This window comes from Dendropsophus ebraccatus, chromosome 4 (assembly GCF_027789765.1).
Source record: "Dendropsophus ebraccatus isolate aDenEbr1 chromosome 4, aDenEbr1.pat, whole genome shotgun sequence".
Lineage (NCBI taxonomy): Eukaryota > Metazoa > Chordata > Amphibia > Anura > Hylidae > Dendropsophus > Dendropsophus ebraccatus.
The window spans coordinates 102,824,821-102,968,999 of NC_091457.1; the positions used below are offsets into that span (position 1 = coordinate 102,824,821).

General features: G+C 44.2%; 1 protein-coding gene across 4 annotated transcripts; it reads left to right on the forward strand.

The window, feature by feature from the left end:
- The first annotated feature begins 8,755 nt into the window (after nucleotides 1-8,755).
- SEMA3F (semaphorin 3F) lies at nucleotides 8,756-84,176 on the forward strand. Of its 4 annotated transcripts, none has more exons than XM_069968664.1 (19): nucleotides 8,756-8,998; nucleotides 31,336-31,460; nucleotides 63,692-63,852; nucleotides 65,035-65,097; nucleotides 65,461-65,580; nucleotides 69,614-69,697; nucleotides 71,185-71,278; nucleotides 71,746-71,865; nucleotides 71,954-72,093; nucleotides 73,985-74,099; nucleotides 74,197-74,266; nucleotides 74,344-74,488; nucleotides 74,686-74,908; nucleotides 76,184-76,272; nucleotides 76,843-76,884; nucleotides 77,297-77,466; nucleotides 77,595-77,662; nucleotides 80,276-80,409; nucleotides 82,638-84,176. In XM_069968664.1, exons 2-19 carry the CDS (start codon nucleotides 31,352-31,354, stop codon nucleotides 83,037-83,039), a joined length of 2,349 nt encoding a protein of 782 aa, XP_069824765.1. In that variant the 5' UTR covers nucleotides 8,756-8,998; nucleotides 31,336-31,351; the 3' UTR covers nucleotides 83,040-84,176. The 4 variants fall into 4 exon arrangements, with proteins under 4 accessions (XP_069824765.1, XP_069824766.1, XP_069824767.1 ...); XM_069968665.1 differs by having other exon boundaries at nucleotides 77,297-77,454; XM_069968666.1 differs by lacking the exon at nucleotides 69,614-69,697.
- Nucleotides 84,177-144,179: the final 60,003 nt, after the last annotated feature.

The following is a 144,179-nucleotide window of genomic DNA, read 5'->3' on the forward strand; positions in this document are numbered from 1 at the left end:
TACTAGTCCAGGGAGATCATAATGGCCGCCTGCACCCACTTAGATCAAGGCTTTCTGGAAAACAAATGTTCACTTCCTTTTGTCCTGTATGTCATAATTCAGAAACTCTGACATTCCAGAACTGCATAGACAGTGGTGCCATTCCAGAACTCAACATAAGAGAGCGGTGTCTGTCTTTTCCTTAGAATCCATTACAGGCTTTGGTGGACTAAACCTGCACTGAATTGCACTGCAGAATCCAGCCACTCATGACAGTATTCACATTACAAGTGGCCTGGTGCAGGGGCACAGTTAATTTAAAAGCTTTTAATATCAGCATTGCTCAGGAAAAAAAATTAATACTTCAAAGGGGGCGCTGAAGAGGATTGTTTAAATCTGTGGCACCCTCTCATCCTAAAAACTCAGACCAATCTGCAGGCATGTTATACATCTGAGCAAACTTGTGTATCGTTTTGTGCAGGGGCGTAGCTAGGATTCACGGGGCTCCATAGCAAAAAGATATATATATATATATATTTATAGAGAGAGAGAGATGTACACAGTATATGCTCGATGATGTTCCTGGATGAAGCCACAAGAGTGACTGGCAGAGCAGTGAGCCAATGGCTGCTTGCTCTGTAAGCCCACTGTTTTTACCTATAAGGGCCCATTAGGAGCCTATATGGTTAAATACATAGGTGCAGAAGCAGACTACCTTCTGCCCTTTATGTACCCCTTATGTACTGCAGTGTGTAAGTGACCCAAAGTTCAGAAGACAAAGAGATATCTGCTTTACTGCTGGTGCAATGATAACCCCTGACCTCTGCACATTTTCCTTTCCTACTTAGCAGCTGGAGAACAGAGGTCAGAGGTTATCAGAGCAGTGAAACAGAGATCTATGTCTTTTGCTTGTTAACCCTTTTTTGTGTAGGTGGTACTACTATATGCAAACTTATTTGTCATTCACGCCACACACTTGACTATTTAGCCTAAAATAACCATATATGCCTAAAGTGACTGTTTATGCTGGAGCACTGTGGTGTGGCCGTATATGCTGGAACACTGTGGCATGGCCGTATATGCTTGAGCACTGTGGTGTGGCCGTATATGCTGGAGCACTGTGGCACTGTCGTATATGCTGGAGCACTGTGGCATGGCCGTATATGCTGGAGCACTGTGGTGTGGCCGTATATGCTGGAGCACTGTGGCACTGTCGTCTATGCTGGAGCACTGTGGCGTGGCCGTATATACTGGAGCATTGTGGTGTGGCCATATATGCTGGAGCACTGTGGCGTGGCCGTATATGCTGGAGCATTGTGGTGTGGCCATATATGCTGGAGCACTGTGGCGTGGCTGGAGCACTATGGCATGGCCGTATATGCTGGAGCCCTGTGGCACGGCTGTATATGCTGGAGCACTGTGGTGTGGCCATATATGCTGGAGCACTGTGGTGTGGCCGTATATGCTGGAGCACTGTGGCGTGGCCGTATATGCTGGAGAACTGTGGCGTAGCCGTATATGCTAGAGCACTGTGGCGTGGCCGTATATGCTGGATGGCCAACAGTCAGGTATAGCAACAGGGGAGGCAATCAGGTACAGCAACAGGGGACAGTGGGAAGGATTAGGGTAGGAAGGTGTTCATTTGTGTTTGTGTAGTGTATTTTCTTACATTGTGCCAGTGGGGTGTTCTGTACTCCTGGCTCTTACCTCCTCTAGCACACAATGGAGATCAGAGGCACAAGGGATGTCAAATCCCAGTTCCTCCTCTTAGTTTACACTGTGATTGGTAAGTCTGTAACTTTCATGGGGTTGGAAGGACTCTTTAGGGCAAAGCTAAAACAGTGTCCGACCAAAGGAAAACGACTGCCAGTGGCGTAGCTACCATAGAGGCAGGGTAGGCAGCTGCTATGGGGCCTGTGCAGCAGGGGGGCCCCGAGGGAGAAGGTAAGAGCCGCCCTGTGGTTTCTGCTTAACCCCTTATGTACTCCAGTGTGTAAGTGACCTAGTGTTCACTTACATGCTGCAACACAAAAAAAAGAATTAACATGCAGAAGACAAAGAGATCTCTGCTTCACTGCTCTAATAACCTCTGACCTCTGTTCTCCACCTGCTGCAATCAAGTAGGAAAATGTGCAGAGCTCCGTGCAGAGGTCAGGGGTTATCAGGGCACCAGCAATAAAGCAGATATCTTATTGTCTTCTGAACTTTGCGTCACTTACACACTGCAGTACATTAATTTAACAGCATTTAACTATAAGGGCTTCTAATGGGCCCATATAGTTAAAAACAGTGGACTGACAGAACAAGCAGCCATTGGCTCTCTGCCCTGCCAGTCAATCTTGTGGCTGCAGGCAGGATTCTGCGTCTGGCCACAAGAGATTTTATTGCTTTTTGTTGTGCATAGGGGAGGGGGGCCCCTTACAGTTTTTTGCTATAGGGCCCCGTGAATCCTAGTTACGCCCCTGCCGACTGCCGAGGGGTTTTAACACCATCTGAGCAAACAAAAACACTACAAGCAGTAAATTTTGTCCACTGAAGTCCTGCAAAATAAATGGACACCAAGTGTAGATCTGGCAAAGCCCAATAAAGTCAGTAGGATCTCTCAGTTCTCTCATCAGACAGTATCCATTCTTCCATTCTTGAACAGACTGTCCAGCTCAGTCCTGTGGCACTAAATGGACTCTCCAGCGGTGGGCCAGTGGATGTTCAGGTGCCCATGGATACAAACATGCTGAAACCATAACGCACGTCCCCCCTTCTGATCCAATAAAGGTGCGCACTGCAGTGCTGGCCGGTTTGTATCCATGGATACTCGAACTTCCAGCCGTAGAGTCGGGTCGGGTCAGCTGAAAGGAGTATGAAGAGGGCTCAGAACTTGAGCTGCTCCAACAAAAGCAGACTCAGTTTTCTAGTAGTAAAACAGGATGAACACTACACAAACTGGGGATGGATGCCATCGTACCAAACACCTTGAAAACCATCCCACTCCAAATTTGCTAAATTGCTATTTTCATTTTCAATTTTACCTCACAATTGTTTCCTGTTTTGCGTATATTTTAGGGTAAAATGAAGGATGTTGTTACAAAGAAAATTTGTTCCTACAAAAAAACAAAATAAAAGTGTTATAGAACTTGAAAGGAAAAAATATAAATGCAAAAAAAACAAACTAATTTTCAGGGCCTTTAAAAGCTTAATATGTGTTTTTCACCCTTTTTTCCCCCACTGGTTAATTTTTTTTGCAAAAACGCTGCAGCCAGATGTAAGCTGTAAGTCGATGGGATTTTATGAAATGCCATACTTACTTGACGTTTTTTTCTATGGCGTTTTTTCTGTGGCTGTTTTTCCATAATGCAACATGCTGAGGGCTTTTTTTCTGCAAACTGTGGCATTTCTCTCCCATAGAGTTCGATGAAATTTCTTCTGTTCCTCTCCAAAAGAAAAGCCATTCACATCTATAAAGGGGAAGATTTATTAAAGTGTGTAAATATACACTGGTGTAAACTGCCCACAGCAACCAATCACAGCTCAGCTTTCAGCTCTGGTGAAATGAAAGCTGAGCTGTCATTGGTTACTATGGGCAGCTTGCACCAGTGTATATTTTACACAAGTTTTTTGGAGGCCAGAAAAACAACACAAAAAAACTGTGTCTGGGGACACCCACAGGTTTTTTTTTTTTTATATGTTGAGTTAGAGGGATGGTCCATAAAAGATATGTTTTTCACGTTTCAGGGCCCAGAAATGCACACAAAATAATTCGCACCTCTGTGGGCCCTTCAGCTAATGAAATTAATGGGAGAGGAAAAACACCTGTTCATGAGGTGAAAATTAGACTGTCAAGAACAAGTTTTATTCCCACATTGTGAACACAACCTGAGGAAAGAACCTGTGAGCATATTAACCAAACCCTACCAGTGTCCATACAGGATGTTGGGTCCTCTTCATCACCTTTCAGGGAAGCAGGTCTTCAGCTTACAAGAATGCCTAAGGGCACACTAAGGTGCACACTACGGAATCCAGGATCAGAACTTCAAGCGGATTCTGCCAAGCTCCCCTACTTGAAGTAGCGCCCGTCCCATAGGCTCCATTCTATGCTCAGGCAGTTTCTGCGGTCCGCCCAAAGGTTTCACATGTCCTTTTGAAGTTCTATACGTGTATTCCGTAGCATGCACATATTCTTATAATGGAAGAGCCACTGTACACACTGCGGAGTCCTCCCACAACGCGCCCCAGAGATGGCTGTGAGGGGGTGGAGCCCTTGCACATAGTAATAAATCAGATTACTGCACTCATGATTATTTTGTGTTATGCTGCGTTTACACGGAACGATTATTGTGCGAATTTGCACGATGACGATCGAATTCAGATGATAATCGTTTGTGTAAACGCAGCGAACGATCAGGCGACGAGCGAGAAATCGTTCATTTTAATCTTACAACATCTTCTAAAATCGTCGTTCATCGGTCGCAGATCGTTCCGTGTAAACAGTTGTTCACCGATTTTACCTATGTGCGAGATAGGCTTAAGCGATAGCAAAACGATCGCAAAATGATTTTTCCGTATAATATATGGTTCCGTCTAAACGCTGATCGTTATAAAAAAAATGTTACTTCAAAATCGTTAATCGTACGATCGGGCAAATTATGGTTCCGTGTACACGCAGCATTAGACTAATTAATAAGGAGATATGAATGGCTACAATTCAATATTTACTACTGGGCACCCACCTCCAGTTCAGACTTGCCAGTAATTCTGGTGTCTTTTCGAGGGGGGGGGGGAGTTATGGTGGCATTGATTAGGTCTGGTGCGTTGTTACATGACAGCCGTGTACCAGGAGGGGCAGGTATGTACGCTATTACATGATAGCCGTGTACCAGGAGGGGCAGGTATGTGAGGTGTTACATGACAGCCGTGTACCAGGAGGGGCAGGTATGTGCGCTATTACATGACAGCCGTGTACCAGGAGGGGCAAGTAAGTGAGGTGTTACATGACAGCCGTGTACCAGGAGGGGCAGGTATGTGCGCTATTACATGACAGCCGTGTACCAGGAGGGGCAAGTAAGTGAGGTGTTACATGACAGCCGTGTACCAGGAGGGGCAGGTATGTGCGCTATTACATGACAGCCGTGTACCAGGAGGGGCAAGTAAGTGAGGTGTTACATGACAGCCGTGTACCAGGAGGGGCAGGTATGTGCGCTATTACATGACAGCCGTGTACCAGGAGGGGCAGGTATGTGCGCTATTACATGACAGCCGTGTACCAGGAGGCGCAGGTATGTGCCTATTACATGACAGCCGTGTACCAGGAGGGGCAGGTATGTGAAGTGTTACATGACAGGAGGGGCAAGTATGTGTGCTATTACATGACAGCCGTGTACCAGGAGGTGCAGGTATGTGCGGTGTTACATGACAGCCGTGTACCAGGAGGGGCAGGTATGTGAAGTGTTACATGACAGCCATGTACCAGGAGGTGCAGGTATGTGCGATGTTACATGACAGCCGTGTACCATAAGGGGCAGGTATGTGAGGTGTTACATGACAGCCGTGTACCAGGAGGGGCAGGTATGTGAGGTGTTACATGACAGCCGTGTACCAGGAGGGGCAGGTATGTGCGCTATTACATGACAGCCGTGTACCAGGAGGGGCAGGTATGTGCGCTATTACATGACAGCCGTGTACCAGGAGGCGCAGGTATGTGCGCTATTACATAACAGCCGTGTACCAGGAGGGGCAAGTAAGTGAGGTGTTACATGACAGCCGTGTACCAGGAGGGGCAGGTATGTGCGCTATTACATGACAGCCTTGTACCAGGAGGGGCAAGTAAGTGAGGTGTTACATGACAGCCGTGTACCAGGAGGGGCAGGTATGTGCGCTATTACATGACAGCCGTGTACCAGGAGGGGCAAGTAAGTGAGGTGTTACATGACAGCCGTGTACCAGGAGGGGCAGGTATGTGCGCTATTACATGACAGCCGTGTACCAGGAGGGGCAGGTATGTGCGCTATTACATGACAGCCGTGTACCAGGAGGCGCAGGTATGTGCGCTATTACATGACAGCTGTGTACCAGGAGGGGCAGGTATGTGTGCTATTACATGACAGCCGTGTACCAGGAGGGGCAAGTATGTGTGCTATTACATGACAGCCGTGTACCAGGAGGTGCAGGTATGTGCGGTGTTACATGACAGCCGTGTACCAGGAGGGGCAGGTATGTGAAGTGTTACATGACAGCCATGTACCAGGAGGTGCAGGTATGTGCGCTGTTACATGACAGCCGTGTACCATAAGGGGCAGATATGTGAGGTGTTACATGACAGCCGTGTACCAGGAGGGGCAGGTATGTGCGCTATTACATGACAGCCGTGTACCAGGAGGGGCAGGTATGTGCGCTATTACATGACAGCCGTGTACCAGGAGGGGCAGGTATGTGCGCTATTACATGACAGCCGTGTACCAGGAGGCGCAGGTATGTGCGCTATTACATGACAGCTGTGTACCAGGAGGGACAGGTATGTGTGCTATTACATGACAGCCGTGTACCAGGAGGGGCAGGTATGTGAAGTGTTACATGACAGCCATGTACCAGGAGGTGCAGGTATGTGCGCTGTTACATGACAGCCGTGTACCATAAGGGGCAGGTATGTGAGGTGTTACATGACAGCCGTGTACCAGGAGGGGCAGGTATGTGAGGTGTTACATGACAGCCGTGTACCAGGAGGGGCAGGTACCTGGAGGTGCAGGTATGTGCGGTGTTACATGACAGCCGTGTACCAGGAGGGGCAGGTATGTGCGCTATTACATGACAGCCGTGTACCAGGAGGGGCAGGTATTTGCGGTGTTACATGACAGCCCTGTACCAGGAGGGGCAGGTATGTGAGGTGTTACATGACAGCCGTGTACCAGGAGGGGCAGGTATGTGAGGTGTTACATGACAGCCGTGTACCAGGAGGGGCAGGTATGTGAGGTGTTAAATGACAGCCGTGTACCAGGAGGGGCAGGTATGTGAGGTGTTACATGACAGCCTTATACCAGGAGGGGCAGGTATGTGAGGTGTTACATGACAGCCTTATACCAGGAGGGGCAGGTATGTGAGGTATTACATGACAGTTGTGTACCAGGAGGGGCAGGTATGTGCGTTGTTACATGACAGCCGTGTACCAGGAGGTGCAGGTACGTGCGCTCTTACATGACAGCCCTGTACCAGGAGGGGCAGGTATGTGCACTGTTACATGACAGCCGTGTACCAGGAGGGGCAGGTATGTGAGGTGTTACATGACAGCCGTGTACCAGGAGGGGCAGGTATGTGAGGTGTTACATGACAGCCGTGTACCAGGAGGGGCAGGTATGTGAAGTGTTACATGACAGCCGTGTACCAGGAGGGGCAGGCACGTGCGCTGTTACATGACAGCCGTGTACCAGGAGGGGCAGGTATGTGCGCTGTTATATGACAGCTCTGTACCAGGAGGGGCAGGTATGTGAGGTGTTACATGACAGCCGTGTACCAGGAGGGGCAGGTATGTGCGCTGTTACATGACAGCTGTGTACCATGAGGGGCAGGTATGTGTGGTATTACATAACAGCTGTGTACGATGAGGGGCAGGTATGTGCGTTATTACATGACAGCCGTGTACCAGGAGGGGCAGGTATGTGCACTGTTACATGACAGCCGTGTACCAGGAGGGGCAGGTATGTGAGGTGTTACATGACAGCCGTGTACCAGGAGGTGCAGGCACGTGCGCTGTTACATGACAGCCGTGTACCAGGAGGGGCAGGTATGTGAGGTGTTACATGACAGCCGTGTACCAGGAGGGGCAGGTATGTGAGGTGTTACATGACAGCTGTGTACCAGGAGGGGCAGGTATGTGCGTTATTACATGACAGCCGTGTACCAGGAGGGGCAGGTATGTGAGCTATTACATGACAGCCGTGTACCAGGAGGGGCAGGTATGTGCAGTGTTACATAACAACCGTGTACCAGGAGGGGCAGGTATGTGAGGTGTTACATGACAGCCGTGTACCAGGAGGGGCAGGTATGTGCGGTGTTACATGACAACCGTGTACCAGGAGGAGGGGTAGGTATGTGCTGTGTTACATGACAGCCGTGTACCAGGAGGGGCAGGTATGTGCAGTGTTACATGACAGCCGTGTACCAGGAGGGGCAGGTATGTGAGGTGTTATATGACAGCCGTGTACCAGGAGGGGCAGGTATGTGAGGTGTTAGATGACAACCGTGTACCAGGAGGAGGGGCAGGTATGTGCGCTGTTACATGACAACCGTGTACCAGGAGGAGGGGTAGGTATGTGAGGTGTTACATGACAGCCGTGTACCAGGAGGGGCAGGTATGTGAGGTGTTACATGACAGCCGTGTACCAGGAGGGGCAGGTATGTGAGGTGTTACATGACAGCCGTGTACCAGGAGGGGCAGGTATGTGAGGTGTTACATGACAGCCGTGTACCATAAGGGGCAGTTCTCACACAGTGTCCTTCCTCAGCTCTGTGGTGGAGGAGTACTGCCATACCTGTGTGACAGGAGGTGGATGCATACTCTGCCATGTGACCTGCGGTGGGTCAGGGTGGCAGCTGTGAGGGGGCAGTGCGGAGGGGCCGTACACGTGGAGGGCTCCTCGCTGCAGCAGGGCGGTATACGCGGCGCTGGCTCGCCGTCTGTGTGGCAGGCCAGGTGAGCGGAGCGGCATGTGAGGGGCGGGCCTCCCCGGGAGGCTGGAGGTTGGCGGAGGCTGGAGGAGGTTGGTTTATGTAAATGGCTCAAGTTCCTGTGACTTTCTCAGCCAGAAGCTGCTCAGTTCCAGCGAGAACATTATAAGCAGCGGCTGCGGGATCTGCCTGTGCCGAGCCCTGAGCGCTTCCCCGCAGCCTCCTGCCCCCCGGGATCTGCTCGTACCCCTGGATTACTGTCACCCCGGACGCGCTGATGTTCCCGGTGCTCCTCTGGACCTTGTGGATAGCTGCGCCCGGGCCCCGCTCTCTGCAGGACACAGCCGGATCGCCGGGGTCGTGTTAGGTGAGTGAGCGCTGCCGGTGCCGGTGTGTCAGGTGGCCGGCTCTCTGTCACGGACACTTGTTACTTTCTATCTGTGGCTTTGTGTGAGGAGGAGGCTCGGTCACCTGTGTGCGGAGGGCAGGCACCTGAATACAGGCAGCAGCCCCCTCCCTGCACCCCGACAAGGAGCCCTCACCATACACAAAGGGAGCTGGGATGGGAAGCAGTGGGGGAGGAAGAAGGGGCTGTGCTGCCCCCCAAGGGGGTCAGGTAAGAGGGGGGTGACAGCACCGGCAGAACGGGAGCGTCCAAGTCGTGTGTGTGTGTGTGTGTGTGTGTGTGTGTGTAATGTATGGAGAGCTGTATGTGTGTGTGTGTGTGTAATGTATGGAGAGCTGTATGTGTGTGTGTGTGTGTAATGTATGGAGAGCTGTATGTGTGTGTGTGTGTGTAATGTATGGAGAGCTGTGTGTGTGTGTGTGCACTGTATGGAGAGCCCAGTGTATGATGAGTGTGTAATGTATGGAGAGCTGTGTGTGTGTGTGTGTAATGTATGGAGAGCTGTGTGTGTGTGTGTGTAATGTATGGAGAGCTGTGTGTGTGTGTGTGTAATGTATGGAGAGCTGTGTGTGTGTGTGTGTAATGTATGGAGAGCTGTGTGTGTGTGTGTGTGTGTGTGTAATGTATGGAGAGCTGTGTGTGTGTGTGTGTGTAATGTATGGAGAGCTGTGTGTGTGTGTGTGTGTGTAATGTATGGAGAGCTGTGTGTGTGTGTGTGTGTGTGTGTAATGTATGGAGAGCTGTGTGTGTGTGTGTGTGTGTAATGTATGGAGAGCTGTGTGTGTGTGTGTGTGTGTGTGTAATGTATGGAGAGCTGTGTGTGTGTGTGTGTGTGTAATGTATGGAGAGCTGTGTGTGTGTGTGTAATGTATGGAGAGCTGTGTGTGTGTGTGTGTAATGTATGGAGAGCTGTGTGTGTGTGTGTGTGTAATGTATGGAGAGCTGTGTGTGTGTGTGTGTGTGTGTGTGTAATGTATGGAGAGCTGTGTGTGTGTGTAATGTATGGAGAGCTGTGTGTGTGTGTGTGTGTGTGTAATGTATGGAGAGCTGTGTGTGTGTGTGTGTGTGTGTAATGTATGGAGAGCTGTGTGTGTGTGTGTGTGTGTAATGTATGGAGAGCTGTGTGTGTGTGTGTAATGTATGGAGAGCTGTGTGTGTGTGTGTAATGTATGGAGAGCTGTGTGTGTGTGTGTGTGTGTAATGTATGGAGAGCTGTGTGTGTGTGTGTGTAATGTATGGAGAGCTGTGTGTGTGTGTGTGTGTGTGTAATGTATGGAGAGCTGTGTGTGTGTGTGTGTGTGTGTGTGTAATGTATGGAGAGCTGTGTGTGTGTGTGTGTGTAATGTATGGAGAGCTGTGTGTGTGTGTGTGTGTGTGTGTAATGTATGGAGAGCTGTGTGTGTGTGTGTGTGTGTGTGTAATGTATGGAGAGCTGTGTGTGTGTGTGTGTGTAATGTATGGAGAGCTGTGTGTGTGTGTGTGTGTAATGTATGGAGAGGTGTGTGTGTGTGTGTGTGTAATGTATGGAGAGCTGTGTGTGTGTGTGTGTGTAATGTATGGAGAGCTGTGTGTGTGTGTAATGTATGGAGAGCTGTGTGTGTGTGTGTGTGTAATGTATGGAGAGCTGTGTGTGTAATGTATGGAGAGCTGTGTGTGTAATGTATGGAGAGCTGTGTGTGTGTGTGTGTGTGTGTGTGTAATGTATGGAGAGCTGTGTGTGTGTTTGTGTGTGTGTGTGTAATGTATGGAGAGCTGTGTGTGTGTGTGTGTAATGTATGGAGAGCTGTGTGTGTGTGTGTGTAATGTATGGAGAGCTGTGTGTGTGTGTGCGCACTGTATGGAGACCTCGGTGTGTCATATGCAGTGTGTGGAGAGTTTGTACAGTGCACACAGGTAGTACGCTGTGGTCTCCTTGCACTGCAGACATTGATTGTATGTTGATTTTTCTCTGCATTTCTTCCAATTCTCCTCTCTACTATTGTTTATTGCCCTACACGTGTATACATACGTGGGTTTATGAGGGTCACTGCCCTTATATGCTAGAAACCTACTTCATGCACACGGTGCATCCTTCCTATGTCACACAGTGCCCTCATGCCTCCCAGCTCTATGACAGTCTGATCAGATCTCTAGTGAAACTGGTTTGGAGTTTTTTTTCCTAACAAATTGAGTTGTGTTTATGGAGAGCTGTGTGTGTGTGTGTGTGTGTGTAATGTATGGAGAGCTGTGTGTGTGTGTGTGTGTGTGTAATGTATGGAGAGCTGTGTGTGTGTGTGTGTGTAATGTATGGAGAGCTGTGTGTGTGTGTGTGTGTGTGTGTGTGTAATGTATGGAGAGCTGTGTGTGTGTGTGTGTGTGTGTGTGTGTAATGTATGGAGAGCTGTGTGTGTGTGTGTGTGTGTAATGTATGGAGAGCTGTGTGTGTGTGTGTGTGTGTAATGTATGGAGAGCTGTGTGTGTGTGTGTGTGTGTGTGTAATGTATGGAGAGCTGTGTGTGTGTGTGTGTGTGTGTAATGTATGGAGAGCTGTGTGTGTGTAATGTATGGAGAGCTGTGTGTGTGTGTGTGTGTGTAATGTATGGAGAGCTGTGTGTGTGTAATGTATGGAGAGCTGTGTGTGTGTGTGTGTGTGTGTGTAATGTATGGAGAGCTGTGTGTGTGTAATGTATGGAGAGCTGTGTGTGTGTAATGTATGGAGAGCTGTGTGTGTGTGTGTGTGTGTAATGTATGGAGAGCTGTGTGTGTGTGTGTGTGTGTGTGTGTAATGTATGGAGAGCTGTGTGTGTGTGTGTGTGTGTGTGTAATGTATGGAGAGCTGTGTGTGTGTGTGTGTGTAATGTATGGAGAGCTGTGTGTGTGTGTGTGTAATGTATGGAGAGCTGTGTGTGTGTGTAATGTATGGAGAGCTGTGTGTGTGTGTGTGTGTAATGTATGGAGAGCTGTGTGTGTGTGTGTGTAATGTATGGAGAGCTGTGTGTGTGTGTGTGTGTAATGTATGGAGAGCTGTGTGTGTGTGTGTAATGTATGGAGAGCTGTGTGTGTGTGTGTGTGTGTGTAATGTATGGAGAGCTGTGTGTGTGTGTGTGTGTAATGTATGGAGAGCTGTGTGTGTGTGTGTGTGTAATGTATGGAGAGCTGTGTGTGTGTGTGTGTGTGTGTGTGTAATGTATGGAGAGCTGTGTGTGTGTGTGTGTGTGTGTAATGTATGGAGAGCTGTGTGTGTGTGTGTGTGTAATGTATGGAGAGCTGTGTGTGTGTGTGTAATGTATGGAGAGCTGTGTGTGTGTGTGTAATGTATGGAGAGCTGTGTGTGTGTGTGTGTAATGTATGGAGAGCTGTGTGTGTGTGTGTGTAATGTATGGAGAGCTGTGTGTGTGTGTGCGCACTGTATGGAGACCTCGGTGTGTCATATGCAGTGTGTGGAGAGTTTGTACAGTGCACACAGGTAGTACGCTGTGGTCTCCTTGCACTGCAGACATTGATTGTATGTTGATTTTTCTCTGCATTTCTTCCAATTCTCCTCTCTACTATTGTTTATTGCCCTACACGTGTATACATACGTGGGTTTATGAGGGTCACTGCCCTTATATGCTAGAATCCTACTTCATGCACACGGTGCATCCTTCCTATGTCACACAGTGCCCTCATGCCTCCCAGCTCTATGACAGTCTGATCAGATCTCTAGTGAAACTGGTTTGGAGTTTTTTTTCCTAACAAATTGAGTTGTGTTTGCAGCACACAACCCCTGAGGGTCCTCTCCTGTGAACACCTGCCTATTATTCATCTTCTGTCAAGGGAAGAGGAACCACTAGGGATACCTGCTATTATATAAAGACTTAGTGGGATCAAGTACCACAGACCCTGGGAGTCCAGGGGGGCTATTTATTATTTACACCAGGAGATCTGTTACCTGGGCACGTGGTGAGCAGGTGAGCTTGCCACCCATAGGGGTCAAGTGTATATATTCTTTGCCAATTATTTGTTGCTGGGAAGAGATACACATTCCGGTTTGTCACTGGTAAACCAACAGCACATATACTGCTTCCTGTATAGAAGTACTTGGTGTGCCTTCCGCAGAAGACCACACTGCCTCTCATGTACGAGACAGTAACCAATAATTGCTACCCCATGTGCCAGACTGTACACCAACAATCACATTGTCACCCACCTGTACCAGTGTGCCCTCTTCCATATGCCAGGCTGCCCCCCATGTGCCATACTGGTCGCCAGTAATTCTAAAAGCCTCTTCACCCATGTGCCTTTGTGCTCCACCTCAGCCATTGCCAGCACATTAGACTGTAATATGTGATTCCATCCTTACTGGAGCTGTTGATCCCAAAAAGCTATAGCTGCGATTGCATGGAGATGTTATATTGTGCAAGTCTGAAAGAGCTGTGGAACCACAAGGTTCAGCAGTGTCACTAATGTCTGTAAGCCTCACAGATTAGTATTTTGGTCATTATTTTTAGCACAAACCAAGAATGGGACCAAAATGCAGAAAATCTGTACATTATAGTTTTAGTTTTGGCCCAGAAATCCTGACCATGCACATGAAAACCCAGGTTAGTGTTCCTTCTCACAGCCTTATTTTATTATTTTTTTTTTCTTTTCTTAAAAAATGAGTTGTGTAACGGGATATGTGTGTTTTTGATGCAAGCTTTTTGTGACTTTTTTTTTTTTTTTTTTTTTGTAATAAAATGTTAATATGCTTTTCTGGCGATTTTTAAGTGCTATATAGAAGGCAATGGGGAAACACCATATCAAGATCCACTGCCCAAAAAGCACACTAACAGGCCATAAAAACAGTGCAAACAAAAAGCATTGTTTCTTGTGCTTTTTGTGTTTAAGGGTACAAACACACACACACCGTATACGCAGCAGATCTGCAGCAGATTTGATGCTGTGTTCAGTTATTTAGATCTAATCTGCTGCGTATTTGTTGCGTATTTGCTGCGTATCGCAGCAGTAAATACGCTGCGTATACGGTGTGTGTGTTTATACCCTAACTGTAGACTTTTGAATAGCAATTGGCTGCTGCCCTTTTGGGTAAAGCAACACATAAAAAAAAAAAATACAAAAAAGGGGCATTTTTCCAAAAAACAGTGTGAAGCCACTGAGGGATGTTACATGACTGCAACAAGCCAAGTACATAGAACATTGTTGCCTTTATCATTTATGAAGTGATGGCTGTTGTTTCAAAATAACAGCAACTACATTAAATGGCGGCCATAGCCTTTCTGTGTTTTCAATCCACTCCAAAATACTGAGCAAAAGTACTGTGTAGGAATATAGCCTGTAAAGCTGTATCAGTGTTTGCCAGGCAGCCTTAGGGCTGCATCCAACCTCTTCAGCCACCAGTAACAAATGCTGCGCACTCATCGCTAGTGATGACTCATGCATCTGATGCACTGACTATAATTATATGCCTAGTGAATACCAAGGAATTTCTCAAATATGACCTGTTGGGGGTACTTGGGGATTGTAGTTCAAAAACTGCTTCTACGTTCGCATTTGGAATGTGGTAGAAACAATGTCCGCGTTTTTAACAATAGCGCACAGTGGTGTAGATAATTTCGGCAAGATTGTGGCTATTGGGGAGGAAATGGAGGTGTGGTTTTGATCGAACAAGAATGTGGAAACAGAGGCTTAGCCTGTGTTCACACATTTGCAGTTTTATTACGTTTCTTTACATAATTAAATCCTGATTATGGAGTTCACGATTTTGTCTAAATTGACTGTCTGGGCTTTGCCATGTGACTCGTGGTGTGTTTAGAGAGAGATTTATCTGACAGATCTTTGAAGCCAAAGCCAGGAACAAACTATAAACAGAGAACAGGTCATAAAGGAAAGACTGATATTTCTCCTCTTTTCAAATCTATTCCTGGCTTCGGCTGAAGAAATCTGTAATATAGTCTGTCAGACATCTTTTGGTTTAAAAGGGCCTTATCCTCTTTTCAAATCCATTCCTGGCTTTGGCTTAAAAAAAATCTCTCAGATAAATCTCTGTGTTAACACAGTATAATATAATCAAATTGTTTTTGACAAGAAAAACTCCTGCAATGAAGCCTGGTAATATATGGCGGAGCCTATAAAATCAGTTAGGCTCTTATCTTATGTAAAACAAGCAATGCAACAAAACTGGTGAAAAATGTGTGACTGCAACCTTAAGGTCCCCATATACTTTCAATAACTGATGGCCAAAACATTGTTCAGCTGTCTGATATCCCTCGTGCCCGCTGCCCATCCTCGCCACCCACAGGAATGTTCAACATGGCCCAGCAGTCCTGTATCCTCTATCTGTCGGTGGTTGTTTGGGAGAGCCCTATACACCGTAGATTGGTGGTCATATTTGCAGAATGCAGTGGGTTTGGCCGTCTGAGGTTCATGGGACCTTAAGACTGCCTTTCCACATATGTGCTTTGAACCATTTCCCTTCCCAGTAGCTACAATCCGTAATGGTGCTGGGATTATCGGCAACATTGCGCAGCTATTGGTTAAGAATTGGGGGTGCGGTTTTGACCACATTGAGAATGCAACCCAGTTTCAGTTTTGTATTGTGAAGAATGTTGCAGCACATGATGCATTCACACTTCCTGACCAAAGGAAAGGCAGCAGTGTAAGGCCCCGTTCCCACTGAGCAAAGCTAGGGGAATTCCGCGACGGAATTGTCCGCCGCGGAATGCCGTTAGCCTCCCGCTCATAATGGGAGTCTATGGGAGGCGCGCGCTGCTGCTCTGTACGCGCTGAAGAATGAACATGTTCATTCTTCAGCGCGGACAGGGCAGGAGCGCGCGCCTCCCATAGAGTCCCATTATGAGCGGGAGGCTAACTGCATTCCGCGGCGGACAATTCTGTCGCGGAATTCCGCTACCTTTGCTCAGTGGGAACGGAGCCTTAGGTTGGATTTTGAGTGTTTACAATCATATACCTGAAGAAACTAGTGAAACCCATTGTAGTTCACTATAATTTCCTATAGATCTGTGTATACCTCTGCATTATTGGGGTGCACTAAGGGTCACAAGCATTATTTATTATCATCAAAATGCTTAAACTAATACCAGTTCTAAATCTAATTGCAGCTCTGACATAGAGTTCATATTGGTGTCAGAGGCTCCATCAGAGCTAATTCAGTTCACAAAAACTAAGTGGGGGTGGGGGAGTACCCTGTTGCACTACAGGCAGCAACTAGAGATGAGCGAACCAGGTTCGGGTTTGAGTTGATCCGAACCCGAACATTCGGTATTTGATTAGCGGTGGCTGCTGAACTTGGATAAAGCTCTAAGGTTGTCTGGAAAACATGGATACAGCCAATGACTATATCCATGATTTCCACATAGCCTTAGGGCTTTATCCAAGTTCAGCAGCCACCGCTAATCAAATGCCGAACGTTCAGGTTCGGATGGACTTGAGCATTCTCGAGGTTCGCTCATCTCTAGCAGCAACACATCCTATTGACTTTAATGGGGTCCATTGGGTTCCTGTCCAGTGTCTCTCCAGCAGGACTGAAGAGTGTGTGTGTGGGGGGGGGGGGGTATGCTGCTTGTAGCTTTCTGTTTTTGCCCTCTCATGTACTGCTAAATGGCTTCTGCAACAGAGCTCAGTTGTGAACCTAACTTTACCATTGTGCACACTTACAAGCTGGTGTTTCTTATCTCCTGACTGCTCTATTTCCATTCTGTAAAGTGTTCGCTTAACACCAAGCTCTAAACAATAATTAGATGTAGAAAACGCAAACTTTCTACCTCCTTATAGGAGCACAAACCTTTAAACTGTTTAGGGGCTCCGAGCATCATGATTCATTAAGATGTTGGGAGTTTCCAGGTCCAGTCCGCAAAGCACCATCCATGTATGGACTGAATTCTACGGATGTGTGAATGTCCCCTAGGGGCCCTATTACACGGAGCGATAATCGCTCTGATTCAGCCAATTATCGCTCTGTGTAATAAAGACAACAATCAGCCGATGACATCGATCATCTGCTGATTGTGTCTTTTGGTCCAGAGCTAAAATCATTGGCCGCTGGGCACATATCCATGTCTTCATAGATTGGATACATACATTGCTTCGTGTGTGCTCAACTTTGAGCTGCTTGCCCACAGCTTCTGTTTCAGCCTTTGAGCATGTTTATGGAGAACCCCTTTAAGCCTGATCTCTGAAGGATTCATTGAACTGAAGAAGGCAAATACAAACCCACTTTTGCCAAAGTTTACATCAAACAAATGAAGCTTTGGCCCCTCCTCTGCGTCATTGCCTTTGACCCTGGGTAAAGGAATATTTTTATCTATTCCTCTTCGGCCTTTTGCCTAAAATAATAAGGGGAATCTGTGATGATATGAAATGTTCTCACAAAGTGTAGCCCAGAAAATCTGCACTTAACTGTGGAGGCCACAGAGATTCAGCTTCTCTACAGAAACAAATAAGAATATGTTCAAATGCATAGGGGACAGTGGAGTAATGTCTGTGAAAAGGAATGAGAATCTTTCCTTCTCTATGAAAGTTTCATTTTCAGTGATAATCCCCACAGAGAAGCCTAAGGGGAAAACTCCATACCATACTCATATCATGAAATTTTTAACCAGTCGTATATGGTCTGTGTTTAGGCAACGTTCTTGTATAAAGCCCAAACTGGCACATCTGGTAGATGTTGTCTTTTTGGATCTGCTTGCTGTATTTATAAAGGCCAATAATAATGGGCACCTTTTTAAAAACTGATGCCTACACTACTACAACCATGTACACTACCAATGGTTTCATGTATACGTCTGGTAGCAGACATGCAAAGCTGTGTAATTCGAGGACGACCATGTAAATGTGACAATTCGGGCTACTGCTATGTATGAAGAGTAAGTCTTTACAACTGGTAAGATATATGTATTGATTCTTCATTGTTTTGTATCTGCAAGCAGAATGTCCATTATATTCCTTTCCGCCATTGGTTTTGACTTTGTCCTATAATCTCCTTATCGACTCCCAAAACCCTTCAGTCTGGCCACCTAATTTATGTGATAATCCTCTCATGCAAAACAAAAGCTTCTAAATGCTGACAATCTGAATTTCACAAGTTTTATCGTAATCTGCACAGAAGGCCAACAGGACATATTGGAGCAAAGGAAGAGTGCAAGCCGTCCCCAGACCTGCCCCCGTGCTAGTCAGATATATAATCTTCCAGCAGAGATACTTAGATTTTCTCATGGAATATGTAGGCAATAAAGCTGGATGGTTGCAGTTTCAGTAATTCTCAGGCAATGGTTGTAATGTCTGTCGTACAACACTTCTAGCTGTAGACGTACACATTGTCAGTGTAGATGGCTGTTCTCTGTGGAATCGGCACAATTATGAGGTTAATGAGCAAAACTCCATATAACATAGGTCCTCACACCGGTCCCTAAGGCTCTGTGTTTTTCATATAATTTATGATCTTTGTAACTCCATCCTTCCTCTGAGTGAAGATCTTGGATTTCGAGCCTCATTCCAGTTAGTTCTGTTCTCCCAGTGTATTGTGGGATGTGCGGCCCCCAGAATTTTTGCTTTATTCTCAGATTTCTAGCTCAGGGATGAGATTTGTGAATCATTTGTAGAAGACATTTTGATTAGGGCTTCTCGGTTCGCTACGTTAAATCAACCGAGACGTCGCTCAATGGACTCTCTGATTGAGCAGTTGGTTTGCTGCTTTCTGCCGTCAGGAAAAAAAAGACTTCAATTAGAATGCGTTTAGGATGCCGGCTCATGATTCAGACACTGGAGATGATAACAGATGACGCTGGAGGTTAATTTCTGGATGCCATGGTTTCTGTAAATGCTCACACGTGTGCTTTGCAGAAACGCTGAGTGAGGAGCTGGTCGTGTGCTCTGCTCCTCTATATTGTACCGTGTTAAGACAGGAATTACACTACGTTATTCATTGTTCAAAAGGCAAATTAAAGGATGTTTGTGACACCCCTGGAAGAAGTCATACATAGCCTGGAGAGCATGTCCAGGTACCCTTGGTCGCAGTACTGGGGTCCAGTAAGGGATGTGGTCACTCTGCATCTTATGATCAATATTCAATAGGTTCTGTGTGGAGTTTCTTTAGCTTGTTTGAATATCTATCTATCTACACCTCTGTGAGTAGTGGGAGATGGAGCTATAAATTTTTATGTTGCTGTAATGGGCAAACAATGTGTTACTAGATTAATATCGAGCAAAACAGAATGGAGGGCCATAAAGCTGTTTTAATCTGGGGTGCAGTGGGTCCTAAATCTAGTGATCTGCAGTAGTGATCCCCAGCCTCCTATGCTACAGAATGGCTGGGATATTTACAGAGGAAAGGTGTGTGTGTGTGTGTATGTATGTATACAGGTAAAAATGTCATCCTATTGGATTGTTAGTAGACTGTTCTACCGGATCTCAATAAAGCAAAAGATTTATCCAGGATTTAAAAAAAAAAAAAAGTTACTTACAAAGGCAGCACCACACTTGTGCCCAGGTTGTGTGCTAGTACAGTTCTGCTTTGTTCACTTCAAACTGCAAACTGAGGATAAGAGTGGTGCTGTTTCTAGAAGAAAGCAGCTATGTATTTCTAATCCCAGATAACCCCTATAGTGTGTGTGTTCCATGCGCAGTACAGCTTCTTATTCTGTTTAGGCACTTGTTTCTGGGAACAAGCAGCCTGGGTTATTCTATGTCACATACGTCTCTGCTGACGACCATAATCCACTCAGTAATGCAAAGTGTGTTGCCTCCTTCATGTGATTGTAGAGTCTGCTTAAGATTCTTGTCTGATCAACTCCTATCTTTGATCTGGTTCTATACAGCTCTGCTCTAAGCTCCCTGTCCAGCGTTTGCATAAATCTATACATTTTGTGCTTTGTAGTCCTGTATAACTGGGACACCAGAAAAGGATTTGAGAATGAAGGACTGAAGTCTGTATTTCTTTGCACATACATACTGAACTGCACTTGCCAAAAGCACAGATGACTCCATAACAGTGGTATACGTCCCTTATATGTGGAACTTAGGCTGGGTTCACGTTGTTCTTTTGGCCTATATTTAACATATAAGCCTGAAAGGCTTCCAATCGCCCATAAGCTAAAATCTGCATAGAATCTGCTTATGTGTTGTGAGCCTTTTCATGGTGGCACCGTCAGAAGGATGCCATTATAGCCCACGAGTGGCAGATGCTGCTTTTAAACATCGTTTTAATGCATTTATCACCCATAGCTTTTATTGGCATCTGTTTAACTGACGCATCATAAAAAGCTATTGAGAAGCTCATAACCATTAAAGGGTTATTCCCATATGGGACCGTACGCACAGAAGATTGTGTATACTTTATTTTTTGTAATATACTGGCAAGACATAAGGACACTTTCAGCTTTCATCTATCTAATGGAACTATGCAGACTTTCAGCACATACATTTGGTACTGGCCCACTGTACATGGTAAATATAAGGTAGAAAATGAATTGTGAACAAAGCCTTAGGGTACAAACACACACGACATATATGCTGCGTATTTACTGCAGCAGATTAGATCTAAATAACTGAACACAGCATCAAGTCTGCACCACCAAATCTGCTGCGTATCTGCTGTGTGTGTTTGTACCCTTAGGCCTCATTCACACATCTGTAGTTCTGTTTGCAATAAGAGACAGAACTTTTCATTAATACATTTCAATGGCCCTGTTCACACTTCAGGATTACTATCGGTCTATGCAGAGGTCTGTTAGTGGAAACTCATCTGCGGTGCTGTCTACCATTTACAAGTCGCTGTGAGCATTTGTGAGCGCACGGAGTTCCTCATTCACATGTCCGTATTTGTCTGTAATTGAGGATCTGCAATTACGGACAAAGTATGGTTCCATAATTTATGCATCTACGATTTGGCAGTTTAGGAAAAATACTGACGTTACCCTAGTGCGGTCTGTAATTGCAGAAGAGACACCAATAGAAGTCTATGGGATGGTCCATAATTTGCAGACATTATGGAGGGTCACGTCATTCTAGCTAGTGATCATTTTTGACCATTCTTCTTCATTTTCTACTTTTACGGATCTGCAAAACATATACACAATACACAAGCATATTTACAGAATACAGGCATAATTTACAAATACAAACACAAAAAAGTGAATGAATGGGGGTAGTTAATTTGCATCTAAAGTAAAGGTGATGGCAACCTTGTGCCCCCCCCTTTTTTTTTTTTTTTTTTTTTTTTAAATTATATATAATTGGGATAGCCGAAATAAGGCTGTGCAGCAAAGACTGAGACTCCTTTGCCAGGTGTAAGATACATCTGTGCTTGTGAATGGTGCGGTCACACTACAGAATCACACCTTCACATATAATCATACTCTGTAGCCGAGCTGCAACTGAGAGCTCAGCGCTCACAATGATCATGAACAGTGTGATGTACATAAGCTCCAATAAAACTAATAAATGATTGGTGATGTCCAGGACCCGATCACACTGCTGGACTCTCCATCGTAGCTTAGCCCTTCAAACACTGGGCAAAATGGAAGATTTTGATGGCTGCAAACAGAATCCTGGAATCCGCTGCAGAAACTGCCACCCAAGACTTTTCCCCCTCCCCTTTTCATTCAGGAATTAATGTTCCTTGTTATGAATTTGCATTTATTTGCTTTTAGTTGTATGTGAATTAAATGCTTTTGAACCATCGCTCCATGCTCTGAAATTCAACCTGACAGAGAATCCAATTAGCCTGGGTAATCCTGTCTGGTGTCGGATAGAACAAGGGGCTGCGCGGTTTGTCTTATGGTCAAGTCGTCTTCTCCTGCCCGCTGTTCTATAGTATGACATGATGCTGCTTGTATTATCCGCCAGTTGTCAGGCAGTCAGTGAATGACGTTGTATCTGATTTGAGGGCTCTGTGGCTCTCGCATGTAATGTTCTGCTGTATGCTTTCAGTGGGAATACTTGTGTATAATTTATAATGTTATATAATGTCCTGCTTTATGCCTACAGTGGGAGTGCCATGTATGATTAATATTGTTATACAATAACTGGCTCCACATATGTCGGCCTGCTGTATGTGCACAATGGGAACTCTATGTATGATTTGTTTTAGAATAACTGGCTGTACATATGATGTCCTGTAGGAATGCGCACGCTACATGGCTTGCAGTGTTATACTATGTACTACTTGGTTCTTCCAGTGGGATTGCTGGATAATGATCCCCTACATGCCGCTTGATCTGTGGGATCATATGTCACATTTGTGCTCTATAGCGCTTTGAGTTAAGTGGTAAGAGAAGGGGTTAAGTGCCACATGTTGTGTGTGCTGTATCCGGGCCACTGAATAATAGCGTGTGCGCTCCCCCCTTACTGAAAGGTGATCCCCCAACTCTGCACTAAATAATTCATGAGGAGCGAGACAGGCCGTAGATAATGGTTGTAATTCCAGTCCTGGGATACCTGCATTTTGTTTGTGTTCCCACGCACTGGTGGCCATTGCTTCTTATGTGTAACACACTGCTTTGTATCATTAATCTTAAAGTAAGACCACATAAAGCAGGCGCTTTCCCCTACGTATTTATCTGTGAATCCACAGAAAATCCCCTTGTGTTGCATGTGGATTTTGCTGCAGATTTCATGATGAGCACTGGAATGGGTGAAGTCCGCTCTGAGGCTATGTTCACACACAGTATTTTGCAATGAAAACCAGGAGTGGATTGCAAACACAGGCTTTGTTTACACAATGTTGAAATTGAGTGGATGGCCATCATTTACATGACAAATAATTAGTTATTTTTACTGCAGTTAGAAAACTGTGTGTAAAAATTCCCCAAGAAGCTCATTCAATTGGCTGTATAAGACTAGGTTCACACTGTGTTTTTGCAATCCGTTTAACATATACATTTTATGGAAGAAACAGATGTAATTGTGTGTCATCTGTTTGGGTCCGTTTTTCCATTGACTTCCATTATAATAAAAAAAAGGATCAAAGCGGATGCGTTTTTTTTTTTTTTAACTAACACAAAGTAGTGTTGACTAGGTTATTCTTTCCGTTAAAAGTAACTAATTAAAATGGATATGTTGAATGGATTGCAAAAACACAGTGTGAACCCAGCCTTATTCCATCCTGCTTTATTGGATATGAGGACACATTGCTTCTCTGGGGGAATATCCCTGTACATATTATGGCAGCATGTGGAGTTCCTACATATCTGCTATAGAGAACCATAGAGATACGATATGCCATCATACTGACTCCTGTAGTCCTCCTCTTCTGCTGTATGTTACCTAATCCTCTACTGTGCTTCCCATAATTTTCGCTTTCCTCTTCCCGATCTGCTTACTTCATTTTGTCAGTTTTTGCTTTCTTGGCCTCACAGGACACTAGAAAGGAAAACAAAAGTGTTACATATCAAGCCCAAGTGGCTAAGGTCTGCTGCTCTTATGCAGTCTTCAGACCAAATGCTAATATCTAACATATATGTATCTACAGTATCTTTCTCGTCGCCACTATCCTTACACCATGGTAATGTTTGACCTTCAGTTTCCTCCAGTTTGACTCATGGTTTCCAGCTTCGCCCTCCACCATACCCCCCCCCCCCCCCCCCCTCCTCTGCAGAGGGTTGTTTATTTTAGCTACAAAATCCAGCATGTGAAACAAAATATGAAAGGAAGAGAAGAGATGGGGGTGAGGAGGAGAAGCTGGAGCGGGGAGAGGTAGTAAACTATTAGATTGATGTAAAGGCGGCAGCAGTGCAACATGAGGCGCTACCAGACGTAAGTAGATGATCACCTGTCTGGGGAGGAAGCTGGACGAACTGGAGGGGATCTGGAGCTGCAAGATGTGGTGTCTACTCCTAATGACTTGTTTGTCCTGTCAGTTCCATCAGGACATGTTTTCTGGATGACTCCAGATGTAATGTAACACTATAGTAATAGTAAGAAGCCAAGGCAGCAATTCTTTATAGTTTCCACTTCATTTCAGGTAAATTACTTGAGACAAGAAACAAAAAAAATTGTAGTGAAAAACAGAGCAGTGAATAAGCCAGTATATAAGCCATCTAACCCTTTTACAAGTAATATGTATAATACTCTAATACAGGTAAGTAGAAAAGTCGAAAATTCCAATTTGGAATCAACGTCTTTTAGTCTATTTATTGAATGCTGTAGTTTAGGCTTGTCAGCTCGGGTCATTAGATCTGCAGTCAGGCCGGGACCTGCATTCGTAATAAGGGTGTGTAAAGGCTTGTGAAGTGCACTTGTGTGAAGACAGCCTTAGGGAGCTTTTTTGGGGAGTGACATGGTCCCATAGATGGGTGTGCTTTTGCCTGTGCTTTGTTACATAGTTTTTATTTACCCTTGGTCTATTGATCTGCTGCTTTCTGTGATCTGTCAGCAGCAGCACACATCTTTCTTGCCCTGTTTATTACAGTGTATTAGTGCAAGTATTTGTCAGTTTAGAGTCCAGGCTGTTAAACTGACAGAGGATTGTCCAGACTGGATACTAATGTGGTGAATATTCAGCTGTGTTAGCAGGACACGGTCAGGGTGAGTTCTCATATATGTACGGATACCTGGTTTCATTTGCAACAAACATATTCCTGATTTAATGACATTGGAAAACTGGTCCCTGTGTTGTCTAGTGCACCATCCTTTCTTTACTTAACTTGGTGCGATCCTCCACTAAACAAACCAATTCAAGGTTTCTTCTAAAATAAACCTTTTATTCCAGAAGTGACCTGCAGCAGCACCGTTTTGGCCAAGCTCTGGCCTTTTTTTAACCATCAATCACATGTAGAAGCTGCTGCATGTGATTGATTGCTTGTAATAGGCCGGTCCTTGGCTAAAACATTGCTCCTGCATGTCATTTTTAGCTGAGATGGAATAAAAGTTATATCGGATAATTGGTGATTCGTGGAAACACCTCATATTTAAAAAGTTAGAATGTCTCAGTTTTGCTTTGATGAATCCACATATAGATGTACATGCCTTTGGTTCTGATTAACCTTCCTGGGCTGAAGACTAATTCCTCTCCAATATGTGACGCTCATTGGACACAGATATGGAGTGCAGAGCATGCTGAAGTGGATTCTGAGCTAAGACCTAGGCCGCAGGGACCACACATCCAGTGGCTCTGACATCTACTCCAGCTGTTGCTGTCCTATGTGTAGTTTCACCTGGTTGCACCTTGTCTGTTTCCTATCACAAGTCACGCCTGCCGTCTGTCACGTTCCTGCAGCATCAGAAACTGCCGGCATGCTCTTTCTTTCCTTCATTCTTTCTCCTCAGTCACTTCCCTTCCGTCCTCCTCCCTTCTTGCTCTTGCCTATTATAAAGAACCTCTTTCAAAATATCAATTAACTGAAAGCTATAATAAAAAAGGTTCCTTTGTGAATCCAGCACGGCGCTGAGTTGTAAGAAAATCTTTTATGTAACTTTTTTTCTTTATTTCCTTGAAAACACATTAGTCCTTCACTTAATACCAGGCCTGTTACACACAAGCAGCGGGGGTCATGTCTCTGGCAGGGGAGGGGTTTAGGCCAGGTTCACACCACATTTTTGCCGTACAGGTGGGGCATGCACCCAAAGTGCTGGTATCATTCTATCTGGATACTGTTTTCCAATAATATGTCACAAAACAGTGCCCAGATGTAGACAATACTATTAGTATACAGGTGCATTCATTTGTAGCAGTGTATTTTATTTATTTAGTTTGTAGTGTGCAGTAACAAAGTATGCCTCAGCTACATAGTCAAAGCCTGCAGCGGTGTGATGTTGCCAAGTGGCCTCAGCAGCAATAAAAGGGTGGTTCAGCAAAACAATTTTTCTTTAAAATGAACTGGTGCCAGAGATTTGTAATTAACTTCTGTTAAAAAATCTCAAGTCTCCCGGTACTTATCAGCTGCTGTATGTCTTGAAGGAAGTGGTGTATTCTTTCCAGTATGGAGAACAGAAGAGGTTTCCTATAAAGATTTGCTGCTGCTCTGGACGAATCCTGTCACGGACTGAGGTGACAACAGAGAGTAGTGTCAGACTGGTAAGACACCACTTCCTGCACCAGTTGATTTGAAAGAAACAGTTTTTTTGGTGAACTCTCCTTTTTAAATAAACATTTCTGCCATAAAGCTTATGTGTTTTATACACCCAGTAGGGACTTTTTGCATTGGAGATAGAAAGAGAATAGAGGAAGCTTGAGGAAGGGACATGGGAAATGCTTGTGTGTGCATTGTGCACTGCGTGGCTGCTTCTCAAGGAAGCTGAACCAAACTGTGAAGGAGATGCTGCTGTACAATTATGAGCACAAGCGGTGGTGGTGCAATATTTTTTTAATGCAACCAATTTTTTTTTTTTTACTTGATGTGATGGATATGACGTCACACAATTAATTGTATATCGATGATGGACGTTGCATTGTCTATGTGGATAAATCAAGTTTTTTGACTGAAATGCACCTTGTTAGTGGGTTTCCCTTGACTGTAATGGTAAGGCTGGGCTCACACTGTGTTTTTGCAGTCTGTTTAAGGTATCCCTTTTTATGTGTAATCCTGATTTTATTGACAGCCAAACCCAAAACAGCATATACAATAGCAATAAAGCCTTAGTACATGGAGACCTGCAAGTCACCTGGCGTCACATTTTAAAATATATAAGGAGCAAGAGAAAGAACAGTGTAGTGTCAACATTTCCAAACCTCTACACCACCAACACTGCAGTGCTCTACAATGCAAACGGCAAGCGTGATAGTTGTCCTGCAGGTTATAAAGGAATAGAATGAGAAGAAAGGAGAAGAGGCTGAGGTAGGAAACGGGAGAACAAGGAGAGGGGAGAGGAGGCAGGCAGAGGGCAGGCCACAGAACCAAACGCCGCAGCAAGTACAGCGCTATAAGAGCATGAAGCACCCCTATCTAACGGGTGAGGGCAAGGAAGGCCTCTGAGTCCATGAACAAGCGCCAAGGGAACCACACCTTATCAAATTTAGCAGACTGCCCATGAGTCTCTGCAATCAGTTCCTCCATTCTACCCAGTTCCCTGAGTTTACTAAGCCACTCCACTATTGTAGGTACCACGGGTGTTTTCCAGTGTCAGGGGATAACCATACGTGCCGCAGTCATAAAATGCCGCAACATCCCTTTCTTGATGGTGGCAAGAGAACCCGGGATCTGTGACAATAAGGTCATCTGTGGGGAGTTGACGACTGTCCTTCCAAAATATGCGGTATAGATGGTTAAGAACTTATCCCAAAGCTCTCGAATGCCCAGACATGCCCACCAGATGTGTAGCATGTCGCCAGCCTCCGTGAGGCATTTCCAGCAGCAGTCAGAGACCTCAGGAAACATTGTATGCAAGGAGACCGGGCAGTAATACCACCGCAAAAGGATCTTGTAGTTTTTCTCCTTTGCCTTAACGGCCATGGAAACACCGTCAGTAAGTTCGCAGATTTTCTGGAAGGACTGACCGTCAAGAGACACATGCAAGTCGCGTTCCCACTTGTCAAAGAAGGAAGTCCTGTCAGGGTTTGCAATACCGACCAGAATCTGGTATAGTACAGATATGCAACGTGGGATAGCAGAGGTGGAAACAACCAGGTTGTCAAAATCTGTGAGTGTAGCCCTCGGGAAAAGGGTTCGTACGAATGAAGCTAGTTGCCCATACTCCAGCCAGGACAACCGACGGTCCGGGGACTGAGCCTGAAGTGTCACCACAGATAAAATGGCGTCACCTGTCATGCAAACCCTACCTCTAGGGCAGTCAGACAGTTCCCACAGAAGAAATCTGCGCGTCTGCAGGCCAGGCTGGAATGATGGGTTCTGGAGTATCGGGGAAAACGGTTCCTGTACTACAGATAGTTTGTATTTAGCAACGCACCTATCCCAGACGCATAGCGTGTGTGGGACAAAGAAGGGGAGACCAGACAGTGATTGGCGTATCCCAGGAGAAATCCATGGCAAGAGAGAGGGTGTAGTCGAGCATAATGAAAACTCTAGATCCACCCACCTCTTAGAGCCCCGACCCACGCAGAACTCCACGCAGTACAGCTGCCTCATGATAGAGATGCAGATCAGGTAGCCCCATACCTCCCACAGACCTAGATTGAGTCAGGTTGGAATATGCAATCCTGGGTTTGCTGTTTCCCTAGATGAATTTGGAGATAACCCTGCGTAGAGTCCTGAAGAAGGCAACGGGGACCACAGTGGGGATAGTTTGAAAAATGTATAATAGTTTAGCGAGAATGGCCATCTTTATAATAGCCATCCTACCAAACCATGAGTTCGGATTCAGAAAGTAAGAGGTCATGTCCGCGAGAACCCTGTTCAACATGGGGGGTATATAAGGCATCCCTTTTTAAATGGTTACTTGTACACAAAAACTTGGCCAACCACTTTTTTGTGTACACAAAAAAAAGGAAAAAAATGCATTTTTTTTCCCAATAATAATGGAAGCCAATAGATCCAAATAGATTGCACACAATTACATCCTCCCCTAATAAGCGGCAAGCAGACAGAAAAAACAGTGTCAACCCAGTCTAACAAAAAAAAGCCTTCAAAACCAGAAAAATGTGAATAGAGACTAAGGAGACAGAGAACATTAGTGGCGGAGCAGAAAGCAAGGCCACATGTATGGCAGTGATAAGTTGGGTAATCCTGAGACAATAGAGTTGGAAGCAGGGACTGAGCGTGGTGCCTCTCACAAGTGAAATAAAAGTCTAAAAAATATGGCACTGACCCTGAACTCTTCTCCCAATAGTCACAGAGGTCATGCACCATAAAGGATCCGAGTCAGTCAGAGAGCACCTCTTTATCACCCAGAGTCCTTATTGTCTGAATTGTATGTGAGACTTTACAGACGGGGGTTTTTCATTGGGAATAATTTAGTAATGTTGCTGCAGCCGCCTGGAGGTGACAAAGCTTTTGGATATAGTAGATATCCATTCTAGGTGGCCCCAGATTGCAGTGTATGTGTGTGTGTATATATGTATATATGTGTGTGTATGTTTATCATGTTGGATCCATGCCAGAACAATAAGAAGAATGTATGAAAGAGTGCAGAGTTAGGGCATTTAGGCTCTTGGAAAGCCAGGATGAAGACCATTATGGGAAAAGCCTAAACAAACTGTTTTTTGTTGACCACAGGGGCTGGGGAAGAGTCGGCTGGCACAGGAGAGATGCAGGAACCTGTATCTTCTGCTGGGTGTTGCCTGGTGTAGAGGGGGATATCCTTTGGCTGCACTGTATGAATAGAGAGCGCTGCATTCCCACTCTGCACACCCTTATTGGGGATTACCTCCTGTCTGATCCTTGAGTGGCGATCAGACAAGTCACTAGTAATTTACAGGCTGTGTGTCACTCATGGCTCTTATGTGTTGCTTTAAGCTTTTAATTACACAATGACTTCTATGAAGAGCTTGGCTGATTTCCGCTATCCTCTACCGCCTTTGGCACACCCCAGCATGGTCATGTCAGAGCAGCGTATCTGCTGTTGCTAATGCAGTACCAACCATCAGCTGTAACCTGGTCCCATCTACTTCAGGGCTTCCACCCACCCTGCCTTTGCAAGCCCTTGTCATGATCGCAATACTCGCACCTTGAGTTAGACATTGACAAAAGGGGCCACCCTGTTGTTTCCCTGTCTATGTTCCAATACTCGCAACCGAGTGGGACTTAAGGGGTTATTTTTCAGGGTGGTGTGGTGCTCTCCCCATCATGGAGGCACCCCGTTGGCAACAGGCTAGAGATATCTGGCTATCCCGTGTTTTGAGACTCGTAACTGAGGCTCCACGGACTCTTGTTTTGCATATTTAAATTTTTGGGGGCATCAGTGGAGACTCTTGATTGAGTACTTCATTGGAATTTTTTTCGCTGTTCTCCTTGAGTTCAGTGATTACTGTGTTTTGTTCAGCCACTGGTAGTCAAATGCTTAAAAGTTTGGACGAACTCAAGCATGCTTGAGGTTTGCTTATGCCTACTTATACTTTTACCAGCTATTCCATCTATTACTGCTGACAACCAGTCCCCATATAATGTCTGAGAGGTTGTCACATGGTTATCACAAATTGAAATGGTGATATAATTACGCTTTGATCAGATACAAGATCCACACACCTTATACTATACTAGCAGCTATTACTGCTGACAACCAGCCTCTATATCACGTGTGGCAGGTTGTCACATCCTAGTCCCATTACTGACAGAGGTTGCCATTATATTTACTGAGTAATAATAGGTTGCAGACCTAATATGTTCATTATTAGATGTCCTTGCAGGTGTCTTGTATAAAACACTGTGTGTATGTTGGGGGGGGGTCGCTAGAGGTATTTTCCTGTGTGTTATTTTTGGCCAGTGCTGAAAACTTGCAACCTGTAACAATGGAGAAGAGAGAAAACATCCTGAAGAAACACACACTTGTGCCTTGCTTGACAAGAGGGTGTGGCTTTTTGAGAGCAGAAGTGGCTGCACTGACCAGACTGAAATCGTTATATTTGAAATTAAACTATAATTGTTTAATGTAAATGCAGACAGCGATCAAACGACCAACGAGAAATCGTTCATGTGTCGCTGATCTTTTGATTTTGTGCTGACACCAAAATCATCGCTCCCACATTGTTCACTCTCTTGCTGGGATCAGATGGAGTAAATGATCGTAACTAAGGACTATTCTGTGTAATATGGTGAACCATGTCAAGTAGCCCTGGTTTGTTAATCTTTAGAAATCATTTAGTCTAATAGGACCTTTATGGTTTAGACAAACTGATTATCGTTGAAAGATCGCATTTGAGTGATAATCAGCTCGTGTAAACAGTGAACGATAAAGCCACGAGCGAGAAATCTGTCATGGTGATCTTTCAACATGTTCTCAAATCATCGTTGGTCGTTCACTGATAATTCGCCAATCGCTTTGTCTAAACAGTCTGTCACAGATTCACCCTATGTGTGAGATGGCCTTCAGCGATCTTAAAACGATTGCAATAAAGATTTTTCCAAACGATTTAGACTGAGATAAACGCTAATCATTATAAAAACCAAATCGTTGCCTCAAAATCTATTGGGCGAATTATCGCTCTGTGTAAAAGGACCATTTGAAATGATTGTGGTAGAATCCAGTTTATTTGAAAGCACTGTCACACCCTTTCTAAAATAACTCCTGTCCAGAGAGGGGCATATGTTACTCCTACACTGTGTGTGGATTAGCTGGAGTTTCATAGACTTCTGCAGAAAATCTCATAGATAACGGCAGAATGAAGTGACTGTGATGAGACTGTGAGGATCTGGAGCAGCCATCATGTCTTGTACTTAGCAATTCGTTTATCATTTTATGAGTTAATTTCTGATTTTGTGTTCTCTTGACAGGATCCAGTCTTACACCATGCAACCTCGGGACCCCCTTGTAATTTTCTGCATCCTGCTTTGTTTTTGCTACACCATCGCAAGGGATCTTAGTCCACCAACTCCTCGTGTGCAGCTCTCCTTTCGTGGTAAGACAACTCTATTCTGTCCCAGAAGAGGTTAATCTTCCATTTGTTATGATCATTTCTCTGCCGCTCTGCGGGAGTTGTTCCGGGAGGAATGAGGGGAGAGGGGCGATTATGGGAGGGAGGGTCAGCGCAATCAATGCAGGTTATGAAATCAGTAGAGAGACCTGTCTGTTATGTAGTGTGTGGCTTAGCATTAACACCATATGCTCCAGGTAGCAGTGTACACGATAGAAGACTGAGAGCTCTCTGATAAGTGGAGATGCTTGGCTCTGGCTCTTTCAGATGATATAAAATATTACAGCAGCTTCAGGATGAAACATCTGCAAGAAAATATAAGACTGGTTCATAGGTTTAGGACTCATTTTGCTTTTTACTTCTGATTTGTTGAGCCAATAGTTAAAGGGCTAGTAACACTGAAAATCCAGAGCTTGTAACAATGACACAACTCTTACTTTAAGAATACATTGATGCAATGCTGCATATTTAATGGTGAAGATTTCCACCATTTAAAGGGGTTATTCAGTGCTACAAAAACATGGCCAGTTTTCCCCCTCTCTTGTCTCTAGTTTGGGTGGGGTTTCAAACTCTGTTCCATTGAAGTAAATGGAGCTTAATTTCAAACGACACCTGAACTGGAGACGAGAGGGGGGAAAAGTGGCCATGTTTTTGTAGCGCTGGATAACCCCTTTAACTTATATTGGTAAATGTGCAACAGATTCAATATATGTGAATAATACCCTAACAATATATGGTCCCAGATTTTTTGCAAATTTCTGCAACTTAAAATCAGTTCCTAGGATTGAATGGGATTGTGTATGAATACAGGGGAGCATGAACAGCAGATGGGGAACCTTTGGCCCCAAGCTGTATCAACATTACAATTTCCATCACGACTGGACAGCCATATTGGGCTAAAGTGGTTTTCTAGTATAGAAACCCCATTTTCATGTACCCTAGAAGGTAATTATAAGTTAATGAAAGAGCATGTTCTGTATCTTCATCCTATATTCAGAGTGGAGAGCAGCTACAAAGAGCATCTGGAGGACCTGTGCTCTCCTTCATTAGGGCGGGTTCACACTACGGAATTCTCGCAGACAATGTCCACGGAATTCCGTCAGCTGTCCGCCCGCACAGGCACGCGCTTTTCCGCCGGCTCCATAGACACCATTCTATGGGCCGGCGTATTCCGCGATCCGCTAAAAGAAGTGACATGACACTTCTTTCAGCGTATAGCGGAATACGCCGGCCCATAGAATGGTGTCTATGGGGCCGGCGGAAAGGCGCCCAGATGTGCGGGCGGACAGCTGACGGAATTCCGCGGACATTGTCCGCGAGAATTCCGTAGTGTGAACCCACCCCTACAGACAGATGTATTTTTAGCGGACACTGTGTAATGCTTCACTTCCCCTGTGGGGGTGCTGTCCTTATCACTTCTTACAATGTTTCCCTACAGATTACAGCCTCTCATTGCTTGAGCTCATAACAAAGCAGTGAACCCCATTAAATACACCACTTCCTGTCTGGCTTCCATTATTTGTGCTTTGATTCTGACAGGATTGTGCCACAAAAAAACTCAAAACTTATATTGCATCATAAATAAAAGGGAATCAAATACAGTACCGATCTGCACCAAACGGCTGTGCTTTGCACCAGTCAGCCATTTTCTGTGTCATAGAGACACCGTTCCTGCAGGCTATTCCGAACTATGTCGCTGGTGTCAGTGAATCAGCAGACAGGCAGCAACACGTTTGGAAACAATTGTCGATGTGAGAAGCGCACATATTATTGACTATGACATGTCTCCACTGTTCACGGTAAATTGATTCTACAATGTCTAAACAAGCTTAAATGGCACTGTATCCCCAATAGCAGCTGCTGCTGCCCCCCGGTGTGTGGGGTGTCTCTTACAGTTGTCCTGCTGTATGTCCCTGTGACTCGTCATGCTCCTTGTTCATACATTATAATTAATCCTCTGTCTTTCTGTTTTTCCTCTAGTCTCTTCCCTCCCTCCCGCTTTTGCGCACCTCTCGTTTATATGAATGGGGCTCCTGTACTATGAATTGGGGGTCCCTGCTTTCCTGTGTATCTCCCTCCTCCTCCTCCTCCTCATTACCTCCTCCTTATTACCTCCTCCTTCTTACCTCCTGCTTCCTCATTTTCCAGCATGTTCTCCTCCACCCCCTCCCCTCCCTCTTCTGTAATGACTGAGTGTAGGGGGTCCCCTGACAGCCTCAGTACAAGCAGGTATAATTATCTGCCAATCTTGGGGCTTTCTCTCTCCCTCTAAGAGCTGCTTGTGGCTCACCAGCCTCCCCAACCTGATATTAGGCAAATGAAGTCCCCCCCCCCCCCCCTCTCTGCGCTGTCTCTTCTACATTTACATCTCCAGCATTCAGTCCAGGTAAATGACTTGGATTCCTACAAGTGTCTCCTTATCTCCCAGTTGGAGGCAATTCCTGGAATCTGTATGTAGGAATAGTTATGGGTTTTATAGGCAGTTCTGTCGCCTTGTTATGCTGTGTAATATAGCAGCTCATTAATGAAGATTGTGTATTATATATGTGTGTATAAATGTATATTCTGGCAGTCCTCTATGTTCACCTCACATGCAGAGCCTGTGCTCCACCCCAGAAATGTTTCTGTTTAGTTGGTCCCTTTCCAAAATTCCTTTTAACTCTCCATCTCTGTAGGACTATTTAATTCCAGAACCTCCTTCTTCCCGCTGCCTTTTCTCACCATCACCCCCTTCTCGTATCTCCACCCCCCCCCCCCCCCCCCCCCGAAACGTGCCGTGGTTTCCTCCTTCCTGCGCTCTACCTATTTCCCACCCCCCCTTCCATTCCAATAAAATGAGCCATAGCTGCTAGTGACTCCTGGAGGGTACTTTGTGTGTGTGTGTGTGTGTGTGTTATATGTACAGGTAAAATCCTCTGTGTGTTCTGTTCCCTTACACCACATGTGGCGTGATACCTCTAATCTATGTGAGCGTATGTGTATATGGCACAGGGTGTGATATTCCTATGTGTAATCCCAGGCATATGGCTGAAAATTGAAAGGTTTAATTATACACATATGCTGTAATATCCCTTTAGGAAATGATGCACATATGTTGTCATATTCCTAGAAGTAACATTCCACATGTGCCGTAATAATGGCAGGGATATTACTCAGGGATACTTCTGCTAATACTCGGCATGTGGTGTCGTTTCTGCCAGCGGAGCAGAAGTGTGCTGCCTCAGGAGGAGTGGGCTTAAGGCTCCACATGTGCTGCAGTAATAGGATGCATATGCACAATAGCACCATACAAAGTCTCTGCTCTCTTAAACCAGCACAGCCGCAGCTAGGAGGACCTTGTTGGTTTTGTAGGTCTGCACGGCCGCCTGTTTCCTTGGAAAGCCTTCCAGGTTGTGGTTTCTAAATCCAGGTTGAGTTGGCTCATTTCTCTCTTCTCCTGCTTCCACTGTTACATTGGGCCTTCTTGTTACTAAACTCCAGTAAATCTTCAGGAGTTCCATTCCTAACCCCACCAGCTGAACTGCAAGTCGTAGTACAGCATGAATCCGGCATTGTTTGTGCTTTCCTTACCTTTTCATTCTCTTTTTCCAATGCTTTGCAGAATTGCTCTGCAGATCAGTTTTGGTAATAACTATGATGATTTATTATTTTTAGAGCACCCATATGCCAGGGTGCTGCATGTATGATAACATAAAATAACTTATATGAGACATGATCAAAGCAAAAGTCCCCATATGTCAATTGTCAGTATAAAGTGTATGGGGGGGATCCTCCCGAGTCCCCATCAACAGATCATGTCAGAGTTCATAGGGTTGGGCTTGATTAAAGTTTACTGCCAACCCCTTTGTCCTCGAACAGACAAGCCATCACAGGAGCTTGCTGGCTGCAGCTTACCCCTTTCTCTTATAGAGAATGTATAGGAGGACGGGAGAGAGAACTGTCAGCTGAACAATTGTTCTGCTGACCGTTATTGAAGGTGTATTGGCTCCATATTACTCCATTCATTTAGTTTATACGGGGATTTGATTTGTTTTGTTTTTTTAATACAAAATGTACAATTCACAAATGTACATAGTAGTCATGTGGAGTGTTTTGTGACCTTTGCTACAAAAGGTGGGGTGTGGTGGCCCCACTTGCAGCTTTTTTCTTTCTCTGATGTTGTAGCCTAGCCCTTCTGTGCCAGTCGGTGCCATGCGAGCCGCAGTCAGGTAACGCTCCCTCTGACAGCAGTCCCAGCGAGGGTTTATTGACTATAAACACTGTAATGTCATTTACATGTTAATTATCTCCCGAGCCTTACAAGACCATAATTAGAAGCTAATTGACACAGACAGGATGGTAATGGGTTTTCCTGGCACAATGATTTCCTATGGGTACCAGTGCGATGTGCAGCGGGCTGCTCCCCAGTGCTTATTAACCAGTTCACGTCAAGAGCTGCATTACCTGTTAACCCTTCAGTATCAAGATCTTATGACTGTGTCATAGTGTTTATCCACATGTAGTTTTGTCACCCTACATATAACTTAGTATATAGAGCTTCTCTGTCATAGATGGATCGTTCCCACACGACAGCCAATGCAATACATTTGTTATAGAGAAAGGACCTTGTATATTTGGAAGTATTTGCTACCCTTATTGGAATGGCTGATCTTGTATTGGTGATGAATTTATAAGTGTAGCGATGTTGAATCCGGTGACTGCCGACTACAAAAACCATTATGAAACGAATCCCTGAAATGTTCCAGCCAGTCTGATTATATACACTGTAGGCATTTGTTGTCAATGACTATTGTTACTGGTCCGATTATTAACATCTGTGGTCACATTTTAGTTGTGCATTGAATATGAGGTAAATAGACTGTAATTGGTATTGAGGATTCAACATAATACTACACTATACTCTGCAGCATAAAAAGATCTATATTCAGAGAGGGGCAAGGTTGTCCTGTTTATTGCTGGACAGGACATGATCTGCATCTGCGGTAATAACGTGATAAATAACACTGATATTTGTCAGGACGACTTTCCTTTGGGTGCAGCAGATCTTGCCTGGTTTTGTGCCGCGGGTGGATTAGCACCTGGAAGAGGTCAGAGGTCACAATTTGACGTTATCTCATGTCCATCACTCTCCTTAATCCCAATTCATTGGACTTGGGCTCTTCACAGAGAAAGATGGAAGTGACAGCTGCCAGTCACCCTTCAGCTTATCAGCCCCTCAGCATTGTGTCACATCAAAGAGTATGAGGAAGGGTTAAGTGAGTGGGTGTCTCCCGTCTGTCAACCACTGTCACCCACATTGTGCCAGGACTCTGAGCAGAGGCTTGCGAGGTAGAATTGGTGGGACACTGATGTGTTTTAGTAAATGACCCCCTCATGGGAGACCCTTCAGGTCAGAAGTGATGAAGTGGTAGGTAATCTTCTTTAGAATAAAATTAGCATATGACTCCCGCTCTAAGGGGACAGCGATCTGATGTATTATCTACCGCTTCAATAACCAGAGGCCACAGCACAAATATCCCTTATAGTAAGGAAAAAAAGAAGGCGAAAGACACAAAGGGAAATGCAAAGTGAGGGAATTAATAACATGTTGTGCGGTGAGGGCTCTGAATATCTGCCATTGTGGTGTTCCCAGGTCCATCTCTGAGTAATCACTCAGATTATGTTGTGCAGAAAAAACTCAGAATGCAGATATTTCATATATATTGCTGTTTATTCTGTTTTGATGCAACATCTGCTAGTTTTGTTGCCAAGACCCTTTGGTACCCTATAGGTGTTCCTACCTAGGTGCAGTAGTAACCTGGCAATTTTCACCATTACCCAGTTGTAGTAGTGACAAGTGGTGTTTACCCAAAAGCCTAAGTGAGCTACTTGTGAGGATCAATAACCTCAGTGTGCGCTGTGTGTATTGTGTCTGTAATAACAGAGGTGTAACGTGACGACACCTGATCACACTCCTAGCTCTGCCGGATACTGATACTGTAAGTGAAATTTCAGCTGGGCTGGGGCTCTTGGTGCACCGCGGTGGATAAATGATGATGTTTACCCAGTGTTCTCGTCTAGGACTAGGCTCCCTCTCCCGCTGTGTAAGGTCACATTGCTGGCTTACAGAGTGTCAGTAAAATGAACGTGGCCCTGGACACATAGACTCCGTTCCTCACGGCTGTTTATTTGTGCTTGAGTCTTACTATCACTATGTTTTATAGTTCTAAGATCCTCTGAGGGGAGAGAGGGCTGAATTTCTTAAGTACCTGTACTTTCTGTAAATGTCCATGCTTTCGAATCAGCCTGAAGGTGTGTGTATATAATATATATATATATATATATATATATATATATATATATATATATATATATTATATATATATTATTATATTAAGCAAAGATGGCAGTGAAATGTCACTAGCATTGCACTGAAAATGGATGGAAAATACTCTTTGAACAGTAGGGGAAAGGGAATGCATTGCTCTCTGCAACATAGGTTCCTTCACAGATCAGACTGTAAAGAGGTGGGTGACCACTGCTGTGGACTGTGACAGTGATCACTAATAGAAAAGTAGTAGCCTCCATACGAGGCTACTCTGGGACCTCTAGGGAGTTTTTGCACCGTGCGTGGGCTACATCCCTGTACAGGTGACTTGAAGCTATTCCCTTCATATCTGGTCTCCGATAGCTGTGCAGCTTCCTGAGCCTTGCCTCCTGTCTCCATCTTTGTGCTGCATATTTCCAGTCTCCTCTCCCTCAGTTGATTATCTGCAAGTTGTCCCTGAAAAGATAATTACCTGCCAGGAGGGATCGTGTTGGTGTGCGCGAGGAAGCGTGAGTGTGTTAATCTGTGTGTGATTGAGCCTGAGACTGCTGCTGGGAAGCACGTGTGTGTCTGTGTGTAAAGACATCAGAGGAAGGCAGCGGTCTTCTATGATCCTATATATTACACTATGTGCCTGTGAGCCTTACGCAAGCATACATACTAAAACTCCTAGCTGGAGTGTGACATTGGCTTGAAGGGAAAGCTACCTTGAAAAGGTGGTGTATGAGAGAACCGCTTTACATATCCTTTCTTTTAAGCATATATTCATAAATAAAGCATGTGCTTGTGTGTTTCTTTTTACACGTCTATCCTTTTACCTGTTGATTTTCCATTGTTCATAATCTGACACAATTCTACAGAGCGCCACCACTGTCCTTTTATACGTGATATGAGCAGGGCCGTATTTTTATCACTAGGCACCCGTGGTCCGGTGCCTAGGGCAGCACCTTGCAGTGAGACTGCACCAGGGGGAAGAGCTCAGTTTTTCAAAATTGTGACTTGGTTTAAGAGCATTGCTTTGGGTTAAGAGCTCCCTGTACTGGGTTGGAGCGCAAGTGGAGGAGGGGCATGGTCAGCATAGCGGGGTCTACAGCTCTGTACTCTGACCCAGGAAGTCTCCCTCACCTTCCAAATCATAACAGATCCACTTCAGGCTGGGGCTTACATCAGGGGACAGGGCTGTGGTGGTAATCTCTTCATAGCTATAGCTGTAACCCCTCTCTCCCCGGACAGAGAGTGCTGCATGTATGTGCCTACATCTGCCCTGCTCATTCCTTCATGCTCCCTGCAGTCTCTTGTCAGCCCTTGTGTTTCCCATCCTCTCCATTACTGTACAGTAACTTATAATATCACAGATTCTGCTGTTTCTGAATGTTTGTTTCATCTGTTTTACATGTTAAGAATAATAAATCATTATTTTTGGGGTGTGGAACCAATTGTCTGCATATCAGTAATTTCTTATGGGAAAATTTGCTTTGGTTTAAGAGTAGATTTGGATTACAAGCACAGTCCTGGAACGAATTATGCTCGTAATCCAAGGCACCACTGTATGTGTGTATGTATATATGTGTGTGTGTGTATATATATATATATATATATATATATATATATATATATATATATATATGTATGTATGTCTCCCACCTACTGTTCAGACTTGCCAGTAAATCTGGTGGTGTTGTGTTTTTTTTGGGTTTTTTTTGAGGGTGGGGGTGGTGGTATGGTCGTATTGGTCAGGTCTGGTATAGCAGTGTTATCCAGTCACAGTGTGGCTGTATTGGTCAGGTGTGGTATGGCAGTGTTATCCAGTCACAGTATGGTGGTATTGGTCAGGTCTGGTGTGGCGGTGTTATCCAGTCACGGTATGGCGGTATTGGTCAGGTGTGGTATGGCAGTGTTATCCAGTCACAGTATGGTGGTATTGGTCAGGTGTAGTATGGCAGTGTTATCCAGTCAGTGTGGCGGTATTGGTCAAGTCTGGTATAGCAGTGTTATCCAGTCACAGTATGGTGGTATTGGTCAGGTCTGGTGTGGCGGTGTTAAATGTGACGCCTAGATCTATTACCTACCAATCTACCAATCCTGTGGTGATAATTCCTTCAGAAACTAGAAAATTATGACACTAATTAGTGAGTGAAGATGAGGTGTCTTCAGTTTTAGTGCCTAGGGCAGCAACAGCTGGTAATACGGCCCTAGATATTAGTATCCATAGGTCATATAACCAGTGCCCATGTAAAGCTCAGTATACCGGATGTATCTTTTACCTTACAGAAAACATATTATTTAGTACGTGACATTGTATATTGAGTGATTAGTCCTGTTGAATATCCATGTTTATCATGCCCTTATACATGGATAGCTATATAGCATTCTGGTTTATGAAGGGCAGTGAGGAGGCAGACGCCCAGACTATACCTTTCTGGGAGTGATTCTGGGCTGATGACAGAGAACAATAGCCATAGGGGCCCTATTACACAGACAGGTTTATCTGACAGGTTTTGAAGCCAAAGCCATGAATGAATTAAAGAGGAGAAATCTGTCTTTTCTTTAAGACCTGTTCTCTGTTCATAGTCTGTTCCTGGCTTTGGCTTCACTGATCTGTCAGATAAATGTGTGTAATAAGGCCTTTGCTCAGTTCTGTGAAGGTAGCGTGACCCTTAAACACGGTCACATGGTTGTGCTTCAGTTATTCTGGATCCTCTTCAAGGAAAGCAGAAAACTTTCTGTGGGCCGTGGCTCCAGGACTTTCTCTCCTATCCATTCTCCTTGTCTCTTATGTGTCTTGGTGATTGTCCAAGTCTCCTGGTGACCACATACTGTAGTTCTCATTTCTTGCACTTGAGTAAGGTGTGGAGGATGGGAGGTGCCAGAGGAAGTGCAGCCCCATCCACAAAACTCACTCAGGATTTCCTTTACCAGGGAGTCACACACTCATCAGTTCTGGAAATAACCAAAGCCATTAAAATGATCTCTATCTGTGGATTCTGGGCTTCTGTATCTAATCCTGGCATGTGACCTACTGTCTACTAAGTTGCGGTATTAAAGCCTGTGATGCGAGATAGTTAGTGTCTGATTCTGGCATGTGTATTATTGCCTCTGAATTCCGTATAGCATTTATTACCTATACACTTTAAGGCTGGGTTCACACTACGTATATTTCAGTCAGTATTGTGGTCCTCATATTGCAACCAAAACCAGGAGTGGATTAAAAACACAGAAAGGCTCTGTCAACAAAATGTTGAAATTGAGTGGATGGCCGCCTTATAATAGTAAAAAACGGCCATTATTTCAATATAACAGCCGTTGTTCTAAAATAACAGCAAATATTTGCCATTAAATGGCGGCCATCCACTCAATTTCAACATTGTGTGAACAGAGCCTTTCTGTGTTTTTAATCCACTCCTGGTTTTGGTTGCAATACTGACTGAAATATACTGACTGAAATATACATATACTGACTGAAATATACATATACTGACTGAAATATACGTAGTGTGAACGCAGCCTAATGGTGCGTTCACACCTACAGGATCTGCAGCTGATTTTCTGCAGCAGATTTCATTTAAATAACTGAACACAGCATCAAATCTGCTGCAGATCCTGTAGGTGTGAACGCACCCTAAGGGTTACTGGGCAGAGATTGGACCATGACTTTCTTTGCTGCCAGGAACTTCCTGAAAGGTCACTGAGGTCACTGACCTTTTCCTGCTATTGTCCACTTACAGGGATTAACCTGAGGATTAGCACCTTCTGATCTGTCCCTACATAATAGGGACCCACATAAAAAAAACTCCAAATCTCTTTATCTGAGGAGTCCTCTTTTAACATCCATATTGTTTGTCTTGTGAATCCTGTCCTGTGGCGAGAGATGCCCTGGGCTAAAGGGGGAGGGGGGGGGGGACTATTTGTTTACACAGTTACCCTAGATATAAAAAGCTAAAAGGCAGGGGATGGAGCGGAGCTGCCATGTGTACACCCTGGCACAACTGGGCACCTTGATAAAGTGTATAAGTAGACCATTCTCCAGACTCAAACTAAATGGGTCTCCTCTTTTTATGGGGTCTATTAGTGTGGCCCCACTTTCTCCCAAAGTGTAGGACTTGCAGTATGCCATCATAAATATAACCATTACTATTGTTGGGTGAGCAGCACTTACACCATTGGCCTTCTTGATGCAGTATTGTTGCCGTAAGTGGCACCACAACCTGCAGCTTGTGAGGTTTAGCCTCTCTTGGATTTCCAGCCTTCTTTTATAGGAGGGAACAAAGAAGCCCTGGCACTTTGCACTGGAGAATTTATTAATGTTATGAGAGGACAGATGGATATGTGAAAGGTACAGTACCATGTGTCTCCTCGACCTAACAGTTATGTAACATTGTCAGCAGTTCTGTATGAGAATTGCAGATGACGCATTCCCTTTAAGTAAATATTATGGCCTTTTGGGTATTTCTCATTTGTGGAGCAGGGTTCCATACTCTAGAAATCCTTTATGCTGACAGTGCTAAAATCCCTTCAAACAGGTTGTTAATTGATATGATTTCAGTATGTGACCCACATATGGAGTGTAAGCTCCTTTGCTGCAGGGATTGGTGTGAAATCTGCTGCTCTGTCTGGATAATACTGTGTAAGTAAAGAGGATAGGGGTAGAGCCTCCATTGATTAGTGGTATTCTTTCTTTTGGATTAGCAGTAGCCACATGTCTGCACCGTGTTCCGGCATCTTCTCTCTGCGGATAAAACACCGATCTCATAAAGCTTTTATTGTTTTGTTTTGCATGTTTTTGTTGGAACCCAAATGACACTGACGTAATCTCTTTACAGGAGCAGGAGAGCGGCTCGGTTATTTTACCTCTGTCCTACAGAGGAAAATGAAATGCATAAGGTTTTTCAGGTTTCTGGGGCATACTGCATAAGCTTAAACAAAAATAAGAAACTGCCCCTGATGGACAAGAAAGGAGCAGTTTATGGGGAAAAGGAAAGATTTCTGTAGTATTGGTGTTCAGCATTTATTTCTTCCCCCCCCCCCCAAACAATTTATGGAACAGCAGATGAAAAACTATATGGAAAAACTGAAATGGATAAAATTCATTGTTATTGTGGGTCCCACATACTATACTGTACATGAGGCAGATGTAGGAGACACCAGTCAGAATACATCCTTTAACCCCTTAAGGACAGAGCCTGAAATGGCCTTAATGACAGAGACAAATTTTATGAATATGACCAGTGTCACTTTAGTCATTAATAACTTCGGGATGCTTTTACCTATCCGGCTGATTCTGAGATTGTTTTCTCGTGACATATTGTACTTTACATTTCTGGTAAATTGGAGTCGATACTCATAACAAATCTTTATGAAAAAAACCCAAATAATGTGAAAAAATGTGAAAAAATTCATTTTTCCAACTTTGAAACTTCTTTGCGTATACAGAAAGTGGTTATACCACATAAATTATATATTAAATAGCATTAGCAACATGTCTACTTTATGTTGGCGGCATTTATTAAACTATCTTTCATTTTTTTTAGACGATAGGAAGCTTAAAACATTAGCAGCAAATTTCCAAATTTTCAGTAAAATTTCAAAATCAGATATTTTTAGGGACCTGTTCAGGTTTAAAGTGTATTTGAGGAGCCTGTATGTTAGAAAGCCCCACAAAGCACCCCATTTCAGAAACTGCACCCCCCAAACTCTGCAAAAGCATATCCAGAAAGTGTTTTAACCCTTTAGGGGAGTCACAGAAATAAAAGCTAAGTGTGTAAGGAATTTGAAAATTTTAATTTTCTGTGCAGAGATTTTATTGTAATCCAATATTTTTCATAATTATAAACCTATAACCAGAGAAATGCACCCCAATAATTATTGCCCCGTTTCTGCAGTTTATAGAAATACCCCATATGTGGCCGTATTGCGCTATTTGACGCAACCACAAGCCTCAGATATAAGGGAGCGCCTAGTGAATTTCAACGCCTCCGTTATATTTGGTCATTTTTGACTGTACCACTTCAGGTTGGCAGAGGCTCTGGGGTGCCAAAACCTAAAAAACACCCCTAAAGGGACACCATTTAGAAAACTACACCCCTCAAGGAATGTAACAAGGGGTGCGGTGAGCATCTGGACCCCACAGGTGCTTCACAGATTTTCTGAACAATATGGCGTGAAAAAAGAAAAATTTATTTTTTACACTAAAACGTTGTTCTAGCCTTCAATTTTTCATTTTCTTAAAGGGATAAGAGGCAAAAAAAGACAAAAAATGTGTAGCGCAGTTTCTCCCGAGTACAGAAATACCCCACATGTGGCGATAGAGTGCCAAGGGGGCGCAGGACGAGCCTCCAAAGGGAAGGAGCGCCAATTGGCTTTTGGAAGCCGAATTTTACTGAAAAGGATTTCAAGGGCCATGTCGCATTTACAGAGCTCTCGTGCTGCCAAGACACTGGAAACCCCCCACAAGTGATTCCATTCTGGAAACTACACCCCTCAAGGAATCTAACAAGGGGTGCAGTGAGCATATGGACCCCACTGGTAACGGGCACAAATGTGGAACAATGTGACGTGAAAGGGAAAATTTTCATTTTTTCACTTTCATGGCACAAATGTGCCCATCATCAAGGGGTCCATATCCTCACTGCACCCCTTGTTAGATTCCTTGAGGGGTGCAGTTTCCAGAATGGGGTCACTTGTGGGGGGTTTCCAGTGTTTTGGCAGCACGAGGGCTCTGTAAATGCGACATGGCGTTCATCATCCATTCTAGCCAAATCCAACCTCCAAAATCCAAATGGCGCTCCTTCCCTTTGGAGGCTTGCTCTGCGCCCACATGGCGCTTTATGTCCACATGTGGGGTATTTACGGACTCGGGGGAAATTGCTCTACACATATTGTATGTTTTTTTCTCTTTTAACCCCTTGTGAAAATGATAAATTCAAGGCTAAACCAACATTATAGTGTAAAAAATGTAATATTTCATTTTCACGCCACATTGTTCCACATTTGTGCCCGTCACCAGTGGGGTCCATATGCTCACTACACCCCTTGTTACATTCCCTGAGGGGTGTAGTTTCCATAATGGGGTCACTTGTGGGGGGTTTCAACTGTCTTGGCAACACAGAGGCCTTTTGAATGCAACATGGCCCCTCAAAATCCATTCCATCCAAATCCAGCCTTCAAAAACGAAATGGTGCTCCTTCCCTTCGGAGGCTTGCCCTGCGCCCACATGGCGCTTTATGTCCACATGTGGGGTATTTACGGACTCGGGGGAAATTGCGCTACACATTTTGTTTTTTTTCTCCTCTTTTAACCCCTTGTGAAAATGATATATTCAAGGCTAAACCAACATTATAGTGTAAAAAATGTAATATTTCATTTTCACGCCACATTGTTCCACATTTGTGTCCGTCACCAGTGGGGTCCATATGCTCACTACACCCCTTGTTACATTCCTTGAGGGGTGCAGTTTCCATAATGGGGTCACTTGTGGGGGGTTTCAACTGTCTTGGCAACACAGGGGCCTTTTGAATGCAACATGGCCCCTCGAAATCCATTCCATCCAAATCCAGCCTTCAAAAACCAAATGGCGCTTCTTCCCTTCGGAGGCTTACCCTGCACCCGCATGGCGCTTTATGTCCACATGTGGGGTATTTCCGTACTCAGGGGAAATTGCTCTACACATTAAATGTTTTTTTTATCTTTTAACCCCTTGTGAAAATGAAAAAACATGACAAGATTAATGATTTAGAGTAAAAATTTTACAAAAATTACACTAAATGTTGGTCTAGCCTTGATTTTTTTCCATTTCCACAAGGGGTTAAAAAAGAAAATGAACACAAAACGTGTAGGGTAGTGTCCCCTGAGTACGAAAATACCCCACATGTGGGCATAATGTGCCATATGGGCACAGGGCAAGTCACCAAAGGGACAGAGCGCCATTTAGAGGCTGGAATGGAGGATGGAGGCCATGTCGCAATTACAAAGCTCCTGTGCTGCCAGGACAGTAGAAACCCCCGACAAGTGACCCCATTCTGGAAACTACACCCCATAAGGAATCTAACAAGGGGTGCAGTGAGCATATGGACCCCACTGGTGACGGGCACTTACGTAGAACATGTGCCGAGAAAATAAAAAATACAATTTTTTTCATTTTCACGTCCCAAATGTGGCCGTCACCAGGGGGCCATATCCCCGCTGCCCCCCTTCTTAGATTCCTTATGGGGTGTAGTTTCCAGAATGGGGTCACTTGTGGGGGGTTTCTACTGTCCTGGCCGCACAGAGGCTTTGTAATTGCATCATGGCATCCTCTAATGGGAATGGCGGCCATACCTACTTAGCTGGGGAAAAGGGACAATTCTAATTTATTTGGGGGTATTAGGCCAATTATTAGTTTATAAGGTTGGAAATGACAGGTGTCCATCAAACTCAACCTGTGTTGATCCAGAGGAAGGCAAAAAAAAAACCCTCGTAAGGCAGACGACAGTAGCCTCATCACAGGGGAAAATTCCTTCCCGACTCCATAATGGCGATCAGAATAATCCCTGGATCAACGTGACCCCTGAAATAGGAATAAGGGACAGAATTTAGATAATGTAGAACCCCAGTGACGTGTGGTGCGCCTTGGAGCGATCCAGTATGCAGAGGCCGGGGTGATCAGGACAGGTGTCACACGGGAAAATGGCGTCCTTCCTGATCCCCCTGTTATGCCACACTCTGCACTTCTTCTGGGGTCTCCTGTTCTCCAGTGTGGGGGACGTCACCTGGAAAATGTTGTCCTGGTGTGATACGGGGTCCCTCATATCCAGAAGTGCTGGGTCCGCTCCATGGCTGCTAAATATTAGGGCTTTATTATTGCTTCTGATATGTTCGGATCGTGCCGCAAGCTACAGTAGCTCGGGCAGCGAGGGACCGGAAGAGGGGGTGCTGGTATAAGAGTTACCCCCGTAACGGTGGTAACCTTTATCCAGCAGTGGGAAGATCAGTTCCCGAACGATCTTCCCACTTGTTCCGAGGATGGGGGGGGAGGGGGCATCTGGGGGCTGGATTCGGGTGTCCCTTCCTACATACACTCTAAGGGTACATGCACACTGCGGAATCGCGACAGATAACCCTTTGTGCATTCCACAGCTGGCACCCACCGGCGGACTGATGCAGGCGCACGTCTCCGTCCGTGTCATAGACTCCATTCTATGCACGGGCGGATTCCGCTCTCCGTCCAACGTGTTCATTCTTTGGACGGACGACGGAATCCGCCTGTGCATAACATGGAGTCTATGACACGGGTAGAGACATGCGCCCGCATCAGTCCGCCGGCGGGTGCCAGCTGCGGAATGCACGAAGGGTTATCCTTTGCCATTCCGCAGTGTGCACCTACCCTAAATCTGTAAGTGTACCCAGAGGTACGCTCACAGAGTTTGTAGAATTTCACTCCATACCGTCATCTCTTATTGGGACGGTACTGGCGGAAAAGACGTGTCTGGGGGGCAGCGTACGCTACGCTACCCCCCAGACATGTCATTGGAGGATGAGGATGAATGGAGGAAAGAAGGATCCCCCCATTCATCCTCACTGGCTGTTTCGGTGTCGGAGGCAATAATAACGTATGCGTCCGACCCCGAAAACACCCTGGGGGCCATCTTTATACGGGGATTGGTATATGGGGTATGTAGTGGTGTAGTGTCAAACTTTATTCAATGTAGTGTGGTGTAATGTAGTGTTTTTTACGTGTTTTTTTACAGTAAGTATAAAAAAAAAACCTACGCCAACAAAGGAGTTGGTGATATATTCTACTGCCACGGTCTGCACTTACGCAGACCGTGGCAGTAGAATATAGAAAAAAAACACCCTACGCCAAAAAGGAGGAGTTGCTGATTAGCAGCGCACTTTCGTGCCATGCTGATCAACACTCAGCGGCGATAGGGTGCGGAAAATAGAAAAAAAAAAATTTGAAAAAAAAAAAAAATAAAAATTTCTACATTCTGAACATCCCTATAGTGGCTGATACGTGTATTACACATTATCAGCCGCTAGAGGGCAGCAGAGCGCAAAATACGGAAACAGCCGACGCTGGAGCCGAAAATAGCCGAGAGAAGCCGAACGTGACGTCACGGAAGAAGCCGAAGACCCGAACGAAGACGAGGATGCCGCGAACCCGGAAGACGCCGATCAGGAGCCCGGGACAGGTGAGTAATGTACAAATACCTGCTCTGGACCCCTCGGCTGCCTAGCTGAGGGGTCCAGGGCAGGTATTTACTATTTTGTGGGACTCTGATCGCCGTGCCACCGGCCCGATCGCCGTGAACGGCCGGCCGGCCGTTCACGGCGATCGGGCCGGTGGCACGGCGATCACCATTACTTTTTACAGTAATGGCGGTCGGTGCCGTCCTCGGACAGCACCGACCGCCATTTTTTTCCGGGTCATCGGGTCGCCGATGACCCGGAAAGGTTCCGATCGCCGCTATTGGCTGATCTGAATTGATCAGCCTATAGCGGCGATCGTAAGCACGGGGGGTGTTAACCACCCCCCGTGCCGTGAAGCTAAGATGGCCTGCTATGATTTATAGCAGGCCATCTTCCCCGACCGCTGTGTGTGAACACGCAGCGATCGGGGAAACATCGGGCGTAAATTTACGCCCTGATGCGCCAAGTACCAGGGCGCGAGGGCGTAAGTTTACGCCCGATGTCGTTAAGGGGTTAATATCCACTAATATCCAGTGCGTAAACATAAATGCCCAAATAATATAGTCCAAAACGCACAGAAGAATATAAATCAAAAACGAAAGATCCACAAGGATCATACAAAATGCAGGACAATCATAGAAAATTATAATTAGATTCTTTATTCAAACAGTTACATTTAAAATACACAACAATAATGAATGAAAACAATAAAAGACAGGGAAAAATGAAACTGAACCAAATACATAAATTGGCGAGGGGACATCTTACACTACTTTATTTGTTGGTGATTTTCACCAGTGTATTTACCTTACCGAGTAACTGTAGTTTCAAATAGGACTCTGTTGGTTTACAAACCCATTTTTTGTTGCTAATTACCTATATGTACAATATTTATTGCGTATTGGAGGCTGCCTGCATTGCCACGGTCATTGCAATCCTGATCAATTGATATGCAAGTGCAATATATGATTTCATAAGAACATACTTTTATGTCCCCTCGCCAATTTATGTATTTGGTTCAGTTTCATTTTTCCCTGTCTTTTATTGTTTTCATTCATTATTGTTGTGTATTTTAAATGTAACTGTTTGAATAAAGAATCTAATTATAATTTTCTATGATTGTCCTGCATTTTGTATGATCCTTGTGGATCTTTCGTTTTTGATTAATATCCAGTGCGCTGTCAGTTCTGCTGCTTTACGGTAAGTACATGTGGTGTGCAGAAGACTGCGCGATTATTCTGCCCTTGTCTATTAGTTGCCTCAGGGAACAAACACTAGTGCAGATGTAACCAAATGTGGAGGGCCAGTTCAGTCGTCATGTAGAAAAGAAAGTTTTGATGGGCATGGTACAAAGTATCGGTGAGTGGGGGGGTTAGTACTATGTAGGCTTGTGCTGTGTTTTAGGTCACTGATCAATATTTACACTGATACATTGTGACAAACCCATGGGCTGCCAGAGAAAGACTAGGCCAAGATGGAGTTTCAACCTAACAATGTAAAAATAAATGAGGTTCCCCATTCACTGATGGCAAGCAGACATTGTTACGAAGTTTTAGAACTTTACATTGTACAATGATTTAGGCTGGACAGGCCAATTGTTGTGTGTTCTATGGAGTTGTGCTGACTTCTTCCTTACATTTGATGGTTGTGGGGGTTAACAAAGAATAGCTGTCAACTAAGCAAGAATAAAGTAAAGTGGGTTTCCAGGCTTGGAAAAACATGGGCACTTTCTTTCTAGAAACCGTGACATTCTTGTGCTCAGTTTGCTGAATTGTAACACACACAGCCCGAGATCAGAGGTGGTGCTGTTTTTGCAATGAAGTGTCTGTTTTTGTTTTTTTCTACTTTTGGATATCCCCTTTTTAAGAGGTTGTGAGTGACCTCCTGAAGCAGGAAAGATGGGAGTTCATGCATTGTGTTTGAGACCCAGTTTGTGGTGTCCTAGGCTATGTTCACACAACGGAACGGCCGGTCTCTGGCCGGATCATCTTTCCGGCCGCAGAGCTCTGATACGGGCGCATCCGCGTGCGCCCGCATCAAAACCTCCCATAGCACACAGTGAAGCAAGCGGCCGGAGCCGCTCACTTCACTGTGTGAACTGACAGGTCTTTCTGCGGCCGGAATTCACTGAACCTGTCAGTTATTTCCGGTGCCGCATGGGATCCCGGCCGGAGCATGTACGATGTATGTACGCTCCGGCCGGGATCCCATTGAAAGTAAGGTTATGTTCCGCCACTCAAAACTACGGCCGTAGTTCTGTGGCGAGAACTACGGCCGTAGTTTTACGTAGTGTGAACATTGCCCTAAGGTGATAATGGGTATGATCCATGCAGTATAAGGCTGTGTTCACACATAGTATTTTTGCCCAGTATTTTGGTCAGCATTTTGCAACCAAAACCAGGAGTGGATTGAAAACACAGAAAGGCTATGGTCACACACTGTTGAAATTTAGTGGATGGCTGCCATTTAATGGCAAATAATTACACTTATTTTAAAACAACGGCCATTATTTTAAAAATACGGACGTTATTTCCCATTAAATAGCGGCCATCCACTCAATTTTAACAGTCTGTGAACAGATCCTTTCTGTGTTTGCAATCCACTCCTGGTTTTGGTTGCAAAATACTGTCCAAAATACTGTGTGTAAACATAGCCCAAGAAAGGCCTCTTTTCACAATATACTATCAATATCAAAGTGATGATGATCCAACTTCCAGCATTGCAGCCGCCTCTAAGTTTACTAATGCACATGTTTGTATTGTAGCTACTCATAGTACAGTGAGGCAGAGTATTGCAGCATTTTCCTGTTCACTTTCTGGTTTTTACACTCTCCATCCATGCCATGCTTTCATTTACAATGCTATGTAAAAGATTGATCTCACTGTCTGGGTGGCATAGTATTAGCATTGTTGTACACAGTGCCTCTAATGCTAAGTTTACACAAGACGATTATTGGCCCGATCGTACGATTAACGATTTAGAAGTAACGATTTTTTTTTTTTATAACTATCAGTGTTTAGACGGTACGATATATCGTACGGAAAAATCGTTTTGCGATCGTACACCCGCAGCCCACCCCGCCGCGGCTCCGATCGCCCCCACCGCCGCGGCCAAGAACATACGTTACCTGCTCCGCGCAGCAGGTCTTCGGACATCCCCGGCTCCCCTCTTCAGTGCACTGATTGGCTGAAGAGATGAGCCGGGAATTTGCCAATCAGTGCTGCCTTGCATTGATTGGCTGAAATTCCCGGCTCATCTCTTCAGCCAATCAGTGCGCTGAAGAGGGGAGCCGGGGATGTCCGAAGACCTGCTGCGCGGAGCAGGTAACGTATGTTCTTGGCCGTGGCGGCGGGGGGGGGGGGCCATCGGAGCGGCGGCGGATGGGGGGGGCCATCGGAGCGGGGGAGGCGATCCTTTATGACCTGATCCCTGTTTATAGTCTATTCCTGGCTTTGGCTTCAAAGATCTTTCAGATAAATCTGTCTGTGTAAAAGCACCATAATGTAGCTGTCCGCTGCATAGGTAGTGAGTCAGATGTTTGATCAGGTCTGAAAACTCTGCAATGAGTGCAGCCCCCTCACCTGCCCCCTTCCTCTTGTAACCTAACTTGCCAGCGCACAATACTACTGGGATGTCCCATGTTATTCTTGGCTGCGCTGACGTAAGTGCGATGCCGCTATACTTTTTGTAAGCCTTGCTTCCTTCTGCTCCTTATTAAAAATAAAATCTTTTTATGAATCAGCCCATTTATTGTTCATTTCCGTCTGAACTTTGGCAGCTTCCCCAGACACGAGACCCCAACCCCCTCAGTGTTGCGACTGCACGTTTTGTCGCGTCCAGCCTAATCCCGCCATATCTACCCACTCTGTCCTGGTCTGCGTTGAAGTGTTTGCTGTCTGTGACCTACACTGTTACCTGAAGCCAGATTCAGACTGTGCAATTGCTTCTGACTATCATACAGATGTTGTCAATGCAACAATTTGCGACAGAATAAAGAGGGCCTGTGATGTAATTCTTGCATAAGGGCAAAAGCACACAATTGGGTTATGTTATAGCATTTTGTGAGTTTTCCAACAGAAAGTAATTGAAGAAATTAATATTATTAATGGAAACTGCAATACAACTGCAACACGACCTGATTGTACCCACCCCCCCCCAAGGTTCTCCTCCTCGCTGCATCTATTTATACAACATTGACCGTACATATTCCCAGCCATACATACACTTATTGTGACAGGCTGGTGTGTGCATACCAGTGCTGAAAGTAACAATGGAGATTAACAATCCCCCTGGAAAAAAATCTATTTTTCTTACTATCTGGACTGTGAAGTTGTCCTATGGCCAGTTGGTTCGGCACGGTACAGTGAGCAGCTGAGGACTGTGTGATTTGGGGCTAAGATGCGACACTTCCCGTCTCCAGGTCTGCGGTTAGTATGTGTGTGTGTGATTTGTAACAGGCCCAGGCTGCCATGAATAAGGCTTGTGTATGTGCTGCTGTGACCCCCAGGGAGGTTAAGGAAACACTCTGGCTGCATGTGTGTGGTCTCCAGTGCACAATGATGACTTTGGTTAGGCAGGAGTGGGGTGTGTGCCCAGGTCCAGGTGTGCCCAGGCGCCTTCACAATAATCGCGGCTGTAAATAGGAAACATCCATTTGAATCAAACATTTTGGTTTGAGTTTATTAGGGAATCCTTTGTTTGAGCCAGGGCTAAGTGATTGCAACTTCCGATAGAGGAACAAGAGAGGCCAAAGCAGATTGAAACCTTTTTTTGATTAAGGGAAAAACTGATAAACTGAATAATTCTATTGAAGAGTGGGAAATCCCTATGGATCAATATTTTGAGCGAGTGCCACTGCAGTTCTTGTGCCAAAAACGGAAGAGTAGATTCAAAAGCAATGTGAAAGATAAAGATCGGACTTCTGGTTCCTGCTGGATCTACTTCTGACTTTGGTGTAAAAGCTGCAGTGGCTGTTTAAATAAAATGCGGTGTGAGACAGTAACCTTTAACAGTTAAAAGACAACTCCGGTGAAAAGCTTTTCCCCAGTAATTGAAACACATTACAAAGTTCTATAACTTTGTAATATGCTTCAATCACCTATCTGCCCCCCCTCCCTATATTTTCAAACAGTGGACCCCTTGCCGGCAGTCTTCATATCTCCCCTCCCAACATGTCACGACTCGGCTGACTGATGCCCCACTCAGCCAGTAATTGACTAGGGCAGGACACCACTGCAGTCAGACTGGCCGAGTAGGCTAAATCTTAACCTTTTGTGACATTTTAGCTGAGTGGTGACGTACCCCAAAGCTGGGTGAAAATGACATCTGACGCGGTATCGGAGCCAGGCATGTGGCACACTGGGCACAAGGTCCAGTAAGCATACTTTATTATGCTGCGTTTACACAGACAGATTTATCTGACAAATTTTGGAAGCCAAAGCCAGGAATGGATTTGAAAAGAGGATAGATCCCAGTCTTTCCTTTATGACCTGTTCCCTGTCTATAGTCTGTTCCTAGTTTGGGCTTCAAAGATCTGTCAGATAAATCTGTCTGTGTAAACGCACCATTATGTAATTTCTTTGAGCGGAGAGAGGAGGCGTCGCATTAAATCAATGTGACAGGTGGTGTCTGTGTTGCGGGCTGTGCTTGAAATTCCACTGATTTTACTCGGTGTGAATAGGCCCTAAAGGTATCCATACACAGAGTTGTCTGGCAGTAGCTTACTCTTTCACTCCCCATAGGGGCCAAAGGGGTAGTGACTCTCCTTAAGGAGAGCCCATCATAAAGACGTGAGGAGACTTACAGACCGTTGCTTCTTTACTGAGAATTCTGGAAAGAAAGGATGGGAAACACATGAACTGGCCATGTGTGGAAAGGATGGGAGAACGATCATTCAACTGGCAGATATTGAGGGTGTATGAGCAGTATAAGGGGTTAAAGTGCAAAGATCAAAGTTATCTTGGATTCCACTACCCACAAAGGGAGCCTAGTTTTGCTGATCTTGTTGGCACAGTGGCAGTCCCTACATTGCATCACATCGACTTTGTATCAATCCACTTGTGATGAATGCATACCCAACATATCACTTAGGGATTTTTTTTTTTTTTTTAACCCAGTATGTGTAGATTTTTGATATCTTTAGTTTAGTTAACTATGAGAACATTTAATCGAACATTGTGATCGAGAAAGATTCTGTACTGGGATGGCCTTAACAATTGTGGGGCAATTATTGCATATATAAAGGTAAAGGTAGTAAGCAGATGTCCGTAGTTAAAACATCAGTAAAAGTTTTTACATTGGATATATTTGACACCAGTTAGGATTGTGAGTGTGTTTCCTAATTTAAAACGGAATTGCTTTAAAGGTTCTTTAAAACATAGTAGGATTGTGGATTGGTCAACAAATATTAGTCAGACATGAGGGAATTCATATGAATTTTTTTTATTTGGTGATAGAGGAAGCTTCTACTAGTATTGGAAATATATTGGGGCATAGTTGGAGAGGGCAAAAGAAATGAATACCTTTTTTATGATGCTTTTATCAGACTTTTGCCGATGGCATAAAAACTGCCAAAAAGCAATAGAAACTGCTTTTTTCACTTTAGTGTGTAATAGTTTTTTTTCTTTAATTTGGCAATTTATCCTGTTTTTTTTTTTTTTTTCTCTTTACAAGTCATGTGATTCTTTCATAGGGTGCGTTCACACGTACAGGATCCGCAGGAGATTTGATGCTGTCTTCAGTTATTTAGAGGAAATCTGCTGCGTATCTGCAGCAGAAAATCCGCTGCAGATCCGGTACATGTGAACGTACCCATAAGGTGGTTCAAGGATTTCTGTTAAAAAATTCAGTTAAAAGATTGCCAGAAGAAACGCAAACATTCATAGACACTTGGGGGGAGATTTATCAAACATGGTGTAAAGTGAAACTGGCTCAGTTGCCCCTAGCAACCAATCAGATTCCACCTTTCATTTTCCAAAGAGTCTGTGAGGAAACACCATGTTTGATAAATTTCCCTGTTCTTTTCCCCCCGCCTATAGAAATTTTTGGGAGGGAAAACACCACTATTCCTGAAAAATAATGCAGAGCCTGCTGCAATTTTGCAAAACTGGCCAGGAGCACAAAAATGCCAAGAGGGTACAGCGTTTCATGTTTCCCTATTGACTCTCTGGATGCAGCATTTTTGAGCCAAAACACACCATGTGCTAACTATAGGTATTTATATTGGCTTTTTTTTTTACTTTGTGGGTGATTCTGCACTTGGATCAGCAGAGCCACTTGTAATTCTTAAATCTGTGAACACAGATTATATGTTTACATTCTAGACATTCCCAAGCCCAGGACCTCACGGGGACCTGTACCCCCATGTGTAAGCACACCCTGTAGCTAGTGGTTAAAGGAGAAGTCCGGCGAAATTTTTTTTATTAAAGTATTGTATTGCCCCCACCCCCCAAAAGTTATACAAATCACAATATACACTTATTGCAGGAAATGCTTATAAAGTGTTTTTTTCCCTGCACTTACTGCTGCATCAAGGCTTCACTTCCTGGTTAACATGGTGATGTCACGACCTGACTCCCAGAGCTGTGCGGGCTGTGGCTGCTGGATAGGATGATGGCAGAGGGATGCTCAGTGTCCCTCAGTGTCCCCCTGCCATCATCCCCTCCAGCAGCCACAGCCCGCACAGTTCTTGTAGTCTTGTCGTGACATCGCAATTTTATCCAGGAAGTGAAGCCTTGATGCAGTAGTAAGTGCGGGGAAAAAAAGCACTTTACGTGCATTTCCCGTCATAAGTGTATATTGGTGATTTGTATAACTTTTGGGGGGCAAGACAATACTTAAATTAAAAATTTTGCCGGACTTCTCCTTAACTCATGTTGGTGGTTGTTCCACCACTGAAGCAGATGCCACCACTGTAATGCCCCAGCCTAAAGTGATAGTCATCCCCCCTCTTCATTTCTCAGTGTCACCTAGGCGGGACTTCACGGCAGGTGGGCCCCATCTCCTGGCTGGGGAGCATGAATCCCTGCCTTTCATGAAACCCCGCCTAGGTGACACTGTCCACTGATGAAATGAAGCAGTTTTAGAGGAGAAAGAAGACAGACAAGTTTTCATAAAGATATATATTGAATGTGCAGATATAAGCTTGTGGCCACCTGAAGATTACGTCGTTGACAGAAGATCGGGGGACGAAGCGCTTCAGGTATGTATGGTACACTACATTTCCGGGTTCACGTGTGGGGGTGGGGGAACACGAGGAAGGGGGCGATTCACATACCATACATTACAAAGTTGTATAGCTTTGTAATGTGTGTTATTTTGTAAATAATTTCTTAGCGTCGCACTACCCCTTTAAAATCGCTTGTACTATTGATACCTATTGATTTCTGACATTTACTGTAGAAAACTTTTGTGTGAGTCAGCTCAAATTAAGCAATGCTGCAGCCGCCACTGTTTGTGAGCCGCATCAGCACTGATTATCTGCTGTGGCCGGTGTAGCTTGTATGTGTGTTGCTAATGGAAGACATATTAATATGCACCATTTCCATGGCCGGCACTCTGCGGCACCAGTTGCTTGTCTCCCCCTCCTAAATCTGAAATTTTCTCTGCGCTCCGTTTCCTAATTAGTGGCTTCTAGTCTGCGCTCTGTAATTACAGCTGAGGGTCAGCGGGCAGAGGGATCTTCAAAGACCAGTACAGGCTCTGAGTCTCACAGCCAGCAAGTAGGACTGGTATTCTGCTGCCCCCAGACTAATTAGTAGTGTACTTTTACCAACATACGGACATCAGCGTGTCACAATGTGCCGCAAAACCATGTCGCTGGTAATGGTCACATGGGACACATCCTCTGTTATTGGTGCAAGGAGGTTTGTTTGGCCTTTATTGGTCATGTTGCAGGATACATGAATCTATAAGTTGCCAAAAATGCAAAGGGCATATTGTAGACTCACTAGCTGTGCTGTTAGCCTGTTCTACAAATTGTCATCAACATTTTTAGATCAAAGATATTGACATTTTAAAAATGTGTCATAATTTTGGGGCAAAATTCCTGCAACATTTTGTTTGGTAAGTATCTCTCTTTCCTTCTGTGTTGGTTTGGCACATGTGCTAACAGAAGAATGAAAAGGCTGTGTGCCATGTCGCATTGTCTTGCTGGAAGAACCCATCTGCCCCAGAGGAGACGATTGGCATGTATAGGTGTATGGTATCTGTAAGGATGGATTCATATCCAGATTGGTTGAGATTGTCTTCCATATAGATAAATGGTCCGGAGAATGCTGTAAAAACGTTCCCTAGACCAGGGGTGTCAAACTCTCGGCCCTCCAGCTGTTTCATCGCTACAATTCCCATAATGCCTGGACAACAAAAGCTTTAGCTGTCCAGGCATGATGGCAATTGTACTTTTGCAACAGCTGGAGGGCCACGCTGTTGACACCTGTGCCCTAGACCAGAGCACTGCCACCACCAGCTTGTGTTCTTCCAGCAGTGATTGCAGGGTGTTTTCTTCTGATGATCCTCACCTGACACACCAACATCCATCAGTTCTATGAAGCAGAAAATTGACTTCTCAAAGAAGGGAAGTCTTGGCCAATCAGCGGAGGTCCTATTCTGATGCTAGCATGAAAATTGAGTAACCATGTGATTTGGAGCCCCATAAGCCGGAGGGTTCACTGAACTCTTTTAGACACGTGTTGGCTGTGAGCGGCTACACAGTAGCGTTGGGCCATCCTCCTGCACCTTCATAACAAATGTCCCTTATTTGCAATAGTGCCATTTGCCCGGTCACAATACACTTTCACCATAGCAGCATATGAACAGTTCACAAACCATGCAGAAATATTGCCACCCTTGGCCCGAAAACCAATACTACTTTGCAGCTCTGATAAATCACCCCTTATTACCCATGGCAGCAATGAGGGATGTGTGCATGCAGCCTATCACACAACTTATATACCCACCAACCCTCTCACAACACGTTACTTCCTTCATGAGCTCCTCGCTGCCAGTGTCTAAAGTAGGAAGCGGTCATAATAATGTGACAACTGTAGATATGCCAAATATATATATATATATATATATATATATATGTATGTATATTTATTTTTTATTTATTTATTTTTTGAAGTGCATATTAAGAATAAAAGAATAAAAATGTTGTTCATTTCTATAATGCCATATGGATGGGACTTTTTTCCCCTCTTGCTGTGTCTCTCCAGCAGCAGACGTCAGACATCTCAGTATTCTCTGTCGCGTTCCAGTATCAGCAGTTTTCTTTCTGTCTTTGTGTGAACAGACGTCTCCCCCTTATTTTGTCTTCCAGCCTCATCCCCCTCATTTCAGACTGCCTGTCTCCTCCTGGAATTTGACCTGCTTTGTAGCCATTAACCCATCTTCTGTTGTCTGATCCCTACTACTATCTGTTATGCATGGGTTAATAAACTCCAGTTCATCTTCTGGAGACCTTATCACGATTTACTCCCAAAATGCCTGAAATTCTAAATGTGTTTCTTTAACACCAGTGGTAAAATGAACAAAGAAAATTATATATAAAGAAGGCGAGGCCATGGGTCTGTGTATACTGGGGGATGGCTTATATAGGACACCGTGTGAATGCATCATTAGATGCATCATCATGTACCATGGACTCATTATATACAGCCCTGTCCACCCCAAATTCATGTCCATTTTTTTCTTCCAATTATTTCAAGACCTGTTTTTGTACTGAAGATAGAAAGCCGGGAGGGAGCCTTAAAGCTGTAGCTCTTGTGTAACCCTCCTGTATATCAGCCCTATATTGCTCATTAATTGTGCAGCTCCCCTGGACTGTCCGACATCCGTGCTCAGTGAGTGTCCTGTATAAGCTATGACATGTGTGATGCTTTTTTTTAATGTGTTCAGCTGCATACATGTTCTGGTGTAAATCATCGGCTACTGTTTACTCCACTGTGATGTAACGGTCCGTCCACATCAAAGGACACATGAAAGCTCCACAGCGGGGCAAACATTTACTCATCTGTTCCATCTTTACCAACTATTGTTTTTCATCAAGCAGCAAAATAATCCCAGATATGCAGATCCAGGAGTCATTCTGCCCAGATTGTGAAATCTTTAAAGGAAACCAGCATGAGATACTTGCATAAGACCCATACTGGAAGCTCTAATAATAGAATCAATCATTGGGCATGGCAGAGGTCCTTGGTACAGGGTAGCAGAATAGAGGCACATAGATTCGACTGGATCCCCATCTTAAATATTATTGATACTTTGGTTACATTGATATATCCAGAAATCAGTATAGTATAACCTACAAGTAACCTTACCTACAAGGTTCAAGGGAGTTTGGCAAGACAAGCTAACAATCTAAAACTGTAACTCTGGGGCGTCTTCTGGTTCTCCTCCATTGCATGTCTGCATCACCGCCGCTTCCTTCTGACGGCTTCACGATAGCCTCTCCAGGCTAACCCTTTCTTTAAGGCCCTATTACACAGAGCAATTCAGAGGAGCAAGTAAGCGCCGACCTGTCAGATCAGCGCTTGCTTGCTCCTTGTTCCCCACTCGCTGCCGGAACTATTACACACGGGGAACTCTAAAGGTCGTCAGGGGAGCCCATCGGGTATAGCTGCGGTCTGCTGCCGACGCTCCTGTTGCTCTGGTTAATGGCAGCAGATCGTTGCTAGGCTGATCGTTTGTGTTTCAGCCTGTTGAAAGAAAACGATCAGCTGACATCGTTTATGTCGGCTGATCTTTGACTTCTATTACACAAAGCGATTATTGGCTGTAACCGCCAAAATTTGGCTGAATACGGCTGATAACTTTGTGTAATAGGGACTTTACTGATACAGGGTTCTTTATTGATACACCTTATCGACATAAAGAACAAATTATGCTCGTAATCTAGGTTAAATCGTATATCTATAAACTGGTAGGGACATTCTGTATTTTGTACCAAAGAGCTTAGAGTTTCTCTAAGGCTAGGTTCACACTGCGTTTTTAGCATCCGTTTAACGGATCCGTTTTTTTTAACGTCCAGAAAAATAGGGTCAGCAACGTTTTTTTGTCCGTTTTGGTCCGTCAAAAAAAACGGATCCGTTTTTTTTTATAATGGAAGTCAATGGAAAAAACGGATGCACACAAATGAATCCGTTTTTTGCAATCCGTTTTTCATGCGTTTTTTGCAAAAAATGGATGCGTTAAACGGATGCTGAAAACGCAGTGTGAACCTAGCCTTATTGGTTGCTTGTTACAGTCATTCTGCTGTCCACCCCCAAGGAGCATGTGTCATATTATGTGCCCCGATCTAAGAGATAAGCACATAGACAGCAGTGTTGTTGTTGATAATCATAGCCTTTATCGTGTGTTATAACTGGTGACATACTAGCAGTACATAACCGTGCTGATGTATATGCCATTCAGAGTCTGTAAGAAGGCTAAATGATGACCATTATTGGTTCTTTATACATGGATTTGAGGGTAACAAATAATTATACTGTAGTCTACTGTACTAAGTGTTAGCTGCTCTCCACTGCTGGCCTCCACCTGTAATGTAACGTTACACCATAAATTAATTATACTTTAAGATGTGGATTGGAGGGATTGAGGAGTATCATTGCCCGCCACGTCTGTATGACATCATCCCGGCGCAGCTGTCGTGGGCTCTCGGCCCCTTCACACATCTAATGAAGATGTTTGGGATGTCTCACATCCCCCAGAGAGGGCTGATGTTACAGCTACCAATGGGGTTCTGCATGCCTGGTCCTAGAGGTGAGAAGCTCCACAATCCTTTGCTATATACTTGATATAAAATTCTCATTAGTAAACAGTGCTTATCCTGAAGGGGATAGGGATGTGCTGGGCTCCATTGTGCTGCTGTAAGGCTTATATAATGCGCCCCGTCATTTCATCATTTGTCTGGACTTGAGGGTTCTCCAGCTGTCATAAAACTAGTCCCTCAGACATGAGGCTGGGTTTGTGTCATTGGGGACTTTATAATGTTCTTCTCTGATACAGCCATTAAATGGCGGTGCTAAATCCCATGCATCGTATACCTATATATGATCCAATGGGTGTATAACCCAGGGTCCCTATGCACGCTGCAAAGTCTAAACCAAAAGAAAGGATAGAGGAGGGGGAACCGAACCCACCCCACTAACCAACCATGCAGGACCAAAAATCACAAAGTTTATATATCATGTATCTTTATTTGTATATATAAAAATATATTACGAAACAAAATTTAAAACATGTTTTTACATAGTAAAGGAACTGACACATGAACAGATCCCCAGAACAATGGTGGTGATAGAAAATATAGAACAGTAAATGTACAAAATACAGAGATAATAAGTTAATTTACTCAAACGGAGCACTGGGCATTGGGCATGTAGCAAACAACATTAAAGCATAGTGCTTAGTAAAGTGCATACAAAGTGCTACCCATATGTCCTTAATGCAACGACCACCATACCACTCACCCGACGCGCGTTTCGCGTACTTGCTTTATCGAGGCAAGTACGCGAAACGCGCGTCGGGTGAGTGGTATGGTGGTCGTTGCATTAAGGACATATGGGTAGCACTTTGTATGCACTTTACTAAGCACTATGCTTTAATGTTGTTTGCTACATGCCCAATGCCCAGTGCTCCGTTTGAGTAAATTAACTTATTATCTCTGTATTTTGTACATTTACTGTTCTATATTTTCTATCACCACCATTGTTCTGGGGATCTGTTCATGTGTCAGTTCCTTTACTATGTAAAAACATGTTTTAAATTTTGTTTCGTAATATATTTTTATATATACAAATAAAGATACATGATATATAAACTTTGTGATTTTTGGTCCTGCATGGTTGGTTAGTGGGGTGGGTTCGGTTCCCCCTCCTCTATCCTTTCTTTTGGTTTAAATCCCATGCATGCCACACACTAATGATACTAGTCACACGTGTGAATGTAATTACACAAAGTGATTTTTCAACAATAAACGATCTCAAACGACCGCTATTGCAAACAACCTGAAATCGTTCACCCAATTACATGGAACAATGATGGTTACTTATGATCGTTCTTGTGGTCGTCTTGTCGTAGCTATTGTGTTTGTCGCTACTACGACGTCTTATTCCATGCGAACGAGTAACGATAAAAATAGGTCCAGCTCTTATTAAGCGATCAATGATTTCTCGTTCATCGTTTAATCGTTAACTGCTATTCAACCGAATGAATCGTTTAGCGAGGGCTGCAGGGACATCATTACCGATGTCCTTGCAGCATACATTACCTAGCAGGGCTTCTCCGCCGCTCCGTCTATATCCTGGTCTCGCTCGCACCATCAACTCTGGAGTGGCCTGACTGAGCTGTAAGAACGCTCAGCCAATCACTGGCCACGGCGGTCCTGGCCTGTGACTGGCTGAGCAGTCTGACGGTATGCGGTATGAAGACTGAGCGGAGGAGAAGCCCTGCTAGGTAATGTATGCCGCTATTCCAAGCAGTGATGCACGGTGGGTGACCGATGATTTAAGTTTGGGCCTAAATAAACTATCAGCGATGACACAATCGGCTGTTCGTTTTCTCTATTCTACCGGGCCGATTTGGCCGATTATCGCTCCGTGGAATAGGCCCCTTACTCTCGGACTTAGCATAGCAGCCAATCACAGCTCAAGTTTCATCCTACCAGAGCTCTTTAAAAAAAAAATGAAAGAGTTGTGATTGGCTGCTATGGGGGAAACCTTACGACAGTAATGGGTTTAGCTTGCTGTAGTAAAAAGTGTATTGGGGGGCCTTAATTTGCAATTGGTATAGGTAAACTAATACATGTTCACAGTGACTTTACCAGCAGACTGGTGAGTGCTGCTCTGAGGTATATGGCAGGATGTAACTCCAGGGCGAATGTAATGTATGTACACAGTGACTCCACTGTTCTGAGCTTTCCTCATATATGTCCTGTAAAATGGTGATCAGAGGTGACCAAGGCCGTCTGGACTTCCTAGTGAAATCCACCCCTGTTCCCATCTGTTACTGGGATGTATCTGTTACTGTGATGTATCTGTACTGTGATTTTCTGAGAAGCCATGTCTGAGGTGTGGGGCCTTATTACTGAATGCTCCTGAGCCCAGTTAGCTGATTTAATTAGACATGTCCCGGCCTCCGGGGTCACTCTTTAGGGCTTTAAACTTTTAATTAACCCAAAAGCCTCTCGTGCACCTGCAGGCGGCTCTCTCTGCAGTCCCCAGGCTAATCCCTCCCATGCAGTCTCATTTAACCCTATGGTGACTCTTACAACTACACCTAATCCTGATTTTTAGATCACTGATGTTACTGGGCATTTGTATATTGCATTCTGAAGTAAGGGTCGTTGCAGCAAACTGCTGTAAAGTTGCCTATTTTTTTTCTTGGCCAGAATCCACTGTTCCAGTAGCTCAGGATTAAGCAATTTGTGGCCCTCCAGCTGTTGTGGAATCAGGCAGCTGCTGGCGCTACATGCTGAAACTTGTAGTCCTCTAGCAGCTGGGGAATCGGTGCATTGCCAGCATCTTTTTTATTTTATTTAAAAAAAAAATTCCCCCCTCTCTTTATTCAAATTTTCCAAGTTAACCGGGTTATGAAAACAAGTCAGGCAGACCCAAAACATTTGGAGGTGCAATAACAATCTTCAAGAACACATAACCCAATAGCTCATATAAAAAAATAAGTACGGACATAGAAGCAAAAAAAAAAGCTTGCCAGTATATTTATTAACTCATGTGCCTCCTTGCAGAGCTGAAGGCTTCGAACACCGCACATTTCCTGAACTTCCTGCTGAATACAACAGATTATCGGATTTTGCTGAAGGATGAAGATCATGACCGGATGTATGTGGGCAGCAAAGACTACATCCTGTCCCTGGATCTACAGGACATCAATCGGGAGCCTCTTATAGTAAGATTACACCAAAGGTTGTCCCTTTTGCAAGATAGTGATGGTGTCCACAACTCTTAAAGGGGTTATCCAGTGCTACAAAAACATGGCCACTTTTTTTTTTCCAGACACAGCACCGCTCTTGTCTCCAGTTTGGGTGGGGTTTGCCACTTAGTTCCATTGAAGTGAATGGAGATTAATTGCAAACCACACCTGACCTGGAGACAAGAATCGTGTTGTCTCTGGAAGCAAGTGGCCATGTTTTTGTAGCGTTGATTAACCCCTTTAGGGTACAAACACACACGGCATATACGCTGCGTATTTACTGCTGTGATACGCAGTAGATTAGATCTAAATAACTGAACACAGCATCAAATCTGCACCATCAAATCTGCTGCGTATCTGCTGCGTATACGCTCTGTTTGTTTGTACCCTTAAACACACAACTGCAGAGATTAGTGGAATCAGCATTGTCATCCTGGGTATGAATTCCACTAGGGACCACATCTGCTGGGAATGGTTTTTTTTTCCCCCTTAGTCCCTTTGCACCCCTTCCCACCACTTACTAATCCAAATAGAGAATAATTGGGTATTTGGGCTTTCTATGAAGTTGGTCCTCAGGAGTCTGTGGAAATCAGATTGTGAGCGCCTTATATCAGTGCCAGTGTCCACAGTGGAATATTAAGGTTAATTATATAAGTATATCCTTCCCCTGACCACCCTATGCGGCTCCCAGATGCACAGTAATCTCTATGGCTGATTTCAGAAAACCAACACACACTCGGGGTGTTCTGAGCTGGTGGATGTATTCTGTAAGCAGTGTGAAATAGCTGGGTGCAGGTTACAATGCAGCAGTGCTGTCGGATAATTGTACAGTAATACTCAGTGCTGGGGTCATTCACCGCTCCAAGCAGCATCTTCCCGTAAAAGCAATGTGTTCACTGCTCATTTGTCTGAGACAATCACAGCGGAGCCTGAAACGCCACAGGCAACAATAACACATTCCTTAATGTATAGAGAGATTAGGACAAAATGGAGCGTCCAATGCGCATTAACCATGAAGAAGGGAACTCGCACAGTCAGCGTTGTTCTTCTGGAGGGGTGGGGTTTGATAAGTGTGGGTCTCATCCCCCCCCCCCCCCCCATTTTATTTTTATTGCAGATTTCACGTTAAGAAGGTTTGTTTTCTCTTTCTCCATGCAGATCCATTGGCCAGCAAAGCAGCAGAGAATAGATGAATGTGTCCTATCTGGTAAAGATATCAATGTGAGTATGACCCGGGGAGAACAATGAACTGTCAGCCAAGAGGGCAAATATAACCCATGCAAGGGCATCTAGGAATCCCCGGTCACTAAAAAGCCTTGAGGAGGCAGTATATTATAAAGGTTACACTATTTAATCTATCTCCGGGAAAGCTGGGTGACCACCACTCAATTAGAAACTTTAGTGAGGGAGGAGCCTACAATTTTCAAAAGGGTGTGATTATCATTATTTGGTATTAACTCTTTTTTTTTCTTTTTCTTCTTTTTTTTCTCTTCCTTTTTTTTCTTACTTTGATCTTGTGAAATTCCTTTTTTTTTCTTTGCTGTTTTGCTCTGTTCTCTCTATTCCAACCTTTGTTATTCACAGGGAGAATGTGGTAATTTTATACGTCTTATCCAACCCTGGAACAGAACGCACCTGTATGCATGCGGAACAGGAGCATATAATCCTGTGTGCACATACATCAACCGTGGACGCAAAGCACAGGTACTGAGAGCCATGATCAGCCAACACGTGAAGCTATGTGCAAGCAGCCAAATGGTGTGAGATTACTTGAGCCATAATGAAGAATACTTGTAACTTCTGTATTTAGTGCCTGAGGCGATCCAGCAGGCCCAGTTTATCTTATTGCTCCTTTAAAATTGTTATTGCTTGTGTGTGGATGAGGTAAAGATCCTCTCTGTACTCTTCTAGAGAGCAATTCAATGTAGATATTGCAGAATTGATATATGTGCAGGTATACAGCTGTGCTGGAGGTACAGCTATATGCATTGCCTGTCAGCATAGAAGTAGTGCCTTGTATTATTTGAGCAATCAGATAATACAATAAAAGTAAAATTTAAAACATTTCATAAACTAACCCTAAGGGGTTAATTCATGAACCTGCAGACTATAACCCCTATAATACACAAAGAGTTGTGTTCGAGCACAGTGGGGTGGTGGAGGTGGCTGCACACACAGCTTATTCTGTAGAAAGTGCATGGAATTCAAAGGATAGCAATAGGAAAGACGTAGAAGTAGAATCACCGAATATGAAATGTGTGAAGCAGCCCTGATTAATGCATTGTCAGGCTTGTTACGTTGCATCACTTGTCACCCTACTTATTGCTGGCTTATGTTTATAGACTGATCTGTAACCCAGGTCCAGTAGTAGACCTTATATTTTCAGGAGAGCAATTGTACCTTTTCCATCATATGGGTCAAGTGATCATTTGTCACATTCAGAAGCCACTGAAGTGCAAAATTACATTTTCGAAGAGTAATGGATCAGCAGATTTCTTGGCCCTTGTCTATTGTACTGAAGTTCTGCTCTTAGCACTGAAGCTGCTTGTAGAGTAAATGACCTGTCTAATGCCTGTGATTGCTTGGAGAGAATAGAAAGAAAACTGGGCTGCACGCTTCACACTGTAGACCCTGTGGAGTCAGGTTTTTTTGTTTGTAAGTAACTTCATAATACAAGAATGGACAGGAGGTTTTAGGGAAACACATTGTCAGCAGGCTGCTCCTGTGAAAAAAAAAGAGGAGGATACAGGTACTAAAAAGGAACTACACCCTAGATGATAAAAATAGTGGTTTTGAGTGGTGATGTGGGAGCCTAATAAAAATGACCACATATGAGCCATTTCCTCCTCTGGTTCTAGTGCATCTTTTGTGAAGGGACATTGGAAATTATTGGGATGATGTTATTCATTAATTACATATACAGTTGCAATCAAAAATATTTAATTCCGTAAAGATTTTAAGGATTTAACAATTAAAGTTTTTGCAAAGAGCAAGATTCTGCTTTGGATGACTTCCTTATGAGTTGAATGATAAATGAACACAAAAAATGCAGTTTTCACCCCCTAAAGTTGAAACGTAAGTAAGGCTATGTTTCCACATTGCAATTAGACCAAACAGTGGAAACTACGCCCCCATATCTCCCTCAATAGCTGCATGATGTTGCCAATATTCCCCCACATTATACAACTATTGGTGGAGACGTGATTTTACTGCATTCGGATGGCATTCCCAGTGCACATTCTAAGGGGCCTATTCCACGGGAGCGATAATCGGGCCGATTCGGCCGATTATCGCTCTGTGGAATAGAGAGAACGATCAGCCGGTCGTGTCATCGGCTGATCGTTCATTTAGATTCAAACCTAAATCGTTGTTCGCCACCCACACATTGCTACGGTGGAATAGCAGTGCGCGTCGGCGACTGACGATCCAAGCAGAAAACATTACCTAGCAGGGCTTCTCCTTCGCTCCGTCTTCCTCCTAGGGTCCCGCGCGCAGCATCAACTCCGGAGTGGCCTGACTGAGCTGTCAGACCGCTTAGCCAATCACAGGAAGCTGATTCTGCGCCGTGGGACCCGGGGAGGAAGACTGAGCGCAGGAGAAGCCCTGCTAGGTAATGTATGCTGCAAGGGCTGCAAGGACATCGGTAACTATGTCCCTGCAGCCCTCGCTAAATGATCATCAGGGCCGTGGAATAGGCCCAGTAAACGAGCACCGATTTAGCAGATCGGGGCTCGTTTACATTGTTGCTCGACCCGTGGAATAGGGCCCTAAGGGTCCTATTAGAAGGGCCGATCAATAATGTAAATGAGCTAGATCGGTGCTCGAGCCTATTACCTGTCCACGCTCCCGATCCTCTACTGCATTCTGCTCTCTTCCCGGCACCACGCGCTGCAGCTTCTCTGAGCTGACAGGTCGCTCAGCCAATCACTGATCCGACCAGTGAACTGTTTATTTAACCACCAGCCGTGCATCACTATTACATGTAGCGATGTGTGGTTGGCAGCCGATGATTTTAGGTCTGGACCTAAAGAAACGGTCTGTTGATGATTGTTTCATCGGCTGATCATTGTATCCCAGAATGTCCCAGAAATACCAGGACATTTAAAACAGGAACAACAAAAATCCTGGAGTAGTCTTCTCAGTCACCAAATTCCAATCCAATTTAAAAATCATTGGTGTTATTTAAAGTAGGCAGATGCAGCACTGAAGCCATCAAACATCACTGAGCCAGAGGCTTGCTTGTGAAGAATGAGCAAAGATTTTAATTGAGAGGCATAAGAAGCTTATGAGCAATTACCTAAAACGTTTGTTAGAAGTTATAAATGCTAAAGGATTCTCCACAAAATACTAAAGCTGGGGGCTGAATAACAGTGTGCTTGTGTTTAAAAGATTTACAGTTTTTATTTGAACTTCAAAGTTAAGGCAATTTCTGTTGTCAAAATAACTTAAATAGGGATCAGTATTTTTTTGTTTATAGTTGTTGTTGTTGTTGTTGTTGTTCAGTGAGGTTTGTCATTTTATCTTTCATCCACCTCACTATAATGTCTGTCACGGTGAAAGGGTTGAACATTTCTGAATGCAACTGTATATCGACACCTATTGCAGGCCAATCTTTGTAAAACTATGTATCACCACATAAAGTTACATTTACCTCTAAACCATAAAAGGGTAGTGTAAACCATTAAAGGGGTAGTTTAATTTTCTGTCCACAGGGCCACCAGACCCCAGCCAGTCACCTGGCTATTTCTGATCCTGTGGATAGGGGAGAACTTCTTCAGATGGCAATACCCCTTTAGGCATATAGATGATAAGATAATATAAGATATAGATAAGCATAAGCGCTGCAGAATCTGTTGGTGCTGTACAAATATTATTACAGATTATATAAGGGTGAACATGCTTGTAAACCAGACCAGTCAGTACTAGTAGCAGACATTTGACTCAAAGACTTTGTTTCCACACTTGCGCTTGGGAACTGGACAGAAAACGCACTGGGAAAAAAAACAAAAAACGCAAGCGTTTTACAGCTTGATCTGGATACAAAGCAGCTGGCAAAACATAATTTACCTACCATCTTGTATTATAATAAACTGCCTGACATTCATGGTAATAGTGATCACATTGCAGAGCTCAGATAGATGGTTCAGCTCTTGAATATGTAAACAAATGCAACAAAAACACAAATGTGGAAACATAGCCTTAAGTTCCCCATCCACTTTATACTTTTGTTGGCCGTACCCGCCACTCTTGGATATTTAGTGGTGTGAGTCTATCAGGGAGTTGTTTGACTTGTTGTAATGCTACAGTGTGTGAGCGCTGTTCCTCTGGAGGTGAGTTACATTTAGTGATGTTTTTGATGTAATGATTCTATGTTGTACATGATCCATCACATGTGACTTTTTTTTATTCTTTTGTATCCATGTGCTGTTTATTCTTTTTAACATTTCATAAACAACCTTGTGCTGCATGACAGTAACACGTATGTGCCAGCAGTGTAGCTGTGTATGCATGTCTCCTTGTGCTCTGTTCCGTGTTTGTGTGCTCATGTTACACGTCTCTTGTGTAAAGAATTGCATCCAAAAACTAACACCTAGGGCTAGGACTACACTCCATCTGTGCCCCTGTGTGTCCACCATCCGTATTGTGTCTCACACCCATTCCTAGCGGTGTTCCTCTTCCTGCCTTTAACCTGAACATCCTTCAGGTCTAACTGTTATTGCCCTGCTCCTCTCTTCAGGCCTCAGATCAAACAGCACCCCCTGGAGGAAGAGGGAGCAGAGCAGCAGATTATCCACCCAGCCCAGCACCAGCCGAGCACAAGGTGGGGCCACTCCCAGGGGCCATGGAGCCCCCTCCCCCATCCTGATACTGGGGCAATGGCAACTTATAGCCTGCATTCCTTTTTTTCTGTGTGACATCAAGTTGTTTCCCTATAACAGGCTAGTGTTATATATACATACAGCCCCCACATAGACTCACCTTCTTACCATTGAGCACTGCAGCCAAGGCTGTATATGCTCTTATAAGACATTGCATGGGATCTATATGAATGACACCACACAGACTGTTCCATCATGATAGTCATTAAAGGAGTTTTCCAGGCAACCACCTGTCTGCACCCCAACAGTCAGTGACTTTTGAGCTATCCTTTGGATAGTTCATAAGTCCATTTTGTCTGGAAGACCCCTTTAACATGTTTTTTCGTCTCCTTGCAATTTCTACCTGTTTTGATTTTAAGAGTCAAATAACCCATTTTATACAGTCATGACAACTCAACTCATACATGCCCTAACTGGTTCTCATAATGGCCACTCTTCCAGTGCTTACTCACAGATGTACTAATGTTTTACATCATACAGCACATCTCTCTACACAGCTTAGGGACACTTATAGTTGATTCTTTAAAATTTCATACTGCTACATTTCTCATGTTATATTACAGTCTTTAGAACAAACCTGCCTATAGTCCCATAGTCCTATCTGCCAATTAAGTACCTAGTGTTGCTGATTGTGTGCAGTCCAGTCTATAGTGATACATTCCTGTAACTTTATACTATACAATCAGTTTCATTCAGTTACCAGCTTCAAGAACACTGCTTCCTGTCAGGGACCAGGAATATATATCTTTACACCTATAGGCTGGGATATGGTTCTTATATAGTCTTGACAACACAGTGTTGTTACAATGCAGGTGAGCAGATTTGTGCCGCTGTGTTTACCACATTGTCGGTCAGGGCAAGTTTTTATACTTTGAATGCAATCTGTGAATTTTTGCTGACAGTGAGCAGAGATCTGGAGTGGAATGGAGAAAGTTGAGTTGAGGCAAAGTGCAAAATTTTATTATTTATTAAAATTTACTAACATAACACATGACAGCACCCAAAAAGTTATTCCTGGTTTGTTCCTTTAACTTGTAATTGCTCCCTGTAAGAAACCACTTGCTGTGTTCGGGGCTGGATGACATTTTGAAGCTTTGCACATCATGAGAGGATGAAGTGGCTTCTGTATCATTCAACTGCTATCTGTGCTTGAGGATCCAGTGTCACAGCACAGCTTGTCCACTGTCCCATTGTCCTTGATCACCACTGGTACGCCTTCATAACGTGTCCACTTCCACCTTCTCCGAGGAGCTTTTTTTTGTCTTCATGGGTCAGGCATCCCCTGTATTAAAATCCTGGGAACATATTGTCTGCATAATTGTAATGGTTGATTATTGGTAGTTTTACTTGAATAAAGGCCCTGCCAAGAAGTAGGATTGTCATGACTCCGAGATCTCTTCCTCACCCCTTGCCTCTTCACCTCTCACAGGATTATGTGTTTTACCTGGACCCAGATCGTGTTGAGTCAGGGAAAGGAAAATGTGCTTATGACCCCAAGCTGGACAGCGTCTCCGCACTCATCAGTAAGTTAAGGCAACATCTCTTCATCCTGTCTAGGACTAGATATTCTACAGTTTCAAATTTTTCAATAATTTGGCTTTACTTCTCATGGGTTAAAATACAGCCAGTGAGTTTGTGAGCAGCTGCTGGTCCCAAAGATGAGGTCCATCTGTGGGGTGGGGGGGGATGGAGATGACAAGACTGCCAGATTTCATTCCCGCTAATCCGTTTGCCCCCCCGAGAGGGACCCGCCATGTGACCCCCTCCCTGTGCCCTCCACCTGAGGGGCTTTCGTTACAATCTGAGGTCGAGACTTTTTAATTAATCAGGAGCAGCTGCTGGGCTGAGAGCCAGCTAGATAAGCGTCACTCAGTGTTCACCGCTATACACATCTGTGTGAAGTATAGCGCTGCTTTTGCTGGCAAAGAATCACATGGTTTTCGCTAAACTAGTATTAACTGAAACTCACCCACTTGTCCTGCTTTTACAGATGAGGAGCTCTATTCTGGAGTTTACATAGACTTTATGGGAACTGATGCTGCTATTTTCAGAGCAATGGGCAAACAAGCTGCCATGAGGACAGACCAGTACAATTCCCGCTGGCTCAACGGTAAGACTTAGTCATACTCAAAATGAGAGGCAGAATAGTTGACCTGTACTTCTCCCTAAACTTTGATAATGGAATTTTTTTGCCACAGACCCTGCATTTGTCCATGTACAACTGATCCCTGACAGCTTGGAGCGCAATGATGATAAACTTTATTTCTTCTTCCGGGAAAAGTCCACAGATTCACCACACAGCCCGACCATATATTCCCGCATTGGAAGGGTGTGCCTGGTAAGAAGCCTTTTCCTTGATTTATCATTTAGATATTCTGATAACTCTCACATCACCCTCAACCATTTGCCCCAGTATACTAGACATTAATTAGCTAAAAACTAGTTACAGAAAATTTCTGGTTTTATGTAGAAGTAAATTTACCCGTTGGCTACAATGTGCCAATGAAGGACAGAAAAAAACAAACTCTTACCCATGCATACAGGGCTGTGCATTAGAACACGGGGTCTAATGGTCAGGTAGTTTTAGCCAGCTAGATCTGAAGTCAGATACCATGTAGTGGGTTTGAACAGGTTCTCTAAAGTAACAATCTCTTAGTTGGTAAGGAACCGAGTAACAAAACTCTTCCACTTTTGGAAGCTCTAGCCACCTTTTTGGTTCTTTCACACTGTAGCCCGCCAAGGTACAAATAATGCTTCATCTGAAGGAGCACCTCTCTCATGGATGGAAGCACAGGCTGCAACCATAGACTGCAGTGCCATGCAACCATTATAAAGGCATGGAGTGCCTGGGGTATCTTGGGTGATTTGGGTATAGCATGGAAGAGAAAAAACTGAGGGTGGATGAGATCTGAATTTGCCATTTGAACTGCATCAAAGCAATTATTTGGGACCAGAAATTATGTCAGGATGGACAAGTCTATATCCCATATGTTAAATCTGTGAATGATTGGTGGCATTTTGAGCAAGCTAACCATCAAGAGGATGAGGTGGAATATGAAAGCCATAAATGGCTCTATGAACAGGCCAAACATACATTTATCTTCATCTTTCACTTGGTACCATTTGGCGTATAGTTAACAATCCTTCAAGGATTTTTTGTGAATGTCATCATCATGAAATTTATTTGCTTATTTATTGAACATTGTCATAAAGGGGTTATTCAGAGCTACAAAAACATGGACACTTACTTCCTTCCAGAGACAGCAACACTCTGGTCTCCAGTTTGGGTGCAGGTTTTGCAATTTCGTTTCATTGAAGTGAATAGAGCTTAATTGACAACCACACCTGAACTGGAGACGAGTGGTGCTGTCTCTGGAAGAAAGTGGCCATGTTTTTGTAGTGCTGGATAACCCTTTTAAGAGTGGCAGAGTATTTACCATAGCATCTCTGTCGTCCGATTTTAAGGTTTGTCAAGAGCATAGAAAGGCCAATAGCTGGTGATGTGCCGGGAAGTTACTGTTCGGCAAGGAATACTTACTGCATAATTCAGAAAACATGAACAGTCTGTTTTGGGGGATGGAATAAATGAGCTAGGAAGCGTGTTCCTGCTTCCTTCCAGTGGACAAACACAGGGTTATCTTTGCCCTGGAGAAACTGAGTGCCCCCAAAGGAGAAGCTGTCTAGAAATCAGCTGTAGTAAATTGCATTTCCTTTATTATTTTAGGATAGATATGTTTATCCCAGGCATGTTAAATTCCGTTACTGTTTATTTACCAACCACATCTGCTGGAAGTTTGTTCCAAGCATCTGCTACTCTTTCAGTAAAATATTTTCATGTTTCTCCTGATCTTTTCCTTTCTTGGATTGCCCACCCTTGTTCTCACACACAGAGATGTTGATAATCCTACATGTCTTCATTTGTAAGTGGGAATGTTCAGCCGGCTATGATGTTAATAGGCCTTGAGCCTGTAAAGTCTCTGTAAATGAGTGCTGATCTCACTGACCGGTGATTATTATTGGGCAGTTTGGGATTCTGTAAAAAGGCCCTGACAATAGTTAAGTTACATAAACTTCAATCCTCACTTAGAAGATTGAACAAAGAAAAATAAAATGCAAATAGACCAATATAAAATACATAAAAAAACGACAAAAATAAGATGGACCAGGGTAAAATGATGCCCATACGCCATATACAGAAATGTCATATTTTTATTTCTTTATTTTGAAAGAACGACGATGGAGGCCACTGCTGTCTTGTAAATAAATGGAGCACGTTCCTGAAAGCACGACTCATATGCTCTGTGCCAGGGGCTGATGGCATAGAGACTCACTTTGATGAACTACGTATGTATTTGGACAGAATGAGAATTACTTTAACTCAGTGGAATATATTGTGGGATATAAGTAATTCACTGATTTTCTTATTTTCTTTTTTATGCAGAGGATGTCTTTATACAGCAGACACAAGACAATAAGAACCCAGTCATCTATGCTGTATTCTCTGCCTCTGGGTAAGTCTTGCATCTCACCCCTGTTTTCACCTTGTCATTCTATGTGCATCTCACTAATTTCCTCCCTTCTTGTGTAGCTCTGTCTTTAAGGGTTCAGCAGTTTGCGTGTACTCAATGGCTGACATACGCATGGTGTTTAATGGGCCATTTGCTCACAAGGAAGGACCCAACTATCAATGGATGCCATATACAGGGAAGATCCCATACCCACGCCCTGGAACGGTAAAAGCAGTCGCTTTTTCAGCTCCAAATTAGTGCTATGTAAAGTATTTAAAAAGTTACTCTGCTTCTTTATAGCTTGACCTTTTAAGATAAAAAAAAAAAATCAGATATCTCATGTGCAGCAGGGAATATTTTCGATCTTGTACACCAATATATAATATAAATGTAAACCTCTCCCTTTGTACTTATGTGTGCAGTGTCCAGGAGGTACATTCACGCCGTCTATGAAATCTACTAAGGATTACCCAGATGAAGTGATAAACTTCATGAGGACGCACCCAGTCATGTACAATTCGGTGTACCCTGTTCATCGGCAGCCACTGCTTGTCCGCACCAATGTCAACTATAGGTTCACCAGCATTGCTGTGGATCAGGTGGATGCATCTGACGGACGATATGAGGTTCTTTTCTTGGGCACAGGTAATGAAGCTTTAATCACTGCAAATCACTTGGTGCAGTTTGATGTTACTAAAGTGTTGTAAAATTGTGAGGACGTAAATCAGCAAACATTCCTGATTGTGTCCAGCTGATTGTCAAGTGGAATGTCCAAAAACTATGGAACAAACGCACAAGTCACTCCTGATTTAAAAAAAAAAAAAAAAAAAAACACCTCCAAGTCACATTTCTGGAGTCTAATCTTCTATTAGACTGATAAAAATTCCATTCAGCCAGATTCCTCAATATATTAAAAAAAAAAAAAAAAAAAAAAAGGTTTTCAGACAACTAATATGGCCACCATATGGCTGCCCTAGGAATCATCACAAAACTAGTCCATCACGTTTTCTGCTGGAGTAGTTTCTGTCTGTTGTGTGGGAAATTTATCATTATGTTTACACCACATTTTGGTGTGAAAAAATAACGTCACAACCTGTCAGTTTAACAGCAGTAATTGGTGTGAACTGTAGTGGAAATCTATGCGAACTCACAGCATAGACAACTTTATTAAGAGATACACGTCTGGAGGAAAGGCTGACATGTTCTGCTCACTAGGTCTTACTTCCTATGAATCAACGTCTCGGAAGTAAAGGCTGTATTACACGGCACAATTTTCTGGGGGAAGTGAGCACCGACCTGTCAGCTTAGCCCTCTCTTCCCATTTGTTCCCTGCATGCTATCACATGTTTAGACAGCAAGCGGGGAGAAACAGGAGGGGCCACCTGACCAATCCTTAGATTGTTTGGGTAGCCCATTGTAATCAGCGGCGGTCTTCTGCCGCCGCTTCTGTTAGACAGTGTGACGCACAGCAGACCATTCATGATATAATCATGATCTATCAGCATTTTGAAAGACCCCGATCACCCGACACTGTGCCTGTTGGCTGATAGTTGCCTTTCAACGCGCACTGTTACACTAAGCTATTATCGGCCTGAATGGTCAGTAATTGATAAAGTGAGGCTGATAATCCTTTAGTGTAATAGGACCTTAAGTCTCCTGAGACTGAAAGGAGACTGACGTATATCCCGATCATCGCATGCAGGCAAAACCACGCCTGCCAGTGATATCTAATGGCTGCACAGTGTCACTGATGTTGCAGCGACATAGTGCAGCTATTGGGCATCACGTGCAAGGGATGATGGGGGTATACGCCTACCCCCCACAATCATATAATCTTCACTGTAATGTCCCTGTAATCTTTTACATGTATTTGTTATCTTTTACATGTATTTGTTAATTTATTTATTTTATTTTTCAAAGATCAGGGCACAGTGCAGAAAGTGATTGTGCTTCCAAAAGACGACTTGGAGACAGAGGAGCTCATCTTGGAGGAGGTGGAAGTATTTAAGGTGCAAGCATATTTAATCTATCCTCTCTGGGGACCGTTATTGCTTGTTGTTTCTGCATATTACATGTGGGAACACCAAGCTACCGTCATAGCATGGTAGATAAAGATGTAGCAGAGCATAGTTTATGTTGCAGCAAGCTGTTCAGTGACAGAACTCTGGGTTCCCACATACTGCTCTTCCTGTCGACTCCTTGTTATATATGTACATGTTGTATTTTCCGCTAATAAATGTTTCCGGAGTTAGACATTGAATCCATACACCCCTTCTCCTCCATAATAATAATCAATAAATTGCTGAAATTACAATCCTCTAACTGTTCCTGTACTAAATACTATGGCCCATTTGATCAATCTCTGTAAAGCAATAACTGATGGAATTTGCCCTAGGAACCAATCACAGCTCAGCTTTCCTATCATAAAGTGCTTTGGTAAACTGAAAGCTGAGCTTAACTGATTTCTATGAGCAAATTGCAGTTTTTGTTTCATACAGATTGATAAATCTAGCCCTATGTTTTTACAATGTATATAATGTGTGTCTTGCTCTCTTGGATAACTGTGTCTCTTCTCTTAGGTACCCGCACCCATCAAATCCATGAAAATCTCCTCAAAACGAGTAAGTGCATCATATCATTTTTCAGTGGTATCATATTCATAGTGTTGGCTGTCATTGTTAAAGGCAATCTGGCAATCTGGCAGCACACACCTAAGTTACTTTTGTAACTACTGTATGTAAGTAAGGGGGCCGATGCGTCCGCCTACTGGCTCCTGTTGAACAATTACTGATGAATATTCAGCGGATGCTCTGCAGTGATGTCACTTTATGCTGCTGTTCATTGCAGAGCACTGGATGAATATTACCTTACTCAATAACACATCAGCGCACAGACATAATAAAGGTGTGTTTACACAGCCTTCCTGTCCACTGCCCTAATAAAATCTATCAGCAGGTTAGGATTGCCCTAATGCTCTAAATCTGTCAGTTCTTGTGGTAAGTTTTATCCAAATAAATAGCTTTCTCATTACAGCAACAGTTGTATGTCTCATCCGTGTCTGGGGTGACACATCTTGCCCTCCATCGTTGTGATGTGTACGGAGAAGCATGCGCTGATTGCTGTCTGGCTAGAGACCCTTACTGTGCCTGGGATGGGAAAACGTGTTCGCGCTATTCGGCGTCCTCCAAGCGGTACGCAGAGGGGTGAGGCCTGGGTTTAATTAATAGAGAAACCTTCACATATACTACAAATTCACACCACAGCCCTATCTAACATCGGTCCTCTGTCATCTCCTCTTCTGTTCTCCTTTTCTCTGTTCTATGTTTCACAGGCGAAGTCGGCGTCAGGATGTCAGACACGGTAATCCCATGAGGCAGTGCCGTGGGTACAACTCTAATGGTAAGACTGAAACAATGTTATCCTGTGAGCTCTTAAACATAAAGTCAGAATGGGTATGCTTTCCCCCATAAATCAGACCAGCCTGCCAATAAAGTATTAAAGTCGATTGAAAAAAAATTGAAAGTTACATAGATGGGTTTGCATAATGCTTTACTGTGTCTGCGCAGTTCTGGTGCACTGGTAGTTGATTGACATCCAGGAAGTGAAGAAAACTGGCTTCCCTGCAATCCACTCTGCTGCCCCCCTCAGGAGACAGATCATGTGACCACTGTCTCACGTTTTAGTTTTTTTTGCAGAGCAGACTGAGGGGGCAGGACATGGGTGGAAGAGCCTAGGAGGGGGCAGGTTTATGGAGAGGGTGTACCTCAAAGACTACTGGTAAATATAGTCTGATAGCAGTGCAGTGGAAGAGGAACAGCAAGAGATACAACACAAGCGGAAAACATCAGAGGAGCTGGGGGGGGGAACTGTTAGACTATATGAAGAGTGTCGGGGGAACCCTAATTCCATCATTTGGAAGTTGTTTTTTTAGCAAGGAGTTCCCTTTTAGTTTACTTATCATGAGTTAAAATTTGTATTCTGCTGGTAATGTGTACATAGACCACATCACTTATTTGCTCTGATCCTGAGCTACAGCCTAAATACTAAATTTACAAATTAATTTTAGGGTGATTCTGCAAACTAATGTCAAATCAGTAGAGCAGGGGTCCCCAAACTACGGCCCGCGGGCTGCATGCGGCCCCCCGAGGCTATTCATCCGCCCCCCCCTGCCACACTTCCACACTGCTGCCGACGTTATCCCCGGGCGGGCCGGGCCCCTTGCACTTTCAGAATTCCTCCTGTCAGTCGCTGGAGGGATCCCCCAGCAGGTGCAGCAACGTCATCACTGCTCCTGCCGGAGGATCCCTCAGAGATCGTTCCCAGGTTACACCCGGGGCGGGGGGTTGGTGGTCCGTGCGGCGTCGAGGAGGCAGGCTACAGGGCAGACATCTCACACTGCTCCGGGATCTGCGGTCCATTGCACTGCCCTCCGGGGGGGGGGGCTGAGATGTGCAACGGACCGCAGATCCTGGAGCATTGTGAGATGTCTGCCCTGCCGCCTGCCTCCTCGGCGCCGCACGGACCACCAATCCCCCTGCCCCAGATGTAACCTGGAAATGATCTCTGAGGGATCCTCCGGCAGGGGCAGTGATGACGTCGCTGCACCTGCTGGGGAATCCCTCCGGCGGCTGAAGAGGAGAGAAGAGGCCAGGAGAGATGAAGACCGTATTAGGTGAGTATAATTTTTTTTTTTTTTTTTGTAGCAATGCCAGTGGGACATTATAACTATATGGGGGACATTGCAGGGGGATAATATTTATGGGGGACATTGCAGGGGGACAATATATATGGGGGAAATTGTAGGGGGACAATATAACTATATGGGAGACATTGCAGGGGGACAATATAACTATATGGGGACAATATATATGGGGGACAATGCAGGGGGGCAATATAACTATATGGGGGACATTGCAGGGGGACAATATAACTATATGGGGGACATTGCAGGGGGACAATATAACTATATGGGGGACATTGCAGGGGGACATTATTACTATATGGGGGACATTGCAGGGGGACATTATTACTATATAGAGAGCACAACAGGGAGCATTATTACTATATGAGAGACAATGCAGGGACACATTATTAGTATATGCAGGACAATACAGGGGACAAGATTACTATATGGGGCACAGCAGTGGATCCTACATACAGGGGGTAACCCACATAGCTGCTTAAGTGCTGCTTGAGGGGGTGAAGTGGGGTGAGTGGGCTGGTTAAGGGGGGGCTGGTTAAGGGGATGAAGGGGGAGTGGGGGGAGGCTGGTTGAGGGGGGAGTGAGGGGTTGAGTGGGGGCTGGGTGAGGGGTGGAAAGAAAGGGGGATGCTTTTACTTTGGAGGGGGGGGGGTTGTGGTATTTTGCACTGGGACTTGATTATAGTCCGGCCCACCAACGGTTTTAGGGACAGTGAACTGGTCCCCTGTGTGAAAAGTTTGGGGACCCCTGCAGTAGAGCATCTGCAGTCCACATGCTGCATTGGCACTTTATCACAGAGCCACTAGAACCAGTCTATATTATACTCCAGAAGGTCACTTAATAGCATTCTGCTGGTGGGGTCACTGTGTAGATCATTACAGGAACGGTAATGTATCATTTGCTAAATCCTGTATTTTATTCTAGAGCTTCACTTACTATTCTGCAGACTATGGAGCTGTGATCTCCCACCATTCTCTGCCTTTTCAGTGTCTGCACATAGTTTTTGCCAGATATTTTATATTATGGAAAATGTCTTCTGGTGCAGGACATACTGTCTGCTACCTTGTCACCTCAGGTGGGGGGAAGTTATCCACAAGATTACCGGCATTCAGTAACAACTAACATGATGGGGAGAGCAGCTGTGGAGTATAATTCAGGAAGTAACTCAGGATCGGTAAACAATAAGTAATAGGGACCATGATTCCACCAACTGACTGGTGAATACAGAATATAAACCCATTTTCTACTCCGTTATTTACTCTGCTTTATACGAAATTTTAAGCACATTAACACATGAACAACTTCTACAGCAAATAAGAATGGGATGGATGCCGCACAGTACGGGGTGGAGGGAAGCTCTGCCTTCCTGGAATGTCAGGCACGCTCTCCCCAGGCCTCCATCAAGTGGATCCTGCAGAAAGACAACTCCGAGCGCAAAAAAGAGGTAAGAGTCTCTAGAGCGATGATAGTTATGGCCCCAGCAGAACACTGTAACCGCAGCCATCACAGTTTTCCAGTTTCATATAAATATAGCTTATTCCTTTTAGTTAAGGAACTTTTTTTTACAGCTTTTTAATCAAGTTCATACAAACAAATAAGGATCCAAAGTTATAGTAGGACTTACAAAACTGTTTTATTAACAAATCTTGGAGCATATCAAACATGGAACACTGTACATCATGGCAGGTCTTTCCAATAAAACCCTTGGTCATTACTTAAGGCCCTATTACACCAAATGATTATCGTCCGTATTTGGCTGATTATTGGCCATTAGGGACGAAAATTTCTTGGTGTAATAGCTAGAGTTAAAAGTCCCCCCCCCCCCCCCTTACCCGGATTACTAAGGATTTTTTTTACTGAACTCCTGCTGTTATGCTGGGGAAAATAGTTCTCAAAGATGTCCACAAAGAGGAGAATATTCAATATCCTTTGTACGGTGTCTTTAGGTTTCAAAAGGGGCAGTGAGGTGACTGTTCTCTGTTTATCTATTGGACATGGATACAGACACAAATACACTATTGCAGATGTGCCAGAATTCTGCCACAATTTGTGATGGAAAAAAGTGACCTGCACCTCATTTATGATACTGTACTCATCCGACAAAGGGGCATGGCTTCCGTAAAAGGTTGTGTATGGTTTTTTTAATTTATTTAGTTTTTTTTTGTTTTTGTTTTTTATTTTTGCTAAAAGGGGCCGGCAGCATTGTTTTATATACACTTATTTGGGACCAAAAGTTGCTGAATTTGTGAGCAATTGCAAAGTGCATTGGAAAATGCAGCAAATTGATCATACATTGTGAGGCTGGGTTCACACACAGTATATTTCAGGCAGTATTTGGTCCTCATGGCAATCAAAACCAGGAGTGGATTGAAAACACAGAAAGGTTCTGTTCACACAGTGGTGAAATTGAGTGGATGGCCGCCATATAACAGTAAATAACTGCCATTATTTCAATATAACAGCAAATATTTGCCATTAAATGACGGCCATCCACTTAATTACAACATTATGTGGACATAGCCTGTCTGTGTTTTCAATCCACTCCTGGTTTTGGTTGCCATAAGGACCAAATACTGCCTGAAATATACTGTGTGAACCCAGCCTAAGGCTAGGCTCACACTACGTAAGTTTCCGGCCGTAGCGCGCTCCGTGAATAAGCGGCCGGAGATTTACGTAGTTTGCGTACAATGGAAAGTATACGATGTATGGCTGCACAGTTCACACTACGTAAGAACTTACGCCCGGATCGTATGCGGCGCCGTAAAAAATGAACCAGACCATTGTTTCGGGACGGAAATGCTGTAACTTTCGCCCGTAGCGTAACATGCGGTCCCGTACGGAGTGGTGATTTCTTCATTTTTGCACTTTGATTTGCCGATCCAAAAGGTTCTGTGGGGTGTCCGGGGCTAGCCGAAGATATCCAAGTAAAAGACCGCTGTCAGATCGCTATGTACGCCGCTCGGGAAGTGTACGTAGCTTACGGGCGTAAGTTCGCGGACCGTACGTAGCCGGCCGCAATTGTAAATCCCGGCCGGAGTTTTACACGTATATGTCCGGCCGTGAAAAATATGCGGCCGGACATATACATAGTGTGAACATAGTCTTAAACGGTAAGCAAGGGAAAAACTGCATGCTCAAAAAGTGGAGTGAAAAAGGCACAAGCGATACATTTCCTACCCTTTGTGTTTAAAGGGAGTTATCCAGCGCTACAAAAACATGGCCTCTTTCTCCCAGAGACAGCACCACTCTTGTCTCTAGTTTGGGCGCAAGTTTTGTAACACTGTTCCATTAAAGTGAATGGAGCTTAAGTGCAAATCACACCTGAAATGGAGACAAGCATGGTGCTGTCTCTAGAAGAAAGTGGCCATGTTTTTGAAATGCCGGATAATCCCTTTAAATTCTTCACCATATTTAGGATCACAACAATGTTGTGTACATTCAGAGACCTAGTCCTTTTCTCACTGAGTAGTAGGTATAATTTTATCCATTCTTGTCAATGCACCTAAACACTGGGATTCCAGATGGGTACATTGTAGAAAATTACCAGATAGGTTTGTGCAATAGCTGTTTTGTTTTCTAAATTTTTTGGCATAATGCAGAGAATTTGTACAATGTTTATTTATAGTAGATGGGATACCTATCAAGTAATACAAATGTGTTCTGCTTTTACAGCTTCGCTCAGAGGGACGGTTCTTGAAGACTGAACAAGGTCTCCTCATCCGGTCACTACAGTTGTCTGATGCCGGTGTCTACCATTGCACAGCCACTGAGAACAACTTCAAGCACACTGTAATGCGTGTCCGACTTCATGTCTTGAGCGCCGAGGCCGTCACTGCTGCTCTCCTTCAACCTGAAGCACCAGCTGCTTTAGCAACTCACCCTGCGGGGCCACCAGGAGCCTACGATGATCTTGTCCAGCTTCTCTCCCAGCCTGAGATGGGACTCATCAACCAATACTGCCAAGGATACTGGCGCCCATCGGGCTCCATTCACAGTGATGCCAAAGACCTTCAGGACCAGAAACGGGCAAGGAATCGACGAAACCACCCACCCACAAAGGAGCTGCAGACATGAGGGGGAATGCTTGCTGCTGTAGGACTTTCTTTCAGCCACCTGACCCCACACATCACATCTCCCTCAGACTAGCCCCTATTTTATTTTTACCCAAACATTTTTTTAAAATAAGTCAAACTATAAATATATAAATATATAAATATCTATATGTAAAGAACGTCAGAGGAGTTGCCTTTCCGGGTCCCTCAGAATTTATTTATTGGGGGATGCAGAAGTTCCCATTTTGGATGAGAGGCGGTTTGCCTTGCTCTGGGCGATTTGATATTGACAGTTTCGCATGTGAACAATTTCATTATTGCAAAACGTGCTGGATGGCCTGCAGAACATTGCAGCCTTGGTGCATGGCTGCACATTGCACCTTTCTTGATCAGACTACAGAATAGCATTTCTTCATCTTATGACCACTACACAGCAAGCTAAGTGTTACTCCACTACCACTGCCCTGGGATGTCCAGCTGCTCCTGCAGTCCGTTCCTGCGCTGATAGTCATTGACAGACGCTCTGGTTGCACCGCCTCTCTGCTGTTACTGTACATATATTTAGCTGAACTTCACTGACCATTATGCAGCACCAGAGACGTTCATCGTCCTGCCTAGTGACTCAGTGTGTCAAACAAGCTTCCATTATTTTATTTCATGTACAGTCTGATCAGTTCTTGAAGCTTCCACGATCTGCCCTTGTGCTTACATGCTACACATGTCATCTCTGCATAGGAGAGTGCTGCGCCTTATTCTGAAGGATTCACGGTCAGGGTTGGACAGTTGTCTCTGTGGGAGGAGCTAGAATGGTGCTCATGGGAGCACATTGTCACACTTGGCTTCCTTAAAGTCTTCCGTTTTTTTGTTTGTTTTTGGTCGGTACATTTAGCAGTTTTCTATGAGTAAATGTAATATATAAACCTAATGGATGGGTTGAAAGGTCAATGGTAAGAGACAATCTATACAGTGATTATATATAATCATCTTTTATGGGACTCTGTAAAAAAGAAATGGGGTCCTAACCAATGCAAGGTGACATTGGTTATCAAAATATTAGGAAGATGGGTTACTATGTCCTGAGATCTGTGTAAGGGTTCACCAGGTGTCCTTGGTATTAAGAACAAGATAGAGGTCTGTGTCTTAATGACTTGTATTAGGAAACAGGTGACCTTACCCTTGCACGGTCAGATTTGTTGCCCTATCACAATATCTGTTTTGGTTGTAGATGGGATGAGACCAGTAAAAGGCGGATTACATAATGGGCCTGAGGCATCTGTATAAGGAGCAGCTAGGACATCTCTGGTTCTCTCACTATTATGCTCCTTAAAAATGAGGAGCCTCCTGCCCTGATATCTGTATTGGGGAGCACTGTGGTTTACTTGTGTACTATGAAGCTCATACATGTGACAACAGTTTGGTAGAAGTCAGGGCATGACTAGGACTTCCATTGCTGATGCTGTCCGTCACCTTCCCTGCTATGTGGAGATATTGATTGTCTGTAAATAAATGTAAATTCGGATTGTTTCTTCCTGCGTTTAAGCCTAAAACGTGCAGGGAAATCTCTCATGTGGATTACCACCTGTACAGTAAACACTGACCAGTTGTATACATGGTGACTGAGGGGCAGTTGTGCTTGTGGCTGCCTTACGGCAAGGAGGAAGGGTAATGCTATGGTGTCTGGCATCTTTGTACATAAAATATCAATTAAGAGAAATGTCGAGAAATGCTTTATTACCATGTAACCCTCACCAGTCCATCACAGTGCATTGAAAGATCTGCACTCTTGTAGTATTCTTCTTCAAGGCATCTGCTTACTTACTGCATATGAACATTGTTTACATCCTGAAACTCAAAAATTGTCCTGAGCTAATACTTTGCACAGTTGCATGTTTGCATTAACATGGCTGAATTCTGCCTATTTAAGTGTCCATAAAATAATTTTTTTCTTCCTGAAAACAGGCTCACACGGGAAGTATATTTCACAACACTGAAAAAATCTGCATGCTGCTTTTAGTACAACATAGCTGATTTTTCAAAGAAATCCAGTGCTTATCTCTTCAAGTGAAATCAGTCGGAGCTTCAAAAATGGTACAAAGTCTATTTAAGTGCATTTTGCCATTCTTTGGTGCGGATCTGTGCATTTAAAAAGGGGAAATTATGTATGGGTATCACTGAGCTATAGAAGCCACTTGAAGCGCTTTGAAGACCACAGGTCAGCAGTGAAAGTGGCAGATAAAGGGTGATGACCTAGTTTGCTTGCTTCCAGAGAATATGACCTTTTTTAAGCTAGCTATAGAAAAAAGGGCAAGTGTCGCTCCGTAATTACGATAGAAAAACCTCTCTGTACCATGTAACGGCATTAAATGATTGATGGGTCAAAAAAATACAGCTGCAGAACAATTCTCCAAATCTGACGTAAGGCTGATAGCCATTACCTGCAGCAATACACTGCAACTAGCTGACTTTTACACTTGGCCACTGGACACTATTTTGTCCTCAACCAAGGCCAATGATTAGCAATTATGTTAATAAAGGTTGTCTTGCCTCCTGTGTGGATTTCCATGTGGTCTGAAGTAGGCCTGAACAGTGCTTGAGTATTGTGACTTGTGCCCTTGTGGATGGACAGACTATTCTGCATCTTTTGTTCGCTTTACTTCTATGCTGTATCCATTCTTCTGAAAATGTTCTGCCCAATTCATTGCGCTCTGGTCATTTCCCCTACACAGCTAGATTTTGGCTGTTTTCACCCAGGTTCGTAACAAAACTGCCTTTATAGTTTCCATTATGCACCATCTAGGTGAGGAGTCTGTACATGTCTGACCCTACCCTAATACGTTTTACAAAAATCATGAAGAATCTTAACATCTGTGCCCCTGAGCAGGTTAGGAAATATGATTTGTACCACCTGTGACATTAAAGGGGTTATCCAGGATTAGAGAAAGCACAGCTACTTTTTTTTATATTTTTTTATAGAAACAACACCAACCCTGTCGCTCACACCTGGTTGTGTGTATTATTGCAGTTCATCTCCATTCACTGCAGTGGAACTGGGCTGCAAAGCCACCACCAGAATGAGCTTTTTTTTTTTCGTTTCTTTTTTTTTTTAAACTGCCACTGCAGCTTTTTGAGCCAAAGTCGGATGTGGTTGCAGCATGTCCCATTCCTTTTGAATCCACTCTAAGGGTACAAACCCACTTGACGTATTTGCTGCGTGAATCAGTCTTAAAAATAAGCAGGCAAAACGCAGGTTGGCTTTATACAATTGTTCTGCGTTAAAATACGCAATCGTGTATTTTTGAAGCGTGAAGCTTGTTGTTAGCAAAGCATCAGTTGTTAACAACCTGTGCGAAAAACGCATGTAGCTTCACGCTTCAAAAATACGCAATTGTGTATTTTAACGCAGAACAATTGTATAATGCCAACCTGCGTTTTGCCTGCTTATTTTTAAGACTGATTCACGCAGCAAATACGTCAAGTGGGTTTGTACCCTAAGGTCCTTTTAGACTGAACAATATGTGGCCGTAAATGAGTGATGATCAGTGAGATCTGTGATCGCTTGCAGTGCCTTTACGGAGCTCAATTAATAGTGTGGTCAGGCCACACAACATATTCTTGTATTGTTCGTAGACTCATTAAATACATTGCTATTGGTAACAATGATTTTTAGTCCTGCCCAAAAGATGTGGTTAGCGTTTTCCCGCTCCTCAGCTGATCGTTGGCATTTTTAAACTGGCTGATATTTGGCTTTTAAAGGTGGCCCCTAGTTTAGCTCTAAGACTGCAGCCTACTGCGGCTTTTTGCCGGATTATTCTGCGTTAAAGTTAACCAATCTATGGTTCCCAGGAGCGCTGTATGAAGCTCCTGCAGCAGCCGCAGCACGTACCGGCCGCGGCTTTTGAGGGAGCTTTATACCAGAGAAAAGAGTTTTATTCTCCGGGCGCATGACAGAAACGGGCAGGGAAGTAGTCATCTGGGCAGCTTCCTACCTGTATCTAGTCACCGCTCTCTGCCTGTCAGCGCGCTCTGCAGGATGATTGAATTTTGCTGTGGTTTCAGTGATTGTCCCTGGAGGAAGAGTCTGCCAAATATTCACCTTATTTCTCCAGAAGTAAGCCACTGAGCTGATGTTTCTCCCCATGGGTCTGGGATTTGCTCCAAGTTTATCGTTTGCGACTTTTTAAAAAGTCCGACAAACTAATGCAGGCTTACGTCTGGACAGTACCAGGTGAATTTGTTTGCGCAATTTTTTTTGTGAATATTCTGAGAATATTCTGTTCACAAATTTATGAAACATTTGTTAAATTAGTCCTATTTGGCTGGGTAAAAAACAGACAAATACTCTGTTCAAAAATCTCACGTTTTAGACTCAGTAGTTAATGTCCCCCTTTGTGATTTCCACTTGTGTTTAACTTAATCTCTTAGTGATACAAGAATATGTGAGGAGCGCTGTTCTTGTCCCAGCTGAGGCTGGGTCGCATCCAGTGAGCAGTGTAAAGAACCAGCCACTTAGCTGCAGACAATAAGATGGAAGGTCAATGTTCTTTGGGTCTGCCGGTAACCAATCATTAGCAGATACAGTTCCAAAGGATTTTTTAGTGTAATGGTGCTGCTGTTCCTGCATGTTGCCACATGTCCTCATCACAGAACAAGTCCTGAAATACTGCAAATAATGTCTCCACGGGTAGAACATTTCTACACAGGGTCCATGTGCTGTAGCAATAAATGATTCGGAGCACCCTCTCCCTCAAGACCTGGGCCCTAGACTCGTAAAACTGGATGTTGGAAACTCATATTTCATAGCGCATTAGGCTAGGTTCACACTGTGTTTTTCCAGTCTGTTAAAACGTATACGTTTTATAGGGGGGGATTGAAAATCAAATGCAATTGTGTGATATCTGTTTGGATACGTTCCCCCCCCCCCCCCATTGACTTCCATTTTAAATGGATATAACTGATCAAACCGTGGTTGACTACATTATGTACGTTTTAATAGTAACCGTTTAGAAATTGATACATTAAACTGACTGCAAAAAATGCAGGGTGAACCCACCTTACAGAGAAATAGAGGGAAAAATTGGAGACACGTGGTAGGTTTTGAACTGCGATGGATGCTCGATCATTGGCAGTAAGAGTAGGGGTTGGATGGTAGACAAATAGCTTCACTGTTGAGAGCTTTGTAACATTCTTGGTTCATTTATGGGATTTTGGTCAGTATTTTTGTATTTTAATGATGCATTTCAACAGTTTCCAACACGGAAAAGTATTCATTTTTGAACATTTCAGTATATCATCACTGCTGTACGTTTCGGTAAGAAATGACCTTTTTCGATAGGGTACACTCTATGCATGAAGAAAGAAGAAAGTGTTGTATACTGTTTTTTTTTGTTTTGTTTTTTTTGCCTAGAAATGCATTGATAAAATACAATAATAATGTGTGCGGTTGATATTTCTCTCTGTCATGTCTTCTTCAACTGGCATCAAAATCTACATAGACATACTGGCATCTTGTAAGGCACCAAATAAATGACAAAGTACTGATTTGTGTGCCAATAAATGCTGGCTTCAATTTGAATTCCCAGTAAATTCAATCTTGTAGTTTATTCAGGTTTTTCCAGGTTTTTCCTATAGACCGGTATTTCAAGTCAGAAAAAGAGGTCTATGGGACCTCGAAACATGATGTCCATAAGATGAATAATAAATATTTGAAAAATACACCAGGTTCTGTATCTACTTTGTGCGCCTGTTGTCTCTGTTGGATAAAGGTTTAATTACCGAGATCCATGCTGAATACCATAACAGCAGTTTTTTCTAGTAATTCCCAAAATTTGAGACACCTGTATGAATAGTTTGCATCCATTCACAAACCATAATTTGCTTTCTTTGCTGCAGAGTAGCTGTCCTTGATGTCTTTCCTGAAAAAAAAAAGCCCTGTGGTTTAAAAAAGAAATTCACAACATAAGAGATGAGCGAAGTTCCAGTAGGAACGCTGCAAAGCACTATGTTCTATCTACATTCTGCTCTTCAGGCTGCTAGCTTAGAAGTCTGCTCTGCTCCCTGACGCTCTTCCCCAGGTGCTGGGAAAAGATGGATCCAGTCCTGGAAAATTTCTCCCAGTTTCCCAGGACTGTAAATTTGCTTTGCTTTGTTCCTACTGTAAATCCTACTGTAAATTCACTCATCTCTACACACTATTGTGGTTAGACGCTTAACCCCTTCATGTCAGCAATATGTAGATATACGTTTCTACTGCACATACCCCATGCAGTAGGAATGTATATATATACCAGTGATGGCTAACCTTGACACTCCAGCTGTTGCAAAACTACAATTCTCATCATACTTAGGCAGCCAAAGCCATATCTTCGGTTGTTCAGGCATGATGGGAACTGTAGTTTTGCAACAGCTGGAGTGTCAGGGTTAGCCATCACTGATATATATGTTCCTGAGGTGAGAGGGGTTTGATATGTGCGGGACCGCTGCAGTAAGAGTGGTCCTGCACACATCAGTGTCCCGGGAGCCCAGCAAATTGGCAAGCAGCTGCTTGTTATTGACCCCTTAAACCAGGGATGTGGAACCTTCGTCCCTCCAGCTGTTGCAAAACTACAATTCCTGTCATGCCTGGACAGCCACAGCTAAAGCTTTGGCTGTCCAGACATGATGGGAATTGTAGTTTTGCAACAGCTGGACGGCCGAAGGTTCCCCATCCCTGCCTTAAACGCTGCAATCTATAGCGATCGCGTTGTTTAAGGTACTCTGTGACAGAACAAGCTCCTGTCACTGAGTGATCGGCACCCCAGCAGCCATGCTGCGGGGATTTTGATCACTTGTACCGACGGGCGGGAGTAAGTCGGCCATCTGTGCATAAAGTCTCAGGCAGGCGCTCTGCATAGATCGCCGATAACACTGATCTATGCTATGCTATGACATAGCATAGATCAGTATATGCAATCTAATGATTGCATGTTTTACTGTGAAATATAAGTGTTTAAAAAAAAAAAAAAAAAACAATAGCAAAAACAGAGGAATGGATCAGCTTACCCAGCACATGTGTTCTCCGGCTCCAGACTGTGTAAGAGGAAGGGTGGGGTGCACAAGTCCTGGTGTTTGCTAGACGCTGAATTCGCAAGGGGCAGTTTGAAAAGATTGTGGTCGTCAGCACTCCCATGTGATGTGACCATGATTAAGCGCTGTGGCGCGAAACGCATTGGTGTTATAATATTTATGAATTAAAAGTTATGTTTTAGAATTTTCCTATCACATGGAAGTGCTGACCGACCACAATCCATAAAAAGTATTAAAAAAAAACACCTTATAAACCCCCTCCCAATAAAAGTATATAATACTTTTAGTACTTTAAGTATATAATATACCTCCTTGCCCATTATATGATATATTTATTTATTATACATATTTTTATATCGTAGCAAAAGCAATATCGTAAAAAGCAATCAAAATTTTTCTGTTAAACCAATATGATATTAATTAAAACTAGAGATCGTGGCACAAAAATGACACCCCATCCAGCCCTGTAGGTGGAAAAATAAAAGCGCTTTGGCTCTTAGAAGGCAGGGAGGAACATTGCATTAATTTGACCCGGACATCCGTGCATCAATGGTCTCGGTCTTGAAGGGGTTAAAAAAATTCATTTTTCTTTTTAACTTCCTTTTAAAGCACTTCTTGTTAGTTGTTCTAGTAGAACTGTGTTAATGTAAAAGAAAATAACTGGAAAAATTGACATATTCTAAAATGTTTGACTGGTACTGTATGTGCACACAATAGGGGAGATTTATCAAACATGGTGTAAAGTAAAACTGGCTCAGTTGCCCCTAGCAACCAATCAGATTGCACCTTTCATTTTCCAAAGAGTCTGTGAGGAATAAAAGGTGGAATCTGATTGGTTGCTAGGGGCAACTGAGCCAGTTTCACTTTACACCATGTTTGATAAATCTCCCCCGGTATTTTTGCCTTTATTTTGGTCAACATTTTTTTTTTCTTTACCAAAACCAGGAAAAATGGTGCAAATGTTTCATAGCTGGTTTCAAAGTAGATTTTTTTGGGGAAATTTACATCCCAAATATGTCTCATTTTTAAGCATCTGTTTATGGTATGTATTTTAAGTGGTAAGGACTTCTTCTCAGCCATTTATGTCTCTAGTAATTCCAGATGTAAAATTTGTATGTCCATGGAATTTAATAGTTTAAAGAAAAAAAAAAGTGTGTGAGCATAATGTAAGAGTTTTGGCTGTCTCTACAGTAAGGCTGGATTCTCATCTTTCACTAGTACATTGCTTGTACAGGCTGGAGGCCATGGCATACGGGCAACAACTATAATTACACTAATGGTTTCAATGTAGTATGTATATGTGTGAATGAAGTCTCTAGCTGAGTACAGTGGGGTCATTGCCAGTATGCTGCAGATATGTTCCCCTATTTTTTATTTTTTAAATACATCAGGTTTTTGCTACTATACTTAACCCGCTCCATACAAATGTTTTTGCAGTGTAGGAATATGTAAGCGATTGGATTGTATAGAGAGAATGAAACAGAGATTCTGGTTTAGACAAAAGCTCAAGGAAGTGGATGTGCTGCCTAAGGGCTCATGCACCCTAAGCAATAGAGGAGGAATTGAAGAGGAAAGATTTCTGCTTGAAATTCGCCTTGTATTCTGCTATGGCAGAATAGGAGGGAAATTTGAGTGGAATTCAAGCCCTATTGACTTCTATAGGATTCCTCTAGCGGAATCCGCCCAAAGAAGTAACATGTCACCACTTTGAGAGGAAAGCTGATCCGCCATGGAAATTTACAGACTGAAATTCCTCTGTGTGAAAAACACAGCGCAAAACCCATTGACAACAATGGAAAAGTGGTTTGCTCAATTTAAATTGGCCGATTTTTGTGTAGAATTTCGTGCGACTTCCGCTTTGAAAATCCGCCTCTTTTGCTCAGTGTGCATGAGTCCTAATAGACATGGTAGTACTAAACACAAAGTAGTGTACCGGTCATGCTTCAGGCTCCTGTAACCCATGCGCAGATGCAGTTTTGCTGATGGAACTTCAGGTTGTCATGAAAGTGTCCTAAGTGGCTGTAAGTTCCATGCACAGGTCTTATTAAGAAAGGCCCCATTCACACTGAGCAAAAGCAGCCGCGGAATCCTGCCGTGCTCAGTGTCCTGCCTTGAGTGAATGAGAGGATGCGCGCTCGCTTCCTCCCCTCTCTGCTCAAAGAAATGACATGTCACTTCTTTAAGTGGAGAGGGGAGGAAGTGGACGAGCGTGCGCACTCTCATTCACTCACTGCAGGACACTGAGTATGGCGGGATTCTGACGTTTTTGCTCAGTGTGAATGGGGCCATAGGGCTTGTGCACGGAAATTGCAAACTCTTAGGGTCCCTTTACGCACACAGATTATCTGACAGATTCTTGCAGCCAAAACCAGGAATGGATTTGAAAAGAAGAGAAATCAAATTTTTCCTTTTTGACCTGTTCTCTGTTTACTGTCTGTTCCTGGCTTTGGCTACAAATACGTGTCAGATAATCTGTGTGTGTAAAGGGACCCTTACATCCATGTGCAGTTGTTTTCACTGAACTTCCATTGGCAATTGCAACTGCACATTGATGTTTGGGAACCGAAGCATGACAGGTATACTTGAAATTGAGAGATCGGATGTTCGTAGGTTAGTAGATGGGCAGGAGCAGAATTTGTTCAGTTTTTGGAGGAATTAAATTTTTAGACCGATGACATGATGGTAGTGATAGCTGACTATTGCATGAGGAAAGTGGTGACATAGAAAGAGGTATAACATATAACTGGGGGTCACTGTAATAAACCATAAGAAAAGGAGGGAGATTAACGCAGCTGCTTTGTTTGGCTGACAGAGGATTGTGTACTTGGATACATTATAACAAATCCATATTTATGTGATCGGGAGAGACTGTCATACTGTACCTGGCCATAATCTCTAACAGCAAGTGCAGATCTTAAAGTCAGCGAGAAATTAAAATAACAAAGTTAAATAGAAATGTTCAGAATGTCTTCCTTAGAAGACTGCAGCAGCCCTGTGCAATAAAGGGGATTTGTAGGAATAGTCTCTACTCCTTAGAGAACAAGAGCCACGTCTGTTACAGATGAGAGAACATATTTTCTATGTGTTTCTCTTCTGTCGTTGCTGCAGAACAAATGTCTCCTCTACTCAGTAAACATATGGACGCACCCATAAGGACGATGCAATGTGTCTCCACAGTCACAAACAATCTGCTTTCTGAATAAGGTGGCGGGCAGTGGAAGCATCTATCTGTGATCATCAGATCTTTCTTAGTAACTCAAGTGTCTATAAAACCATCAAGCTATGATGAATTCTGAGGCGACAGCTCATGTCCATTGCAGACATTGATCAGCTATTTACACTAATGGGAGTGCATTTACTTAATTCAGTAAAGACAATGTAGGATGAACTGCGCTGCTGACACTGTAACAGTGTGTGTGAGAATTCCTACTGGTGGGATTAAAAAAAAAATGTGGGCAGCAGAGAGCACTGTCAGAAAGCTTCTTCAGCCAATCCTGGGGGAACACCTAAGGTCAAGTTATGAGCAAACTAAATCATGGCAGAAATTTACACCTGCTCAGGAGCAGGTGTAGATTTCTGTGCCCAACGTACGACAGACGCAGGTCAGGCTGGATTCACTAAGGGCCCTATTCCACCGGACGATTATCGTTCAGATTATCGTTAAATCGTTCGAATCTGAACGATAATCGTTCGGTTGAAATGCAGTTAACGATTAACGACCGAACGAGAAATCGTTGATCGCTTTATAAGACCTGGACCTATTTTTATCGTTGCTCGTTCGCAAATCGTTCGCATTGAATAAGACATCGTTCGGTCGTTCGCAATAGATACGAACGCAATAGCGAATAAATAGCGAAGAGAAACGATCGCAATTACGATCATAAGTAACGATTATCGTTCCATGGCAATGACCGAACGTTTTCAGGTCTTTCGCAATAGCGGTCGTTTGAGATCGTTAATCGTTAACGATTATGCAAACGATAATCGTCCGGTGGAATAGGGCCCTAAGAGGCCTAAACCTCTTAGTGAATCCGATGGGGCAATTGGGGACGGGACTAATTTAAAACTGGCGTATGAGTATGCTGGTCTGCTTAAACGCCCCTCTAGGTGTCCACAAGTATTAAAGTTTTCACTGCCCTAGCTGACTTTTTAAAAGTAGAACCAAGGTGTGGATAACTGGGAGCAACAAGGCCACCAGTTTCCAACAAGACTAACATTAATAGCGCCAATAATTGCCTGCTCAGCAGGTGTGCATATCATTTCCTGTCTTTAGAACTGTCCAAGATGTGACACATTTATTAAGAGAAGGTACATTTACTCTGACAAACTTTCAGTTGAGTAATATGTTAATCTGCCCTCTTTTGAATTTGAATTCTTCACCATTTTATTAGATGTTTGCTTATTATAAATTCTTGTTTATATTCAGAGACTGAAAACCTTAAAAAGGTTGTCCAGGAAGCAGAACAGTTGATTCCTTTTCTGTTCCATGGACAACCCCTTTAGCTTTTTACTTCACAGAAGATTGCCTAGACTGGTTCTTTTTTTTTTTTTTTTTTTTTTTTTTTACTGGTACTGACCTTTTTGATTTCTGCAAAAAAAATTAAACAACATTGACACTTTAATCGATCTTTAAAACGATTGCAAAAAATTTTTTTTCAAACCATTTATCTCTTCGTCTAAACGCAAATTGTTTTAAAAATAAAATCGTTGCTTCAAAAAACAATCGATTAGGCGAATTATCGCTCTGTGTAAATGGACCATTAGGCTCCACACTTTTAGCACATTCCCCAATTATGGAGGGGGGTAATCCCATCCATTGGGTAGATGTTCCCAGTAGGTACAAATCTTTACCCATAAGGTAGTTGCCCCAGTAGGTACATCCCCTCTTTATTTGGCTGATGCTCCCATCATGTAAACACCCCCACTAAATAAGTAATTCCTTCATTAGGCAGAAACCCCCTGTAGGTAAATAATCTTCCCCACTAACCTTTCCTTTGCTGCTGTGCTGTGGTCTCCTCTGCTCTGGCCCTGGTCATCTGCAGTGGTGCAGGACCTCTCCTGCAGGTGCACAATTAAATGACTTTGTGCTTTACACATGGCTGCACTAAAAGTCCTGTGCCACTGTGCTTTTAAGGGAGTGGGGAGTCCAGCCCACAACGGAGTGACTTCTTCTCTGTGTATATTCTTTAGCACCATACACTATTGCTGTAGAGTACCATGGAGTGTATAAAGAAAAATAGTCCGGGACTACTGACTCTGTACCACCAATGGGGATATGCACCTATTGGACAATGCAGCATAGGTGGTGCGCTATATAATTGCAAGTAGATTTGAGCGAATCGTTGATATAAACAAAGCTTTTGTTTGATTAGCACTCCACTCATCAAGCAGCTGGCCTTTCAGCGCTGCTCCACTCCCTGGCCCTCCAACCCTGTGTAAGGGTGGGTTCATACTGAGGAATTCTCGTGGATAAACTCTGCGGAATTCCGCAGTATGGCCGCGCGCCTTTCCGCCGGCTCCATAGACACCATTCCGCTATCCGCCGTGCGCGCTGACATACTGCGAAATTCCGCTGAGTTTATCTGCAAGAATTCCTCAGTATGAACCCACCCTAATGGGGAAAAGCTCAATCCAATCCTGGGAAAATAGGAGGTTTCCCAGGATTGGATTCAGCTTTTGCCAGGAGTGGCAGGAAGGGGAGAAGCTCTAAAAGGCCGGCGGCTTAATAAGTGGAGCACTAATCAAACGAAGCGATTCGCTCATATCCACTTGCAAGCAGGAATAATATGGCACTCACCCTTTAGTTACAGGCTTCAAACCACAGGTAAAATAAAGATTGTTTGAAGCCTGCAACTGAGGGGTGAGTGCCATATCCTTTTTCTTCAAAGACTTTGTTTTTTACCATGGAATGTACATATTACTGCCGGATTCTCTGTTCCAGTGGGGATGCGTACATATATGCATCAACTCTCTCAACAATGTACAATGTTTAGTCCCCTGCAGTTTTTAGAACATAAAGCCAGAAGCTAGCGGTGGCAGTTTTTGAAAAGAAAAAAAACTGCAGCATGTGACGGGCAGCCTTTGGGTGTTTTTAGGACATTTATCTGTTTAATTTTTTCCCGATTTCCTAACATATTTACTAAGAGTTTTTCTTACTTTACACTTGACCAACACTGACCAACTAAATTACATTACTGATGTGATTGGTGTAAAATGGAGCAAAAACAGGGGGATAAAATATTGTTAACCTACCTATCCTTGTGCCCTGTAGTGCCATTCACAGCCACCAGTGACCTGCAGCTCTCCTAGCTGCAACGTCACGCACCTAGCTGAGTGATTGTCCATTCAGCCAATTAGTGACTGGGGTGTGATAATGCCCCAATCAATGACTGGCTAGGTGGGCGGTCGCTCAGCTGGGCAGTGAAGTTGCAGCTGGAAGAGTCGGGTACATGACATACCCAGTTACCAGCTGAAAATGACAGCCAGTGGCTTTTTTTCCAATATACTTGATTGACACCTCAAAGCAGGGTCCGTTATGAGAGGGGGGAGTAAGGAGGTGTTAAAGCTTGCTGCCCTTCAGGAGCTTGGGAAAGCCTCTTTGACTCTTCTACTACAGAATGAAAGCATTTCTCTGTGTTCCTGATGCACATACAGATATATGAACGGAATCATGTGTCTCTTTACAGCTATGGAACAGTGTTGGCAATTTGGAACATAAATTGCAACAGACAGATTCCCTTTAATTTTTATTTACATAAGACTGAAGCCTTGTTCACAACCACTTCCCCTTCTCCCTCTCACAGGTCATAGTATCAGTATGGCCCTGCTGTTACTATACTGTATTTTATAGTCAAATTAGTCACAGTTTCTGATTGTAAAACATTTCTATGTAAAAGATTTACTTTCAGTTCTTAGTTGCTCCATGTTGGAGACCATCATGTAGTCGTGTATTATTGGAGCCACGGGGCTGGAGATTTATATTTACACATCCTCCATTATATTTAACCTTTAAGCTTTCATTAGAACCCTATTATCTATCATTGGATTTCATCTAAAAGTTCAAAGAATAATCTTCCAAAGAATAATCAGTCATGTAACTTGATGCAGTATGGGGGACATTTATTAAGTCCAGCGGTTTCTACCCCGGACTTTAAAAAAAAAAAAAAAAAAAAAAAGGCGCACTGCCTCTTCATAAATCCCATGCGCACCAGTGTGTGCTCCAGGAAACCTACGCTAGCTCAGAGCTGGAGTAGGTTTCCTGACTATTTTTTGGCAAAATAAATGATGAATTGAGCGGACCCAGAGTCCGCGAACCCCTCCCCGCCTCCTTGGCGTATGGGGCGGAAAATGGCCAGATGCGATTATTTATTTGCAGAACGGCCATTTGCGAATACATTTATTTGCATCTGGCCATTTTCCGACAAAAAATATGCATTTTTCCCATGATAAATGTCCCCCATGTGTTAATGGAGAGCTTGTTTGGGGGAATGCACAAAACTAGAAAGATGGGTGCTATTAAAAAGGTTATCCAGCGAAAAAAAATTCTTTCAGATCAACTGGTTTTAGAATGTTATATAGATTTGTAATTTACTTCTATTTAAAAATCTCATACAGCACATACAACATACAGCAGCTGATAAGTACTGGAAGGCTGGATATTTTTAATATAGGTAAATTACAAATCTATATGTTTCTGGAACCAGATGAATTGAAGGTATAGGATTTTTGCTGGACAACCCCTTTAATATCAATGTTATAAGTGTGCAGTTCCTGCTAACTCCTGTTACCCTGGTCTAAGGAGCTTCCAATCCTTACCTCTCACAGTTTATTAAATCCATCATTCCCAGGGCTCCCAATCATACTCTGTTGCACATGATTTATCACACTCAGCATCCCTGTACCAAGGAGCTCACTGTCTAATCCCCTTTTTATGCACAAAGTATCAGCCCCACAAGCTTGCACTCTAACTACCCCCCCATCCTCCATACAATGTGTCCCTCCCCTTCTTCCATAGAACCACTAATGAGCATGTCTGTCCTAATGTAAATACTTTGATGTTTTGCAGATACATGCTAAACATCTGTATATAATATACACATCTCCCTGAGCATGCGGTATACAGCTGTCCATGTGAGGACAACAGAGGCGCCCTGTATACAGCCCCCTATCTGTAAACTTCCTGCATTTTCCTTTGATGTCTTGCCCCTTTCACCATTGCACGCAGCTCAATTAAAGCTCCAGAAAAAATTTACCATCAAAGTGCAAAGATTTATGTCCAGTTCCAGCACAATTCTGCTGTTTTATCCACCCACCATTGCATGACTCGCCCCAGCACAGTCATGAGCCTTCAACCAGCTACCTATTACACTGACCCACAGCACAATCCTAAAGGTGCGTTTACACGAAACGATAATTGGCCCGATCGTACGATTAACGATGTCGGAGTAACGATTTTTTTTTATAACGATCAGCGTTTAGATGGAATGATATATCGTACGGAAAATTCGCTTTGCGATCGCTTAAGCCTCACACATTGGTTAAATCGGCAAATGACTGTTTACACGGAACGATCTGTTTTTGTAAAGGACGATTTGAGAACATGTTGAAAGATCAAAATGAACGATTTCTCGTTCGTCGTTTCATAGTTCGCAGCGTTTACACGTACGATTATCGTTCGAATTTGATCGTTAAATTCACACGATAATCGTTACGTGTAAATGCACCTCGAGGCTTTGTCCAGTTCCCTATTACACCCCTATACCAAACACAAACCTGATTCTTCATTGGCTCCTCCACTAAACTGTTCCTGCCAGCAAGTTCTTGATCCTTCATCCAGTTGCCTATTACACACTGCCCCCCAGAAAAATCCTGATCTTTCATCCAGCCCCCATAAAAATGACCCCACCAATACAATCCTGATACTTCATTCAATGGGGTTATCCAGAATTAGAAAACGCATGGCTAATTACTTGCAAAAGAGCACCACCCCTGTACTCAGGTTATGTGTAGTATTGCAATTAAGCCTAATTCACTGCAACGGAACTGAGCTGATAATTACTAACATTGTTATGAGGGCACTGTAGCTGTTTGTTGTTAGGGGGATGCTGAAGCATATGTTATTGTAAAGGAGTGCTGTATCTACCTATCATTATTGTGAAGGAACTGTGGCCTTCTATTTATGCTACAGGGATGTTGTGGCCTTCAGTCATTGTTATGGGGGAGACTGGGATTTCGCCGTCCATGATTGTTAGAGGGTGCTGTGGGTGTCTGCCATGGGGGCACTGTGGCTATGCAAAACATTTAGGGCCTCAGCATAATGATCAACATTGTCATTACAGTTATTTCTGTTATCTAGGTTTGAAAAAGCACAGTTTCTGTCTTTTGAAAACACCCCCACACCTTGTCTTTAGGTTGTATGTGGTATTACAACTCAGCTCTATTCACTTCAGTAAAACTGAGCTGCAATACCACGCACAAGCTGAGAACAAGAGTGGTGCTTTTTCTGGAAGAAAGCTATATTTTCTTATCTTACATAACTCCATTAATGAGTCCATCCTCAAAGCCAAGAGTCGGTCACCTTCCCACATTTTAGTGAAGACAATGAATGTGTGAACACGCAGTCACCAATGGAATAGTTCCAGCCGCAGTTTTTCACCGCAATGTGGAAATGCGGCTTTAGGCTATGTTCCCACACAGTATTTTTGCTCAGTATTTTGGGCAGTATTTTTCCACTAAAACCAGGAGTGGATTGAAAACACAGAAAGGCTATGTTTACACACTGTTGAAATTTAGTGGATGGCCGTCTTTTAACGGCCAATAACGGCCGTTATTTTAAAACTTAGGCTCCAAACTGCTGACACTTATTGGTTGTTATTAGAGATGAGCAAATTTACAGTATTAACAAAGCGAAGTGCTTCATTATCTCTGCAATCCGCTCATCAGCCGGCTGCCTTATAACTCACTGCCGCTCCCCCCAGGTACTGGGAATTTTCTCCCAGTTTCCCAGCACTGGATCCATCTATTCCCAGCACCTGGGGAGGAGCGGCAGTGAGTTATAAGGCAGCAGGCTCATGAGCGAAGCACTTCGCTTTGTTATTACTGTAAATTCGCTCATCTCTAGTTTTTATCTGTTGCAGATAAAAATCTGACTCAGCGACAGATTGATAAATCCAGGTCAAAGTGGAAGCTTCAGACCGACAGAAGGCAATCAAAGCTTTGGCTCTGTATTTGTAAGCCTTTCACCAATCTGCTAGATTGGCACTCACTTACAGAGCCTATTACATGGCTCGATAATCGTGCATGAGGGTTACACAGACATCATTATGCAGCTCTTGCTTTTTACATGAAAAATAATAAAGTTTATACTTCCCTATTCTCCCCCCTTGTCCTACAGCCGTCTGCTGGTGTTCCCGGCTCACCATTGACACGTCTGGCCCCATCTCTCCAGTGACAGGCTGCACAGCCAATCACTGGCCGAGACGGGAAAGCGACATGGCCAGTGATTGGCTGGGCAGACTGTCACTGAAGATATGGGGCCAGAAGTGTCAGTAGTGAGTAGGGAACACCGGCAGAAGGCTGCAGGACAACAGGGGAGAATAGGTAAGTATAAACGTTATTATTTTTACACTGTCATCAGCCGTCAGCCATGCACAACTACATGTAGCGATGCACGGCCAGTGGCCATGTGTTTATCACACAGCCATAAACTGACAAATAAAAAGGAAGTTAAAAATGGATGCTGTTAAATGCCATACTGCACATTCCGTTTTCCATTGACTTACATTATTAAAAAATATCTGACTGAAATGGATCAGTTTTTTTGCTGTACAAAATCATGGTTTGCTGTGTTTTTCTGTATGTTAACATTAACATACTGAAATGGAAGACAGCTGGGAAAACACAGTGTGAACCCAGCCTTATAAATACTGATGTAAAATACTGGGTCAAATGCTGATATATGAACCCAATCTAAGGCTGCCATCACATGGAAATTTTTTTTTGAAAACTGGCATGCAGTTTTTGAGCCAAAACAAAGAGTGGATGGAGAAGGAATGGGAAATGGGAAGGATTTATACTTCTGCCTCCTGCTGGATCCACTTCTGGCTTTGGCTTAAAAACCTAGTGACAGTTTGCTCAAAAAAACTACCATGTGTGACGGCAGCCTTAAAGGAGACCTGTCACCCCCCATGTCGGGGTGACAGGCTTCCGACCCCCCGTTAGAGCCCCCTATACTCACGTGATCCCGCCGGGTCCCGCTTCCTGAGCCGGTCGGGGCACGGAGATATCAGCGCCCGAAGCCCGGCGCGCGCTGACAGCAGAGTCAGATGCCCATAGAGAATGAATGGGGAGTCCGATGCTCCGTCATTCTCTATAGGCATCGGACACTCCTGTCAGCGCCCGCGCCGGGCTTCGGGCGCTGATATCTCCGTGACCCGACCGACTCAGGAAGCGGGACCCGGCGGGATCACGTGAGTATAGGGGGCTCTAACGGGGGGTCAGGAGCCTGTCACCCCGGCACGGGGGTTGACAGGTCCTCTTTAAAGCGGCACTATCAGCAGGTTCTTCCCAGAGAACCTGCTGATATGCCGTAGTAGCTATGTATGTCAGTAATACATAGCCACTACTTTTAGCCCTCTCCGCCCTCGCATTGTTTGTTAAATCACTAAATGCTCTTATGCAAATTACTAGCATAAGAGCATTTAGGGCGTTGCTCTTGGCCGGAGAGCAACGCCGCGGCCCGCCCAGCCCGCCCCCAATGCATATTCATATCTGCATAGTGGGCTGTATACACTGCAGCTGCGCAGGGAAGCACAGGCTGCTTCCCGCACATGCGCGAACCCCCCAGGCCAACGCCGATTCTCCCCAAGGTCTCTCAAGACTTAAGTATAAAGTCTATCTTATACTTACGGCCTGAGGACCTCTGGGAGGATCATTGGTGCCTCAGGGGGTTCGTGCATGTGCGGGAAGCAGCCTGTGCTTTCCTGCGCAGCTGCAGTGTATACAGCCCACTATGCAGTTATGAATATGCATTGGGGGCGGGCTGGGCGGGCCGTGGCGTTGCTCTCCGACCCAGAGCAACGCCCTAAATGCTCTTATGCTAGTAATTTGCATAAGAGCATTTAGTGATTTAACAAACAATGCGGGGGTGGAGAGGGCTAAAAGTAGTGGCTGTGTATTACTGACATACATAGCTACTACGGCATATCAGCAGGTTCCCTGGGAAGAACCTGCTGATAGTGCCGCTTTAAGCAAATTATTTTTAGATCCTCATAGCCACAGGAAAATGTTAGCCTAAGTTCACCCTGCATTTTCACTTTCTGTCACAGGTACCTGTTGGCATCCCGCCGAGACCAGGATGCCAACATATACTGGGACAGAGAGCAGTGAGTGCCATTCTGGTGACATGTTTGGACCCTATATGCTATTTTAACTAGACTTTATAGTGGAGTCTGCTACATTTTCCAGTTTTGTTAAAATGGCATATGCAACATGAACTGAGTCACCTGCTGCTTTCTGCCACAGTATACACTCACCGGCCACTTTATTAGGTACACCTGTCCAACTGCACGTTACCACTTAATTTCTAATCAGCCAATCACATGGCGGCAACTCAGTGCATTTAGGCATGTAGACATGGTCAAGACAATCTCCTGCAGTTCAAACCGAGCATCAGTATGGGGAAGAAAGGTGATTTGAGTGCCTTTGAACGTGGCATGGTTGTTGGTGCCAGAAGGGCTGGTCTGAGTATTTCAGAAACTGCTGATCTACTGGGATTTTCACGCACAACCATCTCTAGGGTTTACAGAGAATGGTCCGAAAAAGAAAAAACATCCAGTGAGCGGCAGTTCTGTGGGCGGAAATGCCTTGTTGATGCCAGAGGTCAGAGGAGAATGGGCAGACTGGTTCGAGCTGATAGAAAGGCAACAGTGACTCAAATAGCCAACCGTTACAACCGAGGTAGGCAGAAGAGCATCTCTGAACGCACAGTACGTCGAACTTTGAGGCAGATGGGCTACAGCAGCAGAAGACCACACCGGGTGCCACTCCTTTCAGCTAAGAACAGGAAACTGAGGCTACAATTTGCACAAGCTCATCGAAATTGGACAGTAGAATATTGGAAAAACGTTGCCTGGTCTGATGAGTCTCGATTTCTGCTTGAACATGACCATGAGCTCACTGTACTCAAATGGCCTCCACAGTCACCAGATCTCAATCCAATAGAGCATCTTTGGGATGTGGTGGAACGGGAGATTCGCATTATGGATGTGCAGCCGACAAATCTGCGGCAACTGTGTGATGCCATGATGTCAATATGGACCAAAATCTCTGAGGAATGCTTCCAGCACCTTGTTGAATCTATGCCATGAAGAATTGAGGCAGTTCTGAAGGCAAAAGGGGGTCCAACCCGTTACTAGCATGGTGCACCTAATAAAGTGGCCGGTGAGTGTATATCGACATTCTGTTCTTGGCAGGGTTCTGATGGCTACCCATAATGGAAAGTTAGAATTGGCATGTACCAGCTGCAGCAGTAGCTTTAGTAAGGAGAAAAAGTCCTGGCTTTCCATTGTACATATAAACAACGGCCGCTGTTTTACATGTTTCTGCGGTTGATACTGCCATATCGGCCATAGGAACATAATTTTATTTCTATTTTGATTGTGAACACATTTGGGTGTGCCTTCAATTCAATTAATCATAGAACTCAGAATGGCCACCTTTGTCATAAAAAATATAATGTGTGAACATAGCCTAACGCCGTATTAGACAGTCCAATGCACGGGGTAAGCAAACACCAATCAGCTAGATAAGTACTTGATTACCAAGCCCATTACATGGCTCGATGATCGTGTAGGCAGGGCTTCATGGATCTAGTTAGCGATGTCCGTGCAGGCCTGTGCTTTAATCACCCATTGTCCACTTTTCATCTCCCATTACACAGAGCAATGTACGGCTGGCAGCCACCGATTTTTAAACAATGATCGGTTGATGAGCAGACTTTTGCTCGCTCATCAGCTGATCACTATCTCTATAACATGGGGAAATATCTGCCTGATTTATCAGATAATCGTTCTGTGTAATAGTGCCTTACATTACATTTGTGGTGTATGTTTTCCATATACAAATCTGATACATATGGCAGATGTATGCAAAAAAGGGGTCCGTGGAGCCTCAGTTACGAGTCTCAAAACACGGGAATAGCCAGATATCCCTCTCTCCAGAGAAGGAAGCCCATTGCCAAGGGGTGCCTCCTAGTGGGGAGAGCACCAAACCACCCTGATACATAGTCCCTCAGGTTCTCACTCTGTTGCGAGCTTTAGGACCTAAATAGGGAAACACCAGGGTGGCCCCTGTGAGTCAAAGTCTAACCCTGTGGCGAGTATAACGACATAAGACAAGGGTTACCAAGGCTAGGCATCCATCCACAGACTGCAGTTTTGGGGTATTTGCCCCTCGTCAGTGTGGAGCAGGATTCTGGCTACTGGGGCAATGATAAATAGACCAACAAAACACAACAATCACTGAACTCAGGGAGAACAGTGAAAAATTCCAATGGAGTACTCATTTACGAGTCTCCATTGATTGTCCCATACAAAATTTAAATATGCAAAAAAGGGGTCCATGGAGCCTCAGTTACAAGTCTCAAAACACGGGAATAGCCAGATATCCCTCTCTCCAGAGAAGGAAGCCCATTGCCAAGGGGTGCCTCCTAGTGGGGAGAGCACCAAACCACCCTGATACGTAGTCCCTCAGATCCTCACTCTGTTGCGAGCTTTAGGACCTAAATAGGGAAACACCAGGGTGGCCCCTATGAGTCAAAGTCTAACTCTGTGGCAAGTATAACGACATAAGACAAGGGTTACCAAGGCTAGGCATCCATCCACAGACTGCAGTTTCGGGGTATTTGCCCCTCGTCAGTGTGGAGCAGGATTCTGGCTACTGGGGCAATGATAAATAGACCAACAAAACACAACAATCACTGAACTCAGGGAGAACAGTGAAAAATTCCAATGGAGTACTCATTTACGAGTCTCCATTGAATGTCCCATACAAAATTTAAATATGCAAAAAAGGGGTCCGTGGAGCCTCAGTTACGAGTCTCAAAACACGGGAATAGCCAAATATCCCTCTCTCCAGAGAAGGAAGCCCATTATATTTATATGGCAGATGTATCCATAGAATCCTATCACCCAACAAAGGCCAAAGAAAGTCATTTTGATCTTTTTACATTTGTTTTTCAGTTGTTTTTTTTATCATAGGAATTTATGCTCGATGAATGCCACTAAAGGGCATCCATCATAGGTTTTTGTTAGAGGTATATATCAATGTATCAGGAAGCTTTGTAAGGATGCACTCATTTTTCAGCTTATTTCTGTAATTCTAAAAGAGGTTCTGTAGCAGCTGAGTTGCAGCATATGTATAACTGCCCCTTTTACTGTAAGTAAATAAGGATATTAGAAGTCTCCTCAGAGTTCTCATCCTGTGTGGATGGGTATCATTATGAGGACACTGACATCACAGCATTACAGACCTCTTTACTCCATACAGTCCAGACACTGACCCTTCTTCCTGTGATAAAACCATAAGTGATGTAAATAAGTGATCCCACTATCACAAGGAGCTGTAGGATGAGTCACTCCCCCCAAATTACTCCTCACCCCAGATGGACCTCATTTGTCCAGGACACCACATGAGGGCAGGGGTCATAGATTTGTTTGTGAAACTGGAAGAAGATTGTGGGGAAATGTTTCAGCATCATGTTAATGTGACATTTAACAAGACACTAATACGAGGGGCTCATAAATACCGGGATGAGGGAAGTAGACAACTAACAAATGGCGACCGCGCAACCATAAACTCTTCACATAATAATAATAGCCTGTCACTGTGATGACTTTACTTCTCCTATAGGATTTCAACAATAACTAGGTTGCGGGTCACATTACGAGGGGGGACTGAGAAGTTTCTAGCTTTGCCCCCTTCCAGTTGGAGTTGAAAAATAAATTTGGACTGTGAAAATATTAGATGTCTACAATTCTTATAACAATTTTTTTTAAATTTCAGATAGAACTTATGACGGTAGAGGCACCATCATTTTACTTCTATTAAAAATCTCAAGTCTCTCTACACTTATCAGCTGCTGTATGCCCTGCAGGAAATGTTTTCTTTTCAGTCTGACACAGTGCTCTCTGCTAAACCTCTCCTGCTCTGGACAGTTCCTGTCTCGGCCAGAGATGTCAGCAGAGAGCACTGTGTCAGACTGAAAAGAAAACAACACTTCCTGCAGGACAAATAGCAGCTAAGTATGGGAAGACTTGAGATTATATAACTTTCTGGCACCAGTTGATTTGAAAGAAAAAGATTTTCGCTACATAATCCCTTTAATATTTGTTAAAATTGTATTAGTGTATGACAATGGTCTCCAACCTGTGGCTACACCATCTTCCTCCAGCTGTCTGAGCATACTGGGAGTTGTAGCTTCCCAACTGCTGGAGGGCCACAGGTTAGAGACCGCTGCACTATGAGCTTCATACAACAGTAGCACAATCTCTCTCCCAGCCTCATAGTTTGCCACAATATATCAATGCATGGGAATTCTATTAATGTCTCCTCTGCACAGTCTCTGTGGTCATGACAGGCAGTGACATGTTATTTAAAGTGACATATAAAGGGTTAAGTCTTGCAGTCTCTCAATGTCCTGGTGATAAATGCTCCCTGAGAATACTCAGCCCTAATAAACCTGCCAGAATTGATCTGTTTTAGAGAGTATAGCTAAGGGAGGAAGGTCAAACACTGAGTAGGAGGTTGTTGTACCTGAAGTCAGATCTTATCGCCCACAGACTCTGATCCCCATTTCATGAACTCACAAGTGACTATAAACTCATCATGGGACTTGGGGGAAGGGGGGCTGAGGTTGCACTTGGGTCACTATTCCTGGGTAGAAGCTTGTAGCTACTAATACATAGAGATTTGTGGAAAACCGCCACTGCAGTTATTAATGTGTTTTTTGAGCCATAGGCAGAAGTGGATCCAGCTGGAAGAAGTATATATCCTTCTATTATATTTCCAGTTTTTGTTGTATTTTCTTCTAGCTGTGGCTCAAAAAACTAAGAAATTACCATAAAAAACTGCAGCTCCCCTGATATTTCTATACTTGGTGCAGTTAACTTTCTATGAAATATCATTAATAATGGTGATATACTGGACATGTATAGATGAGTCTCTCCACTCAGCATGATGTCATCATATGTTCATGACATCACTGGGGGGGTGCAGCACTTAGACCCATCTAGTTACCTATATCACCCAATAACAGCCCTTTCCTGATGTATGGTATTGTATCTGTTCCTCATTTGGAATTACCATGGGTGCAGCTCGTGCCAAGAATCTGCTGATGTGTAAACAAACGGCATAATGTATGGAAAATAAACATCTGCTCCACATAACTAACAAGGGCGACAAGGAAGCCACTCATAAACAAGCAACGAAGGCAGGAAACGCTTCAGAGCTTCAACTGCTGATTCATGGGGACTAAAGAGGATTAGGATGCTGGGTGGACTAAGGGGAAGGATCCAGTGCTGCTCCCTCTTATCCACACTCCAAAACCTTTTGTACCCATATATTTTCCATATTTTCCTTATTAAAGCTTGCGACTGTAATCAGTCCGCTAAGAGTAGATAGTGACTGCAGAGTGACCTAAAAGAAAGTTCCTTCAAGAGAGTTTAAGATTAAATCCCTTATTACATGGAGTGATCAATGGGAGCAAGTGTCAGAGCTCACATGCTCCTCATTTCCCACTCACTGCTATTACATGCGGCAACAGCAAGCGGGTACATGTGGGGAGCTGCGGGGGAGCCCATAGGAGATAGCAGCAGTCTGCTGCCACCGCTCCTATTACGAGGGGCAACAACAGCAGATCATTGCTATCCAATTCGTTTTTCTTTCAATATGTTGAAAGACAACGATCAGCCGACATCATGCTGATCGTTGTCTTTTATTACACTAAGCAATTATCGGCCGTAACGTCCAAAAATAGGCCAAATACGGCCGATAATCACTTCATGTAATAGGGCCTTAAAAGCCCTATTACACACACAAAAATTTATCAGACAGATCATTGAAGTCAAAGCCTGGAACAGACTATAAAATGAGAACAGGTCAAAAATGAAAGACTGAGATTTCTCCTCTTTTCAAATCCATCCCTGCCTTTGACTTCAAGAATTTGTCAGTTAAATCTTGCTGTGTAATAGGGCCTTAAAGGGAACCTGTCAGCCCCTGTGCCAGGGCTGAGCCCGGCCGTCCCCCCGAGCAGACACATATACTTACTGTTTCCACGAAGTCCCAGAGCCTGTCCCGCCGCAGAGATATCCCCGTCCGAAGCCACACGCTCTTCAAAGATGAGTCCAACACCCATAGAGAATGACGGCTCCAGTCATTCTCTATGGGTGTCGGACTCATCTCTTGGGAGCGCACGCGCGGCTTTGGACGGCGGGACAGGCTCCGGGACCAGGACTTCATGAAAGCAGTAAGTATGTGTGTCTGCACCGGGGGGTCGGCCGAGCTCTGCCCCGGCACGGGGGGTGACAGATTCTCTTTAAGTTGCTCATGTCCAAACGATCTCAATCTCCACAGTCTCCACCTTACTCCACCTTCATCTAGGAGTCTATCCTAAGACACAAAATTTTGGGGAGAGTAAAAAAAAAAAAACACAGATGACTCCGAATTATGAATGCAGGTAAACTCTGCAGGTGAGTAGCAATCAATTTTGAATAAAGAATTACATTTTGTTAATGGGTATAATTTAGGGGAAAATTGGCACAGTTGACACTGAGAGTTAGTAATGGGGATAATAAAAGATGGAAGGTTTTTGAGGAACTAATAAAGAGTTTTTGTCTTAAAGGGAACCTGTCACCCCCCGTACCGGGGTGACAGGCTCCCGACCCCCCGTTAGAGACCCCTATACTTACCTCATCCCGCCGGGTCCCGCTTCTGGATTCGGTCGGGTCCCGGAGATCTCAGCCGCTGCAGCCCGGCGCGCGCGCTGAGAGATGAGTCCAACACCCATAGAGAATGACAGGAGAGTCCAGCGCTCCGTCATTCTCTATGAGCGTTGGACTCATCTGTCAGTGCGCGCGCCGGGCTGCAGCGGCTGATATCTCCGGGACCCGACCGAATCCAGAAGCGGGACCCGGCGGGATGAGGTAAGTATAGGGGTCTCTAACGGGGGGTCGGGAGCCTGTCACCCCGGCACGGGGGGTGACGGGTTCCCTTTAAAAATAGGAAGCTGCACTTGAGCTGAGCACCTTTGCAACTCTTTTGGCGGTGCCTTTTTTCTTGGCTTGTTAGAAGCCTTGGAGTTCAAACCCAGAGACTCTGTTCCAAGTAGCAGCCTATCACATAATTTATTGGTCCATAGTTGGTTTGCTGGGAGCACATGGTGGAGCTATCCAAGAGGTCTGGTGCCCGTATGAACTGTTATAAGGATATTTTGTGGTTTTTGAGGAAACACCTCATTAAATACCAGGATAGGATGTTTATCGAGGACTGAGACATGCTGCTCAGTTGTGGTATGCCCCCTGCGGTGTTATGGCGGAGGTACGGCTGGTCACTTGCCAGATGGTAGAGTGTGACGCCAGTTCTATAGTGGTTAGCCGAGATATAGCCGGGCCCAATGATGTTGTGTTGTGACGCCAGTGCCGGTTGGGCACACATGTATGGTGGCACACCTACTTTTAGATTAGAGGGATGGTTATACCTTGTTCTCCTGTGGTTAGTGACCTGCTGGGCTGTTGCGGGGTCCCTTGGGTAGTAGTCACGGTGGTCCGGAGTGGAATAATGACTGACCCGGACTATTGGCACTGCCACCCACAGAAAGGGGAGATGACCCAAGGAATGCTCGTGTACAGTGTTGGTGCAGGGCGAGAAATTACACAGTCTCTTTATTATAAATAAGATCTGCTTTACTTGGAGAATACATATGTGCAGCAGAACATACAGCTTTACATTGAGATAAAACTTTATGATAATTTAGGATCCAAATCTGTAGTGAGCGGAGGAGAAGTAATAAAGTCGTGTGGACTGAGTTGCGTGCTGAAGGTATAGGAGACAGAGGAGTAGAGAGGAGAATGTCGTGAGAGTCTCAACCCAATTAGTACTGTGCTCTGCCAGGATGTTGGAGGATGAGGTAGAAGAATACTTAAAAAGAAAGAGAGAATACTTGTGCCTGTGTTTTGACCTTTGGGTCTTCGCACCACTTATTGCCCTATTAGTGTCGGGGGACCCATCCTAGTGGTTGACGCAAGTCCCAGACCCTGTTACCTGGGATGAGCGAAATGCTGAAGGTCCCCTGCTGACATCAGCGCTGCAAGATAGAGTACATAGGCTTCTAGCAACTTTGCTCTATCCGGATCAGTTCCTAGCCTTCTGCTGTGTGGATACTGTCCTGCACTGTGACTCTCCTTGTCCACGGCATGGGTTGAGATGATCTCTGACTTGTCCTCTCCTAGGAAGGGTTTAACGCTGCTTAGTGCTGAGTGGAGTTACTTGATGAGGAAAGGTTAATTGCATCTTGTCTCTATGGAGTCTAGTGACAAAGACCTCTACACTTCCTCCACCCATGTGACTTCCTATCTACAGCCCCCTATAAGGTGTGCTGTGAATGGGTGAAGAGTGCATACAGAAAAAGTAAAGAGAGAAGTGATAGGTCAGGAGAAGAGAACCCGCTCATTGGTCTACAGATACATACAGTGACATACCAATAAAAAAAAAACCCTTACAGTTCTACAGCTGTGCATCAACTAAGTATATACACTTACAACAGCGACATCTTGTGGCGAAATTTTAACACTACTACATCACCAAAAAGTACAGGTTTTTGCGAAGGGTGTAACTACGAGTAACACCTGTGGTGGGACAACACACACTGACTATTCCATCAATGACAGTCCTAATCAACAAACCTTCTGGCCTTTGACTTGCCTCTCTTAACCCTCTTTCTCATTCCCTTTACCCTTATCACCTGCCTGTTACACTTGCGGTTTATCCACACCTAAAATGTTTTTGTATGTTGCTCTCCTTATCAAACATAGCAAACATGCTTACCTTTCCAAGCTCCCCTCGTGTCCTCCTGTGGTGTCTCCGGGTCCCCTGCTGACTGCAACCACTGCCATTTTCGCAGACACAAACTCATCTCGACAGCCTGCTCAGCTGACCACTGCCTGCTGCGCTCTCTTGTCTCAGTGAGTCATTGGCTGAGCAGGCTGTCACTGCTGAGGCGAGTTTGTCTGTGGAAGTGGCAGTAGCTGCAGTCAGGGGGGAAACGTGCAGAAGTAAGCATAAGAAGTTTATGTTTTATGTAAGGGCAGCCACATATAACAATAACAACTTGCTGGATAACCCCATTAATAGAATCTTCTTTAAGTATACCATTTGTAATCTATAACTAGAAAGCTATTTCCAATATAAAAATAGATGATTCAAAGCATCTATTTTATTTATTTAAGGGAAAGAAAACCGTAGACATTGCTCACATACAATGAATATCATCATACAGCAGACTAAACATAGTCAAAAGTAGGCAATCTTTGTCAATCTTTGGTCTATTAGCCTATGGCTATGCTGCAGGCACTGTATAATGTTTGGATACCTTTCTGATAGTATTTTGACATATACATGCAGCAGAGACAAAAATGTAATATGAATAAAATCTTACTCCCACCTGCTTTAAAAAGTGATAAGAAGGATAACTAAGCGTAAATCTCTGCTTATTTTTATTTTAACAAAGAGATGGCCGCAGCTTAGGAGAATAGGGAGAACTTGGGAGAAGCAGAGTGAGTCTAGAATTGGCGCTGCTAAGGGATTCTTAGTAGATGTAGGTGTAGTGATGGAGCAGAAGCATTGTTTGAAACTCCTGTGTTGCATGGCTTTAATAGTACATCTATGATAGAGTTTAAAAAAAGAAAATGGTAGGGATCAGAAATCTTAGTTTCAAAAGGATTTGGACCAGTGGTCCAGATGGATTGAGAGAGAAGATAACTGGAATGGGCATGATCAATAAAGCAGGGATGTTAACCATAGTGTCAATTTATTTGGCATAAAAATAAGAAATCCTGTAGTGGGGGCTTAATTTTAACTTAAAAGGAACCGATGAGCACAATTGTGCTGATATGGTGCCCAGCAGCACAGTATAGATCTACTGTGCAGCTCGCATAGCACACCAGCCGCATCTGCTGCAGTAACTTTACATGGGGGAAAAAGATGTTTTATTACAACGCGTGAGAGGGCGGCAACTATGCAATGAAGGGGTCCGTGGAGCTTCAATTGCGAGTCTCAAAACACGGGATTAGCCAGATATCACTCTCTCCAGGGAAGAAAGCCTGTTGCTAAGGGGTGCCTCCCAGTGAGGAGAACACCAAAGCACCAGATATGTAGCCCCTCAAGTTCCCACTCTGTTGCGAGCATTGGGACATAAAGGGGCCACCCTGGTGTTTCCCTATTTAAGTCAAAGTGCAACTCTGTTGCCAACTCTGTCACCAAGGCTAGGCATTTATCCACAGACAGCTGTTTCGGGGTATTTGCCCCTCGTCAGTGTGGAGCAGGATTCTGTTGTGTTTTGAGGGGGAGCAACTAGTCATCTGGATGGGGAGCCACTAATGGGTTTCCCTGTCTATCAATTATCCCCGAACTGCATGCTGACAGGAAGAGAGCTGTGACTAGTCACAGATAGCTTCCCACCCACATGACTAGTTGCTGCCCCTCTCCCGTGCTGATTGGTTCCCTTTAACTTTAAGAATGAAAGTTATGGTGGGATTATACAGTCAGTGGGTGTGAATGTTTTACAGTAAGAGTGGTGTATTATTTATACATATACATGCCCAGACTGTATTGTCACGCCCATCACATGATCAGAAGTTGACAGTCAGTCTTCATTTAAGGTCTACAATGGCCAAGAGGCCATTTAGGTGCAGAGAAGACATGGTAAGCACTAGCCCACTAACAATGATAGAAGTTGTCGTGATTATGTTTAAAATTTGTGAGTGCTGAATATAATCATAATGTAAGCCACCTAAAGTTTTGCCTAAGAAGACTATTGCTTGTGGTTATTAGTTGAGGGCCAGTGGGAGTAGCAGGTCAACTGTGTCTTGTATCATCTGATATGTGGACTAACTTCTATTCCAATAAGTAAAACCTATACAGTATATCTAGTGTTCTCAGGTGCTTCATGCTTCCTGGCAATGCCTGTTGTAACTTAGTGAATGTAATCAGGAATTTAGATTGTAAGCTCCTATGGTGCAGGGACTGATTCCCCCTCATTGTGTAACAAATTAAAAATCATTAAAGACACATTTTGTTGACCTTATGGCTAGTGAACGGGGAACAATGAGTTTCCCAGCCTATAAATAATGACGCATATATGTGCATGGGGTGTGGGTGGGGGGTAATAAGTTCATCACTACTTCTGTGCATTTCCGAGAAGCGCTAACACCCCCTTCCCTTGCCCTCAGCCTCCATTCCGACTTCACGTTTACAGCATCTGTAAATTCCCATCTTTACTAGAAGAAATGAGAAAGAAAAAAGTCAGTTATTTACAGAAGACGATGAATGTCACTAGATTACACAACATAAAGCATGACCCTCCTCCTCACGGATGGGCCACATGCAGGCACTGGGACAATGAGTCCTCATGATATATGCCTTATGAGATTTAAAGGAAAACTGGACAATGAGTTGCCTCCTGGTGAAAGTTTTCCAAAATAGTGAGATGTTTAATTAAACCCATAGACATGCAGACCACAGCATACAACGCCAAGGGGATGGGATAATGAATCGCTGGGTGGAAGCAGATGGAGGAGAAAAAAAAGAGGTCACACAAATATTCCAATTATTTATAATATGAAACAATCTGAAGCTGAAATCAGCACAAACTGTAAACAGAGAACGAGTCCTGCAGACTGAGGCCAAACAAACAGAGAGACGGTGGAGGTTTGTATGTACATCTGAGATCTGACCCCTGACCCCGGCCACTCATCTGTCTCCATTCATTTCACTCAAAGTTGCCAAATTATGAAATTCCCTTTCACTAATCTCCTTACCCCAGCCCCCCCCCCCCCCCCAAAAAAAAAGAATCATGATGAAATCATATCAGAGCCTTAAACGCTGCCTGCTGAGAAATTGCTGATCAAATTTAACTTAGAGTCAAAATAAACAGTAACCTAAAGAATGAGTGTCACAGATACCATAGCGGTCACTCTGACTACAGTAGGCTTCACACATAAATTGATAGATGGACACCTTCCTCCGATATGTGCAGTTAAACCAATTGTTTGTGTCAACTCCTAGGTCAGAGGGAGGGTACAGCCGTCAGACAACACTTGTCATCTTGTGATCTTAAGCTTAAAGAATTCCTTGTTGAACAGCACTTCTAAAACCTTATAAAGAAGGGTGGAGCAAGTCCCCAGGTGGGCTTCCTCCAACTCATCCACAGAGTTTCAGACTAAATACAGTGGTAGAGGATAGCAGTCATTGGTATTTGTAGTCCTTTTCAATGTTTTCTTTAGAAATGCAGCGTTTTCACCAAACACTTATTCAACAAATATGGAGTAGTGTGTCTGCTTAAAGGAGACTGCCAAATTGGTGTGTTGAGTCTTACAAGCCGTGTAACACTCCATGGGGAAAAAAAGTATGTAAAGTAGCTCATATCCAGAAGAACTTGCTTTACAGTGCCACCTACTGGCAGTAGCTTCCCTACAAATCCATGTCAAAAGTCTTCATCAACAATGTGGAAAGGCGCTTATAGTTTCCTTGTCCCTTTTGTTTGATTCTTATATCCAGTAAGGATTACAGGTGGAGATCTGATGGAGACGTTGCTATACGTGAAGATCTTATACTCTAATAATTTAGAGTAAAACATCAGATGTGATTGTCACCTTTTTCCATTTCCCGGACAGTAATTCTACATTTGTGATTGGAGTAGGCAGCGGTCATCTCTGAGGTATAAGTATTAATCCTCTGAATTCAGGGAGACATTCATATCTCTTTGGTCCCTGCAGCTGCTCCAGAGCCTCCTGGATATTCCTGACCCCATTTTCTGCTTCTTTATAAATATTTGTGGTTTCACGCTGGTTCTCGTTACTTTATTTTACAGTCTGAGGAGAGATAATTTCCTGCATTCGCCTCTCGGAAATATTTATTTGTGTAAATAATCCTCAGTCTTCATTTGCCGAGGGTCAAAAGCATCTCTGAGGAGACTAAAGAAACAGTGGGAGCTTTTTTCACCAGCGGCGAGATGTGCGAGATTAGAACCATTGCCAAGCTGACTTCAGTAACGTCTAAAAGTGTTTATATAAAGGGAAAATCCACACACATCCACAGGTTGAGATATGGCGCATCTCTCGCACTGCCTTCAGGTATGAGCTGGAGTAGATTTCTGGCATAACTTATGTTAAAACCACCAGGCAGCAGAAGGCCATTCCCCCTAGTGCTAACCCCCATGCTCATTTCAGAAAAGTGACACAGGTGGTATAAAAAGAATTCAAATTACACAAAGTGTACAAACATTTGTGTCTTAATAAATTTTACCAACAATGTTTTTGTGATAAATAAAATGTTTTGGGCTGAATTATTTCACACCCACCCAGTGCTCTTCTCCCATAACTTAGGGTAGTATAAGACGGCCCGATCAATATTGTAAACGAGCGTCGCTCTGCTAGATCATTGCTCTTTTACTTAGCCTATTACACAGCTCCATACTCGTTTAGCAAGGGCTGCACCAACATCGTTAGCGATGTCTGTGCAGCCCTTCCCCTAAACTTTTAATACATTTCCTCACCATGCTTTTGGTCTTCTCCTGCCCTCTGCGCCACAACTGCAGCTTCAGAGTGGTCTCTGAGCTGACAGGCCGCTCAGCCAATCACTGGCTGGGCCTGCTGTGGCCAGTGTTTGGCTGAGCGGCCTGTCAGCTCAGAGACCACTCTGAAGCTGCAGCCTCGGTGCCAGGAAGCAAGCAGAGGGCAGGAGAAGACCAAGAGCATGGTGAGGTAATGTATTAACAGTTTAATCGTTAGCCTTCACATCACTACTACACATAGCAATGTACAGTTGTCAGCCAATGACGGCTGTTAACGGCTGAACGCTGTCTGTAATATGCAGTGTCCCAGAACATGCAGACTACTACTCCTATTATGGCCATTTCTATTTCTGTGTCAATGCCTGTTCTGGTAAGTGTTTGCACTGCAACTGCTGCTGGTTTTCCCCTAGTATTCTCTGGTATTGTGCATTTTCATGTGTATTCTCATGTGTTCCTGTGTATTACAGTGTACAGTGGTATGCAAGGCTGTTGATCACGTGACCTGTAACCATGGTTCCTCCAATGGCCGACTAGCTCTGGCCAGGAGCAACCATGTGACCTCCCACTTCCTGCTGACAAGTTAGTCTTCCCCCTGCTTCCAAGCAAGGAGGATGTGTGTCGTCCCTCTCCTGCCTCAGAGGAGTTGGGCTTCTTCTCTGCAGCTCCCACTTCACCACTAGAAGTGTGGATCAGATGCTCTGCAGTATTCAAGTCTTCGGCTGTATCTGCCTGCTCAAGTGTCCGGAGTCTTCTCTCTCATCTGGGTGTCATTCCGTTATCTCTCCTCATCGCTGCAAGGATTCACAGCAAGTATTACTCTCAAGCTAATCCACCCAGCAACGCTATTTCTCTCATACTCCTACTCCCATCATCCGGCACGTATTCGCACAGCCTATGCAGCACCACTCCTGCTTTATTTGTCAAAGCCTGCTATATACCCGGTTGCATCCGGACAGAACTGTTGCTACTAGTTACTTCATCTATAATAAAACCGCTGTTACTGAACCCTGGCATTGGTGTCCACTAACTGGTGCCCTGACTAAGTGCAGCGAAGAATCGCATGCCCATCATCACCCGCAGATTCCACAGACCGGCCCCACAGCTGTGCTGCCCTCAGGCCTATACCGTGACAAGTATACACCCTGCAGCTGCCCCGGTCATTGCCCGCTCATAACACCAGCACTGCGGAAGTGGCCCCCAGGGGCCAGGGCATCGCGCATTTGGCGTCACGAACAGGATACAGACTGTGTTGTGCCAACTGTCAGTGCCCCCAGAACTGTACTGTTACCCCCCAGAGACTTTGCCGATTACTATGGGGGTGATTAAAGTGTTTCGGGCCTTAAACAGCACCCAAGATGGCCGCCGTCTTCTCCAATTTCTGGCTGCGCCATACCCCAGAGAGGAGGGAGTTAACAGCCGTGCGGCCAAAGCGCGGGAAGCGTCCGGCGCCATAGACTTTCCATGGGCTGCTCCTGATTGGCTGGCTGGGCCGGATGACGTCACTGTTGCTGGGCAGATTCTGGAACCTGATCCTCCAGCCTGGCGCTCCTCCCCTTCCTGCTACAAGTTCCGGCCAGAACGAGACAAGATGGCGACCTGGATCGGGGACACGTGTGCCGCTGCTGCCGCCGTGTTACCAAGCTATCCACAGCCTCTGCTCGAGTTGGATCCCGCTTGCCTGCTGGCCCCGCTTCCATCTGATGACGACAGCTGGGGGTCCGTCAAGTCCGACGCCGCTGAATCTAGTCGGCCCGCTAGCCCAGCAGTCGGTCACCGGGACTCGAACTCACCCTCCGACCGCAGCTTCTCTCCGGTATCGGTCCGCTCAAGTGACTCGGACCTGGCGTTCTCTACCGGAGGGTCGAACTCGCCTGACTGGGATGTGGCCGTAAGTACCGGGGTTACAGGGGCCTCTCTCCCTGTCCCTAGCGGGGAAAGAAAGACCTGGCCTACCTGTTATACGAGCCCCTGGCGACTCCCGGGCTCCGAGTCACCTCCTTTGCCCCGGTGGGTGTTCCGGGATGAACCCGCTATTGTCCGACTGGCAGAGGAGATCCAACAGGCCCTGTCCTTGCTGCCACCCGTCACTAAGACTGCTCTTCCCATGGGTACGACCGCACCAGCGGCCTCTGCTACTATCCGACCTACCACCACAGCCCCTAGCGCCGGCGGGGAACCCCCTGTTGAGACCGGCCTAGCACCGGAACAGCCTCCCGCGGTGCCCTACCCAGATTATGCCCCGCTCTGGGGACATCCTTATACCCCCTACCTGGAGTCCAACGCTGCATCTGAGCGGCTCTTCATCCAGAAGCTTGAACGACCCAGGTCAGGCGCAGCCCCTCTGGAGAGGAGGAGGGGTACTGTCACCAAGTTCGATAAAAAAAGGGGTTACGGCTTGGTGATGGATTCCTACACCGGTCTCCTTGTGCTGGTCAACCGCCGGGCTGTTATCAGAGATTATCAGCCGGGTTATTTGAATAACCTCACCCCCGGGGAGATTGTGGAGTATACCCTAGTGGGGTCCCCGAAAGGTCCCTGGGCTGCAGCTGTGACCAGGCCTAAAAAGGCTGTACAACGGCCCTTCTTGCCAACCCCTTCAGAGGATTGGGATGAGGACTGGCAAGACTTTACCCCCTTGGGAACTCTCAAGGCTGCTTCCAGAGCTACAGTCTCCACCCCTGCATCAGTTCCGTCTGCTGCTTCCACTGCGGTGGCTACAGCCGCTTCCTCCAATACTGTCACCTACCACGTGGCCCCTACTGTCTCTCCTATGACCACCGTGGCCCCTACTGTCTCTCCTGTGACCACCGTGACCCCTAGTCTTGTGGTCACCACCGCAGCGGACGATGCTCCTGCTCCCGCTTCCTCCCGGTATTACCCCTGGGAGAAAAAGAGGGGTGCCACTTGGGGTCCTCCAGGACATTTCTGTTAAATGTCCTCCCAAAGGCTGAGTGCTATGACTGTTTATTTTTGTGTGGTTTCACCGTTCCAGTTCCTGCAACGTTCAAGGTTCGTGCCTGGTCCTCCTGACCAAGTTCCCTGTACTAACCAGCCATGAGCTGATGGACACTTACAATAACAAAAGGTTCTTTAGTGCCTGTCCCAGAGCCTTTTACATGGACGATGTCTAATTGCCAAAAAGAGACTCTACCTAACAGAGACACTTAACCCATTCCTTCCTAATGCACTTTCCTGTGATTGTGTGTTCCACACAGGGTATTATTGCACTTATTTCATTATTGCACTTATTGTACTATTGTATTCCAGTGTTATCGAAGTCTTTGTATTTCCTCCTCTGAGTAAGCACAAGGTTACATAGATTGCCTCAGAGTAGAGCGCCTCTTTTGTAAAACAGTATATTTTCCAGTGTCTAAGTCAGATAGCTCCTCCTCTGAGTAAGAGAAGTCAGTTTACATATACCTCAGAGAAAGTCCAGTTTATGTAGGAGTGTATTTTCTCATCAAGTCTCATTATTGTGTATTATTATCGTATCTATAGCTGGAAAGATTTAGTTGAGCCAGTTTGTATGCAGATTTTTCTCAGATTTTCATTCAGATTTCTCTCAGATTTTCATTCAGATTCATGTGAGCCAGTTCTCCTCAAGACCTCGCAGTATTTGTTGTCTTTTGTGTTCCCCTTCCTTTTGTTTCCAGTATTTGTTCACCTCTGTCTTGTCCCAACATAGTAGTTATCACACATAGTCATACCTAACCTTCACACTGGTCCATACATATCGCACCTTGGATACCTTTTCGTGTGTTTGGCCTGTGAAGTGCTTGTGTGTGTGATTGAGTGGTATGAAAGGGAGCTCCCCATGTATGTTTGCTTTTATTATTTTGTTCTTTTCTCTTTCAGGTATCCAAGACACTACTCAGACACGCCAAGATAGTACACAGGTCTTCACGTTCTCCTCCAGTAGGGTAACACATTTAACAGAAAACCTACTGTCTAACTGGCTGGAATATTGAGGGTCACCCGCCAGCAGTTAAGTTGTCCTGGCTTACACGTCAGATGGTTCACGCACTAGCTACCTGGTCGCCAGAGTACGTTAGGCACCCCTAGGTGAAGTCCTGCCACTAGGGTTTCTCATTCTCTCTCTCTTCTCACCTGTGCCTTGGGCGTGGGAAACACACACCTCATCACACTCACTCTCATCATTCATTCCTGTTGTTTGATTGTCCAGTCTATTCATGTTTGCTGCCTTCTAGATTCGCCGAGGTCGGCTCAAACTTGCTAGGGAGGTATGCAGTGTCCCAGAACATGCAGACTACTACTCCTATTATGGCCATTTCTATTTCTGTGTCAATGCCTGTTCTGGTAAGTGTTTGCACTGCAACTGCTGCTGGTTTTCCCCTAGTATTCTCTGGTATTGTGCATTTTCATGTGTATTCTCATGTGTTCCTGTGTATTACAGTGTACAGTGGTATGCAAGGCTGTTGATCACGTGACCTGTAACCATGGTTCCTCCAATGGCCGACTAGCTCTGGCCAGGAGCAACCATGTGACCTCCCACTTCCTGCTGACAAGTTAGTCTTCCCCCTGCTTCCAAGCAAGGAGGATGTGTGTCGTCCCTCTCCTGCCTCAGAGGAGTTGGGCTTCTTCTCTGCAGCTCCCACTTCACCACTAGAAGTGTGGATCAGATGCTCTGCAGTATTCAAGTCTTCGGCTGTATCTGCCTGCTCAAGTGTCCGGAGTCTTCTCTCTCATCTGGGTGTCATTCCGTTATCTCTCCTCATCGCTGCAAGGATTCACAGCAAGTATTACTCTCAAGCTAATCCACCCAGCAACGCTATTTCTCTCATACTCCTACTCCCATCATCCGGCACGTATTCGCACAGCCTATGCAGCACCACTCCTGCTTTATTTGTCAAAGCCTGCTATATACCCGGTTGCATCCGGACAGAACTGTTGCTACTAGTTACTTCATCTATAATAAAACCGCTGTTACTGAACCCTGGCATTGGTGTCCACTAACTGGTGCCCTGACTAAGTGCAGCGAAGAATCGCATGCCCATCATCACCCGCAGATTCCACAGACCGGCCCCACAGCTGTGCTGCCCTCAGGCCTATACCGTGACAAGTATACACCCTGCAGCTGCCCCGGTCATTGCCCGCTCATAACACCAGCACTGCGGAAGTGGCCCCCAGGGGCCAGGGCATCGCGCAAATACACAGAGCGATAATCGGCTGAAGCTGATTGGAAAGCTGGATGGAAAAGAAAAAATAACAACTCAAATCAGAGAAGACTGTGGCTACTAGCGTACACTGGGCTGTGGCAGCTCACAGACCAGGTTCATGGACCAAGAGAAAGTGGCCCACTTCCAGCATCTGTGCAGAGTGCAGAGAGATCACATGAGCAGAGCGACACATAGATGGCCATCAGGAATGGGCCAACCACACAACGGCAACAAAGCTGGCTGGTTGAGAACGGAGATGCCCGGTGCACAGAGGAGGGGGACAAAAGGATGATGACAATGCAGGTGCTGCAGCGGGATTCTCTGGCCGGGGAAAAAGGGACAGCACTTCATAATTAGCAACCACCTACTCTACTACCTATTCACACTGGGTACCAAGGGGTGACAGCAGGGGAAGGTTAAAGTACGGCCCATTGAAGGTAATGTGACAGAGCTGACAGTGGGTCAGGTGTCTTCCCGTTCTTCAGTGGGCAGGGTTATAATCAGCCCATTGAAGAGAAGAAGGACGCATGATCCTGTCTCCAAAGGTGGGGTCAGGAGTTGACTCCATTTAGCTCAGAACAGATAATTACTTGCTGTGAGCAATAAATAGAGTTAAGGGTGGGCTATTTTGCAAGAGAAAAAAGATTTTGAGTGTAATACCCCTTTAAGGTAGAGATGAGCGAACCTCGAGCATGCTCGAGTCTATCCGAACCTGAGAATTCGGCATAGCGGGGGCTGCTGAACTTGGATAAAGCCCTAAGGCTATGTGGAAAACATATCCATGTATTAATGTTTTCCAGACAGCTTAAAGGGGTTATCCAGCGCTACAAAAACATGGCCACTTTCTTGCAGAGACAGCCCCTCTCTTGTCTCCAGCTTGGGCGGGGTTTTGCTGCTCAGTTCCATTGAGCTGAATGGAACTTAATTGCAAACCGCAGCTGAACTGGAGACAAGAGTCGTGTTGTCTCTGAAAGAAAGTGGCCATGTTTTTGTAGCCCTGGATAACCCCTTTAACAGCTTTATCCAAGTTCAGCAGCCCCCACTATGCTGAATGCTCGGGTTCGGATAGACTCGAGCATGCTCGAGGTTCGCTCATCTCTAGTAGGCATACACCTTCAATAGCTGCTGGCCAACAGTGCAGCACACAGTTTTTTCCCCCATTTTCTCCATACACAGGAGCATTTAGCCAAACGCTCCTCTATGTGGATGGCTTATCTCTCCAAGAACAAAAGGGCCAGACAGTGATTTTTCCATCATGCCCGCCCCCTATCGTCATCAACATCATCTGCCGAAGTGTAGGGAGTGGTCCAATTAATGAAAGTATACTATACTAACTAGCATACTGAAGCAGGTTAGTTATTCTTGCAGGCTTCACCCAGATTAAAATCTGAAGGGAACCTACTATCATTACAGGTGCCCAGTAATTACATTCAGTGTCAGAAGTTTCTGCTGTTTCACTCCTGCTTCATGAGTTGCTCTGCAAATGGGCGCACTAAGGTTCTGCCCAAGGGACTGCATAAAGCTGGAGCTGTCCCTGGTTCGGCTCACCCTCTTTTTTTAGCTTCCAATCTATCTCACTCCTGAAATGTGGCTTCTCCTGGATCTACTGATGCCTCACTAACTGTATATTCACTGTCACACACCACTTCCTCATCTTGCCCTCTCACAGCTGGAGTCCTCCAAGGCTTCGTCCTGGTATCCCTATTCTTCTTAATCTATACATTTGGTCTGGGACAGAACACAACCTATGGCTTCAAGTACCACCTCTATTGTGATGATAATTTCAGGGGTCTCTTGTCCAGATTTCACCTTTCTGCTAGCTAGAATCCCAGAGTGTCTATGAGCTATATCTTCATTCTTTTTCTCCTGTTTTTTAAAACTCAGCATGGAGACAGCAGAATTTACTATTTTTACCCCATCTCACGCCAAACAATTAAAGCGCAACTATAAAATATTTTGACCATTCAGTTTTAGTTAGCTTAGGTCATGATAAGACTTTTTGCAATACACATAAATGAACAGTTTTTTAAATACATAAGGCTGACTATGCCCTTACAGCTCTGTCTGGCTCTGACTTATTTCTGCATTGCTGCTGGACACGCCCCCTCCCTGCAAATCCGTCCTGAGTGTACGGACTCTGACAGGAGGATCAGATAACAGCCCTGACACAGACATAAACAAAACCTCCCCCCCCCCTCCCCTCACCTCCTAGCAGCGTTCTCTCCCCCCTCCCCTCACAGAGGTGACTAAGCAGAGCTGAGGGTGTTGTGTGTGAGGAGCAGCGCAGGGGAAGAGCTGGATGGAGGCACAAGTGTATCCAGTGCCACCATCACTCCAATGTACTGCATGAGGGAGAGTGGGCGAGTCACTGAGGGGAAAACTACAAGTCCCAGCACAACACAGCTGTAGTCCTTCCATAGTACATAGAACATTCACTATCAGATGTCTGCAACAGGTCCTCCCCCTGTCTGGCTGACATTATCCTACAGTGTTATGAGGGCAGATGACTGTATCTAATCCCACTGTGTGTGATACCATCTGCTGGGGCTCTGTATCTAATCTTACATTGTGATACTGTATGCTGGGGCTCTATCTGATCCTGCTATGTGTGATACATCTGCTAAGGTGCTGCTCAGTGAATGGAGGGACGCAGCCAGGGAGATGAGGGACAGGCCACGCCCACTTCCAGTCAGCCAGAAGAAAAATTCATTTATTCCTCTGAGCCAAACAACTGGGGATATCTCAGCGAGCGTACATGCTATCAACGCAGTTTAGGGCTCTTTTTAAAAGGTAACACGAGGGCCTTTTATTTGAGGAATTTCATTTTTTGGCTACTGAAATTATAGTTGCGCTTTAAAGTCAATGCTCTCTCTCTCAAATTCCACTAATCCAACACAAAAGACTCACACTTCCAGTCACACATGTGACTTCCTTCCTCAGCATATATAAGGTGCGCTTTGAGTAAGTGAAGAGTGCATTAGAAGTAAAGAGAAAGATGATAGGATAGGATAGGATAGAAGACATTCCCATAGGTTCACAGATCCATGTGACACACAAATAAACAATAACCCTTTCCATACTTCAGCCGTGCAGCATCTAAATACACATACCCTAACATCTAGTGGCGAAACTGAATCACTACTTTCATCACCACTTGTGTACAATAAGTACACGCTTTTACAAGGGGTGTATCTAGTAAGTGTGAAGAATTATTGTAAATAAAGCTATTTTTAGCACAATAAAAAGGAAAAAACATGGATAATCTTTCCATCTGGAAGGATTTCTCCCTTGGTATATGTTCTAACAACACTATTTGCAGTGAAACCACGGAAAGGTGGCTTCAGAGAGTTGTTTTGCATATTCTTCTTCCCAGAATTTCCGGTGAAGCATGATTGGCCTGTAAGTCTCCACACGATTTTATGACTCTCTCAAGTATGCACTGGCTGCAGCTTAAATGACCAGTGCATACCGCTCTAATGTGCCCTCCTCCTATCCCTTTCTGACATCACCTATTTAAGGCCTGTGCCTGAGCAACATTGTGGTTTATGACTGCAGATAATCGTTCTGTGTAATAGGGCCTTTAATCTTCAGCCACCCATGGTCGTAAACAAGCACCGTTAAACAAGATTGACACTTGTTTGCAGTGCCTCTACATTGCAAAAATAATCGAGCAGCTGGACTGCATGAATGATCACTGTATCATTTGTGCGGCCAATGAAATTTTTTGCGACACATCCCTGATAAATAATGGATTTAAGGTCTGCACAAAAGATTCGTTCACAGACACTTACACGGGCCAATTGTCGGCCGAAGAAGTGCGTCTAGCAACGCACGCTTCTTGCCAAAAATCAGCCCATGTAAAAGGGCCTTTAGATTCTGCAACTGAGTGTGGCCCAAAGTAAAATCAGTAAGGTAACACAGCGGGTCTATACCTGTTGGATTGTTACAACTAGCCTATCTACACACGTGGACAAAATTTTTGCACCCTTTTGTTAAAAAAAAAAAAAATACCCTCAATGGTCACTGAAATAACCTGAAACTGGCAAAAGTATTTAAAATTTTTAATTTACCAAGAATCACCTAATAAAAGTCAGACATTGCTTTGGAATTGTGGTTCAGCAGAAAAATTTGAAAAAAACACAAACATAATGAAACGATCCCAGACAAAAATGGTTGTCCCTTTAAAAAAAGACTGAAAATTATTTGGCCAAGGGATGCTAAAATGTGCCCTGTATTTAGCACCACAGGTGTCTTTACACTTGTAATCAGTCTGCCTATTTATGGGGTGAAAAGTAGTCGATGTGCTGTTTTGCAGTGGCTTAACTACCATAGAGGCAGGGAAGGCGGTTGCTATGGGGCCCGTGGAGGGAGGGGGCCCAGGGAAGATAAGAGCCTCCTGTGTCCTTTTGCTTAACCCCTTATTTACTGCAGTGTGTAAGTGACCCAGTGTTCTCTTACATGCTGCAAAACAAAAAAAGGGTTAATACAGAAGACAATTAGCTCTCTGTCTGACTACTCTGATAACCTCTGACCTCTGTTCTCTGAGTTCCTGCAGAGGTCAGGGGTTATCAGTGCAGGAGTAGCAAAGGAGAGAGCTAACTGTCTTCTCTATTAACCCTTTTTTGTGTTGCAGCATGTAAGAGAACACTGGGTCACTTACACACTGCAGTAAATATAGGGTTAAGCAAAAAGTAGTCTGCTCCTGTACCTATGTATATAACCATAGGATTCTGCCTCTGGCCACAAGAGAATTTTTTTTCACCGAGTATATATAGGGGAGGGCCCCATACAGTTTTTTGCTATGGGGCCCCATGAATCCTAGCTATGCCCCTGGCTGTTTGGTATCAGGGTGTCTGTAGAAGCGCACATGCGCGTAAAACAGCTGTTACCCGATCCGGTGGGTGTCTGGCGTCCTCGTTAAGCCCAGTATGCCCTGTACTATTCATGCAAGCAAAGAGATGAATTGAAATAAAAAGAAGATCACATAAGCGGTGAGTGCCCTCATCTTTCTTCTTACGAACCTATTTATGTTCCAATACTCGCAACCGAGTGGGACTTAAGGGGTTATCTATCAGGGTGGTGTGGTGCTCTCCCCATCATGGAGGCACCCCGTGGCAACAGGCTAGGGATATCTGGCTATCCCGTGTTTTGAGATTCGCAACCTGGGCTCCACAGACTCCTTTTTTACATATTTAAATTTTGGGGGGCACCAGTGGAGACTTTTGATTGAGTACTTCATTTGAATCTTCTCACTGATCTCCTTGAGCTCAGTAAATGCTGTGTTTTGTTAGCATGTATGTAGGCAGATTTTCCTGGCATACAGGCATCCAAAGCATATCCAAAGTACATCATTTATCCAAGGTAGGTGAAGTGTGTCCTTTTATCCTTCGTGGAGCCTTAATATCTTGGTATACCTTTTAAGAACTAAGGGGAGGATTTACCAAAATCATTTTCTTATAAACTGGTCTTATCTTAAATCCCACCCATGGCATCTCAATAAATCAGGCACATCTGTGATTGCCTGTGTGGCAGCCTTAGAAACCTTTGCCAGCTCTGAGGTAATGTAGATATCCAATATGATTTATGCCAGAGAAAATTATAGGAAATGTAACAGCCAGTGGTGGCCCTGTCCCTTTTATAGTGAAGGCCTGCCTTCATTTTCTAAAGTAGCTGGCTCATCCTAAAAGGACCACGTCGCAAATTTTGCACAAATTATTTATGCCTAAAATTGTTGTACTAACAATGATAAATTCCCCAGTCTTTGGAGCCACAATAACAAAAAGTATAAAAATTGTTTCTGAATTAGTACATGCCAGAATTAAAAGGGAGGCACTTATTGGTGAGCCGGCCTGTTAGGATTAAGGCTGTACGCTCAGCTCCCGGCGTCGCCAATGCGTGCTGTCAAAGCATATGTAGCAACCCCTCGGGCCGGTTGCAAAAGGCGTGCCGATGGCATCCATAGCAACCAGACTGCTTCTTAGATTCCACTCTGCTATTCCTTGATGTAGCAGTGTCCAGTGTTTCACTCCCCATGCTGATCAGCACTAGGTTTTTGTGATCAGAGTGATTTTGACAACTGACTCTTCCAGTCAGCTGTCGGTATCTGGGCTGAGCTGCGACTCCTAGTTCTATAAGCACCTTCACTTGTCTCAAGTTTCTTGCCTTGAGAGAGCCTAAATATCTAGCATTTCTTGACCTAGTGATTTACTCTGACTTGTGTTCTTGATTACCCGACTTTTGGCTTGTACCCCGACTATTTTTTGGATCTTGACCTTATACTTATATTGACCAGCTGTTACTGACTGGGACCTCTGACTATCCCCTTTTGCGTGTTAGTCTTGTCTCTGTTTTGTGTTTCCACTTGGATCAAGTTAGGAAATGTCGCCCGGTTGTCCGCTGCCATTTAGGGCTGTTGAGGCAAGTAGGCAGGGCCAGCTGGGGCAGGTGTCAGTTCTAGGGCGGCACCTGTCTGTTGTCATCCCAGCCCCCCTACCTGACACGGCCTCATTTGAAGCAACATGCAGAACAGGAACAAGATCCTGCAACCAATTTTTGCCATTTTGTTTCCATTTTTTTCTTCTCAACCTCCAGGAGCTGTAACTTTTTCCTTTTCAGTTTCAATCAATTTTCAAAATCAGTTTTCAGGGTAAAAGGCTGAAGTATAGAACTTTCCTTGATGTCTCCAATATTGCTGCCTAGTGTGAATCAACTCTCATCAGTAGCACTGAAGCCCAATGGTCTCTTGTCCAGAAAGTGTTGAAAGAGAGTGCTATGCATCAGCCATTGTTGCCTTTGGTCATGGTGGTGTTACATTAGCGCTAGGTGTACAGTATCTAGTCTAGTACAGAATCTAGTACAGAACTTCCCTACACTTTGTAAATGGTACAGAGACAGGCCCATACTGCCTGCATCATTAATCCAGTCATTGTGTCTCTGCATAAACAACACAACCACCTAATCTTTATCTTTATGGACGACAATGCTCCAGCTCATTGAGGTCCCATCATTAGGGAACGGCTGCTGAAGACTAGGGCGCCTCATATCTAGTGGCCTACACTTTCTCCAGACCTTAATCTCACAGAAAACTTATGGGATTGATAAGGCCAGATTATGGGATTTTACCTACTTGCACCGTACCTATATGACTACACCTATATAGATTGCCCTCTTAAGAGACTGGAGATGATCAGAGCGTGATGAGAGCGTGATCAGAGGGTGACAGAGAGATGTTCTGGATGAAGAAGAGGAATGCTGCAAGCACGTCACTGAGAACAGCTCCTGGAAAGTTATCATTTGTAGGCATAATACCCAAGGACCCAGAGACACTTATCTATAAACAATTTATGGAAAACAAATACATTGTGCTCTTGGATTCATGAAAAAGTATCTTTGCACAGAATGTATTGTTCTACCCTTTTTGACCTTTTTGAATAATAATAATGAATACTAATATAGATGCCATTGCGCATGACTGAATATCTAAATCACGAGCACCGCCTCATCTATGTCTTATTAGCATTTGTTACCACCCTATATTTTATCTGTCTATAAAATGTGATTACCATAATAAAACTTGGGCCATTTCTCCAGGCTTATAATCATGATACATTGTCTTATCTGTGTCCATGACGTATAAGTAACGAGCTGGTAATACTGCAGGATTCCAACTCTAGATATAATTTAAAAACCATCCTTTACCTGGGTTTTCGGCTTCTCTCCATAGAGAGAGGTCAACATCTAAATTTAGACTTAACATTTTGGCGTCCGAACCGGGACTCAGCCGCTTGCAACCAGAACGCAGACAGACGGGATGCGGTGATTTATCCGTCATCGGACGCACAGATATAACTGGCCAGGTAAGAAAGACTTTCCTTTCTTACGTACTATCTGTGCCTCAGGGGAACGGATCTAATCAGATTCCCGTCACACCTGCGTTCTATATATATGTTTGTAAAGCTGAGTCTATTTGTTAGACAAAGAACTCTGTAACCCAGGATAGGACAAGGTTAAAGTGCTGCATTGCCGTCGCAAACTGTTGTGTGATTGAGATAAGCTGTTGCTTTATTTATGCTGAATTAAGAAAAAGGGATTGCCGAACTTATTCACTTCTACGTCCTTACGGGGAGGCTGTGATTAATGCTTAACCCTTGTAATACAGCATGACATCGAGAGCAGCTGCAAGGTCACAGGCAGTAGGCGCATAGACTCTTTGTATGAATGGGTTCCTGAACTGAGAATTATCTGTCCAGAGGATGGTGGAAACAGTACTTGTATTAGTTCCACTCCTTGGGTTTGCCTTGTGGAAGGCTTACCGACATACACGGCATGGATCAGTAGATCCGTGGACGATTCTCGCCTCCTAGAAGGAGAGAGCAAAGAGGGAAGGCATCCCGCCGCAAGCAGGAGCCTACTAGACAAGACCTAGACAGGTCTGGAGAGTCCCCGATAAGCTATCTAGGATCAGGGTGAGAATGGGAAAGATGTTCACTAAAGAGGAACCCATCATCTTTATGGGAGGGCTATGGGAAATTGAACAGCTAAGATATAGTTAGCGACGGGCATGAAAAGATGCAGTGCAAGATCTAGAACAGATCTTTTAGGAGGTTTGATATGAAGGCAGATACATGCCTTAGCCCCACCAACCTCTGGCTCTCTGACCAACACCTGGGAAACTCCTCACACTCCTGTGCACACTTAATTTTGCCTTGTGGGTAGGTAACCAGACCTACATGTAACATGCAGGGCAAATGGGTCCTTGGAATTTACAGGAACCTTAGGGTCAATGTAAGTACTATCCCTAAGGGGGAATCAAGGATTAGAGTTCTAAGAGGGGAGGGTGTGGAGTAGATAGATGAGAGCCAGAGGGTCAGACAGAAGGAAAACATTCAGGATAATGGGTGGGAAGCACAGGTCCAGCTGGGTGGACATGTCATGTGCCGGTTACCAGCAATATCTAGATAAGACAGAATATTGTAGTGTGTGTGGCAGACCCAAGCCACATCATTATGTTACATCATTGCACCCAGTTTATATCTGTATACAAACCCCAGATCCTGCAAAAAGCCAACCTACCTCCAATGGTGGCGTATAGACCCTTTGTTTTGCAGGAATCTTCCCCTTGGTCAGCTGTTAAAGTAGTCACTTTGATTTAAAGTGCCCCTGACCTGATAGTAAGACCAATGCCTTTGTGGAGGTGGGCAGCCTAACCTCTAACAAAGCCACGTACTCAGACAAGGAGAACAGTCCAGCTCATTGCTAGATACAGTACTGAGAGAGCTGAAAAGAGGTTAATTAATGCTGCGTAGTGAAGCAGCATACAAAGTTTTTTTGTGTGTGTTATTTGTTATGTTTTGTACAAGGCCATCAACCAGCTCTGAGGGCTGCAGATAACATGCAAGCAGAGTTAGAGAAAAAAAAAAAAAAAAAAGAATCAGAGCTGTTAGTGTAATGTAATGTACGCTCCTACATTATATACTGTTGTATTTCAGCCAGTCTTACTAAGCTGGTGTTCCCCTTTAGAAGTAGTATGTGACTTGTTACAAAATGTTGATCATTTTCTGTTGTCCCGACCGTGGAACATTTGCTTATTCATGTACGCCAGTTTTTTTGTAATCAAAGATGGCGACTGAAAGCCAACCACTCCCACATATCATCCACGTCTGTATTATAATTGTGACGTCTCAAAACCATGCCCTAAGCCAACACCCCTATATCTAGTTATCTAGTCCGGTGGCCATTTTAACTCCTGGCATTTCTGTCCTCCACCCATACTGCTTAGTGTCACTGAGGGGGCGGGCACAGGACTCTCCGATAGAGTCTGACAACTGTTTTGCACATTTATTAAGAAATGTTATTACCTGATGGTGAGGAAAGTTAGACAAAGGTTTGTTGAAAGGAAAAGCAATGAGACTGTTTGAAGAAGTCCGGTTTAGTAGACCTGTTAGTGTATAAGATTGTTATACGGAAGTGTCAGTAGTCAGAGGGAAAAAGTACGTTTTATTAGGAATGTCAAGAGAAAGTGATAATTGGTAAAGATCAAACGCAGAATTTTGTGCACTTATTAAGAACCCAATGGTATAAGGAGCCTGTAGTAACTTATTACTGTAACTTACACATTTGTATTTAAAAAGTATGTTGTAGGTATATATGTATCCCAATATATATTGTAAGCAGATTTTCTTTAAGTGTGTGTCCCCAACGTATGATATTTCAAAGAATAAGTAGTTTACTACAGTAAAATATATATATTTCTAAGGAGTAGTAACTTACTACTGTAATATATATATTTCTATGTAACTTTATTTAACAAGTCTTTATATATATGTGTATATATGTGTACACATCTATCCTAATAAGTTCTATGCAAATTGTTTTTTTTTTTTTTCCTACTAAGTTATAAGTTATGTGTGCCACTGTCCAAGGTTACAGTCTGGTGTATAAGAGCACAGCGCTGATATCTTCTGTAACTTCAAGGATGTTAGAAAAAAAAAAAACTCTTTAACTCTTGTATCTATGATTTTACTGCTCACTGCTCAAGGTTAGAAGTGAGGCACAGAGCGGTCTGTTTACTGATAAGAGCAGCGGATTGAAGGAATATTCATTTCAGCTGATTTATTTAATTTTTTTTATGTTTTTACCTTTAGGGTTAACAGTTTTGTGATGATTATGGCAGACTAGCTCATGAATATATATGTATTTTTATCCCTAGTAAAAACCAAACCCATATCCATGGCTCCAGTCTGCACTCCTTATGCCCCCAATATATATTTTTTTGCTAAGTGCATTGAATCCAGCATCTCTGTTGCCTCTTGATGTAGATTCAAATGGGGGAGGGGATAGAGGTGAATGGAAATGGGAGCAGCCCATTTTGATGGAGTAGTCAATTTTGATGTTTTAAATTTTTAATTTAATTATTTTTTAATTATTTTTGAATAAGGATGTTTTTATTACTTATTGTGTTTGATATTTTAAATTGTGAAAGATGAAAATGAAATTGAAAGCCCAAATATTAATGAAAGTTTAAAAGTTTTCATTGTAGATTGTCCCAGACTTTTCAAAGATGGATGACACAAGACGCAAGGATATATGGTGACCGCCATGCAGTGTGACGTTCCACTGCAGAAACCGCTCCTGCCATAAGCTGGAGGTGAGGACAATCACTGAGACATGTAGGATGGTTGAAGGTAACTGTGCAGATGTCTATATGAAGCCCACCATTATGGGTTAATTGGCAAATTAGAGATTTGTTTGGTCCCTGGGCTTACCAAAAACACTTGTAAAAAAAAAAATGTTCAATGAAGAAGAAAAGCTGCCATAGAGCGGCTGACGCAACGTTCACGCAGACAAACCCTGAAGCCTAAAGGGTGATGGATGATGGATGAAGCTGGTGATGCTGTGGTTTCTGTGCTCTTCCCAAGGTAACAGCGTACAAGGGAATGGGGAGATGTTTCCAGTCCCTTCCTGAGGTAACCGTACATAGTGTACAGGTGGAGGGGAGATGTGGATCTGTTTGTTTTTAAGTCTTTTCCAGAGACAATCAGCAACAAGCTGTGAGACCAGCGGATGGAGAAGAGGTACAGGGTAAAGATGGCATCCAATAACTATTTGCCGACAGCCTTGTATCCCACTGTAAGTTATCTGACAAAACCAGCAGAAGGAAGCCATGTGTAATGTGATGTAGTATCCTCACATTGGGCGGCCCAGGGGACAACAAATATAGGAGAGGGTTGTGTAGGGCTGTATTATCTACACCTGCCATAACCTACTGTAAGTAACACCGTAAAGTGCCTGTCTGCATAGTCTGTCATCTTCCTGCCTGTTTCAGGGAATGTAAGTGGACGTCATCCACCTGCCACAGGTGGCCTATATAGGTATGTCCTTGTCTGTACTGGTGTCTTCTTTACAGGTCAGACAAAACTATGGGAGACGACAAAGCCAATGTCTGAGGTGATACTAGTGGCCTTAAAAGAAGCGATATAACTGAGGCCAAGAATCCAAGTGTCTGTAAAGAGGCCTGTCAGTCAAAAGATGGGTTTAAGGATAAAGGATCCATACCAATGCTACTATTACAAAAAGGATCATATGATATATTATTCTCATAAAAAGGCTTTGAAACCTTAGGTGATGTATCGTTTACACTTTGCTTTTATTTCTATGGTGGTTATCTTATGTGTAATATATGATGATCTCAGTCAGACAAGAGATAATTCAGTAGGATCCAAATATTATATCGGTAATAAGCGCCCAGTTACTTCATATTATTGGTGTATGTATTATACTATATGATTATGTACAGTAAGAGATGGGACCATGAGACCAGTCATTAGGCCTGTGTGATCTAATTATAAAGATGTTTTCTATGTACAAAACGAAGTAAAAAAAGACTAAAAAGAAGTGGAAAATTCTGAAGATCTCATACTGACGAGTGTGAATTCATTATCTGGTTATTTTAAGTGAATCTAGTGGTTACATAGTAGGTCACATTGTGGAGATTTTATTGCATTTATCTGTTATGCTGTTTTTAGTTTATGTATCAATGAACTTTTATTTTTGCTTTTGCCATGAGATAAGATTTGTTCACATCTAAACTTTTCTTTTTCAGAAACTTTTTAAAGTTAGTTGTTGTGACTTTCCAATACCCACATGATGCCTAAGTGGTAGAGTCCTTGTGATAGAGTCACGTCTGTTATATACAGTGAAGAACTTATTGTCTGATCACTCATTGTCACACGGAGACGTAGGAGTGACAGGAGACTAGTTAGGTTCGAGACGGAGGATTGTCTTACCTTTAAAGCCTTCCTACGGTAAAGGGACCTAGAGAAGGGGGCTACATCTGTAGTCAAGATTAGGGACAGGAGTGATAAGACAATAAGGTTTGGTTGTTTTGATAAAATCCAGAGAGGTATTTGTCATATATATATATATGTTATTTTGGGTATTGATAATAAGCTTTTATTTGTTTTGTTGTAACTAAGCTGTATATTGATGTATACTATAAAGACTCACCCATTGTTTAGTATTTTCTTTCGGTTATTGCAGATCTCACTACCACATCTGCTGTAAGTTTGTTCCGCCATCTATAACTTTCAATAAAATGTATGGTACTATTTTTATCTATCCTATGGTGATGCCCATAAACTAATAGAAGTCCTTCAGGGTCTCATCCAAGTGGTCTTATGCATAATACTGATCTGTTAGTCAGTAAAAGTGTTTATGTGTATTTTCTTTCGCATAAAACCTCGAAAGAGGAGAAGATCAATTCTTAGATAAAGAGTAACTAACTGTGTTTTCCCTTCCTTTTCCGGTTCTCTTGAAATCTGTGTCGCCTGGACATTTCTGGAGGTTGGATGCTGGACAAGTACTTGGAGGAAGGGTTCACCCTATGGAGAAGATGTGACCCCTGAGCAACCCGCGGCTCAGACAGTATCTTTGGAACCTCTGGCTATGTACCAACCACAGTGATTCCAGTCCAAGGCTTCACGGATGTCAAATGGGGGAATGATAAGGCCAGATTATGGGATTTTACCTACTTGCACCGTACCTATATGACTACACCTATATAGATTGCCCTCTTAAGAGACTGGAGATGATCAGAGCGTGATGAGAGCGTGATCAGAGGGTGACAGAGAGATGTTCTGGATGAAGAAGAGGAATGCTGCAAGCACGTCACTGAGAACAGCTCCTGGAAAGTTATCATTTGTAGGCATAATACCCAAGGACCCAGAGACACTTATCTATAAACAATTTATGGAAAACAAATACATTGTGCTCTTGGATTCATGAAAAAGTATCTTTGCACAGAATGTATTGTTCTACCCTTTTTGACCTTTTTGAATAATAATAATGAATACTAATATAGATGCCATTGCGCATGACTGAATATCTAAATCACGAGCACCGCCTCATCTATGTCTTATTAGCATTTGTTACCACCCTATATTTTATCTGTCTATAAAATGTGATTACCATAATAAAACTTGGGCCATTTCTCCAGGCTTATAATCATGATACATTGTCTTATCTGTGTCCATGACGTATAAGTAACGAGCTGGTAATACTGCAGGATTCCAACTCTAGATATAATTTAAAAACCATCCTTTACCTGGGTTTTCGGCTTCTCTCCATAGAGAGAGGTCAACATCTAAATTTAGACTTAACAGGGATGAGCTGAGCCGCCATGTAGAGGCTTATAACTCTGTACCCCAGACCTTAAGGATGCCCTTCCAGAAGAGTGCAAATCCATGCCTCAGCAGACAAGAAGTCTGAAGGGCACATGAGAAGTTAGCCATTTTTTTGTTGGGGTAAACCCACCACTGGTGTTGGCTTTTGTTCCAATAAATCATTTGAGATGAGGAAATCACCATGGCATGCTTATACCTAAATGCCCTACTTCTTGTGATATAACTGGATCACTGGAGTGTAAACTTTTTACGTTTTTCATAAATTTAACCCACAAGCGAAATGTCCCTAACTTATTGTGAGTAGTGTATGCTACTCTGTCGTAGGTACAATATTTCAGCCCCAGCTCTATATGGGACATGGAGTCTTTGGTATTGATACATTATACTCATATATCAGCAGGACTGATGAAAGAGCAGCTGCTGCTGGGTTTATGAGCAGTAATCATGATGACCTGAGGTGTCTCCTGTTTTACGGCCAGGGGGGCGGTCTGTGTCTCACCGGGCAGCAGACGTCTATGTTTTCACACTGACTCATTAGCAGTGACCTGGCACAGTAATAAGCAGCTGTCATCGTGTCTGCTGCTCCATGGCTTCGCTTCACACACTGACAATGATGCTCATCCACTGGAGTCAAACATCTGAGTCACTAGCATCCTTGAAGTGAGCAGCACAACATGGATATGTGAAACCTCTCCAAAAAGCTGCAGAACTGTGTAAAAAAAAAACAAGGTCTAAAAATTCTAAAAAAGCTGATGCTGAAATTAAGGGGGTCCCTGGAGCAATAAAGGTCATCATCTACTTAAATCAAGGCCGGTCGAGCACCAGACCACCATTCTGGGTCTAGGTCTTTCCAGTATTATATCTGCTGTAGGATCTCTTTTAGATGTTCATCCTGGCCCTCTGGTTAATGAACAGTATACTGTACATTAAAGTAAACCTGTCACCTGGAGATGGAGTACCAACATGCTAACAATGTTATATAGTTGTTGGGAAAATGGATACACAAATTATATTTTTTTTTAGCTCTCTGTAACTGCAATGTGCTAAAACTGGTGTTTTATGCTTTAGCGATGTGCCAAAGAGGTGTGGCCAAGGCAGATCAGAGTTCACAACTGCCTAGGCCACACCTCTTTGGTACTTCACTACAACATAAAACAGTATATTTTTTGGCAGATGGCAGCTAAATGAAAGGTAATACATGTATCCTCTCCCCAAGAACTAAAGTATGTAAGTATGTAACATTGCCAGGCTGTAAGTACAGAACATTGACACCTACATAGATTAAAATAAATGAGCTAGCTCAGAGGTTACATTATTTAAAGGAAAAGTCCGGCGGGGGGTAAAAAAATAATTTCGGTCTGGGGGGAACACTGTGGGAAAAATTACATTCGGTAGGGTACGGGAGTCCGGCGATGCGGCGCAGGATAGGCATGAGGTCCGGTAAGCATTGTTTGTTATTTCCCCCCCACAACCTGCCCACTATCAATATTCAAACCCCCATCCACCTCCCCGTCGGACTTCTCCTTTAACATTCACAATTTTAACATAGTTGGGGAAATGTACTTTGATGGTATCAGATACAGTTACAAAGGGTGTGAAAGAGTTAATACGATAAGGATAAAACACAGGGCTGAAAATATTGAGGCTTCTCAGAGGTCATGATATGGATTTCTTGTAGTGTCCTTTGCGGTGTGCACCGTGGGGATGCTCATCTTATTTTAGAAGTCTGGACACAATAAGCAGCTGTGTGATTTTCCAATATCATCCCATCGCTCAAAACCTGAGACTGCATTGATTTGGAGAGGAAACTATTTCTGTCATCTAACACACGGAGGTTGTAATAGTCCCAGGACAGTTTTGTGGTGAGCGCGCAGCATTACCATCGATTTGATACAGCAGAATCCTCCTGTTACCGTCACATTGTTCTAATAAAGTCCTGTGTACGACAGCACTCAAGGCAGTGAGTGCGAATGATAGATTCAGCAAGAGCAGGAGCTCCCTCAAAGTCTTGGCTTAAAGGAAACCTATCTTCACTTTCAGGCTGCCTGAAAGATGAGTCATTGAGCGTGGTCCCTGACAGTTTCTCCCTGCCCCACTGGCCTTGAGAGGGCTCTCCCTATACCTAAGGCCTTATTCACACGTTCCGTAATTTACGGATCCGTATTTCCGTATCCGAGTTAGTGCACATTGAAGTCTATTGGGCTATTCACACGATCAGTAGCAGAAATGGATGAAAATCAATCCGTAAAAAAAAAAGGACATGTCCTAGTGCGGACCCGGTGCGGACCCGGATTTTTTCACGGATGCTCTCATTGACATCAATTGTCTACGGATTGCTTGCGGATTGCAACATGTTTGGCATCCGTATTTCCGTAGTATTTCCATGGATAACTCATGCTCCCATTTGCACAGCAGTATATAGAAGTGCTGGGATCTATAGTTCTCCGGATCTCTGTTGCTGCACACCGTATGCCGATTGTAGCAGAATCCTATAGTGTGCTGATTATAGCAGAATCAGTAGACGAATGTATTGAGGCAGTGTTGGTGATGGTATATCAGAGAGCTGGGATCTGTAGTACTCCACAAGGTGAAGACCATACAGAAGGGTGCCTGCTCGGAACATTACATACTTTATATTGTGCCGAATTTAGCTGACAGGCCATTCATTTACTGCTCACAGTCTCTTAATTGATTCATTGATACTTTCCTAACCACATAGTAAACACCAATTTATTGTGCTAATTGGTAATGATGATTGGCAGGTACAAGTACCAATTACCTCAATAAATTGGGGTGTTTACAATGTAGTTAGGAAAGTATCAATGAATCAATTAAGAGCACTGAAGGCAGAACAGCACAGGAGGATCGCATAGGAGATCGCATCCTTACCGCAGGAGGGGGTCTGATGCCGCAGAGGGGGTCTGATGCCGCAGAGGGGGGTCTGATGCCGCAGAGGGGGTCTGATGCCGCAGAGGGGGTCTGATTCCGGCCAAGCACGGAAGCGTCCCCGGTTGCCATGGTGATCGCAGGAGGGGTCTGATGATGCCTGTAAAGACCAAGCACAGAAGTGTCCTCCTGCAATCACCATGGCAACTGGGGACGCTTCCGTGCTCGGGTTGGGATTGCAGGCATCATCAGACTTCCGTGCTTCCGGATGCAATACGGAAGCAATACGGATGTCCAACCCGTAATTTTTAGCGGGTGGTTTCCGGACCCGAAAAAATTACGGAACGTGTGCATAAGGCCTAACAGGAAGAAACCTAGGCTGTTGGCGCAGGAAAAGCTGCTGAGAACCACCCTGATTCCTTATGTTTTGGGCAGCATGGAAGTAATAACAGGTTTCCTTGAACAGTCTGATGTAAATAAAGCTTCAGTGGGAAGTACTGCTACTGCTATAGAAAATTATAGTAAAATACAGATACACAGCACTTTAGTTTTTGACATTTGGTATGGTTTACTAGGAAGGCTTCTTTAAAGCCTAGTATCTAGTATCCCTTTGATCCCACGACAATAGGCCTCTCACTAGCCATCCAATACCTTGTTCTGTACTGACAAGGGGAAATAACCTTGAAGCAGCTCTCTGAAGATGGACACACTTTTCTTCTGGAGAGATTTTTGGCTTGGCATATATCTCTAGTAAACGATTTAAGAAAAATAGTGGCAGCTAAATCAGCATTCAGCCAAAAGGTGTATGGCTAATACCAATCCAGCAGGGACGGCGGGACTGCAGAAGTTCCAGCGCGCTTTGACTTTGTGGTAAACAACTGGTGGTAAGGCAGACTAATCCTGTCCTTGTCTTTGGTCCTACACACAATGGATATCTTGATCCTTACTGGTTTTCTATTACTTATGAAGATATATTGTGCAAAGATCAAACAAGGAGCTGGGGTAGCTTTATAGTAGCAGTGCATAACCACCAGGAGAATGTCATGTATCTTAGGTCTAGCAGGTAAGATCAGTATGAAGTCAGCAGGTTAGGTAGATTAGGTGTAAGCATAATCCCTAGATCAGTGGGGTTGGAGGTCAATTGGGCGTCCAAGACCAATGTGCAATGAAGTTGCTGTAAGTCAGGCTGAATCCAATAGATCAAACGACTTATCTTCGTCAATAGAGAAGAAACATAAACAGGATTTTTGAGAGGTGTGTCTGATAAATCAATATAATAGCAGAAATAGTGTTCTCATAGGTTTCTACATTGGTCTCTATGAATGACTTATGATGATTAATATTATAGCCAATAAATGACTTGTTTGCTTTGGTCTTTTGTCACCTACACTGGGCCAGTACTGCTCTGGAGCTAGCAAGCAGGGATAATTTCTGATACTCTTTATTCTGTGTCACTTTAATTTTAAAGAAAACCCGTCAGGTCCCTGGGGCTTTACATACCTATCCCAGGAGGACCTCACAGGTGAGGAAGGCAGCATTCCAATGCAGTTCTCTTCAGCTCTATGTAGTGCTGGGAAAAAAAACTTTAAATGGCAACTATCAAGTCTGGTATCCAACTATGGGAAGGTGGCACTGTAGCTTTCATTCATGCTCACTGCACCCTACTCCCACCTAGAACTGCTTGACTGACAGCCTGAGCTTGAATGCAAGGAGGAGCCACTTGGCAGAAGGAGGGTGAATGAAAGCTGCTGCATCCTCTCCCCTATGACTGTTCTTATGGGAATGGGTGCACTTGTGAACTCTTTCAAGTTCCTTGCTCTTTACATGGGACAGGAGGATGTAATTTTTTAGATAAGCCATGTTTTACGATAGGTCCTTTAATTAAACAATTATGCTCCTCTTAGAAGGTAACTATGTCCGGTATTGTGAAAGGGCCCTATTACACGATACGATTACCGTGCAAAAAAACGTTATATCATTCGAATTTAAAATACAATTGTTTTGTGTTTATGCAGAAAATGATCAAACGACCAGTGAATGAGAAATTTTATGTGGGCTGTTGTCGTTTGCTAATCGTTCAGTTTAATTCCACATCGTTCGCTCTTTTGCTGGGATCAGATGGAGTAATTGATCGTAGTAATGATCGTAACTAACGACTATCGTTCTGTGTAATATGGTGAACGATTGCAAGTAGCTCTAATGTGCGATTGTTTGTGGTTTAAAATCACTTTGTCTAATGGGACCCTAATCTACCTTAACTGCACTGGCTGTTTTATAGATCGGTTTATGCTACTTTACCAGTCTATTTCACAGTACTATATTACTTGTGCCCAAACTGCAGTACTGTGAATACAAATGAAATTGCGATCATAAGCTACTTTTATTGCACATCATATGTGCCTTTTGTTTTGCTCATATGAACAATTTACAGTCTCAATATAATTGTGGCTTGTTTACCTTCATGTACTCTCTTTTATTGCCTTTATTATAGCTGAACAGGTCTCAGGAATAATGCGGCCAAGCAGCTGTGCAAATATCAAAGTTCTTCAGGTTTCCCAGAGAACGCCCACTAGGCAGAAAAAACAGGATTGAGAAGAGACCCTGTAATTGGGCTGCTCACCTAAGCTTCCTGCTTTTTATACTATAGGTGCCATTAGTTCCAATAACAAATAATTCTAAGGCTGTGTTCACACATCATGCACTTTCATTGCTTTACTGAATTACTTAAGTGCAGTAAGTAATCATTTTATTGTAGTACTGTATCTTTTCATTGTCAGTCCAACTTCATTGTGTTACTGTAATAAAAACTCAAGTCCTAATAATAATGCAGTGAACTGTGATAAAGTGCTTTCACCTGCGAATCATTGAATAATAAATAATAATAAAAACTGCAATGTTTGAGCCAAGGCCAGAAGTGGATCCAGTAGGAAGCAGGTGTACAAGTCCTACTTTAATATTTTGCAATTTTTTTTAATCCACTTCTGGCTTTGTCACAAAACCTGCACTGGCAGTCTCCTAAAAAACTGCTGTGTGTGATTCCAGCCTTATGTTTATTATGTGGTCACTGCAGCTTGCCTTTTGTTGGAATCCACTTTTTGCCTCTTTTGGTAGTTGTTGGTTTATTAACAAACATATATAAAGTATTTTCCTGAGTATAAGACTACTTTTTAACCCAGGAAAATCTTCTCAAAAGTCAGGGGTTGTCTTATACGCCGGGTGTCATCTTATAGGGTGGGTGCTGAAAAACTTTGGAACCGGAATAGAGAAATTGCGCTTCCAGCATACAGTTGGGGGAGCTCGAAAACGGCTGCATCCCGGCCATATGGAGCAACCCTATGAAGGGCAGAGCAAGCTGCAGACGTCCAGGGTATGGAAAAAAAAGATACGGCAGAGTGGTGCCGTGCCCAGAAAAGCAGACCTCTTTTACCCGTCTGGCTGCCCTTGTATCCTACCGGTATTACTGTACCTCCTTCTCTGTCTCTCAGATCTCGCTGCTGTCTGATGTTTTTTATAAATTTAATTTGGTGTGTGTTGGTAGAGGGGTAGTCTTATACGGCAAGTATATCCTAAAGTCTATATTTGTTAGGGCCACGGCGGCGTCCCGTGCTTCGGACCGCCGCTGCACCCTCTCTCCCACTTCTGCAGCAGCCGGTGTCCATGTGCGGGGACTCGGCGCTGCTGTTGCTTCGGCCCCGGGGGGCGCCTCACCTCACCGCGCTCCTGCCCGTCGCTGTGCCAGCCGGCGCGCACGTCCCCGCCTCCTAGGGCGCGCGCGCGCCGACTGTCTCAGATTTAAAGGGGCAGTGCGCTCCTAATTGGCTGAATGTTAATCACTCCCCTATAAGTTCCAGCCCTGCCCCCTTCCAGGTGTTGGAGCCTCTACATGCTTCCCATAGCGTTTGGCCCAGCTCCCTGGTGTTCCTGTCCGCTACCTGGTCCCTAGTCCTTGTTCCTGATTCCTGTCCGCTACCTGGTCCCTAGTCCTCGTTCCTGGTTCCTGCTCCTCTGTCACACTATTGCTCCTGTGTTCAGCCTGTCACCTGCGGTTACGCTTACAGACCTCTGCCAGCACCATCTCCTGCCTACTGCTTCTGCCACGCCTCGCCTGCCGTCACTAGCAACCAAGCCAGGGGTAGCGACCTGGGGGTCGCCTGCCGCAGCAAGTCCATCCCGCCTTGCGGCGGGCTCTGGTGAAAACCAGCGGCCCCTTAGACTCCGCTCCCTGGTGAGGTTAGTGCCAGCGCTAGTGACGGTCCAGTGGATCCACTACTCCAGGCGTTACAGTAGGCTCCAACCATGGATCCCGGCGAGGTGCCTGATATCCGTGAAGTAGCCCGAGTGGTCGCCCTACAGGCTCAACAGATCCAGCAACAGTCACAGCTGATCCAACAACTGACTGCAGCCGTACAGCAGCATACCACAGCTTAGCAGTCATCACCTCCTGCAGCCTCTTCAAAACTACGACTGGCTCTCCCAAGTAAATATGGAGGTGACCCCAAGTTGTGCAGAGGATTCCTGACTCAATGCACTATGCATATTGAACTTCTAAGCAGTCAGTTTGCCACCGAGCGCTCTAAAGTGGCTTTCATCATCAGCCTATTGGAAGGTAGAGCTCTGGCCTGGGCCACACCGCTGTGGGACCGTGATGACCCTGTTGCTGCCAATCTCCGAATCTTCCTGGCCGAGTTCCTCTCTGTCTTTGAGGAACCTGCCCGTGCGTCTTCGGCTGAGACTGCTCTCCTCAATCTATCTCAAGGAACATCCTCCGTTGGTGATTACGCCATCCAGTTCCGCACCCTGGCTGCAGAACTAGACTGGAATGAGGCCGCCCTAATTGCCACCTTTAAAAAGGGCCTGTCCAGTCGAGTGAAAGATGTGCTCGCTGCCCGAGACCTTCCTACCTCCTTGAACGAACTCATTCTACTGGCTACCGGAGTCTACACCTGGTTTTCCGAGAGAGAGGAGGAGGTCCGGCAGGAACGGCGTTTGAGTCTGCCCCGTCGCCATCCCCGGCTGGCACCGGTGTTCCAGAATCCCGTTGCTCCTATGCCCCAGTCGTCTCCAGAAGTTCCTATGCAGGTGGAACGAGCTCGCCTGACGACTGATGAGAGGGCCCGTCGACTGGAGCTGAATCTCTGCCTCTATTGCGGTGGCGCTGATCACTATCGGCAGAGATGTCCCCAATGTCCTCAGCGTCCAGGAAACGCTCGCACCTAGGTCCGGTGGGAGAGGCCTCCCTAGTTGTGAATGCCACCTCTCCAAGGTTGACTATGCCAGTCTCCATCCAGACACCCTCAGGGCAAGTTCTCCAGACTACTGCCCTCATCGACTCTGGCGCTGCTGGCAGTTTCATTTCTGCTTCGTTGGTCCAAAGATGGCCGCTACCCGTGATCCAGCTAGCCCAACCCCGGTCTATCTCTTCGGTCACGGGCGAGATTCTTACCGAAGCTGTGCACTGCCAGACTGCACCTCTAGTCCTCCATGTGGGCGCCTTACATCAGGAGAGGATCTCCTTCTACGTCTTGCGCCATTCCTCTTCCAACATCCTGCTGGGTCTCCCTTGGCTGCAATTACATACCCCTAAGCTGGACTGGAGAACTGGGGAGGTTCTCAGCTGGGGTCAGGACTGTCCAAATCGGTGTCTGAGGTCTCCTCAACCCAAGTGCTCTACGAGGTCACCTGCTTACGCCAAGCCTCTATCCGGACTACCGGAGGAATACCAAGACTTCGTTGATGTCTTCTCGGCCAAGGAGGCGGACTCTCTACCACCTCATCGGCCCTATGATTGCCCTATAGACCTTCTACTTCTCGTCCACGTGGTCGAGTATACCCTCTCTCTGTGTCCGAGACTGAAGCCATGTCCTCCTAAATCCGGGAGAACTTACAGAAGGGCTTCATCCGTAAATCCACGTCTCCCGCTGGCGCTGGATTTTTCTTTGTGCAGAAGAAGGACGGTTCCCTCCGCCCATGCATAGACTACCGGGGCTTGAATAAGGTGACTGTTAAGAACCGCT

Coding starts and splice junctions, on each gene's coding strand:
- SEMA3F (XM_069968664.1), top strand. CDS start 31,352: ATGCAACCTCGGGACCCCCTTGTAATTTTCTGCATCCTGCTTTGTTTT. Junction 74,100..74,196: donor GACTCACTTTGATGAACTAC/GTATGTATTTGG, acceptor TTTTTTATGCAG/AGGATGTCTTTATACAGCAG. Junction 74,267..74,343: donor GCTGTATTCTCTGCCTCTGG/GTAAGTCTTGCA, acceptor CTTCTTGTGTAG/CTCTGTCTTTAAGGGTTCAG.